Source organism: Falco cherrug, chromosome 15, assembly GCF_023634085.1.
Source record: "Falco cherrug isolate bFalChe1 chromosome 15, bFalChe1.pri, whole genome shotgun sequence".
Classification (NCBI taxonomy): Eukaryota; Metazoa; Chordata; class Aves; order Falconiformes; family Falconidae; genus Falco; species Falco cherrug.
Genome location: NC_073711.1, coordinates 23,951,087 through 24,080,474, shown reverse-complemented (window position 1 = coordinate 24,080,474; position 129,388 = coordinate 23,951,087). Strand labels below are relative to the sequence as shown.

At 47.1% G+C, this 129,388-nt stretch overlaps 4 protein-coding genes across 13 annotated transcripts; 1 reads left to right on the top strand and 3 right to left on the bottom strand.

Moving 5' to 3' along the window:
- Positions 1-38,921: 38,921 nt before the first annotated feature.
- LOC102046094 (V-set and immunoglobulin domain-containing protein 4) lies at positions 38,922-47,315 on the bottom strand. Of its 2 annotated transcripts, XM_055727545.1 has the most exons (7): positions 47,077-47,315; positions 44,135-44,491; positions 43,198-43,479; positions 42,793-42,888; positions 41,465-41,578; positions 40,952-40,973; positions 38,922-40,047 (listed from the first exon to the last, which is right to left on the bottom strand). In XM_055727545.1, the coding sequence occupies exons 1-7, from the start codon at positions 47,129-47,131 to the stop codon at positions 39,837-39,839; spliced, it is 1,137 nt and encodes a 378-aa protein (XP_055583520.1). In that variant the 5' UTR covers positions 47,132-47,315; the 3' UTR covers positions 38,922-39,836. The 2 variants fall into 2 exon arrangements, with proteins under 2 accessions (XP_055583520.1, XP_005441054.1); XM_005440997.3 differs by lacking the exon at positions 41,465-41,578 and having other exon boundaries at positions 47,077-47,313.
- A 5,311-nt stretch (positions 47,316-52,626) lies between these two features.
- On the bottom strand, positions 52,627-62,585 carry LOC102046271 (V-set and immunoglobulin domain-containing protein 4-like). 2 transcript variants are annotated; one of them, XM_055727824.1, is made up of 9 exons: positions 62,430-62,585; positions 61,093-61,449; positions 60,182-60,463; positions 59,235-59,303; positions 58,469-58,546; positions 58,112-58,180; positions 57,248-57,361; positions 55,961-55,982; positions 52,627-54,821 (listed from the first exon to the last, which is right to left on the bottom strand). In XM_055727824.1, the coding sequence occupies exons 1-9, from the start codon at positions 62,482-62,484 to the stop codon at positions 54,623-54,625; spliced, it is 1,245 nt and encodes a 414-aa protein (XP_055583799.1). In that variant the 5' UTR covers positions 62,485-62,585; the 3' UTR covers positions 52,627-54,622. The 2 variants fall into 2 exon arrangements, with proteins under 2 accessions (XP_055583799.1, XP_055583800.1); XM_055727825.1 differs by lacking the exon at positions 58,469-58,546.
- A 4,843-nt stretch (positions 62,586-67,428) lies between these two features.
- On the bottom strand, positions 67,429-84,708 carry LOC102056962 (heat shock factor protein 3). Of its 3 annotated transcripts, XM_055727821.1 has the most exons (13): positions 84,529-84,707; positions 83,235-83,343; positions 81,455-81,582; positions 77,910-78,034; positions 76,956-77,031; positions 76,162-76,223; positions 75,617-75,698; positions 75,201-75,334; positions 74,136-74,381; positions 72,862-72,967; positions 71,669-71,734; positions 70,442-70,508; positions 67,429-69,860 (listed from the first exon to the last, which is right to left on the bottom strand). In XM_055727821.1, exons 1-13 carry the CDS (start codon positions 84,637-84,639, stop codon positions 69,529-69,531), a joined length of 1,644 nt encoding a protein of 547 aa, XP_055583796.1. In that variant the 5' UTR covers positions 84,640-84,707; the 3' UTR covers positions 67,429-69,528. The 3 variants fall into 3 exon arrangements, with proteins under 3 accessions (XP_055583796.1, XP_055583798.1, XP_055583797.1); XM_055727823.1 differs by lacking the exon at positions 74,136-74,381 and having other exon boundaries at positions 84,529-84,708; XM_055727822.1 differs by lacking the exons at positions 76,956-77,031; positions 77,910-78,034 and having other exon boundaries at positions 84,529-84,708.
- Positions 84,709-84,796: 88 nt separating this feature from the next.
- On the top strand, positions 84,797-111,469 carry HEPH (hephaestin). Of its 6 annotated transcripts, none has more exons than XM_027807829.2 (21): positions 84,800-84,933; positions 87,727-87,923; positions 90,190-90,431; positions 91,141-91,353; positions 91,914-92,093; positions 92,474-92,728; positions 93,329-93,497; positions 94,707-94,846; positions 97,796-97,927; positions 98,475-98,686; positions 100,342-100,492; positions 100,820-101,032; positions 101,833-102,043; positions 102,309-102,448; positions 103,346-103,477; positions 104,444-104,550; positions 105,301-105,526; positions 106,971-107,110; positions 107,468-107,630; positions 108,775-108,807; positions 110,348-111,469. In XM_027807829.2, exons 2-21 carry the CDS (start codon positions 87,763-87,765, stop codon positions 110,590-110,592), a joined length of 3,465 nt encoding a protein of 1,154 aa, XP_027663630.1. In that variant the 5' UTR covers positions 84,800-84,933; positions 87,727-87,762; the 3' UTR covers positions 110,593-111,469. The 6 variants fall into 6 exon arrangements, with proteins under 6 accessions (XP_055583794.1, XP_027663630.1, XP_005441056.1 ...); XM_005440999.4 differs by having other exon boundaries at positions 90,187-90,431; XM_027807828.2 differs by having other exon boundaries at positions 84,838-85,124; positions 90,187-90,431.
- Positions 111,470-129,388: the final 17,919 nt, after the last annotated feature.

Here is a 129,388-nt window from a genome sequence, read left to right as displayed (position 1 = left end):
ACATATCTGTCTTCAGCTGATTTTATTTTGGTGGGGTGGTGGAGATCAGAATAGAAAACTGGATAGATCTTATTTTAGGGGAGATGGAAATCCAGCTCTCATCTAACAAGCTCGAGAAGGCATCTCCTGACCTGTAGTTCTTGTTTTTGGGTCCTACATATGGAAATTGTTACTCTGAGTTATTACAAATAATTACTTAGTAACACTGGAATTCCTCGGCAGGGTATCACACCCATGTTAACGCTGCCTCTGCCATGCTGCAGGGAGCCAGTTGTGTTGAGGACATCACCCGGGCATGGCCAGTCTCCTGTGGGAAGTTTTTGCCTGCTGTCTGCAGCCTGTGATTGCTGTTTGAGGAAATGGGCTGTATGCAGGAGAGTTAGTCACAGTGGTTTGAACTGGGTGGAGGAGCTTTGCAGAGATGTCTAAACCTTTGAGGCATCACTGGGGCCCGGATTGCCCAAAGCAGGATCAAAGTGTTTCCCTCAAGAGGCTCCTGCTTTGGATGGTCGCTTACTGGGGTGGTAAAAACCCCTTGAAGGACCATGATAGATGTTTAGAAACAGTCCCGATCTCATTCCAACAACTTGCTAACTTGCCTGTGACCTCGCTCGCCCTGTAAAACAGCCTGGAAGAGTTCCACAATTTTAATCTCATCCTCTAACACCGTTGTCCTGCATGCTTCCAAAGGTGGACCAGCCTTGAGAGCTCTCCAGGAAGCTAGAAATCCCCAGAAGATTTCTACAAAGATGCAGAAATGCCCACATATAAATGATTGCCATCGTCCCTCCTTGAACAGTGAGGCCCATTGCACTATCAGGAAATATGAGTCCATCCCTCTGCAAGTCTTGGGACACATGGGGCACGGAGTATGCTTATCAGGCAGGCTGGAGCATTGGGGCTAGTGAGCAATGTGACCGAGTTTGGGGCAGGGTGGTCATGTTGCCACCCTTCCTCACCACTTTGGTGTTTGCATAGAACGAGCAGCTCTTCTGCTGTCCATATTCCCAGGGATTTTATGGAGTCATTGTGGGACACCATACAGTTAACAGATATTAGTTAGGAATAAAACAATCTTTGCAATGGATTTTTGTAGCTCCCATGACAAATTACCAAAATCAATAACACTTGTTTCTGTTTTCTTACTTTTTTGCAGCAAGGCCAAATCACTTCAGAAGTGAAATGAAACCAAGCCAAACAAAATTTCTTTTTCTTCTGGTTTGTTTACCATTAAAAACAAACAAAAACCCCACTGTATGCTTTTGTTTTTTCAAATTAACCTTAGGTAGCTTGAAATCAAACTATTAAAGAATAAAAAATTACCATATTTTGTCTTCTCTCAGTTTTTCAGTTTTTCTGGATAAATACATTGGATACAGATGGCTTTTGTTGCTGGAAATACTGGGGACATTTGGTCTGAACAAGCATTCCTAGTTCGCTCAGGATTGTTGATTCCTTCTGCCTGTCTTCACTGGCAAACAGGTTCGCTGATAAAGGAGGAAAACAGAGGAGAAAAGAGGAATAAACTCTAAGGACTTTGGCTTCCATTTGGCCTTTAAGACTTTGGCTGGAGGTGCTCAGCACCTTGGCAAACACAGCTCACACCTAATGCTTGGAAGGAAATGGTGAGGAGAGGGGTAGCAGAGCCCAGGAGCTCAGCACTGAGCTGGGCTGCACTGGTGGCTCTAGCAGGACAGAAACTTGTTCATGGGACAAGACAAGACAAGAATCTCTCTGAAACCCTCCCACTCTCCATCCCTGAGTCGATGGGCGGGAGAGGACATCTTACTGCAGTGTGTGCATGGGTGTGGGGGCTCTGGAAAGGGGGAAGCTTCTGAAGAGAAGCAAATATTTATTCTGTTCTGTTGTTTAAATCCCAACCCTTGGTTCACGCTGGATGGCTGAGACTGCATATGAGGCCGGGAAAGGAGATGGTATTGCCCAAGGAGTTGCAGGGGAACAATGGAAGGAAACAGGGACTTGGAGAACGACATGGAGCAGGGGCTGCAGCAAGAGGATGTGAGCCGGATGGTGCTAGGGGAGCAGAAGTGGGAAACAGCAAACTGCTGCTGGACCCAGCTTTTGTCTCCTGGTTTTGCTCTCTCAACAACTCCAGAAAGATTGTGAAGGCCATATCCAGGCTCTCTCCCAGCAGAGGGTGCCCAGAGTGGCTTATTCACCGTAGGATCCCATTCTTGCTGAACCACCCTGCAGTTACGCTGTCAGCACTGATATGCTTCTGAGGACAAGGTACCCACTCTCTGATCCGGTTTCTTATGTGCTCCAAAATATGCATGAGAAACGTGTTTTACTGGAGCCAGTTCTGCAAATCCCTCCTGAAGAAATTGTCCATTTCCAGGCTGCCTGGGGCTGCTGACAATGTGTTGATGTTAACAATGGCACGCAGCGTGAGAGGGCAAGGCTTCAGGCAGCAAAGGCATGAGGTGCACATTGCACTGCCTTATCTTCACCGGTTACCTGACAGAGAGAGGGGCCCTGGGTTCTTCTCTAGCTCCTGCCAGTGGTTGGCACCTGACCTTGGAGAATTTACTACTCTGCCCATTTCCTCACCTGCCACTTGGAGGAAATAGCACCTGTCTTCTCAAAGGATGATTCATATCACTATCAGTCTCAAAAAATGAGCTAGGAGGTTATTCACTGCTTCATCTGGAAGAAGGAACTATGGCCACCAGTCTGTGGGCAGCTGGCACATCTATTCTCAACCGTTTGCCCTGCATACCTTGCTGCTGGGAAGTGCCCAGTGCTGATCTTTCTGGTGAATGCCCCAGCAAGGTTTCCTGAGCTTGGAGCATGGTGGGAGCATTTCTAGGAGTGATAGGAAATTATGCAGTCTGCAGAGGCTACAGTTACTTCTCTGGTTGAATTAATCATTTTTCACTATGATTTCATTCATCAAAACCATAAATAAACAGAAAAGTATAATAAAAACCCCTCAGAAATGAGAGAATGCAATAGCAGCTATGATTTTGGACTGTTTTCCTGATGGAAAGACTTATGTTAACAGATCAAGGTAGAAGTTGAGCATGTGATTTTCTAGCTTAGGGTTGATCCAGTTTTAATATCTCTGTCACAGAAAAACACTTTGTTCTAGAGCAAAATCCAAAATTCAAAGCAATCTGGTCAGATTAGGAATTGCTACTATATTTCTAGGAAATGCAAAGGAAAATTAATAAATCTTTAGCACTTGAAAGTACATATAAGTGTTTTTCACTTTATGAATATAAAACCAACCTTAATTGTATAAGAACTGTCAAAATGTTTATAAACTTCTAGTGAAGTGACATGAGCCCTACTGGAGAAGACTCAGACTCTCCTGTACACATAATAAAGCTAAACAAATCAGGAAAGAAGGCACGGAAAATGTTAAGCAGACTCAATATATACATTCTTGGCTGCAGTCAGTCTTGGGCTTGTCACTTCTCACGCACCTGAATATTTGGGTGTTAGGGCTGCACTGAACTGCAGTCCCATGAGTCCTGCTTTATTCCTGTTTGTTCCTTCTTTCAAACTGTCCATGGAAAGGGGATGCCAGTCATGAAGAATTTGGGAGAGCACAAAGTTTATTCTCAGAAGATGTAGAAACTGCCCCCATCAGGCAAATTCATCTAAATTCACTGTACAGTATTTTAGCACTCATCGTCAGACAGCAGCACCAGACTGGAGTGGAACAGAATAATCACTTTCACTGTTCCACTCATGTTTGGTGAGGGAACAAAAGGCAACAGACTTCCTTTAGTGGTGTTTTTAATATTAAAATTATTTTCTCAAAAATTGCATTTTTGCATTCTATTTAAATACATGCAAATAGGATTTGATTTACCAAATTAAATAGCACCTTTCATTTGCAGATCATAGCACCTAGCAAAGAATGGAGTACATCTCAGGCTTCATTGTACAAGTGAGAAGCTGGACCAGTGCTCTGTCTCCAAAAAATAGATGAATCAGAATGTCTTTGAGGTCTCAGAAAGTCTTCCACTGAAAGGTAAAAATTTCCAAGTGCTCTCCACCAAAGCCATTCTTAACCCATTCCTGTTCTGACTGCAGTCCTAACTGCTCACACAGCTGTGTTTACACGGTGCCACGCTATCTTGCCTGTAAGCCCCACTGATGAACTTGGTCCTGGTCAATGGTATTGTAATCTCAGGTCCTGGCTCACCTGCTCTCTTCAACTGTGGCACTTAACTATGGCTCCATTTCTAGCCCCAGACCTAGCACCTCTGCCAACACACCTCGTTCCAGAGCTATGGTGCTAACTTTTTTCCACCATGCCAAATTAAAGAAAGGCCAAGTGCTGTGAGCAAGCTTTCCACAAACAGCAAGATGAGACCTACATTATGCATTGAACTTGAACAAAACAAGTACTGAAGAGGAGCTTGTGCTCTGGTTGCTAAAGCCTTGGCATACTTTCCAATACTAAAAACTGCACTTGTGGTCAAAGATAAAATAAATGCCAAAATTATTGACAGCTCAGAAACATATAGGGTATTACATCCCATGAAAAACTCCTACAGCACACCCACCCTAAGGAAGGCAAATGCTGAACAGCATATGCTGTGTCCTGTGCTCGTAAGACTTTCATCCATCCGTGTTACCATTTTGCTGAAAAAGCAGTGATCTAACCAGGGAGGATCTAGAAAAGAAAAAATTACTGATTAGGTTTTTTTAAAGGAAAAACTTATGTGAAGGTATAAAAAAGGATTGAACTGGGAGATCATGATATGTATAGCTCAGTCGTCTGCCTAGTTCATGCAGCACACCAGGAAAATTTGAAAGTATAGGCACTCAGGTGGAAAGGAAATTATAACAGTCTAGTAGGACATATCTAAGAGCTGTATGTTGCAAAAATGAAAAAATGTAGGAAGAATCTCAGAAAAAATTTCTTGACACTGAGGTGTGTTAGGCTGTTGTTTCTTGAAAAGAACTGGTAGAAGCATCATCACCTAGGAAATTTTAAACTTTTCTCAAGCAAACAATGCAAGCTGTCCCCTTAGGAACCAATTCTGTACTATCCAAGCAAAATGGATTAGACCTATCAGCAGGTCTTTTCTATATTTAATTTTTGTGATACATTTATGGAATGCTGCCCGTGTGCCAAACCACAGGGAAGTCTTTACACATTCCTATTTTAAAGAGTCCTTGCTGCAAAGCCCCAAAGCCTCCAGCTGTCCAATTTAGTTTCCAGCAGCAGCAGCAGCTTTGCTCAGTGTTGAAAACTGTTGGCTCCATGATTATTTTCCGTTCATCTGCATCATTGCTTGAGTAAAAAAATCCCATGTAGAGGTACAGTTTCAAGAGAAAACGGGTGTCGGCCTTGTTGGATGGACTTTCATGGGGGCAGATAAAAGCTGGTTAAAGGCTGAAAGAACCAAATTGACAGGTACCTCATGCACACATAGAAAATAAGTAGCTCAGTTTCCCTTCTGGGACTGCCTTCCTTTATTGCTCTAGGACTGCAGTTATTCATGAAAGTGCCTGTGAATGAGCCAGAACCTGAAAATTACACAGGACTAAGGCATTCCAAGAAAATCAAAGTCTCATCATGGACAATTAACTCATCACTAAAGTAGGCTGAAAGAAGGTGATGATTAGAGTGGTCTGATTTCGTCAAGCTCCCTGAGCATATTAAAGTTGATAAGCTGCTTCAACAATTTGCATACAAGCTCAAGAGAAGGTGGCATGGAGCCGTGTGGCCACCCCAAACCAATCTAAAGCACTATTTTTGTCTTTTTATGTGTTTTTCCTTCATGCTGTGCACTTGTGTGGATAAGCGCAAGCACACATCACTTCTCTGAGGCCACTGTTTTCAACCCTGAAAAAAACTGTACACAACACTTAGATTTTCAGCCTTTTGCCTCCACTGGTGTTTTAATTAGTTTTAGTACAAGTACAGTATCCTCTAAAAATATGCTCCAGGGACTTCTCTAGTATAGGATAGAAGGGCCTGAGAGATGGATTTAAAATTGATTAGGGGTTGCAACAGTGTAAAAAATGCACAAGCAAAATACAAAGGCTTTTGCCATTTCTCTTGGGAGCTTATATCTCACTATAAGGATGTTTTACTTGTCAGGTTACTAATTAGCTTAATGTCCCCTTGGCACAGCTTTCATGTTCCTCTCAGCTGTAGACTTCCAACCAAAATATGTAATTTCTCCCTGGTATTCATGTCTCCAAGTGTGTGCCTTTGCTGCCTCTGTGCCTCTTTGGTTATTCTTTCCCTAGTGTGCAAGGGCTGCATGGCATGTGTATCACAGTGTAGAAGTCAGCCACATCATTTTATTTCCTGAATTAGGATCTATAAAAAGTCACATTCCTGGAATCAGAAACCTCCCAAGCCCGTCCTGTGCCCAGTGCAACACAGATGCCTCGCTGCAAGGAAACCCCTCCACCCTCCTTTTGTAAGATCAGTAACAACAGCATGTGAGTCCAAGAGCCCATGTTAAAAATAAATGACAGGTCCTAAATGGAACAATTTCCCTGTCTCAGAGCAGGGGAATTCGCTGCTGTGAATATTTCCTGTTTCCACTGCTCATCTCCGTCCCCTCACAGGACCCTGGCAGGGAGCCTGTGCGCAGCCCAGCAGCAGGGCAGCCTGAGCCTCGTGGGGCTGCCGGGGCCGTGCACTGTCCCAGCCTCTCCCTCCTCTTCCCTTTCCCCTCTCCATCCAGGCAGAGATGTCTGCTCAGGGGCCCCCTGACAGACAAACCTCTCCCTGGGGTTTGCTGCAAGGGCAGCAGGGAGCCTGGGACTCTGGCTGCCCAGCACCCCGGCAGGAGGAAGGGGTGGCCTCTGTCTCTGTCACTCTCTCCGTTGGTTCGAATTGCCACGCTCACCTTGGGAACAGCAGCAAAACCTTAACACTTCTGGCCATTTGTGTGAGGGGCTACAGTTTTACTGTCTCAACGAAGATGTGCTGTTTGCATTGGTGCCTGCCTGTCACAGCCTGCTGGGGAGGCTCCTTGGGGACCAGCAGGGAGAGGGGACCTCGCTGGGTCACTGGCATCGCACTGCAGGTGTAGACATCTCTTTTCCTTCTTTTCTCACGCTTTTATTTAGACCATTAAGCCTTTTCAAAAGAGTAAAGATGCCCCTCTCATATCTTGCCTGTTTTTTGCAGTGGGCGCATTACATGGAGCTGGATGGTGGCTCACACATCCAAAGACATAGTGTTAGGTTAAGCTAAAATGTAGTGTGAGCTCTGCTGGGTTTTGGCTCTCTTGCCCCAGACTTGCTAGCATTAGCTTCTGTGGCAGCTCCACAGTGGCTCTGTAGATCCACACAGTGGAAACCGCTTCAGGCTCTTGGGTGGCTGACGCATGTACACCACTTGCTGGCATAGGTTTCTTCTCCTTAAAAGGCATTGTTTTGAAACACCATTGAAAATTATCTTGATTCTTGCAGAAGCTGGAGGACCCCCATCCTGTGCCACTGGTTGTTTGGGGAGGTAGGAAGAAAAACAACAGCTCAAAGTATTCACTTTCTCTTGAGAAGCCCTACATATCCCAGTGCCCTTTGCAGACCTTGGGGCCTTGGTACGTGTCAGAGCTGGAGGGGGGGGGACAGGGGGGACAGGGCATGAGATCTGGAGGAGGTCCTCAGGGCCTAGAAACACAGCCTGACAAACTAAACCCCAACGCCTTCATTTTCATGCCCTGCTCCATCCCTGGTCAAGACTCAGCCTCATGTCTCATGTAGAGAAGCCAGTCATACACAAAAAAGTAAACCATCTTTCACAGAAGGCAGAGCTGTAACACAGCTTTTCATGAATTATCATTTATTCTAAACAGCAAAGGAGTTTCCACTTTTTGGTGTGATGAGCAATTGCTTACCTAACCTGCTCCTGAATTTACTCAATATCAAAGGCTCAGAGGACCTGCTTATCTTCCAAGCTTTCAGTAGTCCTTGGTGAAGGTGACTCTGTATCCTAAACCACTCTCTCTTGCTTTACTACCCATCCCAGTAAATGGTAGCAGCAAGTTTTGAAGTACAGCTACATCCTGACGTTGTGGTTTCATGTTGATGGGGACGACTGAATAAGTCACAGTCCAGCTCCAGTGGGTGTGGTTTCTGCACCAAACTGCAGGTAATGGTTTCTGCTTAGCTGTGGTATAGGTACATGATTATACCTGTGCAGCAGAGCAGGACCTGACAAACACTCATCTATTTCATAAAAAATTCATATAATCAGCCAAGCAGATACTGGCTGGTTATGCTGATTTTGGCTTTACTTGAGCAGGTGATGGGCTGCAGCAAAGCTGTAGCTACAGTCAAAAGTCTTGCAGAGAAAGTAAGATATCACTTACTTTCATATCACTTATATGCTCATCCCAGCACGGGACTGCAGGGGCTACACCTTTGCTATCAACACACCACCTTTGTTCCTTAACTGCTTTATAAGCACAGCTTCAGGAGTTATTGCACATCTCTTGCGAGCAGCTCCCTTTATCTCAGCAGTGATATGGCCAGTCTTTCCTCCAGGAGGGTGCACTTGGTTAGAGGCAGGGAGAAGCAGCGGAGGATAGGGCACATGGGCAGTCAAAGAGCTGTCAGGGTGTAAGGTGGTTTTGTGAAGGGATGTGTGAAGGCAGTTTCAAAAGACAAAACATACTGAGCTTTGTCCTCTGTTTTTGTGGGATAGTTTAATCCATCAGGGACTCACTGAAGGGCAAAACTAAGATCCTCTCAAGGAATTAAGAAAGCAGAATTCCTCCTGAGTTTTACCCAATACTTCACCGACCTCCTGCTTGAACACATCCCTTGTTAAGATCGCTGTCTGAAGTCAAAGGCCTTGACACTGGCAACAAGCTCTGCATGGGCAGAGGTGTCCCTACTCATTGCAGCTCAACTTTGCAGATTTTCTAAGATGACATTTCTGTGAACCGTTGGACTGCTGACGCTCCCTGTTCTGTGAAACGGGAGTTGGGAGGCATTGTGTAACATCTGCACTTTGATTTGCATTAAAAATTCATTGCAGGCAGACTCCAATCCAGACCCAGAGGTATAGGCGCATCCCTCCAGGCGCAAATGGACCTACAGTGTTTGATGAAGAATTCATGTCCCAATGCTTTTAAAATGTCTTTTTTTTGTGGGTTTTCCCCCTCCCATCTTTGCACTAGTGCCACGCACTTCCAAGGATAGGAATTAGTAGGAGAAAAAAATGATGATGGAGACAGATGAGCAGAAACATCTGTCAGCCAAATGGTCTCTCAAGACTGAAGTTCCAATTTTCAGTCTACGAACGGCACTTTTTGTCTCCTGCCAGAGGGTGAATCTGGATGGGTGCCCAGGAGTAAAACAAGAGCTGAGCAGAGAGAGCATCAGCACAGCCAGTAATACAGGAAAAGGCAGAATTTTTGTGGAATCTTCACTCTTTCCTGCTGGGTTCCTGCTTACTACATGTGAGCAACAGAGACAGCTTTTGTGTTGGAAACTGAAGCACAGCAGCTATTCTGGGATGACCAGACTGAGAAAAATAGCCCGTGGATAACCCACTGCCACTAACCTGACTTCGACCTTCATTGTGATGCATGTTTCAACTAACAACTGCTTTGATATCCCGGAGCTTGGTCCAAGTTCTCATTCTCTTTATTTCTCTTGTTCCTTTGGTAAAAGCCCGTCAGACACCCAGCAGCAGGGAGGGTAGGCATGCTGGAGGTCAGCTCCGTTACCAGACCCACCCATCTCACACACAAAGCCATGCAAGCAGAGCAGATCTGCCTGTGTGGGTTTTCCCTCTCATGGTCATAAGAGTTTCTGTTTATTGATAAATGCTCATCTATGTTGACCATTAATGAAGGAAAATCTTTATCTGGAGATCTCACAAACTTCTTTTGGTGCAAGGACAAATAAAAACCTTTCACTTGGGTTTCCAGCTGTTGAAGAACAAAAATTAAGATGGGTGTTCACCAAGATGCTTCTTTCATTGTGTTTTAGCCTTGGTATGGCAGTGAAGTGGTGTCATTTACAGCAAACACCACATCCAGCACCAGGCTGATGTAAGCTACTAAGTGTGTGTTTTTACAAAGAGATTACATTTATCTCAAAGCCAGAAGGTTGGTGGGGGAACTTTCCTATGGTCCTGACAGTATTTTGCATGGAAGGGAGGGGAAACCACTACAAAACACTACCTCAAATAAACCTGAATCGGACTAAATAAGTCTGCTTCTTTCGAAAGAAAAGCTTGCTTTCTTTTGAAAGAAAATAGTCCCTGCCCCACCCCAAGAAACTGGCCTATGAGCTGGAAGGCTTGAGAGATAATTCACTAACCACCACTCTGTTATCATTATGGCTCAAATGTGATTAATTCCTGTGGAATTTGTTGTAATAATATTAGTTCTGGTGACCTCATTCATTATACATGTTGCTGCCATTAGGACTCCAATGTGTTACCTAAAAGTATAAAAGTTTAAAACTCTCTTTTGTTCGCCAAATATATGTGGAATGATCAAAGCTACTGTCAGAGGTTGCTGGACTCAGATCTTCTACACAGCGTTGAGAACAGTAATCCGTTTTCAAATAAGTGACCAATACAATGCCCTCCATACTGTTTAAAGCTCATACAATTAAACAAGGTTTGTCAGATTAACGCACTTTTCTTGAGTTTGAGCCCCACTCCTAAGAGTTACCCACTTGCTGTGTGTATCCAGCAAGGCAGCAGATCCAGAAGCTTCCTGTGTGGGTGCCTGGCACTGGAGATGACCTTCTGAGTATACGGTTGCAGGACTCAGGGCTGCTTGGTGTGTCACAGTATCTAGACACACACCCTGTAATCTCGTACCTTGAGCTGCCTTGATCCCTGCGCTCACTTTGCAGATCTGCACTGGAAGGTGAATACACATCAACTTCACAGCAGTTGTAAAACTTCTTTGGTGTCTACACAGTGAGATGTGTTATTAATGATCAATTTTTTTGTCCTCCCAAGGACATTTTGTCCTGTTCTCTCAATGTGCTCTGCAAACATGACTTAATGCATTTCCCTTGGCTTTATTTCATGTCATTCCTTTTAATTTTAGCTTGTATTTGAAACCAATGGGATGAAACTGTGTAAAGGACATTTACAATTGCAACCCAGTTAAAAAATGTCCTAGTAGCAAGATCTGTAGAACCCTGGCAGCATTTCCCAAGGTGGGGGGATGGAAGCCCTGCCACTTAAATCACGTTAATCTGGGCTTGGTATGCAGTTTGGGAATGTGCTGCAGAGAACCAACTTATGCTGGGCCAAAATGCCTTTTCCCTAGTATGAATCTTCCCACCTGAGACGTAAGGTTTGAAACAGATGCCAGGGAGGGCAGGCAGCTCTTTGTACTCTCCCTTTTTGAAAATGAAGCAGTTTGACTTTCTTCTGCCCTCACTTTCCACTACTGACTGGTAGAAATATATTAGAAAATGTGAACTAATGTCAAGGCTGGCTGAGAACAAATAATAAATTAGGAAACAGCAGCAGAAAGGGCAGTCCCTTGGTAATGGCCATCTCACTGGGAACAGACTCACCCCCTATGAGCACCCCCTATGAGCCAGGTGTAGCCACCAGGAAGGTCAAGTGCTGACCAGTGCATCTCAGCTGGGACCTGCCTGCGAAATGACTGCACATGGTGGGCGTGCTCTAACCTGGAACAATCCAATAGTTTTAAATATCGAGTCAAACAGAAAAAAAAGGGGGGGGGGGGTCGTGGGGAGCAGAACAGGGATCTTGCAGAGGTTGAACTGTATTGCATAAATTACTGACTGTGAGTAATTCCTGCTGCACTCAGGAGATGAAAATTAGCTGTTTAAAAGATTCTAATAACACATTAAAAGTCTTTGTTCTTAAATGCTTTTTCTTTTAGCTTAACAACCATGAAATGTTTTTAACTACTTTTGCACCAGGTATGGACCACCCTCGATTTTAGGAACAATCAGCAATGATTTCTTCCCAATCCCAATGCTTTACCCATGGTATTTGTGTTCCCTACTAATAGTGGGAGCAAAGTATCTTGCTGTGCATTTGAAGAATAACCAAGGCAGCCCTTCAAAACCATATAATCATTGCATGCAGCCCTGATCCCTGTTGCTTTAGTATCCACAGTACCTCAGCATGGCACCACTGATGCCACCTGTGATGCTCAAATGCTGTCACTCTCCTTGGAGAAAAGCCTCCTCCTGCTCTCCAGGTGGCAATCCTCTGCTTGCTGCACAGACCTAGTGTGTCCACCGCATCCCACTGCTGCATCACACAGTGTGCAATACTTCATCACTCATGTTCTTGCTCTTTTGTTTCAAAACAACAGTCGCAGTAGAACTGATTTTGTGATGATTTAGACAAGGATATAAATATTACAGTGCTTCAGTCATGGTATAGCAGCTGATGGTCACTGAAAAAGAAGAAACAAAGAACAGTGTAGGAAGGCCCCAGGTTGTCCCAGCTGGCAGAGCAGTGTATAAACTACATACTTCCCAGATCATGTCCCTCCAGCTTCAGTTGATTCCCAGGCTAAGCCTGTGCTGCTGAACAAAACATTGCCAGCTTGACAGCTTAAGTACTGGACAGTGATTGACTGTACTGCTTAATTATTAGCTCACACCCTGGCACTATTTTAGCTTTTGCTAATAATACTCTCCAAAACGATGCCTGAACATTGTTTGGATGATATCATAAATCAGGAACCACCGCCAATAGGCAGCATGGTCAAGCGTACAGTGTCATGCTATGAAAACACTGCTCTGATGGATTGCAGCACAGGATGGGTGCTCTTTTGTGTGCTCTGAACTAGAAAAAACCTGCATGAAAAATTAAGGCTTATGCCTTAGGATCATAAGACCTCCACATGTTGGAGACCAAGGACCAAGAGCTTCACAACGTGGGCACAAGCAAAGCCATGCTGCCTGACCCTGGTGCTCAGGGAATGGCCTGTTCTCTTCAGTGCCGAGGTGCTCCTCACAGGAACCAAGTCTGGTCCCGGTGGGAAGGATGCGATGGGGAAGGGCTGTGCCCTGCTCTGTGCCAGCAGCCCTGTGCTGCAGGCATGCGTGGTTGCTGCATGGGGAGGTGCTGCCTTCCCCCACTCTGAGCTGCCGGGGTACGGCTGGCACATGGCCAGTGCTGGCCCACATCCCACGGCGGGCACCCGGTCTGTCTGCTCGGGTCTGGGCAGCCGGGGCACCCCGGGGCAGCACTGCACTGCAGGCCGTGGGTTAGGAGGGAGGGGGCTTTTCTTCTGGCAGAAAACCTCTCCTTTAAAGCCTGACGAGGGCCAGCCAGGAATGAAAGAAAATGGGAAGTGGTCCCATTGTGCCACTGCAGCCTTGGCCGCACCTTGGGAGACTTTATTGCTAATACATTGAAAACAGGCCCAGTTGAAATGCAGAAGGTTTTAGGGGCACTTGTCTTTCATGTTCACCCTGATAGAAAGAGTTTGCACCGCTGTGTTCCCTGGGACCTCTTTTCTAACTGGATGGGCGGGAGAACAGTTTGCCGGCAGTGGCAGCAGGCTGGGCTCTGGGCAGTGGTGGTGAGGCTGTCCCAGCAGCATCCTCCGTGGCTGCCACAGCTCCCAGCCTCTCTGGCCTCCTGGGCCCTGGTGGACTAAAGCCCTCTTGGGACATGGCATCTGCCTCAGCCCCTGTGTGTGTCTCTGCTGCGCGTTAGCACCGAGCCTGATAGCCAGTTCTGCCTGGCAGGAGCACACTGAAAGTAGCAGGTACGATCCAACCTGTCAAACCTTTTCAGCGTGTGGCAAGCTGAAGAGACACTAAAGCCAGGATTTTGTCAGAAGTAAAATGCTTCTGATCTTTCTTTATGTGAGCTGAAAAATTAGGAGAAGACAAGCTTGCTTTTAAGCTATGGCCACACTCTGTGTGTGTGTGTGTGAGTCTGTGTATCTGTATAAAGGTTTAAAAGGTTTAAAAGACAAAGAACCCCAGACTCTCAGGTCATATGCAGTAAGTCCTTGTTTTTTATTTTTCTCATGGGAACCTGATGCAACAGGCTAAGAACCAACAGCTGAAAGAAAAAAAGATTCTGAAATATGCATTTATTTTATTCTTCCCATGTTTTTGCCAGTCAGAAATGTTACATATGGAAAGAAACGGAGGAACCCTTTCACTTTATCTGATAAATGAAAGGAAATACGAGGAGGACCATGCCCCACTCAGTATGCATAGATATTTTTATTAATCTCCAAAAGATTGATTAAAGTGAAAGAAGGTGGCCCTAAACAGAGAAACAAAATGTTTCAGTCCCTGAGAAAATGATATTGTGAAACACATTTTCACAGACAAATTGCACCAGTGACAGTGTGATGTGGGAGCTACTAAAAGGGGATAAATGACCTCTGTGTAGCTGTGAGCAGGAAACCTCATGGGACCCCAGGAATGGGAGCCAGAGCCCTGCACAGATCGGCAGGGGAGTTCTAGCTCTGCTGCAGGAGTGAGGCACATCGGCACAGCCAGCAGCTTACAGAACAAGCACTGCCATTTTGTCCGCATTACCCTGTGCTCTCCCTCCCCACACGCTCATGGGAACTCTGATCTCTGCTGTGAAGTGCAGACACTCCTGATGATTCAGCGCAGATGCCCTTGCAGATTAATAATGTCTCCTTTTTTTTGCCCCTGCTCCACTGTGATTTGCGGTTGCCATCACTCTCTGCAGTCCAGCCAAACCCAACCTGCTTGCACTTCTAGAGCCAAATGCTGGCACTGCTCTCCCTGGGGCTGGCTCCGCTTCCTCAGGATGTGAGCGGCCTGTGGGTCAGCTCGGTTCCCCACCTCGCTTTGCATACTCTCAGCCCCAGCACAGCCACCAGCCCCTTTCCTGCGGGACATTCCAGCGGCGAGTACTCACTCACACCACAGCTGAAGCCGCATCCACACGCCCAAGTGCTGGCTGTGTGGCACGGTCTTTCACCCACCTATCCCTTTTGTTCCTCAAGTTTTCCCTATCTTGAGGCATTAGTAGCATGAAACTTCTTACAGTGCTCATGCCAGCTGGAAACACCTGCAAAACTTGTGGGACTGTAACTGCCAGATAGGGAGAAAGAACCTTGCGAGGGTCAGGCTGAAGGACGCAAAGCTATGCCAGTGGAGGAAAGGTGGTAGAGCTGATGTCTGTGCCTTGACAGTCAAAGCTGCTCTGCCTCTGTGTGCTGGAGGGCTACTTTGCCACTGCAGAATGGCTTCTGAACCTGGTCTCATGCAGGCTGTCTATTTGCTGTCTTGCTTCTGACCCCTAATATAAGTTGGGAAGGCCAAGAGTGCATCTCCAGGTCTTGGGGTGTAAAAATCATACGGGGATTCCTGCACATGTCTTCCATTAAGGCAATGACAGATGGGGGGTATAGACCACCTTTGGAGTCATGCAAAGCGTATTTCTAGAGATGTTTTGCACAAGCTCTCAAAGGGGCCCAAGAAAGAGCCACCCAAACATGATCTGGACAGTTCAGAATCTTTTAAAGAGGAATCAGAAGGAGACTAGTTATGCTGCTTAATGCAGGCATCTCTAATGGAGCTGAAGTTGGAAGGCTTGGTGGTCTCTGGCCCATGCAGGGGGGGAGCTCTTTCCAGAGGCCAGCTCAGAGTAAACAGCAGTTATAGTGTATCTTCTGGAGGCACTTCTAGGCAAAATGGGATCTACATTTCTACATCAGTGATGTGCCTAGCAAGGGAGCTAGGCTTTTAGCTTGGGAAGTGAAATTAGGTGCCTGGCATCAGACGGGGGCAACAGTAGGAGTAATACCTGTTAATTAGGAACTAAGCAATTTCAAATCATCACTATATTTAAGATGCACTTTACCGTGGAAGCCTGAAGCTGTCATCAACAGTTCAGGGGTTCAGCCCGAGGACCACTCATGTGATCCTGCAGCTGGTAATTCAATCATGTTGATTGCCACCTTCTCAGTTCTGTCTGTGCTTCGTAGTCTGCAGGTCCTCCGAGGCAGACATTGCCTTCCCCCCTCCCTGTTTATAGGCCCTGATCTCTCATACAAATACATATATAAATACATTGTATCGCATTACAGTTCAGCAGAGTGATTGTAACAAGTACCACCCCTGCCTTGAAGAGTGTGAAACACAGGGTGGATGAATTGCTAAGAGAAAGGGGAAGGCATTCCTTTCAAGGTATAAAGTCTAATGTGACAATGAATCTATATTGTGGGTCTGTCCCGTGATAGTATTAAAGTCAATTAAAAATGCCTGCCTCCACCCAGGTAGTATAAAAGATGGAGGTTTGGAGGAGGGATGTACAGGAGAGGGTGCTGCAGTCCTGTTCAGGGCAAGTATTCTAATATCTGGGGTATGACAGGCAGCAGTAGGCTTCAGAGAAAAATTTTGACTTACAATTAAAAAGACATGGCTGAAAACAGGGCTGGAGAATGACTCACAGAAAGCCCCGACCTCTCACTGTCCTTATTCTGCCTCGCACGCTCCCTGCTGGCCCCCTGCGAGAATCTCCCACTGGCCTCATGCCGCAAGGGACAGCGAAGGTGGCAGCACGGAGGCTAAGCACGAAGCTGGTAACGCAAGACCACCTCCGGTGACCTTCCCTGGATGCAGTGCTTGCATTTACCTGTCTGCTAGAAGAAGCAGAAATGTTTCTGTTTCCTCCCCTACTGTCCTCTCAATTTCTCCGTCTCCAGACTATAAGGCATGCGATCCATTGCTCCTGCCAGCGTGAGCCAGAGGCAGTGCTTGCTAAAACGAGCAGGCAGCTCACCCCACTCTTCTGCTGGGGAAGCCCCCAGCTGCCGGCCTCCGCGCAAGGCGCCCACCCATGCGGGCCCATGGTGTGCCGGGCCCCCGGCCCCAGCCGCACTGCTGTCGGCAGCCTCTGGAAGCACCCTGGCTCTAGGGAGAAGGGGTGGCATGAGGCTGGGGGAGGTAGGTGGCAGCTGTGATGGTTTGGAGATTGACAAGAACCAGGTTGTTGCCATTACTGTGATTAGCAGACCCTTCCTTGTTTTCTTTCCTTAATCGGGTCCAGCGGGACAGCGTAGGTGACATAATGACATCAGGGGTGGCATTCAGACTGGCAGGAAGGCGATTCTCAGGGCAGAGGATTCTGTGGTGCTGCTTTTGCTTCAGCTGCAGCTATTCAGGGGACTGCGGGCAGATGCCTGGGAAAATGTCCCTGCTGCGGCTCCACCACCCAGGCTCCTGGGCTTGCAAGCAGGCACAAACCTTTATTTGCGTTACATGTACATGGGCTTTAAAAATAAAATCCAGCCCTTGGACTGAAAAGTTGTCCTTGTATGTTTCGGACCAGCGGCTCTTTCCCTGGAGAGACTGTAAGCCCAGGATTGCAAAGAATGTTCCCAGGCAGCTTCCACAGCACCACTCGTCATGGAAACGGGGTCCTTGCCAGCGGGGCGTGGGCGGCCCGGGACCCCCGGCATGCCTGGGCGGGGGCGGCTCCCCCGCCTGGGCCTCGGCCTACGGCCTCGGCGCTGGCGGGGCTGAGACCGCCGGGGCGGAGGCGACACCCGGCGGCGGTGGGAGGGAGAACGGGGCCCCGGGGGCTCGGAGGGAGGCCGGAGCCGGGGGTCCCGCCGGGCTGGCAGAGCCGCCGCGGCCGTCGGTGCCCGCCGGGCCCGGCGGCGCCGGGCCGCGGTTTGGCAGCGGGGGGCGAGCCCGGCCCGGCCCCGGGACCGGGGGAAGCTGTGGCCCCCGCTACGCGGCGGCGGTGCCCGGCGAGGCCGAGGTTGCGGGCCCGGGCAGGGGCTGCTCCCCGCGGGCCCGTCCTCCAGCCCGCCGGGACCGCGCTCTCCCTGGGCACCCCTCCGCGGCTCTTGGGGGGCTCGGGGCAGGGCTGGCCGCCTCCCCGGGCTGGGCCCGTGTGTGGGCTCTGGCCGCGGGGTCCCGCTGGCTCCTCCAGGGACAGGTGGCAGCCGAAGCGAGGCTGTTGAGGGCCCCATGTGTGGTGCAGCGGTGACAGCCATGGTGCCGCAGCAGGCTGCCCCCCTGCACCCCCAGACCAAGGCTAATCCTGTCCTTGCAGGGGCCAGGCCCGAGCAGCTGGAGCAGTGCCTGGGGGCACAGCATGTGCCTGACCACGATTCTTTCCCCTTCCTCACATCAGTCACTCTAAATTTGGCTTTGTGTCTACCAGAAAGTTGCAAATCCTTCAGCAAAACCTTAATATAGCGCACAGAAGCACTGCACAGCAGAACGGTGCTTAAATACTCGGGGCCCTGCTGAACTCGGTGTTGAGGTTCCCCCAAACAGCGCAGCCTGGGCAGCTCTGCCCTTGCCTGAGAACACCACATCGTGCAAATCTACCCAGCAGGCCAGGAATTTACCTGCTTAGAAGAATTACACTGCCTAAAATTTACCCTGTCTGCTCCAGTTTTAAGATTCAATATTTATATTTATGCAGCCTGTACAGGAAGCCATGGGAGCATCAAGGCCAGGTGCAGCGGCGCGGGCAGCCTGGAGCTGGCTGGCACTGCTGCCCACCGGCATGGCACCGCGCTCGGCTGGGGCATCGGTGCCCGGGACTGACACCCTGCTCAGGCAGCACGCTCTGATGGGCAATTTCTTGTCTCTCTTGGTGCCGGGTGTAAGTTCGCTGTCTGGATAAGGCTGGGGTGCTGCTTAAAATACAATTTTTATGTGCCTTGTTGGATTTGTGCATGTTCCATAAACTGCTTTGAAAAGAGACAGTTGTTTATATATTTGAACTCTTCAGACTGAGGGTTTTCAAAGCCTATTAGCACTCACATCCTGGGATAAGATTAAGCCACCAGGTTCATTAAAAATTCTTCCCTTATTTTTCCATGCTCTTGCCTGAAGGAGTCTCTGATTCATACCTGAATAAGGGATGTCAAGCAACTCAGCTGCTCTGGGCAAGGAGGAGAAATCCCCAATTACTACATGCTGCATTCCAGCCCGCCTCACCGCCTCAGGCAGTATGGCACTGTAGTGGGAAGAGGTGTGCTGATGGAATTTCACTGGGCTGGAAGGTACCCTGGAATGTCTCAAAAGCTCCATCACAAGAGGGAGGACGTGCTGGAAAGAGATACTGGGTGTTGGAGATACTCTGGTCTGTTTGGTGGGTCCATCCCAGTTCAGCTATAGTGTGGAGGCATATGGTTTAATGACTACTCTCTTAACAGCCTCAGAAGAAGAGAAAGAGCTGCCCAGGCTATGAGGACTGTGATCTTCTTTCAAAGTGTAGTTTTCCTTCAGGGAAGGGTGAGAATCATTGTGCAGTCAAGGCAATGCTTACGAAAAACAGGGCTCCCACTTTTACAAAACTTGTTGGCAATTGTACCAACCCACACAACTGTGTTTGGCCTTTTCTTGTTCCCACTGGGAAGGGGTCTGATGAAACAGGTGATCCTGCTGTGAGAGTGCGGTTTGGGGACAATGGCCACAAAGATCATCTGTGTGCAAACAGGAGAGGTTTGGTGCAATGGTGACAGGGAGGCTCAGCAGTGTAATACCTCCATGGGCTGAGAGAGACAGATGTGTGTTGTCCAGAAAACCCCCCTTTTGTTCTGTTATGATGGTTTCTGCAGCTGAAGGGCAGCTCTGGTCGTGGGGAAGCACTTCATTGCCACAGAGGGTGATGGCTGATGTAAACCCAACTGTCACTGTTGAGCAACACAGCATGCTTAGCTCTGAGCTGGAGCCCGGTGGTCACATACTTCCCTATGAGAATGACTCTGCAAGCAAGGCAGTGGTGTTGAAATTCCCTCTGTGTCCTAAAAGTGGGGTGAGTGATAAGCTGCCCTTCTGCCTTCTCCCAGAAGCCCAAGCAAAGGGTCAGAGAATGGCAAATGCTAACATCTCGGTGATGCTGTGGTGGCTGCCCGCAGAAGCATGGGTCTGATAAACACACCATTTTGGTACTATAGGTGTGCCTGGTGCTGGGGGTCCCACGTTGTTTCTGCAGTTGTTTCTGAGGCTTAACTGAAGAGCAGAATATCTGCCTAGGGTCAGACAAGGGGCCAGCCAACCCAACACCCTATCGCTTGGGGTTCACCAGCGGCAGATGCCCAGGGAAGGATGGAAGAACAGGGCAACTGGTATCTCTCTAGTGCAGTCCCAGTTTCCAGTTATCTGTGACTTGGGAGCCTTTCAGAAGCAGTATCTCTGAGCTTAAAAGGCCTGATGTGTTTTTCCTCCCTGACTTTGCCAATTGAATGTGCCAGCCCCTTGAGCAGTGCGAAGGGAGCAGGCTGAGACCACCACCTCAGAAGACCACCCTACAAAGCAGTTTTCCTGATGCATCCCCATGCAGGAGAGAGCCTGCTGTAGCTCAGAGACGGTAGTTGCAGAGCAGGAGTGTGTGAGTTTAGCACAGGCCTTTGCTTGCTCTGCCAGGTAGCAATTGGCAGTGCTTTGTACCCAGGATGTTAATTTAATAAAATCTCCAGAAACGGGCAACAGAGAAACTTGGCTAATGTGAGGTTTCCAGAAGTGATATGCAGAGAGAAGTAATTTAGCATGTTCAGTAAAAGACAACAATTAAGAAGCACCCTCGCTCTCTGCCTTCCTTGTCTGTAAAAAAGAATCAACACAATCCTGTCTGACAACTTAAAGGCCTGTTAAAAATGTTTGATGTTAAAAAAAAAGAAGTAAATCTGTGACTGTCTTTCTAATATTCCAGGGCTGGATTCTGTTCTCAGGGATAATGGGTATGGAGTAACTGTATTGACATCAGCAGTGAATAAGTGCAGCTCCATAGCTCCTAATTTCTTTAAGTGATAAAGTTTATCGATCTTTGACACCCAGAGTAAGACTTTACTTTTTGCCTGGCCACATAACAAGATTACTGCAAAAGAAGAGATAGTCCTTTGAGGGAGTAAATATGGGAAAATGTGGCTTTATTTTTCAATGATGTGCTGGAATTAAGGAGATAGATGGCTGTAATATGAGTTTATATTGAGGCAAAACATCTAGGCAAGGTTGTGATTCTTGCTCGGCACCTGTGAACGGAGAACTGGTCTTGGCAGAATGGGGATGGCAGACTTGGGGAAAACAAAAGGAAGTCTGATTTTCTTCCACTCGTATAAACATCTGAATGTGCTAATTAAGATGAAAGAAGAATGAATCCAAGCTAGCTGGTGCTATTTTACTGCTTTAGAATTACAGTATTAGCACTACTATTATTCATTGTATACTATTATTATTAATAGTGTGTGCTGTACAGGATGTCTTTTGGGTCATTCAGTGGCTGTGGCAGTTAGTAGGATTTTCTTATCTTTCACTGTCCATCTGGAAAACAGCTTTGAGCTTTCTGGTTTGTGTCTTTCTTTTTCTCTCACTCTCTTTTTTTTTCTTAACCAGAGGTCTAAAATAAAAGTGACAAATGCATAATCAACCGCAAACAGAAACATCCTCCGTTTGCTGGAGTCCAGCCTCTGACTCTCACCGCTGTGTGCCCGCCTGAAAAGGGGCAGGAAGGGAGGGAGAGATCACTAACAGCAGAACTGGGACGACCAAGTGGTATGTTGATTTGTTTTTTTCTCCTCTGAATGAGGTAGGGAACGGAAATCGAAACAAGGTGTTCACGCCACTGAAAGCCCGGGTTAGCCAGTGAGGCGGGGTTCAGCTGAGTGTGCATTTTGCTGAAGGAACTGGCAAGCAGGCAGCCCAGTGATGGAGTCTTGTGCCCGCAGGCAGACTGGAGGTGAGGATGCAATGTCCCAGACCTAGCTTGCTGGCTGAGGAGGTTCCTCCCCAGTGCCCAGCTGCAGGTGTTAAAGGCCAGGGTTGCGGGAGGATCTCCCCAGTGAGTTCCTCCATGCACAGCTCAGCCTTCAAGGAATAGTTGTAATTTTTTCCTGCATCATTGTAGGTTTTTTTAGTGCCTATTGATAAGCTGTGGCTTCATTAACCATTTTCTGGAGGGGAGGAACCGTGGCAACACTTGCCCCATCTTGGTCCCTGGAAAACCCAGCACCATGAGTACTTCCAGATATAAGGCTCAGGACTGCTCCTTGTCTCCTGTTTCCTCCTCCCCTCACTCCATGATGGTCACTCATGTGAAAGACCCTCTCTGTACTGTGTTTCCCTTGTGTGCATTCATGCTAGGCTCACACTGGACCCCTCAGCTTTGCCCAAGCAGCACCTGTAATGCTGAGAAGTGTCAGAGTTCAGCGACATCTGGACAAATTGCCAGGGGTGGTGTTTAGAGCTGACTGCTGAAGGATTCACTGATGGCTTTTTGAGCCTGGGGCACTGACATCGTGCTGCAGGGTAACTCAGCAACTGCTGTTCAGAGACAGCTCAGATGAAAGCCTGGCAGCAACTGGCCATTTGAGATTTAGTCTGTAAGCTCTCCAGGACCCAGGGATGGAGGAAAATAATTTGAAAATGATACTTAGAACAGTTAACAGCACAGGAGTAAATGACATTCTTCACCTGAGAGGAGAAGCTGAGAGGGTTTTGTTATTTTTAAATTTGATGTATGAATAATTTGTATTTGCGTCTCTTCATAAAGTGGCTTCAAAACTGATGGCAGAACTGGGTTGACTGAGCACACTGAAATGAAAGACAGTCACTGACGACTGGAACCAGGCCTCACTGGGTAACATGTAGCTTTAATTACTTCATCAAGAGGAGTATGTTGGCTTTGAAGATATTTGTGCAACAAACTGTCCCAAGGCAAAATCTCCTGGCATCCTGTGACGGTATGCTGACCATTGGACCGAACCCTGTGTTCACATGGCCTTGGCTAAACCTGTAGGGGTTAATCAGTGCAGAGCAGCACCAATGCAGAACCAGCCCCAGTCTGCCTGTGTCCAGTACAAACCTGCTAATCCTTCATGCCTTACTCCATGGCAGGTAAAGAGTACCAGAACTTGAAGCTACAGTGTGGGAGAACTTGCTGCATGCTAATCAAATGGACCGTGTGACTCATTTTAGCCACTTTTTTTCAAGTTGTTTTCCAAGAAAATTTTGCGGTTTAGGGAACAGTATGCAGAAGCCTCTGAGACGGTATTTATTGGCAGCCTGTAATCGCCCCAGCTGCTCTGCCTCCTTTCTTCCTCTTCCTAGAGCAAGCCACAGAGCTACATGCTGCAAATGTACCGAAAAACTAGCTGGATTAGGAAATGTTGAGTGCAATTGCAAGGCTGTTACACAGACTGGGGTAGTGTGTTGACATCTGCAAAAGAGGAAATCGGCCTTGCTGTGAACCATCCTCCTGGGACATCAATGCTGGCTTGCAGGACTGTGCAGCTGTTCTGCACAGTGCCAGGCAGGGTGTCCTGCCTGGAGGGAGACACTTGATCTGTTGCTGTCCTGGCTAATGAGTCTCAGGTTTGTGGTGGCATGTTGGCAAGAAAGTCTTCATTGATTGAAGCTCATGCTGGCATACATAAATGAGCTTTAAGCCAGCTGATTTGGGTAGTGCCATGGGATGCAGGCAGGGGATCTGGTATAGGTCAACAGGAATGAAACTCAGCTTCTAATGGGAGGTTTGGTTTGCAGACATCCTCAGGCCTTTTTGTTGGGTATGCAAGGGTCTTGCTATTTTTCACACTACTTCAGTTTCATTACTATTTTGTTTGGGTTTTTTTATTAGTCTGTTTCTTGCCCTGGACATGTAAAGTCAGTAATAATTTGTGCGTCCACCCAAAGGGAGCATGAAATATCCAAAGAGCATTTCTCCAGGCAAGTCAGATCCCAGGTTCGCAAGGCTTGCTACCAAGTGTGGCCAGATGGCACAAAAATGAGCAGGATAAAATCACCAAACTTGTAAGAGTCTCCTAACCTCCCGAGATCCGAAGGACCTGATCTGCAGGAGTCTGAAGTTTGGAGTCCAGGGATCCACATCCTTTGCCAGAGGGCTGTTTTTACCTACCAGCCTATCTACAGATTTAATACCCTGCATTTGGACATCCAAGTTTGATGCTTTTCACAGTTCATTTTTGAGATGCAGTGGCCAAAAAAGATCATTTTGTTTATCTGCTCTGACCTCCTGGGTAACAAATGCAGTGCATTTTGCCAGTTAACTTTAGAGCAGTATGGGGATGTTTGCTGTGAAGATGAAGCCTGTCTTTCTCTGAGCATTGCAGTTTGTTCAGGGCTATTTAATTTGTGGAGGAATATGTCAACACAGCTCTTGTTCTCCTGATGAAACCATTTGAATAGTCTATACGTTTTGCATGCATATACCTAGTCCTGAGTTTGTCTCTTTGCCTGGAGCCCTGAGTCAGTTCTGATCCACACTGTTGCACGTCAGCACGAGTCCCAGTAAAGTGCAAGGGAGGGTGTCCCATATATGTAAATGACATGTGAGTAAGGTCAGAAATAAACTGTGGTATCGTGCTGCAAAGTTGGTATAGAAACTAGCAAAAAGGAGTGATTAGTTAACTTTCTGCTATGTGAGCAGAAGATTTGAAGGGAGATGCATAGTTAACTGCTTCTGTTTGAGAAGACAGCTGGGAAGATCTCTGCTAGAGATGGATATGGACCGAGGATTTTGGATCTGAATTTAGGTCTGAGCTTTTAGAGATCACAAAATGTAGTGCTGTTTGCTTTGGATGGTCTCAGTCACTCACTTTTTTTAAAATTCAGACTGACTTATGTTCCAATCAGAGCGATCAAGCATTTTTTCTCAGCACTCTCTTTGTGCTGCATCCCCACAAAGAATGGCAATAAAGTATCTGCCCTTTTTGCTTTCTGTAGGCCTTGGCCTGGAAGGTCACCCATTTCAAAGCTGTTTGGGTACAAGTAGGAAAAAGAGAGAGTGAAAAAGAAAGCCTAGAAAAAATCTGCGCAGACTACATGAACAAACCTACTTCTTTCCCCTATCTAAAACCAAAGCAAAAACAAAACCAAACCACCCAGACCTTTCCCTTCCTCTTTTATTGTATATTTTAAAACACAGGCGGATGAAAGAGGAACTGGACAGTAACCGTATTCCTCATTATCTAGCTATCCCTTGGGCAGAAGGGCCAGGTTTTACTTTGAGCAGAAAGGCTGGCCTCACTAGTGCCTGCATGCAGGCATCGGAGTAGCTTGTGAGCACTCCCAGGGAGCTCAGTGTGCATAGTTACTTGGAGGCATAAGTAAGTGTTTTCCAGATCAGGTGTTTGGCCAGAGCTGCAGGAAAATAATAAAATACGTGGCTGCAGCCCAAGCATGCTGATAACATAACTGAAAGCTGCTGGATTAATGCAGGCCCCGGCAGCAAGCACGGGAGGATCTCCATGCAGTTTGGCTGCAGAGCTGGACAGTGGTGGGGAGGCTAGGAAAGGAAAACCTGAGAGGCAAAAACTGGAAAGAAAGGGCAGCAGCCAAGTGCTGGGAGCGAGAAAACTGATCCTATGAGAAGGATCCCAAAGTCTTTGTCGCACTGGCATGGCTAGCTGATGGCAAATGTGCTTGTGATAATGCAGGCGCAGAGTCACATATTTTTGAGCCCTGGCCTTACGAAATATGCTATAAACTATACTGGTGTGGAGAGACGAGGAAAGACTCTCTAAAATTCATGGTTTCCCTTGAATCGGTTTGGCTTTCACACTGCTAGCTGTGCTGCTGGCTTGAGCGCAGAGAGCCTGCTGGCCCCTGCCCCTGCGCTGGTGGCCAGCCCTGGGCCAGCCAGGTGAGATGGAAGCCACCCTGTGACGATGGCTCCATGCCTTAGAGTGCCTTGTGTGGTGGGCAGTCCAGGGGGGCAGGAGGTGAGAAACGGTGGAACTTGCTTTGGTTATAACTAACCCAAAACCCTGGTATCTACTTTTCTGCACAGGCGCTGTGGTTGGCGAGCTGCCCTGGGACGGGGCCTGGGCTGGTGCTGGCAGGCGTGTGGAGGGGCTGGCGGCAGCGGGCCAGAGCTGGTGCCTCCGCTGGGTACCGCGACCGGGAAAGTGAGGCCTGCCCGCCCACGTGAGTGCCAGGGAGCAGAGGAGCTGAAGCATTGCAGCCTGCACCCCAGCCTGTGTTCAAAAGGGAGATGAGCGCCGTGGGGAAGCTTTGGGAGCAAATCCGCCTGCAGTGGCTGGAGTCGGCTCCCCACTGTGAGCAGAGCCCTGCTTCCCTCCTTGATGCAGATGGAGGGGTAAGAGATCCCTCTGGGCACAGCCATGAGCCTGTCTCAAGCTGAAGCCTTTCCAGCAGTCTCTGCCTCCGCAGCCCTCTGCTGCAACCCTCCCCATGGCTCCTCCGCAGCCGTGAGCACAAGGGCCCGCCTGCTGCAGGCTGTGTGGCCATGGGGTGGCCAGCCTTGGGATGGCTTCCCTGGCAGCCTGCCCCGCACCACCTCCAGCTTGGGGTGCCAGAAGCATGGCCACCAGTTCCCCATGGCCCAAGCGGTGGCATGGCTGTGTGGGGCGAAGGTGCAAGGTGCTTGCCCTCCCCCCGCCACCTCTCGTCCCACTCATGAGCTTTGTGCCTGGTGGCAGGATGGGGAGAGCTGCTTTCACAACCTGGCCCTGTTGTCACTTGCATCCAGACATTTCCTGTTATCTAACCTCAGCCTTATCTTCCCCATTTGCAGCTTCCTCTCGAAGGAGGAGCAGCCCCTTCAAAAACGAGCTGTGTGCCTGGGCTGCACCCCCACCGCACTGCTCCTGCATGACCCCACTGTCAGCCCTGCACCGTGCCAGCCCTGCGCCAGCCCCGCACCATGGGCCAGTCTGGCTCAGCATGGTAGGTGCCAGCTCCCAGTGGAAGGGGTGGCTGGGATGGGGGAGGATCGCTCCTTTGGGGGCCACCTCAAAAGGCTTGTCCCCCTGGAAGCCCCAAAAGACCACGGGGGTTGGGACACCAAAACCCACGGGGTGTCCGTGTTCCTGGCAATGCAGAAAGCTGTGCTCCCACTCCATGAACACATTGAGCCTTGGGGGGTCTGATGCCTGCTTGGGTTTGGACTGTCTCCCCTTGGCACTGGGAGTGCATCTGCCTGAGCCAAAGTGCTTTTTGGTGTCTCCCTTCAGGGTAAGAGTGGTGGTGCTGGGCCGGGTGTGCTTTGGTGAGGGAAGGCTAAGGGATGCAGCACCATGGGCCCCAGCCAGGGAGTGCCACCCTCTGAACCATGATTCATTGATGAGGATGAATAACAATTGATAGTGGTGTGTATGTAGCCCTGCTCGGTACTGGGATGCACATGCTTGTTTCCCTCCTCCAGCTTGCATGCACGCACGTGCTGCAGATGAGCTGCTGGCAGTGGGGAGATTTTGATCTAAATTACTCATCAATGAGACAGCGCACAAAGAGCAGGGGAAGTTGTGGGACGGAGGAGGCTTTTGCTAGGGAGAGACGGTGTCCCAGCTGGGTGCAAGTGTGCTCTGCAGCTCCTTTTCGTGTTGTCTCTCTGGCTTCAGGACAGTGGACGAGGGTTCACCGAGCACCTTCAGGCATGGGGGGTGTGAGCAGCCATGGGAGCAGAGTCTGGTGCACTAGGGTGGGGGCTGCAGGGCGCAGGTGAGTACGGGAGCTGTGGGACGGCATGTGGCCAGTGACCTCCAGGTAATGGGGGGTCTATTAGGCCCTTTCTGGGTGCTTTTGGGCGAACCATGAGGTGCCAGCTGCAGTGTTTCTGGTTCCTGGCCTCGTGAGCTGTTCCCACAGCTGCTGCCGAAATCCATGACTTCCTCCCTGAAGTGTTTGCCGGCTGCCGGAACAGCACCTTGCATGTGCAATGGGCTCTGCACCCCCCGCTGTGGTGCAGCCGGGGCCATGGCTCGTGCTTTGCCCCTCTGTCCCGCACAGTCGGCCCAGGCCTGGAGGCTGGATCTGTCTTTTGAATGTCCCCGGCCTCAGCGGTGCATCTGCTGCCAGCATGGCTGTGCTTGCTCCCAGCAGCTCACCCAGCGGCACTGCCCCATCCTCCGGGTGCTCCCACGGGGCAGGGTTTTGCTGCAAGTGGCTGCATGCTGGGAGGGAATGCTTTGCTCCTGGGCACTCTGGGGAAATCTCCTTGGGATTTGGGGCCCAAGCCCTGTGTCAGGAGCGGGGCAGCTCCATGTGCTGCTGGAGACCATATGAAACAAGGGCAGCAGCATGGCATTGGCACTGGCATGTCCTTGTGGCGCAGGGCGGAGGGGAGGGCAGCCCACCCCGGTGCCGAGATGCCAGTGGCAGGAGGGCATGGAGGGGGATGTTCAGGTACAAGGTATGAAACCGTGTGGTTTCTTGTTCGAAGCAATGCATATTTCTCTGTGAAGGAAAGCGCTGAATTATGTTTTTCACTTTTTGGAGCAGATTTGAAGAGGAAGTTGGGACTTGTAGGACAAGGTAGAGTAGAAGTTTATTCTGCAGCAAGGGCTAGGCAGAAGGGATGTCCAGCTTGGGCTGAGCAAGGAGGGGTTGCTTTCAGCCTTGTGACAAAAGCAAGGAAAAAAATATCATTGTATGCAGGGCTGCAGGGTTGTCGGGTTGACAGGGTAGTTTGGATGGTGGCAGTGGGGACACATGGCTGGTTTTATGCTTCCTGCAGCTGCCTGGGGACAGACCTTGCTGGAGCATTTCAGGGTTTCTCTCACCTAGATCCCCTCCAAAGCTGGGACGACTGCTGTACTTGCCAAATCCCATTTCCCAGGAGCTTTCCTTAGGTTGGGGCAGTAGCTCAGCACATTGCCCAGTAAACTGCAGCCCAAAGACAGCTGGATGCCTGGGGTGAGGTGGCAAGGGACCTCCCAGTCACTCTAGAGCCAGAGGGAGAGGGCATCACCTCCTGCCTGACACCTCCTGGTTTTAATGAGGGCAGGGACAAGGGTGTCACAAAATCTGTTGCCCTGCACTGCTGTTGCACAGCTCCTGCTAGGGAGCAAGTGGTTTGTGTGCCATGAGAAGGCTTTGTCTTCGCCTGCATGATCCCTCTTGGGAAACAGAGCGTGGCCTCGTTGGCAGCGATAGCATCCTCAGCTTGGAGTTGCTCCCTGCAGCAAAGCCACGGAGCTGCTTTGACACCTGCCAGCTAGAGAGCAGGAGTTACTAATTAGCTGGCTGCACCATTTGGCCTCTTGCTCTGTTTTTGTACTGTTAACTGTCTCATCCAAGTCAGCAGATGTGCTACAGAGAACTATGCTTGGGTATACGGCCCGGCTTGCCTGTGATGAAGCAAGCCCTTTGGGCTGCAGCTCCAGGCTTTGCTGGAGCCTGCCTGATAGACAAGATTGACCTTACTGAGCCAACTATTCCAACATTTATCAGGCAAAGCTCCCAGCAGTGGGAGCAGCTGCAGAGCTGGGAGCACAGGAAGATCCCATGCAGGACGGCATGCAGTGGGAGTCTGCCATGAGCAAAGCTCATCTGAGTTTGGCTTTGTTATAATGAAGGCTTCAGGCTCCCAGGAGAAGCACGCCACAAGGTTACTGATGGGCAGGGGTTCAGCAGACCCTGCTGCCCCCAGATCTGTGGGGATTCTTGCTTTCAATCCAGGCTGCGATTTGGGTTTCACAAAATGGAAAACAGAGATGACCTTGATTCCAGTTCAAATACCGCATAATAAGTGCATGTCTTGAAATGGGTGCAGCCTGCATCTTGGGGCATTGTTACTGAGCATGCATAAGAGCCACACTCTTATGCATGCTGTTACTAAGTTTAGAGTCAAGTCTATCCAATAATTTTACTTTACATTTATTTTCATTGCAAGATGCAGAGCAGTCTGACAGCCCTGTCAGGTATCTGGAAGATGACATGCAGCTCGGAGAGGGATTTTTTGTGACACTTGTGATAAGGGACTGACTGAAGAATGCAGGAAGAAATTCTGTTTTCCTCTCAGAGTACACAGTTGATTGCTCAGTCTGTTTTATAACACTGAGCTCTTACTTGGAAATACCCACTTCGGCCTGAAACCAGAAGCTCTGACAATGACAAATCCATTTGGATCAGATACTATCATTGTGAGGTTGGGGTAGCAAGCTCCATTCCCATCTGCTGTTAGAATTATCTCCACTGTGTACCTTCCTCTTATCTATTGCTCACAGCAACATTTCAAGTGGCTGTTTTTCCCCTCAGAAAGCCACACCAGGCGATTATTTTGAGCTGCAATTGCAGAAGCAGCGCTGTCTTCTCCCCGCCCATCCCCCCATCCCCCCTCCCCTGCCCCGAGACCACATCTTCCACTGTTAGAAAGCAGCAGTGAAGCTGAGAGAAGGCTGGTCATTGATACCAGCTGAAAAGCTCACTTAGCCTTTCTTTGTCTGGCCTCCTCATCACACTTTGATATGGCTGAGGGCCCTTTTGGGGATGACAGGTTCATTTTAATTTCCCCCCTGTGCTCTCAGTAGTGTGTGGTGTCTCTCACTGAAAATTGTTTTCAGGCAGAGAAAGCGCATCCCTGCTTTATTAACATCAGCAACAACTATGCAAACCATTCAGAGCTTGTTAAAAAAAAAACTTTTACTTTTCATGGTACAACAGAATTCAATGTGGAAGGAGAGTAATTTTGATGAACTGCACTGATAAACTTGAGGCAAGGACCCAAGTGTCTTTATGATGGGTCTGCTGCTAAAACCAGATCAGCGTATTTTGGATTAAGAAATGTTAACCCAGAGCCTTGGCTATATTAAAACATTTGCACACAGGTGACAAAATGCTGGGAAGGCCCAGGTCCCTGAAGACAGCTTGGCATCCCTTTGCCCACACTGCTTCATGCTGCAGAGTGTTACTACAGTGGTGCAAGAGCTTGAGGGATAACAGAAATCAGTTTTAACTGCGCTCAAACCAGTATGTCTTTTGCTAGGCTGACCTTAAATCAGTTTATTAGCGCTGTTTTCTAATGCTCATGAAATACACATGCTACTTTTATCCATTGCAGCATACTTCCTTTATCTACAACCACTGTTGAAATTCATTCTGAATTAGGGAGCCAGAACAAAGAACTGTTCATTATCTACATCTCACCAAAGGCTGTAGTGTGGAGGGCAGGGGGAATGTAAGAATTGCAAAGCCTTTGTAGTAACCCAGTCTAGAAACTGATTTTATATTTAAAGCTGTAGCTGTTCCCTTGCTGTTAAATCTTATTTCACTTTCTGCTGGTTTCAGAGCACATATAAAGAATTCATGTTTTAGGCTACCATTTTTCATTTTGTGCTTTCACGTGAAAAATCTTGCCCTTTCCAGGTGTATTCATATGTGTGTAATATTAGATCGGATCCTGTGATCATCCCAGAAGTTACAGACGGAAAAGGGTTAATAAATTGCCCACTGTATGATGCTGTTAATATACTTCAGCTGAATTCTACTTTTGTGTCTTTAATGGTCCACCTTCCAAAATATAATTGACATACTCATTTTAGTTTTCCATTTTGATACTAATATTAGCACAGCTGCTTTCTCACAAACTGTTGCTGCTGGTCACATGAAATTAAAATCAGGGAACTGGGAAGGAAGCTAAAAGCACCATGCTTAAAACTCAGCTTTGTCTGGGCCTGGCTGCAGAGAATATGAATTACATTAAAATAGTGTTATATAGAACAGGTGCAGCTTAGGAGCAGTGATGAATTTTTCCGAGAGAGTTGCACAGCATCAGAATTTCAAATCTGTTTTTAGACTGAAATTCTGAATGGTCAGAACACAGAACACAGTAATACTTAAAAATATCTTCTGTTGTGTATATTTTGTTATTTAATTTTTTTAAAGTGCATTTAATGCACACCCTGGTTAAAAGAATAGGGAACCAACAGCATCTTCTGGTCTTTGTGCAAAAGATGTGTGTGTGTGTGTTCATCCCTAAAGGCTCAATTAAGTCAGCGTATGGGGGTGGAAAGCTCCATTTATTGCAGGAGAGGTTTCTTCTGTCTGCTGGAAATGAGGCAGAAGGGGGTTAGTTTGACAACAGAAGAGAAAGTTTCATGTTATTCTTGAAGAATTGTTTCCCTATGTGGAGTTTGTTTTTTATTTGGCACCACGACCCTTGCAGCAATCCTGCCTAGCAGCAGAGCTGCCTGTGGGCAGGCAGAGATGGGGACTGAAGTTTGTGGGGACCAGAGGCTGCTATGGTTGCTTTTTTGTTTGTTGGTTTGCAACAGCGAACACATATGGCACTGGACTTTGGGCCAGAGGTGGCCGCTGACCTTGCCTCCAGCAGAGCTAATGTGTATGCCCGGGGCCAGAGTTGTACATCTCTTTCAGACAGGCTTGAAGAAGTGCCTTTTCAGATCTCAGGTCTAGATAAAAAAAAAACAAACCCAAAAAACCCTACTGATTTTAGCTATTGGTGGTACAGTAAGAGATAAAACCCTGAGCCTATTCCTGCCAATAGAAGTTTTGTCTTTGGCATGCACGGGGCTACCAACCTGCGTTAAATACAGAGGCCCCATCCCATGTGCTTTGGGATCTGTGTCTGGTTACAACTGAAATATCTACATATCTAGAATTAGGCATTTAGCTGAAGTACCTTATGATACAAGGACACTTGGGCATATATGACCACTTAAATGCAAAATGGCCATAGGGACCCAAACAGAAGGAATTAAATGTGAGAAACCTGAACAACTTGTTTAAATTTAGGAGGTTAAAAATGAAAGCTGTGAAAAGTCTGTGAAATTATCATACCCTTATCTCCGCCCAATGCAAAAATCGCTCCCCTGCAGTACGTTCTCTGGGGCTTTGTCTAGACTTTGTGCATCTAGAGAGACATTGGTCTTCATGACGTTGTACCCAAACAGCATGGCTGAGTGTTTGCAGGGATGTTTTGTCAATATTTCAAGCTACCAATGTAGGCCTTATAGCTGAGGCAGAAGATTAGTCTGCAGCTCTCAGCTTCATTTTCAGCTATGCAGAGCCTCAGTCTTTGTATTAATATAGTGGACATTTTCCTCAGCAGAAGGCAGTGTCTGCCTGCGTGGGTGTCTGTCTCTTGCCCAAAGAAAAGTGTTGGAAAGGGAAATAGGGGAGGGATAATGATGTTTTTTGCTAACTGGCAAAAGCCTCTGATGTTAACAACAGCTTCAGCCCTTCTTTTCCCTCTTCATTTGCCCAGGACAGCAGCCCAGTGAAGACCTCTGTGATGGGCACCGGGAGCTGCAGTGCAGCACTGCGTGTATTTGACAAGCTGAGTTCGACACTCAGTGTGCAGTGTCAGTTTGTCAAATACCCCAAGTGAGGCATTTGCTGAGCGACATGGCGGCACACCAAGGGGACCATCTCCTTCCTCCCACTCAGGTGGGAGCCTTCCTATCTGCATTCTACTCCTCTCCATAAACCCAGCAAGGTATTGAACAACCCATCCCATTGTTACTGGATGCTTGGCTCTGATCCTGTGCTGCCAGGTTTCCCTTCCAGCCCAATTTCGGAAGCGCCTCTTGGGGCACTCCTCCCTGCAAATCTGTACGGAGGTGTTGCTGGTACAGCTGCGAAGGCAGAGAATTGGGCCCTGGCTCCCTATTCTTTGCAGCCAAGGACGATGCTGTTCTCTTCCACAGCATTAACTACCCTGCTGTTAATTAATAATCCTACTCAGTTGACAAGGATTCTGGCAACTATAATCACAACATCATGGGTAAGGACAGCATTATCCATAATCCAGAATCTTTTCTCTGGACATGTAGGAATCTTTTTTTAATTTATTTGAAGTTGTAGTACAAACTAATGGGGCTGCTGATTAACTTCCCTCTACCCCATCAGCCAGCTAAAAATACGTGTTTGCTCAATCTGTTTTTAAATTAGGCCATGGAGTCCATCACTTCTCAGAGCCTTGTTGTTTGGAGAAGACTCTTTGTTTTTTGATGGTTATTCTAGTCAGCACTTACAGTAGTAAGGTTGCCTATTGCTTTTCTTGCATTTCTGCTATTTAGTTAAAGCAATTCCCTCTAAATTACCCCACTTGAAGATCTAATGATGGGTAAGCATTTTTAATAACTGACTTGCAGCATATCAGATCTGCAGCTTGAGATATCTCAGGGTGGGGAAAAGGACAGAGTCAGGGTGCCCAGCTCAGTTTGACAAATCCAGCTCCAAAAGGATTTAACACTGGAAACTCAGAAACTAAGAAAAAAATCCCAAGACCTCACTGACTTAGTTTAGGACGGAATCACCAGCAAATTTTGCAAGACTTGAGACTATTGATAAACTTTAATACTAAGCTTGCAGGTTTTATGTTGCAACTATTTCTTGCCAAATATTTTGAAGAAGTTGGGAGTTTGTACAAAGCTGGGACCAATAAATATGTATCATTGCCTAAGCAAATTGTGTTCTGCTTTTTTAATAGGTCCTATCAGTAGGGCTTATTGTGCACTTCTGGACAAACATAGTCCTGCTGCTTATGACTCACACTCCCGTGGTCTCTCTCAAGCACCTACTCATGACTCACAGACATCACCCTGATCTTTATCACTGAGGTCAGCTTCAAAAGAGAACAACATCTTTTATTTCAGGGTTTGTTTTGTCCCCAGTGGATCCTTAATGTAGCAGGCAGCTGTGTCAACTCCAGCCCTTGCTGTCATCACAGACCTCAAGGTTTCAACAGACCTAAACCTTTCTGCATCACAGCTAGCCAAGCGTTCTCTTCTGCTCTCCGTCATTGTTTTCTCATGCATTTCCAGTTTTTGCTTTCAGTAGAGTTTGTCTCTCTGCTTTTTAGGTACCTCCCCAGCCCGCAGTTCCTTCAAGATGGCTGGGGAGAAGGGGAAGAAAGTTAATCCCTTCCTCTCTTACAAGAATGCCAAATTACAGTGGGTCAGATTTCTCTGAGACTTCCTCTCCCTTCTCCCTGCTGAGAGCGGCAAGTGCAAAAGAGCTCCGATGGCCAGGGCAAACTCGGCAAGTGTAAAAGGCAACAGGTCCCCTTTGCTGCGCTGCGTGCACTTCAGTTGCTCTGAGGCAAGGAGATCTGCAAGTCCCATGACATTGTGCTGGCCACTAGAAATAGTGCAGGTTTTTTGGAGGCAGTGTAGTTTCAGAGCAGAAGCTGAGGTTTCCCTTCTGTGCTGGAGCAGAGTTGGCATTCAGCAGATGAGTCATGTCCCTGGGTAAGTGACCAGCACAAGGAAAGGAGAAGTTTTCTTGTCTGGTGGTGATGCAACACTGCAAACCCCTCAATGACTTTCAGAAGAAAAATATTCTGTTTACAACAGGTTTTACTACAAAATGTGCCAAAAATAGAAATAAAAAATAATCACACACCTGTTATACAGGGAGAAACAACAACCTCAGCAAACCTTCTTCAGAAAAGAAGTTTTTTGTGTTTCCATTTTTCTGCTGCTTATGACCAAAGACATTTTGTTGCCCAAATGAAAGGCAGTGACAACATGAAGCACATAGGGTCTGCTCCAGCTGGAGCATCTGCTGCTCCTTTCTTAACTCCTGTTGCCTTCTTCCTCTGCAGCTTCTCCCAGGCACCAGGCCTTCTGAGGAAGCTGCCCAGACCTCCTCAGAGCAGGTCAGTGCTGGGAGGAATCAAAAATTGGAAAAATCATGGTGTTACACAGTCAATGAGGGAAGTTGGAGCTGGGACCTTACAATGGCAGGAAATACTGCATAAAGCACTAGGATGATTAAAATGAATGAGGACGGCGCTTGGGGGGGACAAAAAAAGAGCACCATGCCCTGTGTTTTGGGGCTGGATCTGCTGAGGTGAGGATGGGGAATGACAGAATCACAAAATGTTTGGAGTTGGAAGGGACCTTTGGAGACCATCTAGTCCAACCCCCTGCTAAAGCAGGTTCTCCTGGAGCAGGCTGCACAGGATCATGTCCAGACAGGTTGTGAGTATCTAAAGGTGAGAATTTTTCAGCTCCCTTCCCACACAGCATCAGCTTCCCACTGCACACTTCTGCCCTGCATGAGCACAGCCGCAGCTCCCCATTCCCCTAATTTCTTATGTTCTGCACCACCACTGAGACCGCTGGTGCAGCAGCTCCAGCCTGGCGTCTCCAAGGCCAGCTTCTTGGAGTGCCAACACGCTGCAGCATGGGGTGAACTACCTCACCCCAGGTGTAAAGCACAAAAGACCCTCACACACATTTCACAGGGTCCCGGCGCCTCTCGCCCTTGGTCAGGGGGCAGTTCTGCTCTCCATGAGGCAGCCGGCCCAGGCTGGGAGCACAGCACCAATACACAAGGTGGGAGACCAGTGCTTGGAGCTGGGGGCCTGGCACTGCCATGGACCTTGTAAGGACAGGCAGGCCCACTCAGCTGCTGCCTGCCTCCCCTGGGAAGCCTGCCACTGCAGCACAACCGCCCCTGCACGTCCACTGCTGTGTTTATGAAAACTTCAAAACACAGCCAGGAGACTTTTCTCTCTGATCTTGCCTGATAATCACCTAGTGTCCTGAAGAAGAGTCATTGTAACTCAGAGCACTGAACACAAAAGCTAGGCTCTTCTTCCCAGCACTCAGGCCACAAAGAACAACATGAACCTGGTATTAGGCTGCTGGCCTGGGAAGGGAAGATCCGTGGCGGCAGAGATGAAAGCCGTGTGGGTCCAAGTCAGTGCCAAGAAGGAGGGCTTGCAGGACCCAGAGCTCATCTGCTTCCCCATGCTCCCCCAGCTGGACTGATTGATTTAATAAAAGGCAGTAATTCTTCCTATAAATTTACTTTGCTAAAGCCAAGTGGCATCCCTGTCCCTGCCCTTGCCCTGCCTGCCAAGCTGCCTGGAGGTCTGGCAGACACGGAAGGCAGGGCACAGCAGCAGCATCCCAGCACATGCAAGATGCCAATGGTTAACAATGAGGAAGCAAACCAGGCTGCTGAGTAACAGAGAATATTGCAGGAAATGCACTGCAGCTGAAGGCACGCAGCCTTGCTGCTTTTATAAAAAGGAACTTTTATTCTGTTTTATTTTTGCCAGAGAGCCAGGAATGCCCTACAGTGGGTTTAAGCAGTGGTGACAGACTGCACACCCCACAGCAAAGCCTGCACCCCACTAGCACTGGCCTCACAGCCTCGGGACTCCTCGGCAAGGCAGGGTTAATGAAAGTGATGGGGTTTGCATTACAGACAGTACAGTTCAGCCCTCTTCCTTGAGATTAAGACCTTGGAAATGCAAAGCATGGCCTTGTAGCTCAGGAACCACCTGGCAAAAAAGAGGAAGCCAAAATGCACATCCCAAGAATAACCTTAAACCTAATGCAGGGCATGTAGACTTCTTGTTTTTAAGCTGGTCTCATTATTCTAGAGCAGTCAGGAACAGCAGTATGGCTGATCTAGAAGACACACTGGCCAAATAGCTCCAAAGCCTGCAAGCAGTGGAAGAGGAGGATGATAATGCTCCCCCTGCCCCCACCCCCATGTCTTGAGCACACATCTGCAGCACTTCCTCACTTCTACCTTACAGCGGGCTCCCTCAGCTTCAGGCACCCTTTTTGAGAGTTGGTGTCTCACTCTGAGCCCTGACGTGCTTCAGCTGAGCAGAAGTATTTCTTCCCTGCAGTTGCTCCAGTCCACTAATGGAGCTGGACCCAGTCTCTTGCCTCTCTGTCCGCAAAGCACCTCTCATTGCTCCTGGAGGATTAGCCGCCTCCTCTCTCCCTTCTGTAAGGCTGCTGGGGTCCCAGCCACCTCCTCCTGCGGCAGCATGTACCCCCTCCTCCTGCTCTCCTGGGCTAAGGCAGGAGCTGTGGTCCTTCAGACGTGCTCCAGCAGAAGCAGAACAGTGAATGCATGCCCAGAGCAGCATCACAACAGCTCTGCACTACCCACCTGGCTGCCCACCCCTTTGGCCCTCCAGAACTGCCTGGGCTTGCATGTGGACTCCATACAGCAGTGGTGTGGGACCTGCTCTGCCCTCCTCCCAGCAGTGCTTGCGCATTCACTGCCATGGTGTTTCCAAAGCCACAGTCACTGTGCTTTGCAGCAACTTCTGGCCTGGCCTTGGCATGGAAGATGTGTGTAGGAAATGTCTGTCAGGAGCAAGGAAACTCCTGTGTCTCAGTTAAGTCTTCTGCCTTGCTCTGTGTCTTATCCTCCTAGCTTCCCTGTGCTCAAAAAGTGGATAGGAAATGGTTTTCCAGCATGCAGACCTACCTTTCCTCACCGTGGCTCCCAGGGATCAGATTCAGTCAGGGTGCTAACTTGCTGGGGTAGCAGTGCACTCATAAGGCTTTGTGTGCTCCCACCAGCCCTGTGGAGCCAGCACAGCCATTGCCTTCCCACGAGGCTGTGACCGCAGTGTGCTCAGCTGTTGCCCAGGCTGGCCACAGAGCTAGTTTTTACTTGAAAGAGAATATTTGATTTGAGTCTCGGAGAGCCAGTATATAGGGAGATGCAGAGCATTTTTTTAAGTAACTGCTTGTTAGAGCAAACCAATGTGTTGAGCAATGGCATGAAATTAAAGTGAAAGATTTTACCGCCTGAGCTAAATCACAGGCAAGTTTGTAATATCGTTTAGATGACCTCTCTTCCCAAGCTTTTGAGCATAATTTAGCCTTCCGCTGGAAGTGAAGTACTAAGCACCCCCAGAGTCCTCCCAACCTCTGACAGCAATTTAGTAGCCTAACACTTTACATCCTCCTGTGATAAATGCCTAAACAACTAGAACTAGCTGAAGCATCTGGAAGAAAGGTGCTAATGGCAAACCGTCATGCCTTAAAAGTGCCCAGCTCAAGCACTGATGCTTCTAACACACTGAAACGAGTTTTTTCCATTGACTCCAGGCCTCAGCCTGACGTTGGCACAGTTTGGAGCACTGTGACTTACTGGTCTCTCACTGCAGTAGTAGGCAGCTGCAGGTTTGTGGCTTTGCATGTGGAGGCAGCACCATGACCCCAGCAACTGGCTTTGGGGGATGCGGTGAGGTATAGTCACGCGAGGAGTCCAGTGTGGGCTGACTTGACACCCCCCTCCTGTCCTCTCCTCTTTAAAAGGGAAACCCAAGTCAAACTTCCAAGTCAAACCATGGCCATGACTGTACTCTTGCCTGTTCTGCAGAATTAAATCAGAAGACTGAGAAAAAGGACAAATTTGCAAGCAACAGAAAAATGATGGCACTGCATGGTGAAATACCAAGGAAGTCAGAATTCATATGCAACAAAATCCTTTGAAGCCTTTTGTATTTGCCCTGGAAAAGAAAACACATTGCACTAATTGAGCACTTTTCAAGTGTATTTCAAGGTACAAACATGAGCACTCACAGCATTCCCATAACATAGGTCAGAGTTAATATCTCTGTTGTAATCAAGACAGATTGATTCAAGTCCCACAGAGTGAATCAACATCAGTCTGTTGTGTCCAGGGAGGTCCCTCGCTCCATCATTATTCCACGTGCCTCAGATTTCTCTCTTTTATTATGCGTTTGGTCCCCACACGGTAAAAGGAAAATTCTAGCATTTCCTTCAACACCAATTCTGCTTTTCCGGGAGAAAACCAGAGGGTGGCAGTTAGGAGGCTCATCACCCACAGGGCCATTTCCTCTTCCTCTAAGCAATGAGCTCCAGTCTGATAGCAAAAATTACATTCCTGGGACATCACTCCCCCCCTCTGCAGTCCCTTTATTATGCTCTAATAAAAAAGACTCAAGGACAAGCAGGATGTACAACCAGTAATTGTTGAACGTGAAAAGCCAGACGGCATCCATTTCCAGCACAATCCCCGGCTCCTCAGCTCCTTGCAGTCTGGGATGTCCTAACAGGGGAACATGCACTGGAAAGTACACCTTACCAGTGTTACTGGCTAGCAGCACTGCACCCAGCTACACCTCAATTTGCAGGCCAAAGTGTTTCCACTCCTTCAGATCCTCTCTTCCTCACCTTGGCCCTTCAGGCTCAGAAATTATTTGCTCTGTAAAAGTAGGTTGATAATCACCTGGCTGAGGGTTTCCGCACCAATGAGCTTCATTTGCCAAAGCCCGAGATTATGTAGTTCCCCTAGGTTAAGGAAAGCAGTGAGACTGGTACATTTATCACAGCAGGAGGCAGACAGGAAGAAGATTTTCCTTTGGTAAAGTTTACCATTGAGTATCTGCAGCCCTGCACGGCTGCTCATGAGGAAAAGCTGGTACTCTACTAAATTCTTTCTGTTTCATATTCTGATTCCATTGCACTCACAAGGTTCTCATACTCAGGATTCTTCCTGATGTATACGCTGTTGTGGCTGTCATCTTTCACAGTGAAAGTATCATTGAATGTTTCAGTCTTACAATTTGTCTTCTTGTGTAGGCACTTAACAGGGACTTCCACATCAGTCTCCAATCTCATGACATCTGCAGTGCTGCAGCTGAAACAACAGAGAGACACTATTGAGAAGGATGACTACATCAGAAGTCATTTGATTTACACCTTAGCCAAAGACAAGATCTACCACATAATCCGTGGAACAGCAAAATTTATATTAATCTAGTGAGGGCCTGGGAGGCTCTGAAAGACAATAGAAAGTAACATTAAAAGAATTACACACACAAGAAGAGGCAACAAACAGTTAACACTGCTATGTACTATGTACACATGTACATGTATGTAAACACTGTTTATGTACCATAAACTCACATAGCATTACTGTATTATACTCAAGAGTTACCAGCAGATGGCCTAGCCTTTAGAAAGTAACTACCAGTAGTAACTGGGAAAATGGCAATGTGTGAGACTACAGATGGCACAGGTATTTCTCTGAATAGAAAAGTAGCATGAAGGGATTAAAGGCTGAGATTGTGACAAGGCAGAAGATATGTTTGTATCATTGTAAACAAACAGGAATTGCACAAAATACAAAAACACTTGGATAAGCACTGGGACATGTTTCTTAAAGGGAAAGGCATGTATAGAAGGAACTGAGCTTGAGGGAAAAGCTGACAATTTTTTTGTGAATTTTTTTTTTCTTTGTGAAATAACAGTGGGAATTTACTACAGAGAACGGTTTTCCCATGGCATCTATGAGGCAGATCGAAGGACCCTGAATACCTTTCCCTCATTCTAACATATCAAAGAGTGGACTCTTGCTATCTCATGCATTAAAATATTAATGCCCTCATGCTGCTAACTAAATGGACTGCCAAGGTATTCAGATCCTCCTCCTGCAAGTCAAAGAAATATTTGGTTTTTCACTGAGCAAAGAGGCTTTTTGGAGACATCAGTATGATGCCCTCAAAGTCTTCTTAACGATCCACATGAAAATCTGTACTCACAAAGCAACTTCATAGAGAGGTTCTGGGAAAACAAAAGAAGAATCAAAGATGTGCATCAATATGTTTTATGTGTCACAGAAAAAAACCAGCTGCTTCCAGGTATTCCCACCTTCAGGAATAACCCTCCCACCCTGCCTCTCTGGGGAAGGGACCAACTGGGGCCGATGGGAATAGGATGTGGCTGCCGGGGTTGGGGATGGAGCCGAGGCGAGCACCGCGCCGTCCCGCCCCGAACCCTCGGACGAGGGCCACCCCCACCCCCGCCCCCGTCCCGCCTCGGGCCGGGCTTCCCGCCGCTCCCGCCACCGCCCTCCGGCCCCAGCCCAGCCCGGCCCGGGCCCCCACCGCCCTCCGGCCCCAGCCCAGCCCGGCCCGGGCCCCCACCGCCCTCCGGCCCCAGCCCAGCCCGGCCCGGGCCCCCACCGCCCTCCGGCCCCAGCCCAGCCCGGCCCGGGCCCCCACCGCCGCCCGGCCCCGTCCCGTCCCGTCCCGCCTCGTCCCCCGGCCGCTCACCCTTCTTGCCAGGCCTGCGGCGCAGCAGCGCGGCCACCAGCGCCCCCAGCGCGGCCCCGCCCAGCGCGGCCGGCAGCGCGTACAGGGGCGCGGCGGGCGCGGTCGGGGGGGTCCCTGCGGGCGGGGGAAGCGCTGTGAGCGGCGGGCGTGGGGGAGCCACCCCCACCCCCACCCCTCGAACTTCGGGCTGGGACCTGCGCAGCGCCTCGGGCCGCGCTTGCCCGCGGCTGTAAGCCGAGGCCGGGGCCGGTGTTCTCAGCCCCTTTCGGTCTGAAAGGGGAGGCAAAATGCCGGGCCACGACCGCGCTCGGGCAGGCCCGTGGGCGCGCAACCAGCAGGGCAGCCCTGGCCCGGGGAAAACCCGAGGCCGGGCGGGGCGGGGGTGGCTTCCCCGCGGCAGCGGCTGCCGGCAAGGCCGGGCCTGCAGACGCGTCGGCCAACCCGGCCGTGTCCAGCGCACTCCACTCTCCTGCGGCAGTGGGAGGCCCCTCCGGCACGGCCTCCCTCCCGGAGCCCGGCGTGGCGGCAGGAAGGCCTGCCAGAGCTAAGGCTCAGCGCAGCGGGACCCTCCCGGGCTGGGGTAGGCAGCCCCCTCCGCTGGCTGGCGGGCCCGGCCCGCTGCCCGGCCCAGCCTGGACGTGACGGCTGTCCTGAGCTGCCTGTCCTCTTCTGAGGAGCGCGCCACACGTTGATTCTTGCAAGCTGCCGCGCCTGAGGTGCGCGTTGAGAACACCTGCCGGACCTGCTCTTGGAGCCACCAGCCGGATTTTCATCCCTGATGTGTGTCCCGCCGGCAGTCATGCGGGCAGCACGTGGCACTGGCCTCCCCACCTCCCCGGCCATCAGCCCGTGGGTCCCTGGCAGCCCTGGTGCATAAGAGCTCTAGGCACCACCACTTGTGGCTGGCTATGGCATGGCTTCGGCTTTGTCCTGCTTGGACACATCCAGGCATCCACAGGACTATATGTCTCCTACGGTGACTTCTTGGTCTGGGGGGCTTTACTGTCAGCGGCTGCACCTTAAGGCTGCCTGACACATGAAGCCCCACACCAGGCTTCTTGCCCCAGGTGGGCTGAAGCTGTTCATCCCCCAGTTTCCCAGGCTGTGGTCCCTCTAGCACTGGCTCTGCTGCCATCCTGGGGAGCTCCAACCCAGCTACCCACAGGCAAGCACCTGCATCTGGGGCACAGGGTGGCCTGTCTCTCCCACAAGCAGAAAGGATCTACAGCCCAAAAGGAACATCAAGTGGATTTGCCTCATTCGCCTTCTTTGTCACTCACAGAGTGCCAGGGTGAAAGCAGCCCTTCCTTGCAGCCCAGGTCACTCACCTGTGGGCACTTGCTGGGTCCCACTGCCTCGAGGGGTGAGCGGGGGTCTGGCGTGCCTGTCAGTCCCAGCACTGGGCTGCTGTGTGACTGGGGACCCTGCAGGAGAGTCAGGTCATCAGGCTGTTTCCCCCACTCCCTGTCTACAGTACAAGCCAAATGAGAGCAAGACATGCCCAGTGCAGGAGTCAGGCTCCCATACTGCACAGCTTTGGCCCTGGAGGGACACAGGGGACATTTTCCTGACCCCTGCCATGACCAGGCACCCTCTGAAGCAGGGAGGATGCCAGCCCCTGTGGTTTCCTCTTGGGGCAATTGAGACACCATTCATATTTAGCATGTCTGATCCTGCTGTAAAAGAGGAAACTCCCTGCAGTGGAGATGAGGAGCTCTGCTCTGGGGACTCACCTCTCACTGTCAGCTCAACGGTGTCGCTCTGCTGCACTGCCCTGGCTCCAGCCCTGTTCTCTGCCTCACAGTAGTACTTCCCGGCGTCGGAGGGCTGCAGGCTGTCCCACGCCAGCTCAGCCTGGCTGCTCAGGAGCAGGGCTTTCCCTCCCGGGGTGCTCCTGAACCAGCGGTAGCTGATGGGGGGGGACCCGTCGGCCACACAGGTCAGGCTGGTCCTGGCTCCTGCCGGCACTGCCAGCCCCAGCTCACCCGCCCTGATGACGGGCTTGGTCACAGCAACTGGAAGACAAAGCAGACAGGGCCCAGGTCACGCTGGCCCTGGCTGGCTGGGCAAGGTCCCCCTGCCACGGCAGCTCTGGCTCTAGCTCTCAGCGCTTTCCCAGGAGGAAGAGGGGCACGGCTCTTGTGTTGCCTCTCTGCGCACATTAAGCTCAGTTTACTCTTGCCTAAAGCCAGGTTTACACCAGCTATACTGCCATTGCTACTGTTGTATCACACAAGTCCTGTTCTGTCATGTGGCTGCCCCCTTGCAGAAAATTATTTCTAGCACCTGCTGAAGATGCTCGGGATGGGGAGAAGGCAGATTTGGTTAGTACAACACCCACTTGCTGTCCCTCTTGCTACAAGAACCACAGGGATGCTGGCTCCTGCACAGAACCAAAACCAGAGCTGGATGTTCTCTCAAGCACCACAGGTTCAAGTGGCCCATTGGTAGATCCAGACTGTGGTGTATACTGACCGATCCCCCCTCCTCAGCCTGCCCCTATGCCTCTGTGAGTGGAGAAGAGGGGCTGGAGGGAGGAGGATGCCTCACATCCAGCCTGGATGTAGGTAGACATTATGGTGTGAAAGTCTGTTCCCACCAGCAGCTGCTTCAATGTGCTCTGTGGATTAGACTGGCTACACAAGAGCAGGGCTTTGTGGCAGGATTTACCTTTGACTACTTTAACCACAGTGGTCACCTCCTTTGTTACCAAGCTGTTGTTTTCAGACCTCCAGATGACTTTACAGGTGTAGTGTCCACTGTCAGGCATTTCGAGGTTCTCAATTAGGAGTGAGGCGTTCCCTGGGCTGTGCTTTGGGACGCTGACCCGGTCTCGGAACTGAGCCAACAGGATGTGGTCACCAGAATCGTCCCTCCGAAAGATGGTAGAGGTCCTATGGTCTCGCTCTATGCTCCAGCTGAGCATTTGCTGTGTGAAACCTTCTGAGGGCATGTATGCACACGGTAAAGTGGTGGTTGCCATCCACGTGCCCTTGACCTGGGGGACACCAGACAGATCCAGGAGGGCTGCAGGGAACAACAGTTAAAAGGAAGAAATAAGAATGCAGGAGGAGAATGTCCTTAGAATAGATAGGATGAGCGGGCAGTGGAAGCCACAGCACACAGCCATGTCTTAGATGTCCTGTAGACCGCAACCAGCTAAACCAGGGCCTGTCCCCACTCACTGAGCACAGGGAAGTGAACAGTTGCTTCAACCTCATGGCTATTTTTATTGTTTCTTTCTGAACACTTGCCAGTTCTTAATTCCTTCTTGGTACAGAGAAGCACAAATCCTACTCCTGGTGGCAACATCACAGCTATAGTCTTATATTCTGTCTCTTATTCCTGCTCTCTAGCCCCAGCCTTTACACCCTACCTCTGCTTCTTGGCTTTCTGCTCCCGCTTGCACATGGTGAGTCAAACAGCAACTGACACGGGATGCTCTAACACCACTTGCAATGTTGGCTTCTACCTTCTATATGGGAGGAAGGATGAACAAAGCAAGTTTACTGCTTCACTGCAATTAACAGTGAATGCAACATGTTTGCATTCATTAATGTCACTATTTTTTAGTGCAACTTCCCTGGTGCTCACAGGACCCAGCAGCACTTCTCTGTGCAACAGCCTGTCCTAGAGCTGACTGGAAGTGCCAAGGAGAAAGGCAGGCGAGCATCTATGGACCTGGGTCTGCAGGGGCGGCTAAGGGGACAGCTGGGGCTGAGTATGGTGGAAGATTATTTCTGACATGGAGCCTTGGTTTTCCTTTACTGGCTGACATAGAGCAGGCACAGCTCCATTTTTCAAATCTCACATGCCAGTCAAATGCAACTCCTTGATATATCAATTTTTAAAGGTTTTCCATTGCTCCTCCTCTTCTTTTCACAAGCTCCCATCAAGAAAAACTAAGAAGGGTGGAAGCTACTTAGGAAGCTGCTCAGAAATAACCTCAAGGCATTTGGTGCACTCAAGTTCAAGTATGTTTGCTGTTCAGTGTATTCATCTGGACATAATTTTGTTTAAACATTTCTCCAATATTATTTTGCCTTGCTATGTGCCTTGAAATAGCTGCCAGTGTGCACTGATTCCCTGTGGAGCAGCTGCACTCTGTATATGACCAGTTTCAACGTTAGTGGGGATGATTCCAAGGGAGAGCTGATTGGAAGGAGTGGGAGAAACTCAACAAAATAAAAATCTCTGAGACAGCATTTTTAAAAGTATTTCCTCCCAGTGACACTTCTTAAACTAGGATGTAGCCTTCCAGACAAACAATATGAATTCTCCCAACAGAGGGAAATAGAGCTGGACCAGACAAAAACCTGAAGGGCTACATTAGAGACTGATCAGAGGGATTTATTTAAATTATGTATAATGCATGATAACGGAAAAGAAAAAAATTGAACTGTCATATTCTGGCCCATTTTCTAAAATGAATGAGCCTCTTCCTTCCTAGTTTGCCAGCACCAGCTGTCCTGGTGGCCTGGAAGTACCATGCAGGCAGGAGCCTTTAGGAATGTACTTTGAAGTACTGGACCTGGAACAGGAACGGTGGACCAAACCCAAACTTTTTTCTTTAGCCTTAGAAAACTTCAGATCTGACCTATTTGGATCCTACCTGCTTCAACCAGATAAGAACCCTGCCAGGCACTCAAGTGGGTGCAGGAGAAGAGGGGATGGATTTTGTGGTACCTGGCTCATTCTTGCAATGCCTCCAGCTGCCGGCCCACTGAGACCACAGCTCCTCTGGGAAGCGCCTCATGTAAATAGCAGGTTACCTGAATTTAGCTGGACTTGGCTCACCTCTACCCATACCCCCTTATCCCGCTCCCCCTTTCCCATCCTCCCCAGAAAGGCTGATTATGTTCAGCTGCATTAACTCACAATAAGTCACTTGAGAGGCAGATCCCAGAAATCTGCAAAGCTGCCTTTTTTATGATAAGTGGGGAAAGTACTTCAACCCATTTTCTAAATGTCAGGAGCAATTCTGTGCTTCTGTATACAGCTTGTTAAAGCACCTTTCTCCTGTTTCCCAAAACCTTCCTCTTCCAGTGTCAGTGTCATATGTGCCCTAGGAGTGGCACATATGCCTCATGGGCATATGAATTGAAGCAAAGATTCCAGCATCACCTCTCCTGGTGTGCCTAGAGAGTCATAAGATCAGGAGAGACCAAGGGGGATCATGTGTGTGCCTGCACCTTGTTGCACAATTACAGCTCTTCTTCCCAGGACCACGGTAGCAGAACAATGGTGATGCGTTATGAAATTCCAGAAGAATGTATATTCCAGCTTCACAAAGACTGTTTCGGAAGCTAACACACTGAGCAAGTGCTTTCCAAGGGTCCTCAGCAATCATGTTTTGCTCTTGCTTTGGGGTGTGGAAGCTGAGCTTTTGCCCAATACTTTTTTGCCCATTTGCCCCCACTCTTAAAAGCACCTTGTCATATCTGATACCAAGGGAGACTCCTGCAAATCCTTAGGCTCTATTTTTTCATACAAGAAACTAAAACTTCCTACACTTGACAATTTTTAAAAATTAAGACACTGTAATTCGAAAGATTTTCCCTATCCTCTTAGTACTCTGATTTTTGTTCCTATGCATTGAAGCATTTACTCACCATTGCAGCTGATGAAAGCCATCACAAACACCACTATCCGCACAACTTCTCCCATTCTCCCAGAGCTGCAGGCCTGTCCTCCTTTCCCTGCAATTTGTGAGAGACCCCCACACTCCTGGGACCAGAATGCAAGTGAAGAACACTTCCCTTTCTTCTGTCCTTTGTCATGTCAGATCCTCTTTCTGAAATATCACGAGTCCATTTCACTGCTGAGTTAGGTGAAGAGTGAAGGATGGACAAAGACTATAAGGATCTTTCCAGTTCCATTGCATGTTCCCCTGTCCCCACCCACTTCTCTTACCATCCTCTTGACTTTTCTGACTAGTGCTCTTTTTTATTATTATTCATAAAATCACAGAATGGTTTGGATTGGAAGGAACCATACAGATCATTGTGTTCCACCTCCCTGCCATGGGCAGGGACACCTCCCACCAGCCCAGGTTGCCCCCAGCCCCATCCAGCCTGGCCCTGAGCACCCCCAGGGATGGGGCACCCACAGCTGCTCTGGGCAGCCTCTGCCAGCGCCGCCCTCACGGGGAAGAATTTCTTCCCAGTATCTGCCCTAAGTCTGCCCTCGGTCAGCTTAGAGCCATTCCCCCCCCGCCCTGTCACTGCACCCCCCCGTACAAAGCCCCTCCCCAGCTTTCTTGTCGGCCCCTTCAGGTACTGGAAGGTGCCACAAGGTCTCCCCCAGAGCCTGCTCTGCTCCAGGCTGAACAGCCCCACCTTTCCCAGCCAGTCTCCATAGGAGAGGTGCTCCAGCCCTCTGATCATCTTTGTGGCCTCTTCTGGACCTGCTCTGACAGGTCCATGACCTACTTGTGCTGGTGGGCTCCAGAGCTGCACACACTACTGCAGGTGGGGTCTCATGAGAGTGGAGTAGAGGGGAAGAATCACCTCCCTCAACCTGTTGGCCATGCTGCTGGGGATGCAGCCCAGGGTACGGTTGGCTCTGGGCTGCACGCACACATCGCTGGGTCATGTTGAGCTTCTCATCAGCCAATACCCTCCAGTCCTTCTCGTCAGGGCTGCTTTCAATCCATTCTCTGCCTAACTTGTATCTGTGCTTAGGATTGCCCCGATCCACATGCAGGACCTTGCACTTGGCCTTGCTGAACTGCATGAGGTTCCCATGGGCCCACCTCTCAAGCCTGTGAAGGTCCCTCCGGATGGCATCCCTTCCCCCCAGCGTGTCAGCTGCGCCACACAGCTGGGTGTCGCTGGCAAACTTGCCAAGGGTGCACTCAATCCCTGTGTCCATGTTGCTGACGAAGATGTTGAACAGATGCTCATGATTGTGTGTTTCTTTTTTAATTTCTTTTCTTCCACATTTACATTCACTTCACAGTGAAAGAGCTTTATGATGACTACACAGTCAAGCGCTTGGTAGCAAGGAGAAGCAAACCTGAGTACGCTTGTAAAGCATGAATTCAGTTTCATCTGACGTGTGTGTGATGGTATTGCTCAGCAGAGTGCTCAGGGGCTCAGCAACCATCTCCATTGTACCATAAGAGCTCAAAACTGGGCATCCAGAGATGGAAAAGCACAGGTCCGAGTGCACTGACTCACCTAGCACCGTGCAGGATTATGAGGCAGGGACCAACCTGTTGATGCTCAATTCCATTTCCTTCATGTCTTCAGCTCCTTCAGCTTTTCCACCACACGCATGTACCAGCTTCAGCAGCAGCAGACTCCCTGAGTGCAGCCTGGTTCACCTTCTGAGCAGGTCACTCTGTGACCTGAGCAAGGAAGACAACCAGCACTAGTTTCTTTGCCAAACAGTCTGAGCCTTTTAGACCACAAAACTTCGGATGCCACTTCTACTGCTTTTTTCTGTTTTAACAGAAAATGTCCAGAGAAGAGGTATTAAAAACCCCAACATCCTGCTCTTTACTGTGATAGGAATTTCCCTGCAAAAGCTCCATTTTCTACCACCTGCCCAGAAACGGTGCCCTATTGCAGTGCAGCTACAGATGCAGTTAGACCTGCCGGGGCTATGGAGAAGGCGCAGTTCAAGCAATGTCACTGAAAGAGTAAATACGAGTCCATTTTCAGAGATATGATTTAAACCCAACCTTTTGCACACCCTGGCCCATGATTCAAGATAATTTGCTGGGACAAGCTTCTATCACATGTGAAAGATTTTTAAAAGGAGCTGGATTTTGGGGAACGTGCCCTGGAACGAGCTGAAAACCAAAGCTAAAACTGCTGATCGGGCTGCTTTCCGAACCAGAAATGCAACACTTCCTGAAGCTGTAATTATACAGGATGAAAAAATAACTATTTAGCTAAAACGTGAAGAACTGTAGTTCCTCAAACATGATATGCATGACATCTTTCTCCCCCTGGGACAGAGAGGCTGCTAGTTTTCTCCTCCCTGAGTCACAGTCAGCCCATTTCTTTCTTACCAGAGGGACTCCTCATAGTTTTGCATCTGAACACATGAAGAAAAAAACTTTAATATCCCAGGCGTTGTGGCTAGTTACCTGTTTTATTATAATTAATTCTATTTATTTCAGTGTCTCTGCTTTGGATTGAGTCCGTCACTTTCCCCCTTGCAGTGCCAGGTTGACAAAGCACCCTGCAGCCTTCCCCCCCAGCAGGTACCCACCTTCCTTCCACATACTGGACATGACACGCTTTCAAGCATAATTTCTTCAAGTATCACAACTCAGGCAAAGCAGCCAGTATAGCTCTCTGTTCCGCAGTCTCTGCTACTGCATCACAGGCTAGAGGTGGCACAGTAAAGTCCCTGTTTCCCTGAAAAGGAGTGCAGGTGGGACCTCAGACCCTAGTCATAGGGACCAACTCTGCAGAGCTTGCATCTTACACTCATGTTTTGACATAGTCTGCCAGAGGCTAGAGAAGTTTGCTACAGTTTTCCTGGCAATGGAATAAGATTTTTAGTCTGCAAGGGTGTGAAATTCAGTACTAAGCTTTCAGCAAACGACCAAAAAGTAGGTATCTGAAGAAGAAATGTCTCAAAAGTGCTCTTTTTGAACCATCTGCACTCAAAAAAAAGGCAGTTTTTACTGCAAGACTTAAGATATTCTGATTTGGTCCAGCCATAGCCAGCTCAGAGATCTGACTAAACAGACTGTGGTTTACTAAGCCCTTTTTGGATGTCCCACAAAAGCTAATTGTATGAGCTGCTGCAGTCATGTACACCACAATTCTCTTCACATATACCAGATAATTGTACAGACAGTATTGGAAACGTGACCTTTGGTCCACCTAAAGAAACAGAAGCTTAGTGTAAATGAACATCTCCTGCAAGACCTGTGCGATAGAAATGTGATACACAAGTTCTGTTTCTGTAAATTAACGTCTCTTCCCAGGAATTCCCAGGTCAACGACATCTTTTCTCAGTTACCCATTATTCTGGCCAGCTCCTTGTAAATACTTCCTAGCACTAAGAAAGGGACCCACATACAGGATCTCACCTGAGCACTCATTTCCTACTTGGTGCCACAGATAGGCTTCACAAATTCAGCTGTTAAAGCAATACAGGTTTTACCTTTACCTGCAGTCATCATGCACGCTAGCTATTGCCGTGTTTGGTAGCCTCACTGCTGTCACAATGCTTGCTCCTTGCAAGCTTCCCATTTCCCCCTTCAGTGGCCCACGAAGGATGGTTGAGCTCTGGATTTCGTAAACACAAGTGCTGGTCTAGGAAGATCTGCCTTAACCTCGGCTCGCCTTCCTGGCATGCTACAGGATGCCATTGGTGTGCTGCATAAGGTGCGCAGCGACTGCCCTTTTCCCCCAGCGGTGCCCCGCACTGCGGTGGTTAGGCTCCAGGCCCTCTCCTGCATTGCCCAGCTGGCCAACAGCGCATGCAGACACAAAACACACAAGGAACCTATTTCGTGGATTTCTTTTCAGTTTTATGAGCTTGTCTTTTACTGTGTGCCTTAAAACAGTTTTATTTAACATCACCAGCTCCTGGTTGTGGTTGTCCAGCCAGTATAAACCTGCTGTTTATCCATGTTTGTATGGCTACATTGCCTGCGGCTTTGCAATGCAACTGGAATTGATTTTTTTTTTTATTTTGTGGCACAGCTGTGGGATACCTGACAGCCGTCATCCATAGGGTGCCAACAGTGAGCATACCTGATGTGCTCAGCCCGCGCTGTGGCCAGCCTGCCCTTTCCTGGAAGGCCCTTTGGCTCCATACCTCTATCTTGCCTCAGTGCTCTCTTCTTCTTGGTCTGGCGCTCTGGCCACATCACGCCACTGCAGACACAGCACTGCGAGCTGTCTCAGGCAGCCCAAGCCAAGCCCCGTTTGGGTAGCTGTGGCAGTCATGTTGGGGTATTCTGAGCATATCGAGCGTCACTGCACTCCCACCTGAGCAAACACACCCAGCGTGCACGCTGGGTCTCTCTGTCCAGCACTTTGACTTCCCCAGAGCCTTTAGTGGTGCTTTGGCATCTTGTGCCAAATCCACAACACCTCTCTGAAAACAAGGATGAAAGGAGAAGGAAAAGCAAGCTAATTCCCAAAAGAGTTGATAGCAGGGGTGATGCCGCTTAAAATAACTGCCTCAGCCTAGTACAGCACAGATGGTCTTTCCTGGCTAGGTCAAGGCCACCAGTGGTGGAAATACAGGCAGGGAGGGAAGAGCTCATGCATTGGCGTCCTTCTGTCCATGCAGAGCTCAGCTCTCCTCCGAGGAGCCAAGCCTACCAGTCTGGATGGCTGTACCCATAACACCGCTTACAGAAAGGACAAGCTCTTTTCTCTGCAGTTGCCAAGCAGCACATGGCATGCCCTCCTCTTTGCTCAGATGTTCAGCCTGTTGCTTGACTTTGGTGTATCTCCGCTTTCCAGTTGCTCCATATAGCAATGAAGTTCTGTATTTCCACTGAAATATGTTTGTTTCTGGAATGGAGCTTAGGCAGGTGGGCTGATTTCCAGTAACAGTGACATTCCCTTCCCATTTCCTCCCTACCAAGCACATGCACACACGCACTTTTGAAACCTCATTCTAAAGAATATTATTGCAGGGCTGCAAAAACTGCAACCTCATGTAGAATTGAAAGATTAAGAAAATATGACAGTTTCCCATAAAATTGCAACACTGACAATTTGTCATCACATTAACACACCATCCAGTCATGATTTTCCTGTTGTTCTCTGGAAAACCCTTTTTGTGATAACTGTGTGACTTGCAATACTATTGCAACAGTTCTCCTTCCCTACTCACCTTCCTGCTTAGAAAGGAAGACCAACAGACTTCACTGGCTTTTTACACTCTTCATAGTAGAAGTAATTTTCTTTCACATCCTGAACGTCTTATTTCATTAGCTCTGAACCTCACAATGGACTAGTAGCAGCTCTTGCATTTCTGACTACAGCCTACACACATCATCTGACACAGCGTTCACGATGTATCCCAGACTCCATCAGATTCACAATAATTCCTCTGCTTTCAAGTAGAGGGACCTAATATGCTCCTAAAAGCATAATTCCTGGGCACATGCAGACATTCACATGCACACACACACACCTTGTATAGGCAAAATAGAGAAGTATGAGAAAATCTACTAACTTTGCAGTCCTGAAGTTTAATGATTTTCATTTGCCTCTCCATGTTTGCAATAAGCTGCATGTGCATATTGACAATTTTTACCAAGACATCATCACCAACAAAAGCTGCTCATTGTTCCCTTTCCTTTTGGAAATCAAAGTTCTCCCAGCCCGTGATTTTTAAATATATTCTTAATAAAGAGAAATAAAACTTGTCATACAGGAAATTCAGAGAGAAAGTACAAGGGCACTGATAAGTACCTGTGAAGCGTGCCAGGCAGTCTGTGAATTGCGATGAACTGTTGTACTTTTCAGTCCTCTAATTTCTTCTAGGACCTCTGTGTACTTTGGGTTTTCAGAGCATGCTTATTTCTGTATTGCATAAAAGAAGTACTTTTCCACCCCCTTTAAAAGTGCTACCAGTTAACTTTAGCTAATGTCTGCTTCCTTTTCTCTTTGGAGAAACTGTAAACAAATAGACCCTATTCATCTTCTCCATGCTGGCCATGATGACTATGCTTTGCTTATTTAGCCTCATTCTTCTCCCCGCCTTCCCCCCAAGCTGAGAGATTATAATGCATTTGCACTGAAGTGGTTTCAGGTCACTAATCATCCTTTATTGTCATTCTCATTAACTTCTCTAGCTTTGTCAAACCCTTTCAAGATGAGAGTCCTACAAGCATACATCAGGTAGAAGCATTCCACAGGTTTTTACAGTGCTGCAATCCTGCTTTCTATTGCATTGCCTTTCCCAATAGCACCCAGCACTCCTTCTGAACACTGGTGAATTTTGAGCTGATGCTTGCAAAGAACTGCAGATGCACATCTTTCCTGAGGGTGAAGGGCAAGTCTGGGGCCCCACTGATCCTGTAGCTGTGTCACCAATTTCCCTCTCACCCCTTGTTTTGTTTTACATCTGTCCACATGGCTTTTAATTGGACATGGCCTTGCCCTGTCATTCATTATAAAAAGGTTCTTCCATAACTCTGAAGTATCCATGTTTTAGATTTACTCAGTGTAGTACAAATTATGAATAACAAAGCTTTTCAGCTCCCCATTTACTTTTCAGGCCTTTGAAGCCAGGAGGAAAGTACCTTCATGAGTATCTACTAAGGAGCTGTAATTGTGAGTGCTTGCTGGCATTTTAAAGATGAGCCAATGGTACAAAAATACTTATATATCAAAATTATTTAGGCATGTGTAAACAATCCTATCCACAAACTTATGGGAAAGTATCTGATTTCTTTCAAATATTAAACATGCATTAAAAAGAGAATAGAGAAGGTGAACTCAAGGAGTGTGCCATGTTGCAGTCAGTCACCCAAGCCATGCAGCACCAGAACCGCAGTGTGCCCACCAGTGTGCCCACCATGAGCTGCAGCCAGGCATGGACAGTGCAGCACAGTGGGTGCACGGGACAGTCTTTTTTGTGCTGCTGCTGCTGGTGTGGTCAGGTTCTTGGTTTGATCCTGGCTTTAATCTGTCTTTCAGTGTTTCTCTAAGGGCTGTTTCACATTTGAAAGGACATTCTACCACTTACACAGCACTTGAGGCAGATGGGAGGAAAAACGCCAGCTCCCAGGCCAGCCTTGTGCTGTGCTTCTTACCCAATGATGATGGAGACACTCAGCAGCTCTTGGTGCTGGTGCCAGTTCTGCTCCCACCACATGAAGGCTGTGAACATGGACCCTTCTGGTCATATAAAGCCACAGCTTTAGTACAGTGCTTTTGACCTGGGACCTGCATACCCTAGCTTTCAAAGGGTGTTCTTCTACAGAGGTGGTGAAGGGGAACAAAGAAAAGCAAAATCAGAAGTTTGATACAGTGGTCTGTAACTGAACTTCCTAAAGAGGTTTGCATTTTCACTGCAAAGATTGTTAAGGCTCCACAAATCATGGAGGAGCAAAACCTGCTTGTCCAACCTATTTTTCAGAGGCAAAGGTGAATAGGAAGGTAAATTTTGCCTGGATGAAGGTAAACTCCAGGACTGCTACTTGTAGAGCACTGTTGGTTCTCATACAGCATCCCCTACTTCATATTCAGATTCCTGGGTATTTTCAACACAGACATATTCATTCTCTTTTGTATTTATTTCTTCAGATCCTTGGTTTTTCACAGGCTCCATCACATAGTTGTTTTCAGTGCAGGAGATGGGTTCCTCATAATGACCTGTACTTTCACACCCTGAAGAAGCTGCTGCTCTCGAGTTATGGCTGAAATTAAAATACAAAATGAAAGACAAGTTGCAACCAGAGCAGACAAAGCATCTCCCAACCATCAAGATTTAGAGCAAGATTTTGGTCTGATTCTAACCCACATAAACCTGGGCCACTGGATAGTGAGAGTATTCTGAAGGAGAGAACCTTGTCCTTTGCTTCCAGGTGGCAGGAGAACCTTGAGCATTATAGCAGCACCGCCTCCAACCCGGGGAGAGTTTCAGAGGCAGAAGGTGTGTAAGCAACACAAGGATTGCCACCATTTCTTGAAATGGCACAACGAGACAGCTACTCTTTGCAAGGTAAATACCCATCTCTATATATCTATACTTAAAGTGGTGGAGGCATGGCAAATGGTGAGCTGAATGCAGCCCACATCCACCATGTGGCTTATGATGTCTAGTATCTTTAAAATGAAGGTAAATCCTCTGAGGACAAATGCTACCATGCCATTCCTTTGGTTGCTCAGGGTTCAACTGTTAACTTAAAATGTTGCTTTGTAAACTGGAAAGCACAGCCCCTGGGCAAATGCTGCTAGCATGTTCTGCCATGGCATTCAAGTCATCAGCACTTTAATTTTTATCTAGGTACGTTTCGACTGGATTCTTTTCTGGAAGCTTTTCAGTGTAGCTTCCATAGGTTACAAGTAGATCCGTATGCTGAAACCTGAGTTTAGAAATAGCTATAACTTCCTGCCACAGCTATGATTAAAAGAGACAAGTTCAAATAAGGATATTTCAGGGATAAGTCAGAGTATAATCTGTGCATCAGGAGCCTTAGCTCTCCAGAAGGGAAATTCCTGTTCTTTGAATTTGAAAAAACACTGGGAATTTAACCTTGGCAATGATCTTCAATAGGTCTCATTGGGCTGAGAAGTTACTGAACAGCTCTTGCTCATTTTTATGATACTAATATTGCAAAGGAAAAGATCTTTCTTCCTCACATTATGTGTTGATGTGGAAAGCCACCAGACCATCAGTACGATGCACTACTGAGCTAACTTTGAACCTCTTCTTCCATACTGCTTAAGAGGCTTTTCATCTTGACTGCTGAGTAGCACCGTTCGGTTCCCCCTGCCCCGCTGTGATACAGTCCCCAAAGACTCATCAGCATGTTAGATAAAGGGTTATACTCACAATTTTACTTCATAGACCCGAGCTGGAAAAGAATAATCAGAAATGTGTATCAATAATTTGCGTTTATATTCTCAAAAAGGAATTTCTCCTATATCTCCTCTTGATATAAAAAAGTGACCTCTGAAGACAGAATGAAAATAGGAACCTTGGGTATCACGTTAGGTGGATGGTGACTCCTATTCCCAGGATTCAGCCCAAGAAAATTAAAACAATCCATATCCCAGCTGTAGCACAACTGGATCAAAATAACTGGCCTAAGGTCAAAGGTAAAGCTGAGTTTAGAAACTGGAAGTTGCCAGTTCCAACAATTTTCCTATTTGCTAGAAGCTCAATAAAGAACAATTTTGAGGTTATTCCCAATTCCTTTAGAAAAAAGGCAAGAGGCATATTTGCCAATAATTATTAATGATTTAAAGGAACAAAGGGCCAAGGAGAAAATGACAGCCATCAGTATTAAAAATGCCAAACCCCAGCCCCTCCCCATGTTCTCTGTACCCAGCCAAGTGCTGCTGGTGGGACAGGGGCTCTAAGAGAGCATTTGTCAAGAGTCACCTGCTGTTAGTGCAGAGGAGACAGAAGTATTCAGTAAATATGTCCTACGTCTGAAGACTAGAAAGGAAATCAATTCATATTGAGTAGGGAGAATTAATGATGGCCTCTTTTCCACCAGGTACTAACTAAGCAGAAATACTAAACAGCAGCTGGTGCAAACAGGTGTTTTAAAGCAGCAGGACAAGATTAACTCATACCAGGTACCTTAAACAATATGATCAACAAACTCAGTGGAGCAAGCAAGTTTGAGAGCCACAGGATGCCCATGAGGACCATTGGGAAGTAACTGTCCCCAAGGAACCATGGCAGAGCAAGGGTGGCACGGCTGCAGCTGAGTGCCATTGGATGGCCCGGGGGGGGGGGGGGGGGGGGGGGGGGGGGGGTCAGGGACATCCCCCGAGGCAGCAGCACTGCAGAGTCTGCCTTGCTACCCCAGCCCATCCCACCTGCGGCATCCTCACCAGCTAGCACCTGGCAGAGCTCCCCAGCTGCTGCCACTGGCTTTCCCTGAGGAAAAGGGGCTTCTCTGCCTTTTCAGACCTTCCCCCACCTGCTCTGATCCAGGCATGTTTTGCTCAACTGCCTGTGTGGCATGGGAGCCAGAGCTGCTCCCAGCAGCTGGGAGCACAGTGCCAGCCCCTGCCCCCAGACCCCTCAAAGTTTACAGTTGAGCCAATAGTCAGACCAAGCTGGGCAGGCACAACATACTTAAGTTTTCCAGAACATTTTACTCACCATCTTTGGGCTTTCTAATGCAAATGATAAGAAAGATGACAAGGAAAACAACAGCACTGCAGACCACAGCAATCAGGATGACCAGGTACAGGGGCAGGTGAGTCCTCTGGACATCTAGAACAACACAGAGCAGAAGACTTTTGAACAGAGAAGCCCTCCCAGGTCAGGGTGGCAGCAGCTGCGTGATGCTGACCACTTCCAAGGACAACAGCAGCCAGCCCTGTTGCAGGCATGCAGGGTGGGAGCACGTGTGCCTGTTCCTGCTCATCCCCATCTGAACAGCACCTTGCTCACAGGGCTCTGCACAGGCACAGCTGCGTGACCCGACCAGATGTACCGCACGTGCATCTCGCCCAGGGGCTGCGGCCAGGAGGACAGCCCACCGAGCCTCTTAACACTGAGGTTAGTTGCAGCTGCGAGCTGGGCGCAGTAGTTGCACTACACATGAAATAGAGGGTCTCAGCTTTTCAATAAAGGACACTGTTCAGCTGTATTTGGAACATGTTTAAACCTACCACAGCACTGCAAAGTGAGAGGAGGCAGAGATCATCTGTTTGAGTTGCACACAGAGGCTTTTCTGCTGTTCCAGCTTGGACACTCAAAGAAAAGATCGAAGGTGACTACCGTTCGGGAACACAGCAACAACTCCGTATGCTCCAACTATGAAAGCTTTGGTTTTTTCCCACCCACATAAAAACATCCAGGGTCTTTTAAAGAGCCACCATGAATCACCTAGGTCCCTTGGGAACAGCCATCAATACAATTTGCAGCCAAAAGGCAGAAAACTAATTTTGAGGCTGAAAGTGCTGAGCAGCCATTTGGGTCCCTAATCTTGTTCTTCACTTTCTTTTGCTCTCCACTTACTCTGAGTTGTAGAATTCTTTTCTGAATTTCCCACACCTTTCCAAGAAGTTGCTACTGTTACGGGCAGATCTGCAAAACAAACAGGAGTGAAAGGCTCACTGTGCATTTTAGCACCAGGAGATCTGGGATTACAGCTGTAGGATCAACAAAGAACGGTAATTACAAGGCAGCAAAAATATGCAAACTCTAGAAATTAATACAATATATATACTATAATATATAGAGTATATATAGTATTGTATATACACAATAGATAGTATGTAGTGTCTATATACCATATACAGTATCTATGTACACACAAACTATATATACACATATACGTATGCATCCAATGCGTGTATGTCTATACACACACACCTGTGACAACAGTGGAGCCCAGTGATGTCCAAGGGATTCCTGAGGTACCTCCAAACACCAGCTCTGTTTGGTTTTTTTCTGTAACAATAGTCAACAATTGTCAACATCTTCTCTCAGCTTCTGCTAGTTGACGCTGATTCCCACAGCCTGCTGTCTGATTGGTGAGGCACTACAAATTAACATTAAACATAACCCAAAAATACAGTTTCCACAAGCAGCCCTACTCTAGCACAGGTCTGAATTCCCACATAGCACAAAACCAAACTGGAAATCACAAGCCCTCCCTCAAAACAACCGTCCCTGGTAAGGCAGACTATTTCCAGTCAGGTCTGAGGCAGCTTTTACATCACTTGGATGTGCTGCTAGCAATACTAGCTCTGCCTCCCACTTCAGCAGCTTTCATTCAAGGCCAGAAAACAAGCAGAGAAGCCCTAAAAAAACCCAACCAGAAAAACCAAAACCAGAACCAGGAACATCCTATATGGTCTACAGGTTAGGAAATGGTGTTTCTAGGAGCCCTAAGACACGTACAGAGCCTTGTACAGAGACACGACCTCTGTAAGGGCAAGCCAAAAGCCCTCTGTGGACTGGAGATTGAGCAAAGGAGGATGTTCTACGTTCAGAAACTTCTGGATTAAGAGCTGTGATGTATGGACTAAACCACAATATTGTCAAGACTGTATTCCCCAGCCACAAAATCCGTCAGTGTCAAATCCTCCCCTGAACCCTTGTCCTTGCTGTCAGCCATGGCTGCCGTTGCCCTGACCTGTGCTGGAGTGATGTCTTCCCGAGGTTCCCACATCGCTCTGAGAGGCCACTGTTGTGGTGGGCAGATCTGCAAGGAGAACAAGAGAGGCTCACATTGGAGTACGACCCTGTTTACGGTGCTGCTACAATACAGAACTTCCCCACCGGTGGGATAAGACCATAAGGGAGCAGCCACTACCCAGAGGACAGGCAGGGTCTGCATGCTAGCAGCATTAACAAGGACGGCCATCGTTAAACCTTGTTCCCTGCTGTACGCTCCTATGTGCAACTGCTGTGAAAAACAATGTGTTGTTCAGCCCTTGCCTTAGTGCCCCTGGGAGCTCAGCAGGCTTTGCCTTTTTCAAAGGTCACCTGAGGGATCTGTGCTTGGCTCTGCGGCCACAGGCTTCATGGCACTGATGACCAAGTTACCAGCCAATGAAAGGAGCAAGTCTCCCACAAGGCATCCATCATGTACCACCTTGCAGATGGATACATCAGAACATAGAGTGTGTCTGAAGTGCAGTGTGTTTTCCTGAAATACGTAGCCAGTTATAAAAAACAAAGGCTGGTTTTATTTTTTTCAACTGCTGAATTACCACCCATGTGTTTCTCGTACTCCAAATGAAGTGCCGATTCCTCGTCTAAACTTGCTAAACTGCAAGAGGCAGCATTACACAGCCAGCAAGAACTTCAAAAAAGCCAAAGAGGAATGAATACGCAGTTTGTATTTAAAACCTCTTTTGCATGAGAAAAGAGCAGTTCCTCTAAAGAGGAGGAGGGAAACAATACAGGATATAATAAAGGATAGAAAAATCGGAGCCAGTGGTGAGAAGTGCTTTAGAGTACCGAAAGCAAAAGGTTTTTGTGTTTTCTTCTTTCAGGGAAAGGAAGCAGGAACGTTGTTCCATTCCAGTATGGAAGGACTCCAGATGTTCTCATCGAGCTGTGGCTCTGGGGACTCACCTCTCACTGTCAGCTCAACGGTGTCGCTCTGCTGCACTGCCCTGGCTCCAGCCCTGTTCTCTGCCTCACAGTAGTACTTCCCGGCGTCGGAGGGCTGCAGGCTGTCCCACGCCAGCTCAGCCTGGCTGCTCAGGAGCAGGGCTTTCCCTCCCGGGGTGCTCCTGAACCAGCGGTAGCTGATGGGGGGGGACCCGTCGGCCACACAGGTCAGGCTGGTCCTGGCTCCTGCCGGCACTGCCAGCCCCAGCTCACCCGCCCTGATGACGGGCTTGGTCACAGCAACTGGAAGACAAAGCAGACAGGGCCCAGGTCACGCTGGCCCTGGCTGGCTGGGCAAGGTCCCCCTGCCACGGCAGCTCTGGCTCTAGCTCTCAGCGCTTTCCCAGGAGGAAGAGGGGCACGGCTCTTGTGTTGCCTCTCTGCGCACATTAAGCTCAGTTCACCCGTGCCTGTACCAGCTATGCCACCCATTGCACCTCCTGCATGGAGGCTTGCTCTGCTGTGTTGATGCCCTCTCCATTCCTTTATAAATCACCACTGCCCAGGGAGAGGGAGACCGGGCTTGTGCTGATGAAGTGTAGTCAAAGAAAAGCAATGCAATATCCCAGGGACTTCCCCTCTGGCTTGTCCCCCTTGGAAACGCTGAGCCATCAAGTACCAGTAGAGCCAGGGAGAAACTGGTGAGCAAGAGGCCACAAATCCTCACCCAGCTCCTGAACCTCAGGGTGCAGCACCCTGGGCAGAATTTCTCCCTCTGACCTATTTGCTGCTTCTTGATGGAGCCTGGTGCCACTCAGCAAAATGCTTCTGCATTTAAGGCGGGTGGTCACTGCCTACCTGATCTGTGCAATCCCTAAAAGCCTTCCTGAGCCAAGCCTTCCACCCCTGCGCAGCTTCCCTCTCGGGTTTACCTTTAACAACCTCCACTTCAGTGGTGATCTCTTTTGCTATCAGGCTGTTGTTGCTGGCTCTCCAGGTGACCCGGCAAGCGTAGGTTCCCCTGTCAGAGATCTGCAGGTTCTGGATGTGGAGAGACACGTTCCCTGGGGTGTCCCTCGGAACGCTGACCCTGCCCCTGTACTTGGACAGGAGAATGTTGTCATCAGAGCCATCCCTCCAAAAGACTGTGCTGGAGCTGTGGTCATGTACCACAGTCCACTTGAGGGTTTGCTGCACAAAGCCCTTCACAGGCACATAGGTACACGGCAAGGTGGCAGACCCCTTCCATACACCTTTGACCTCACTGGGGCCAGTCAGGTCCAGAAAAGCTGCAGGAAGAACGAAGAAAGAAAATTTACAGAAAACAAAGCAATCATGGTGAAGGCAGCTCCTGGGTGATGAAGTGTTGGTGAGAGCATCAGCAAGTGGAATCCACCAAAGCCAGAGCATGGGCAGCCAGCGTAGGTGTGAGGGGTGGCGTGACCAGGGATAAGCTAACAAGAAGGCAATGTGGCACGAGGAAAACAGGTGGGAGGCAGCAGACTGCCAGGGCCACTGACATGTGCCATGTGTGCAGCGTGGCACCTGCTCAGCCTGGCACCTGCTCTGCCTGGCGTGTACCTGCTAGCAAGCAGATGTGGGCAGAGCAGGGGCCACGGTTAGCAGATGACTGGGACCTGCAGGAGGAGTTTGCCTGGATCCCGAGCTGCACAGTGCCTGCCGCCACCTCACACCACGCCTGGGGCTTTCCTCGCAAGCGCTGCATGTCAACAGCAAATCACCGTATGAACAGTTTTCTCTCCTCTCCCGCCCGTTTGTTCTTCTGAAAGAAACTGCTGTTTCAGACTAAACTGAATTTAAGGAACTTAGGCAATGGATCAAAGTAGCTAAATTTTCCTGTAAAAATTAGGTCCATCACCTTTGTCCCAGTACATTTTTGTCACTCTTGGGGCTAAACCTACACCTCCACAGACACTTCTTTACCCTTTTCTCCTGGTTTGCAAACCTCCCTGCTCCTGGGAACACAAGAACTACCCAGACCCTTTGTGCTGGGCCGCTTGCAGTGCTCTGTGAAACAGCCCTCACTTGAAGTAGGTGGGCAGCATCTCCACAGCCTTCACACACCATTGCACACCGCAGCCACTGGATTTGCGACAACCTAGCATGGAGCCATCAGCATGCAAAGATGTTGGCCTTCCTCCTACAGCCCCATTCCCAACACAGAGCCCCCCACACACAACCGCCCACAGGCAGGCAGACCCGTGCCTGGGAGGAGCTGCCGGGGCAGGATGCCTTCCCCAAGACTCACCGTTGCAGACAAGAAGAGGACTCAGAAGCAGAGCTGCTCTTACCAGCACTCGCATCCTCCCCAGTGCTGCGCCTTGTCCTGCTCAAGCAGGACAGCCCTGTTCTCTCAAAGTCAGGGGTAAATCAGGAACACCTCCCTTTCTTTGCTCACTTTGTCATCGAGAAGCCAGGACAGCTGTTGATGGTCTTTCCTTCCTCTTTTTCAGAAAAAAAAAAAAAAAAAAAAAAAAAAGTGTCTTGGCAATGACTGTCAGAGGTGTGGGCAGAAGTCCTAAGGGAGGGTAAAAAAGAGGAAAGTTTAAGAATTACTTCAACTCTATTTCATATTTCCTCCTGAGTATGCTTCCCCCCCTTCATTTTTTTAATTCCACTTTAAAAAAAAACATTTCCTTTGTTTCTTTTTACTCTAAATAATAAGTTTTAACATGCCTGTTACATACAAGAAGGTCTGAAAGAGTACACTTTAAGGAACTAAACAACCAAGGTCCTTACTATTCATTTTCTTACCAGCTTTTCTGTGAAGCTCACCACTGTATTTTAAATTAAGATTAATGAAACACCCTAAATAGCTGCATTAACAGCATGAGACAAAAATATCCTATATTATTACATCCCATTTAAGAGGTGGGAAATTTATGTATACAAATCTGGAAGGAAAAAAAAAATAAAATTTCCAAGAGCTGCAGGCACCAGATTTGACCATCCCACTGTATGTCACAGATCGGCCCTCCTTTCCCATGTGGCAATTTAGCTGCTTGGTTGAATTGGTTAATTGCATTCAATTAAGAGCATGGATTAGGGCCATATGCACCTGCATCTCCCTGTAGACTGCTTTGGAGGCAAGTAAAGAATTGTATGCCTAGAGAGAAAAAAAGGAAGTTACTAAAACAGAAAGCCTTTGAGACGATGAAATTGTGACTTCTTAACTGTAATGAGATGTTATATTATTAAGGGTAATATTAGTTATAATTAATCTGTATTATTAAGTAATTGAGCACTAGACCTGTCTGGAAGTATCTGCTCTCTACCGAAACATTATCTTCAAGGGATTTTACATGCCTTTTTCTGTCTTCTGCAGCTCCTAATTTTCTTTCTGCTCTAACGACAGAAATGTCTTCTCCTTCATTGTATTCAGCTCAATTGATATGAGCCCTGTGCTCTTGTTACATCCAAATTCAATATCCAGTCTTCAAATGCAAGTAACCAGAACAATTAAATGCAGTCAACAAAATTCTAGGCCATGTTCTAAATTACAACCCTCCTTCAGTAACAGACAATGTTTGCACCTGTAGAAGCATGTACAGGATACCAGAGCAATCAAAGCTGTGTACCTGATTCGGAAGTAGTGGCAATGTAGGGAAAAAAGTATTTCTTATAGTCCTATATATGGCTTACACATTGTTATTTGTAGGAAGCTTCACTAGGTTGTTATGTAATTTAACATTAAAACCAGGAGATTTGTGTATACAGCTCTGGGAGCTCTGATATTATCTTGTTCCTTTTCTTTTGAGGTCTTTGCTGTCGTTGTGATTGCTTGCTTTTACATGTATCCTTACCTTGGAGTAATTGATAGTTCATTCTGCAAAACAATGGTGCTTAAAAGCGTATATGCATATAGGTCTGATTTTTTTTTTGACTACTTGTTATTAGGATTGATGTAATTATGACAGTGTTATTGGTATGAATTTGAATTTGGTTCTTTTCAGGTTATAACATTCTGATCTCTATTTTCCTGAAGCTGGTGATTTTACTACACACAATTTTCATGCCTTTATTTGGTTAGAAAATCTTTGTATCCTTGCAGTTGTTTATCAGTCACGACCTAGGGAATCATCTGTTGAATTAGTTTCTTACCATCTACTACATTTGCAGTTGTACCTGTAATTAAAGAGGACATCTAATGTGCATAAGGTCTAAATGCTTCAGAAAATACCCTACTTGATAAAGCTGAGAAAAAGGTTCAACAGGGATTCAGAGATTTTGGGACCTGGTTTCACATGCCTCCCCTTTGTAGCCCTGTATTCCTTCATCAGAAATTTTCCGTGAGATGCAGCTCTGACCTACGGTGGCTGGTACGGGGAGAAGCAGGAAAAGCTTGTGCAGGCTGCAGTGTTCACATACTACTTGGTTCAAAAAAGGAAGGTAAAAGAAGATGTTAAGTTCAAGTTAATGAAACCCCTTCCTGGGGAACGTGGCTGGCTGGACAGGTGGCCAGAAGCCTAAATTGTCTCGGACTAAGTCATAAGGGAACCTGCCGCTAGCAGGGTGCGGACCAACCAGGAAGCTAGAGCTCAAACTGCTTGAGAAAAAAAAAAGAGATATGTATAGTTATGTACTTATATTTACATTTACCTTTACGTTTTTGGATGGGGGGGACAGTGGCAGGAGAAATCTGTTGTCCTTTATAAGATGCAAGCACAGACACCTGTACGCTAAGATGCCCTTGGCAGCAATCTCCTGTATCTGCCTTGGGAAACCATGGTAACACAGATGCTGCTTTTCAAAACTGCAATCTTGTTTTAGGAGAGAGCAAACCATTTTGGGCGTGGGCTGGAGGAGGTGGCATCATACAGTTCAGGAGAGAATGTAAGTTTTTCTTGTACTCTGGAAAGCTCTGTGTTAGGAAGCACACAGCAATATGAGATAAAAAAATTGATGGCTAGGCTGACATGGTCTGTGTGGGGAGGGCTAGTCTGGGGCAGTATGAAAAACAATTATGAAAGGAGCATGTGAGGGGCAGTTTTCACTTTCTCACGCTGTGCTTGTCATGTCTGGGTGTGTTCTGTAAATTCTCAGCATGTGGCAGTCAAGGGAAAGGAACCTTTCCTTCTCCAGACACGGGACACTAAAACCAAGAAGTAAAAGTGGCAGCTATGTGCGTTGGTGCTGAGGAGGAAGGAAACTTGCATTACAGTGAAGCAATTATGGTCACGGGTAGCACAGACTTGTTACGCATCAAGTTGCAGTGGCATAGTAGTCCTAACCAGCAGGTTGCTGTACATCAGGGGGTTACGAGCCCCTGGCTCTGCCCACCACTGGGGCTGTGCTGCGCCGCAGGTGTGCAACGGAGGAGCCTGTCCATAGCTGCTGGCTGCTGCCCTGGCCACATCCGTACAGAGCCATAGAATCATTTAGGTTGGAAAAGACCTTTAAGATCAAGTTATCTTGACATATAGTATATATATATTTTATAATATATATATATGTAGAAAATATAGCATATGAAATATATATAATCATCCTTCTTCTTGAATAGAGTGGTTTAGCTCTAGGAAAACCCTACAAAAAGCTCCACCCTACAGCCCACAGAGCCTGTTAGCCTCCGAGCAGAGATCTGTGTGACGCTAAGATTATCTGTGCTGTTCCCGGTTTCCCTCTCATGTTGCCTCCAGTGAATGTTGTTCTCATCAATACCTTATGGAGCTGAGGGCCTTTCTTGCTGCCATCTAGGAAGAACACTGGCAGGGCTGCACTACATCTGGCACAGCTGGCAGAGCCCCGGTGAGAAATGGCTTTTTGGGACAGGGCAGCGCTGTGTGGGCAGGTGGGTGCCCCTCTGGCAGGTGTGGGGGCCCTTGTGCCGCCTTTGGGCTCAGTCACCATCCTGCCAGCCGGAGCGCTGGGAAAGAGCAACCTGGGTGCCCCACCCCAGCTGCAATACCAGCTTGTTTATATTTCATAAGCATGAAGGATTTTCCAAGGAAAAGGAAAGCGTGATATAAACCACAGCAGAATTTACAAGGTAGTTGGTTGTTATTACATGCTTTGCAAAGCACGCTGGGCAGCTCAGACCGGGCAGGGCGGCACAAGGCCGAGACTGGGAGAGCTGGGACAGGTGCCCCAGCAGCGAGAAGAAGCAGCAGGTGCAAGGCCAAGGCTGGGATCCACGTGGTTGCAATGTGGGACCACAGGTTATGAACGAGCTGTGGGGACCCTGGACAACCTTTCACACCATCTCTGTGTGAGGTCACACCCTTGGAGAACTGCAGATCATGGTTGAAACTAACTGGCAAAATCCCAGAGAAACTAGGGCAATGGGTCTAGAACAGTCATTGGTTTTAATTTTTTCTTTTTTTAAACAAACGCGTAAGTAACAGAATAAATCTAGAAATCAGCATAGAGGTAATGCTAAGGGAAGAAGGCATAGATAAGTATTAGAAGGCACTCAGACCTGTCTGATAACCAACCTTAACAGCTGTAACCTAGCAAATGTAAGTTAACGCTGTATGATACGTGATCTTAAGGTGCTAACACCTTCCTTTTAAAGGAGAGGAAAGAGAAGATGGCAAGTGTCCATGCATAAATACACCAACTACTCGTTTAAGCTCCAAGGTGAAGTTTATCTGTCTTATTATAGAGAAGCGAGGGGGAGATGGAGAAATGGAGATGTGGGGGGGAAGAAGACGAGTATACTGGGTGCTTTTATGAAGGAAAATACTCCAGCTCTGGGAACAAAAGTAACTACTAATGAAAAGCTTTTTTTCAACAGGTAACAGAGGAACTGAGTATCCCCCAAACTTCTGGACTCTTACCAACTTAATGCCATTTCATCCTCCAGGACTAGCCTTGCTGCCTGCGCCAGGTTGTTAAAGGGCACCAATGGTTCCTGCACCTTGGCAATGCATGTCTGGGCATCCAGTTTCCATTCACTTGGTCCTCATCGTTTCCATCCTGTCTTTCCTCTTACTCTTCCTTTTGCTTCAGTTTATTTGTGTTTACGTATACTGCTTATATTACTCAGAGGATAGCTCTACTCCTCTGAGTAGATCCCCAGAGAGCATTAAAGCTCTCCTTTCTAGCAAATCCAGTAAACAGGTTTGGGAAGTATTGGCACACACAGGAAGTCACACAAAAAGAACATACAAGAAACACAGTAAGGGTTTTGCAATTCTTGAGTTTAATTACTTCAGCATGTGGGGTTTTCTTACTCTTCAGCTTTCCCCTTTCCACTGCAATCTTTCTTAGGAAACCTGCATAAATAAACACTTCATGGACCAGACTCAGATGCACAAGTTTTTATTTGCAGCTTTCTTAAGCCTTGGTTACTTAACCTCTTAAGAGAGAAAGTGTATTAAAAAACTATTATGCAATCCGATCAAATATCTGATGGTGAGATGCACTGAGATCAGAGGACTCGATGATGCAAGAACACGACAGTAATCCTTAACAGGAACTACACTTCAGTCTAACCTGTGCAGGAAGTCAAGAGTTAGAGAAGATCAGTCTTTCAAAGAACTTGTCTGCACTGTGCTGTCAAAACAGCACAGAAGAGTCTGTTTTAGTTACTGTTGCACTGCTGGCAAAATTGAAGCCTTTGGCAAGATATTAAAAAATAAATCAAAACAAAACCAGAACCCAAGACAGAGATGCAATTCACTAATTTCCCTCTCTCTAACTCACAAAAACTTGAGACTATTCAGCCCTTTTGTCTCAAGAAATAAGCAAAAGAAAGACTGGAAAAAGCTAGAATAAGACATACTTGACAAAAGGTAATTCAAAAGATACAAACATGAAGGGTAACAAGGTAAAGAATAGTTATACAAGCATGGGAATAAAGTGACAGTGGGGAGGCATTACACATACACACACCGTAGCAAGATCCTCCTCTGCAAGCAGAAGATTTGACAATGAAGCACAAATCTAACTAAGGCCAGCATAGATAACATGCGTTACCTAACAGGCTTCAGAATATCAAATTACCTTGGATTCTTGAATACAAAAGAACTCCAAACTTATTAGTTCAGACACTTTGGAGAGAACAAAGCCCATAGGTAGCCTGCATTCCTAAAACTGAAAAAAATTTCAAGTAATTGCACTGGTAGAAATATCATGTGATATTATATAATGGGTTTTCTACCTGCCTCCAGGCCTCTTCTAGCCCCAGCAGCTTTGTATCCCTACAGCAAATTTCAGGTTTGTGTGGGCTACGAACTGGGGATCAGTGAAGGAGAACTTGCTATTCCACTGACACCAGGGCCTGATGTCTACATTACAGTTGCGCAAAGAAGTTAGGAAAACAGTGTAGAAAGGGATTTTAGGGAAAGATTTTTTTGATTAAACAAGCACTAGTTTTTGTAATTCACTGTCAAAGGACTCAAATGCATCTGGTTAATGTAGCTTTAACATTCCACAAGCAGAAAATGCAGCAAGAAGTCCGGTGTTCATATATAGTCAGATAGACAAGCAGCTACTGCAAGCAGAAGAGAAATCTTAAATGTCGATGCAAGTTACCCCATGACTCCTTTTCTTTTTACCCCCCTCTCATTTTAAGGGCAGCTGCTAGACTTCGCTAGACACGAATCAGTTCTACTCAAAATTTCTGAGGACACGTGACCTGTGAGTTAGGTGCAAGTTATCCTAGAAGAACTGCCATGCAATGTGCATGAAAAATCAGCATTATGCAGGGTGGCAAACACTTCCTACCACAACACCTACAATCCATGGCAATGGATGTGTGTTAGCATGTTAAAAAGTAATATTCCACAGTTAAACTGTAATTTTCCATAGGAAAAATGTTCCCTGTACCTAGGAGCAAATCTAGGATTACGAAAGTGATCTAAGCAGATGCAAACAATTGCAGCCATAAACTATCAAAAAAGAAATCTCAAATTAAAACCAACATTTTTAAAAAAATATCTTAATTCCAAACAGTAGACAAGCCACCTACTGAAACAGGCTCTCAGAAAGAGTAAACCCCATGTTTAAAATATTACACACCACATTACTATCCAGCTAATTAAAAAAAAAATCCCAAACCAAAAATTCAACAAAAAAACCCAGCCAAACTTTACCAACAGGATACAAACAGATTTCCTCTTGCAATAAGGATATCGGATAAAAAGTTACAGAACACATAGCGGTACATTTACAGGGAGGTTGTTCTTCCTCCCGCCCAGTGCCTTCATTCTCACCAGCTCTTGCTTTGAGCTTGTTCTCAGTTTTTCCAGATGTGCTCTTTGCTTGTAGAAAGAGAACTTTCTTTTGCCTATACAGAATATGGCACCCAGGAAGCAGGTAAGGAGGGAAGTCAAACTTCTCGTGGATCCATTTCTTTGTTGTCTGTGTCACCTCACTAAGCCAGTTACAGATGTTACGTAAGTTCAAGAAGTTTCTATCTCAGAAGCGTCTTCTATGAAGTTAGCAACAGGACTGAGGAGCAAGAGTGGAAACAGTTTATATTCTCCATTCCCATCTTCTGAGAGGAGAGGTGGATCACCCATTCCCAGAGTGTCCAGAGGCTCAGCCTGGCTTACTGGAGCTGCTAGTGGCAAGACAGTTCCACTACCTGATGGAGAATGAACAGCAGTTTTCTCCTCCAGGGAGGGCAGCAGCAGGTCTTTCAGATCCTCTGTCTTCCCCGCAGCTTCACTTGAAGGTACTTCTTCAAATAATGAAAGCAGAGGATTGGCCCTGTACTGTATCAGCTGCATATCTAAGGGAAAACAAACAGTTTAAACTCCAGGCTCCTGTGTCACATAAGTGAAGGCTTCTATTCAAGACATGGAAAACTGGAGAGGCTGCTTCAAAACTTGGTTTGCTAAAGTAAACCATACAGCTGAGCTCTGACAGACTACCTCCACAGCTACAAGAGTGGAGTGAAGGCTCCTGCGTTGGTTAAGATCAGTACCTGAAGCACACTCCAAGCCCCTAATACACATGGCGTGCAATGGCAACACTGAAGTAGTAATGAGTAGCACTGCATGTGTGGGGGCTGCAGCCCGTATAGGAGAGATACTTCCACACGGATGTTTGCAATTCTGCTCCCTATTGTGGCACTCTGTCACGTATAACAGAAATGAAGTGGTTAACACCAACGTGGGGCATAGGATGGGGCCTCTTAAGACTGAGGCACAGCTTCACCAAGATCAGAGAAACATCCCAGCCTTCACAAAAATTTTAAGTCCAGACCAAAGAAGGAGATAAACCATACACAGGCTACAAAAATTCCATTTCAAAACACAGTTTTGGAAGAGTTTGGAGCCGTCACAGCTCTCAGTGTTCCTTCTTGCTCACCTTTGCTTCCTGCTGTTTCTCTCTCACTTGCTCCCAGATCTTCGGTGCTCTCTGCCAAGTTTGCAATCTGAAGCAAAACGGACAGAGAATAAGACAGAATGCTTAACAACAATAACAACAAAATCCAAGTCTTCACTGATTGGTTAACAAAATTAAAGGTAAAAGGAGGAGGGAAGAGAAACGCAACAGCTGACCAATGAGCCCACTGTTGCACATGAGGGCCAGCAAGCAGCAGCTCTCAGAAGATGGCACAGTGAAATACAAACTTAACTTACTAAAGCCAAACAAGCTTCTGACTAGGAAATATCAATTTTACCTCCCAAACCAGAAGCTTTTATTAAAGTCTGTCTTGTTGGAATAATTATATTGATGAAATCATGTGTTAAATTTTGCAAGCACTGCTTGAACACAGCTGCATTTAACCCCAGTTGTAGTCTAAGCTCTTATGACTGGGAAGTCCTAGTTGAAGTATTATTTCAGGACTACAAAATAAATGACACTTGCAAGGCTTTTTTAAAACATGAGTCAATTTTAGGAACCAGACCAGGAGAAATAAATTTGCACTGAACTTTTGTATGTCCTCTGAGGAAATTTCAAACAGCTGTGTTCGGAATAAATACAGTATATTGCATTACATTTTTCATTTAGAACTTTTCCTTCGGTCTTCAGACAGACTAAAGACACACAATCTCATCTGAACTGTAACCCCAGACCTAGTTATTACTTGGCTGAAAGACATCATGGGAATCCCTGAGGCTAGGAGAAACAAGCCAAGAAGCTGTTCTCACACGCTTACACCAAAAGACGACAAGATTTTCTAGCCTCCTCATTCTAAACAGAAAGTACAGAAGTAACAGGAGTAAAAGAAATCCTCAACATAGACAGTTGGTCAAACAGACACTAGTTTGTTTCCCTCTTCCTTATGTTCTCGGTTTTATCCAGAAAGCAAAGAACACATTATTCAAAGTGAAGTGGCAGTTTAAATCAGCCCACTGAGTGTGTATTACTGCAGCTAGGAACGTAAGACTTGAGGTTACCTTGAGAACTCTCTTAAAGTCATATATGCCAGCTGTGATAACAGAAAACATTAAGTCAGCATGACTAGATAAAATGGCAGTTTCACCCCGTGCCATCAATCCAGTCCCTCCCCTCAAACTGCATCAGTCACAACTCAGCTCTCAATATCGTATTAACACTCCCTATCATAGAAGCAAATCTTACTCTTACATTTTCCATACCAGAGGAAGTTTCCATCAAGTTCATATCCAGGGCTGGCAGCTCAGGATTAAGTGTCTGAAAATAAAAACAGACCATATGTCATATAATAAGGCCCTTAAAACAAAACTTCTGAGAGCTCCTGAAAGGACAGCAGGATCCAGCACACCACTCCATCCACTCAAGCCCAGGGAAGGCTCCTCCACAGGCCTACAGCAAGATCCTTTCATCCAGTGGCAGTAAACTGAGGTCACAGGAGAAAAGGACACCGTATTTCCCAGTGATGCCAGGTATATGGCTCAGTTTCATTCTGTATTGGGTATGGCTGAGCCCCAAAGCACCCTCACAGTGCTGTGCTTGTATTGGTAGCTAGAAAGGAGAACACACCAGGGCTTTGGCTACATGGCTGAGCAGTGCTGCACAGCACTGTGGGCTGTCTCTCCGATCTTCCCCCCCACCAGTAGGCTGGCGGGGGGAAGATCTGGGAGTGGGCATAGCCAGGACAGCTGACCAAAAGTGACCAAAGGGACATTCCATACCACATGATATCTGCTTAGAAATAAAAGCTAAGAGAATGGAGGAGCAAGGGAGCGGCGGGTATTTGTTATTTACGACGTTCGTCTTCTGGAGCAACCGCTACAGGTACTGAAGCTCTGCTGCTTGGAAAGTGGCTGAAAATTGCCTGCTGAGGGGAAGTAGAGAGTAACATCTTTTGTTCCACGTGTGCAACTTTTTGCTATTGCTTCATTAAACTGCCTTTATCTTGACCCACAGGGTTTTTTTCCCCATCTTATTTTCTCCTCCTCATTCTGCTGAGGGGAGTGATAGAACTGCTTGGTGGTCACCTGGCATCCAGCCAAGGTCAACCCACCACACATTCCATGTCATAATGCATAATCAAACACATAATCAGGATGTGATGATATGTGACAAGGCTTGAGAAGAAGTGGATCAAATTTTTTCCTCCCCCCACCCTTGAGTTATGTAGAACAGAAATACTTTATGAACTGAAAAGGGCTCTCAATGTTACCTTGTACATTGTTAGATATCTAGAATGACTACGTACCATTCCATCCATAACGATTTGCTTTTCGGGATTTCCCCGCATTTTGCCCATTGACAACATGGAATAAACCAGTAAAATGTCACGATGCAACCTCATCAGTATTTTTCAGAAATCAGAAAAAAATTGCGGAAACACTCACATCACTGAAAGCTTCAGAACCAAAGTTATACTGCTTCCCAGATAACATTGCTTGAAGCTCTTCAAGGCTGGCATCAATGCAATTAAGAAAATCCTGAATTTCTTCTCTAAAAAGACAAAATCATATAGTACTGTAAGAAACAGTTGGCAGTCATGACCTTCTTTTGCCCCACAAAGCAGGTTGCTAACAACACAGAATAGCTTAATGTAAATGAATGAAACTGCATTCCTGTAGCACAGTCCAAATCTTTGAAGGACAGGTACAAGGAAGACTATCTGAACAACAAGTGTAATAATAGCTATCATATCGAAAAGCAGTTCCTCCTTCCATGCCTGCTTCCTCCTTCTTTTTAATATCTTTTGAATGTTTTCAGATCCCAGACTATATAACAGTATCTGTTTAAACTAAGGTCTGATGGCTTTCACCTGGGGGCAATAAATGATAAGCAAAGGGCTGGAAATATTTCAAATCTGAATGAACACTACCGATTTTGAAACATCAGATTGTTGCCAAATTGTACACCATTTTCAAGGACGGTGGGCAGGATGCAAGGGACAGTGAATTAAATTGTAAGGAAGCTTCATGCGTGGCACCAGTACTGAGCTTCTCGCTGTGCTGCAAGCCACCTCTGATACTGGAACACCCTGCTATGAGCAACAGACAGTTCCAAGGCATCGCCCACATGCTGCGATGCCAGCGAGGTAAGGTACCACAGGGCCTGCAGATTACGCCAAGTGCTGTGACACATCATCTCCATACTTCCCACCTGAAGTTAACCACAGCAGAAGAGCTATCAGGAGGAAGAACTTAATTTTGTTCCTTGATCCAGCTCATGCTGCAGCCACAGAAATGACGGCACTGATAAAGCTCAGGGGCCACTACCACTGATACAAATCCATATTCAGCTCTCAGAAACAAAGCAGTGCACAGGGTCCTCCTGAAGTCACTCCCCTGGATCTGTGGCTTGGCAGCACGTGGCAGTGCCAGCAGTTAGCATTACAAGGGCTGCTGTGACAGACTGACCCCACCAGTCCTCAGACTGATGTATCCCAAGTCTGGCATGCTCACTCAGAGATGTGACAGATGAGCTTGCCCCACTTTTGATGCTAACACTTGTCTTTTTCAAGATTTACTAATGAAGGGGCAGAAAATTCAGTTCATCAATGCCATTAAAAAAGCTAATTCCCTATATTTTGCTGAACGCATCCTCTAAAACCTTGACAGGGTCCCACGAGATGATGACAGCATAACAGTTTCCAGAAACAAGTTACTACCTGTCCAGCACAGGATCGTTTTGGTTTCCAGAATTGTTCTCATTCAAGATGGAGTCAATCACTGACACAGGGTCTTCTGGAGCATTAGGTTGTGGAGTATGGAGTTCCACAGCAACATTTCCTATCTCACTGGATTTGCTGACATCATTTATGTGAACTGGTGGAATAGGTTCTGCACAATTTAACTCATTTGACTGCAACACTTGACAAATAGGTAAGCCAGGATCCAGAGCTGCCTGTGTCTCTCTGAAAGACGACCCAAAGAGAAACAACACACAGGAGAATTCATCAACGTATTACTACTCATTTCAAGTTTAGTATCTCAAATCTTAATACCTAATAAGGTCAAGCCAGTCAAGAGTTTAAACAACCAACTCATCTCTAGAAAAAGAAGTGCCTTCCTAAAGGCAGATGAAGCATCTCTTGTTACAGGTTATACAGATAGCATGTAACAGAGCAAAAGACCCCATTTTGCCAGACCAAAAGCAGTGAAATTGCATATGGAAATCAGGTTGGAGGAAACTCCTAACCTTGTGTCTCTGGAAATAAAAGATCCTGAACTGGTCCATATTTCACTCTAAATGTTAACAACTAAATGGGTTTTCACAAGAATATGATGCCACACAAAAGAATGCCTCCCCTTCAGATATGCTTAGCATAGTATTAGAGACAGTAGTACTGAAACTGGAGACAAAACATCTTGATTTGTTTATTAGCAACCCATATACATTTTAGATTGTTTATTAGTAACCCATATATGCTTCCAGGTCCCTGTTTGGTGAAAAAATATGTGCTTACTTGTTGAATAGACAGAAAAGCCTCAGCAAATTGAACTTCAAGCACCAATCAGCCTGACAGGCCTTCAGGCACTCCTGAAGAGACACAAGCTCTTAAAAAGCTCTGCTGACCATGACCAATGCTATATGCTGTAAAAAAAGACAGCCTACAAACAGACCTGTCATGTGCAAATAGGCTGTTTCCCAGAATTCACACAGATCACTTACACTAATATAACCACCTGGTTAACAACTCGGGCATAAATACTTCCACGTCCTTTGAACGTACCTGGCTCTGTCACTTGTGTGTGCCACAGCAAGGAGACCATCGGTGGCATTTTCCAGGGTATCAGTGATATCTCGAATGATGAGACCAGTACCATTTCCATCCTCATCATCTGCATTATGTTCAGAAAAACCCATCTGCAGGATACAGCAAACAGTAAGTAAACCAAAAGGTCTGACTTTTTTTGATGTTGAAGCTCCATTCTTCTCGCAGATTCTCTTTCCTGTTCAATTTCATCTTTGATGAGCTGCAGTGATTTGCATGATTTCACAGACAGAGCAATGCTTAATAAAGCTGCCCATTTCAAAATGGAGTGCACTGGATTATAAGATTAGGGTATTAATAGTTACAAGGGAGACTTTGAGACCACTGTACATCACCCTGTCCAACCCACTGTCTCTTTCCCCGGGAAGACTTACTGCTTGGCCACTCTCCACGGGTATGCGAACATACTGACGGCTGTATTTGGAAGGTGAAGCACCTGCGGCATCTGTTAGAGACCTAAGATAAAACACGGCTTTAGTATATGGTTGCACAGTCAAAAGCTGTAGCTATGTCAAATACATGCAGCAAGGGTAAGAGCCATCATTCTCCTACTTCTAAGAAAACTGGCGTTTGGAAATGTTTTTCAGTAAAGTTTACTGCAGGCAGGCTGCATTCTAAACACGCTTTTTCTTTTGAGTAAGTCACATTTGAACATTTTGAAAGAGTTACCATTTCTGACAATTGTGCCCTTCAAAATTTAAAGTGTGTATATATTCTCTTTCCCCCCATTTTTTTAGTGACAAAAAAGAGGAAATCTTTATTCTATGCTTTATTCCACTTCCATCAGCTTTCTCAAGTGTGAATATACAAGTGATAAAAATGTTCTTCATCCACTTTAAGAAAATTATCTTGCTTCCAGAAGCTGATTTATACCTCTAATTCACATCTGATGCTGTTTTGTGACCTATCCAGTAATTACCTCTTTCTTTTGACCCCAACAATATAATTTCCTCGCATCAAACTTAGTATAAATTGAAGAATCTAAAAAGGAAAAACAAAAAAATAGTAAGTGGTCAGCACAGTAATCCTAACATTAAATTATTAATTCATATTTTACTACAAAATTATGCAGTTATGTGACTGAAGTTAATAGGTAAATTAAAAATCCGTTTGTATTCATGTCTTAAACCCCAAAATGATAGTTACAAATATCATTGAAAGATAAACCCACTTGGACAGTTTTGGTTTTTAAAAAAATGTAATACAACACCTCAAGTCACTAGAGGATTCCAGACCAGAAACAGCTGAGGGTTAAACCAGAGAAAATTTGTTCCAGTACAGAAATTCCTATAGTTTCTGGGTTCCAAGTTGACTTCTTGAGCGGTCTAAGTCTGTCTTGATCCAAGATCTTTCACAGACTCCATTCCATGTCCCTGCCATCTTTTGTTTTAGGCTCCGGTTGCTATGCTCTGCCCTCCAGCCCCACATTTACTCGAGGTCAGCTTGATTTACCGATTTCTCTCCAGATAAGATTCACTGAGAATTCAAACCCACTGAAATCCTTTTTACTATGACTTTTCCTTAGTACTCTGCTCATGGTTCTTTGCCGTGCTACTTCTAGGACACTCAGGAACTGTGAACATTTTATGTATGCTGTATTAATATAGCCTGTTCAGCTCTGTGTCATTTGTCATTCTACATAAGCAAAGAATGCCATCAGGTATCACAGAGGCAGGAATAAGGATGGTAGCACTGAAGATGCTGCAATGGTACCTTAGACAGCAGCTTCTGTTGTTGACTGTGCTTCTGCCTTAGAACTGCCACTTCTTTCCACAGGGCCTTATTTTCTCTGCAATGCAGAATAAATCAGAAGACAGAGGATGAACAGAGTTTACTTCATATGCTTTAGTTTTACACCTTTCAAACTTTCACAGCACCTTGCAGGACCAATGGCAACATTCCTTCCATGGATAACTAACAATCAGTTAATCTGATCCACTACTATAAACTCTGTGTTAAATTAACTCCATTTTCCATCAGGCAGGACCAAACAGTCACTAATAAGGACATTCTCATCCTCCACTGCTCCACCAACAATCTTCATCTGAGGTACTCCTTCAAAGCCTCAAAGCCTTAGAATAAAGACCTGGTGTTTGGAAACAGGCTGCATGTAACAGACCACCTCAGAACAGTTTCACACTTTGTGTTTGAAGGGTTTGGGTATTTTTTTTGTTGGTTGGTTGTTTTTTTTTTTAAAGGAACAGAGGGTATGGCGTGATAGTATCTCCTGAACTTTGGTTGATACTTGCTTGCATACCAATGATCTGAATGAATTACCAGTGCCAGTTCAAAAAGGATCTGAGGGAACAGAGATGACGATGTGCAAAATACACTTCCAAATAGAAAGAAAACCAAAGACTTAATTCTCCCTCACTGCATCTACATCACCCTGTTTTGTGTTTAGAAAAGGAAATGCTTTGATAGCCCTAAAAATCTACCACAGGTGACAGCAACCAAAATGAAATCTCAAGATAGTCAACAAACTCCCAGTCTTAATCTCTGGTCTGTAACTGCATTATAAACACAAACAAGATTCAGAATGTTTTGTGGGGTGGAATAGTGATTCTTAGGAAAAAAAAAAAAGTCCAGTTCAAATGAAACCCACATTTACAGTCAAGTTCCATTAGATATAAGCAACATTAAACGTGTAAGTGCCTCAGAGTCTACCTCTTCATGTTAGCCAATCTGACATCCATGTTGTTCTGCTGCTCTCTCATTTCCTGGACTTCAGAGAGTACTTTGTGCAAATCCTCCGTACAGACCTTGAGGTCCTCAGTTCTTACTGCAGATACCTAAAATGGGACCAGGTTATAGATGTTTTACTACAAACGTTGCCTTGCATACTCCTTTCTGCAGGACCAGTGTTCTTAGTCTGTAGAAGAACAGGTACAAGCTCTACTAAAAGACTAGGTAACGCTATTGCTTTTATGGATCACAAGACACTGCAATTGCTATAGACGGCAGTCCTTAGGACAGTCCTACAACGTGTGAAAAAACAAAATGTCAATGAAAACGTGAGATTAGCACTTTGTACATGTAGACAGCAGATTCACTGTTTTAATTCATGATAAAAACCTACTGCTGACTGAAAACAGCCTTCCTTAGGGGGTTCTCTGACAGGTCTGGTGACAGCTTGCCCTCTGTGTCCAACACTAAGACACCAGCTAAAAACAATGGCATTTAGCCTTGATAGTGGAGCAAGACCAAGATGGTCATATTCCTTTTACGTGTGGGTAAATCTGCCATCACAAGAGTAATAAATTTCCATTAAGTTACTGGGGGAGCGAGGAGGAGGTGTCTAATTAGATGCATCCTACTCGATTTGAAAATTTGTCCCACACCACCTGAATTGCAGATTCACATATTAGTGTTTCCTTTATTACCTCTCTGCTCAGTGACATTCCAAAATTATGTAGACTTGTCTCCAGAAAGTCATGAGTCCAAACTGCTTCTCTGCCCAAGAAGAATCCATGAACGCCACCTCCTCAGACGATGGTGAAAGAGTCATCAGAAAGCACAAAGCTCACCCTCTCCTCTCCACACTTCCATATTAAAAATCTTCCAATTCCTTCAGCAACTCTCTCTGAAGTGGTGGCACTGATGGCTAACGCACAACTCAGGATTTTGAAAAAGACAGGTCTGGTGCATCATACGTCTGAATGACATGCCCAGGTTTGTGGGCAAAATTTTAAAAAACATTTAGCCAAATACTGGCCGTAACTGACCACACAGAGCTGCACCAGAAACCCACCAGACATCCCAGCCAACCTACTGCTTGCTGTGGTTTTTCTTATTATTCTATTAAATTCCAAAGGGGAGGTGAAAGCATCCAGGATCAGCCTGCTGAAGTGCTGGATAAATTCCCTGCAGGTAGGCTCACAGACCCTTTTTTTAAAGGAGAACGTGATGGCCAGAAATGGACTTATGGTCTTATAAAATAATATCACATCACCTCATGATGAAACAGAACATACCTGTTATGTAATCACTCCACAGAAATAACTACCTGCCTTCTTCACATAATCCAGTATTACAAAGGATGGACTGAACGGCCTGACAGTTCTCCTCTCTGTCTACATTTTTAGACGTTTCATTGCAGATAATACCTTATGCTAAGGTACACAAGCTGTATCCCAAACAAAATTCATGGTCATCTGATTTCTCTTCAGCATGCCACCTCTCCATGGGGAAGACACGTAAAAGATGCAGACCGCAGGTGGAAATTTCAAATGCAGTTAGCCTGCCTCTAAAGAAAAGGGCTAAACTAAAACATTCTGCCCAAGTGCAAGGAGTTGCTGTCTTCAGAGTCTCTAACTAGATAATAAGGGTGTCAAGACTGAAGCACACGAGCAGAGCTAACAGTAAAAGGCAGTACATAAAGGAAGTCCTGCATCCAAACCGGCAGTCCTGTTAGAGGCTTGAAATCCAGTTTACAGCAAGTGCTGAACTATGACTCTGTTCCAGTCCAGACAGTATGTCGTGGTTTAACCCCAGCTGGTAACTAAGTGCCATGCAGCTGCTTGCTTGCTCACTTCCACCCTCCTGCCCCGGTCCCACTGAGGGATGGGGAGGAGAACCAGGAAGGAATGTAAAACTTGAGGGTTGAGATAAGACCAATTTAAAAATTAAAATAAAATAAAGAAATCCCCAATAATAACGACAATTATAATGAAAAGGAGGGAGAAGGGGAGAGGAATAAAATCCAAAGGGAAGGGATAAAAAACCCCAAGTGATGCACAATTGCTCACCACTCACTGAGCAATGCCCAGCCACTCCCCCTGCACCAATCCCACCCGCCCAGCCAACTCCCCTCAGTCTATATACCGAGTATGACATTCTAAGGTATGGAATTATTCCTTTGGCCAGCTGGGATCAACCGTCCTGGCTGTGTCCCCTCCCAGCTTCTTGTGCCCCTCCAGCCTTCTCCCTGGCAATGCCTAAGAAACTGAAAAGTCCTTGACTTTGTATAAACATTAATTACCCAGCAACAACCAAAACCATCAGTGTGCTATCAATGCTGTTCTCAAGCCAATCCAAACCACAGCACTGCACCAGCTACTGAGAAGAAAATTAACTCCATGCCAGCTGAAATCAGGACACAATAAAAGAGCAAGAAAAACTAATGCACATTTTCCAAAAAAATCACTAACATTTCCTGCACAACAAAGAATACGTTTCACCACTCTATTTAAAAGTTTCATATGAATGTGCTTGGCACTAACTAGAGTTAGTCCTTTTGTCTTTCCATCGAGAATACTCCACCCAGTGCAACACTCCTGGGATACATGGAGCCATGCACAACATCATCAGCTGGCAGCCCCATACCAGCAAGCAAGGTGTGCAAGCCAAGACAAGTCAGCGATTACAGCATCTGGGAAGAGCACAGGCCTGAGTCAGAGAAGCAACTGTACAACTATATTTAATCAATTGTGATTCTGAGCAGAGACAGCTCAGTGAAGAATCAATCAAAACACAATTGTGACTCTCAAGCCTACCCTTGTGCTTTTATTAACTTGGGTAATGTAGCTACCACATTATGACATTCTAAAGAAAAGATTTTGCAGTTCAAATGTCAACATGATGTATCACAATATGCTCTTTCCCTGGTAGCCAGGATATTATGGGCTGTAATGTGCCAACAGAGGGTAAATACCGGTGCAGAAACAGGTTAGGCAAGTCCTGAATGTACAAAAGAAAACTGAAAAGCGCTAATAAAAATGTAGCTTAGTGGCAACATAGCTTTGGAGGAACAATGTAATTTATGCAAACTCACCCAAATGAACTGATTACCTATGCCCTTGCTAATTTTCAATGAGCACGAAAAGGGAATGTATTTTCTTTTACTTCTTTTACTTTGTGACTCTTTCCAACTCTGCTGTGATGGCAGAATGGAAGACCATGCTAAACTATAATTGGGTACATAAACTCTCTGCGGAAAAAGGGCTCTAATCTGACAGCTATGAAGAATGTGTTCCTACTCTAGTTGCTAAATAACTGCAGGGTGTGTTTTGTCTAAGAGCTGGCAGGAGGAGGCCAAACCAAGGATTAGCCTGGCACTCAGGAAGGAGTTACAAAGGGTTGCATCATGATGCACAACCTTGGTTCCCATGGAATTTATTGGCTGTGAAGTGTCTGAAACCCATGGAGATGCTCTTGATAAGCTACTTTTCATAACAAAGTGAAGTATTCACGTATTCATGCTTAGACTGTACCTTGCGCTTGATGTTTTCCAGTAAATGTGCCTTCCCTTGCTTGAAGAAAGGGTGCTGGAACTCAATGACTGAGCTCTTCTCTGCTGTGATCATACCATTCTCCAGAGCAATCACCTTCCTGAAACCATCTGTGGAGAGGTATTAAATAAGTCATTTCTTTCAGTGCAAAGCTGAGTGTTAAAACACATAGCTAAAGAAAACCTCAAGGCTACTGAAATACCTACAGCACTAGTTACTGGGAGCAGAAACTATGAAAAATAGCCAAAGTAGCTTTTCTTCGTGGTGCTGAATGATTTGACTGCTCTGATCTTCAACAGCTAGAGAACACATGCACAATGCCATCAAATGACCTTGCAGGCTGTACGAACAGCATGCATGGCAGAAGTCAGCTATGTCTGCAAGCAAGACAGTGAAGTCCAAATAAACACAGTTAGTTAGAAGTGAGATGTATTAAGACATCCTGAATACAATTTTGTCCCAGTGGAAGCAGAGGAATGGCGCACCTTCCCTTTCGTGCCTATAATCCCAGACAACCACATATCAAAACAAATGCTGTCATGTACCACCAGGGTCTACAGAATAAAGTAAGGAAGAGAAGTTAGTTCTCAGCCTATGCAAACGCACACACGCGGAGTACTTTCTCCACACCAGACTGCCTCCATGAAGTAAGACATTGCTGGCTTTGTTTCTGTCACTGCTTCAAGTACTACAGAGTAGACGCAAAATACAGCTGACAGACCGCTCCATCCCTCTCCTCCTTCAAGTTTGTAACATAGTTAATGTATTTCAGTTTCACTGCACTATGATTAGAAAACTTTACTTGAAGCTAGTATAGGTCCAGCAGGAAAAGGAGGCTGCCATCGCATTGCATCTCTCATAGCAATATTTGCATTTTAGTGTTTATCCTTGCTACAAGGCAATTGACAATTGTTTGTTTGCATTATCCTTTGACACTCAAGTGATGGAGTCTCAACACTTGACACAAACAACAGCATCCACCCTGTGTCAAGAGGCTAAATGTATGCTTTCTCTATCATGTCTGACAGTATCTAAATAGGCACCAGCTAGAGAGACTAGGCAAACCTAGTGGGCAAGGACAGAGACTCCTCCTCCTTACTCTGAATTGCAATACTAAATGAGGTGGCCATCTTCTATGAAGTTTGTACCTTCACTCAGCCCACAAGCTGTCTGCTGCAAAACAGCTGTTTCTGCTGTGTGCTGTGGCCCCACACATTGCACTGTATCTTTGAATTACTACCTCACTCCAGTTTCTTTGCCTGTACAAGTTGTACACATTACATACAGAATGCTACATGATGCTCACAAGTTGACCACAGAAAACACAATGAGAAATTTAGTCCAGCTCGATCCATCGGCATGACTAATCTTGTTTCAACACAGCAATGCAGGCAACAGCATGATCTAGGCAATTTTTTTCATATACTAGATGCATGGGCATAGATACAGCCTTTGCTCCTCTAGGTGAACATTCGTTCGTTGTTACCATTAATGCTACCCCTGGAGTGCACTGAACTCTATGCAAGCTTTAGGTACCAGCACATGAAACAATATTTTTACAGTTGTTGCTCAAAAGTACTCAGAGCTGAAACACAGAAAAAAAAAGGCTAAGCCAAGCTCTGCTGTCATTCTTCTCTTTTGCAAAGCAAGCTCAAGACCAGAATTCCACTTTTCAGGGATGAAAGACCCACTAAGTCAATTGGTTCATTTAAAGTAGCAATGAACTTGGCAGAAAGAATACGTAAGGACAGCTGATGCTTACACATGTTAAGTTGTCGTATGAAGCTGGAAATATTGTTGTGTTTGAAGTACTTGGGGAGTAGCTCCTTGGCAAACTTCTGCTCATCCAGAATGCAGAAGTTCTCACCATTCTAGGAAATAAGCAAAAGTAACAGTCAGAGAATAAGCACAGTTTTTCTAAGGTGTTGCTCATAAGATCAAAATCAACAGGGACAGTTTTTACAACAGGGAAAGGCAAAACACTCTGCAGAGGGAATTGTCTGCGTGAGCACTTCTGAGTACTTGGGACTGTACTAAAAAGTTTGCATCCAAAAAGATGGTTGGATGGAACACGTCTACTGAATGGGGTATTTTTTTAAAGCCTGGAGGTTTTGATCTCAATCCAAAGAAATATTGTTCTAAAACCCTGTGTATCTGCTGCTTTCTTCGTCTACAGGAAACCTAAATGTTGCTCAAGCACAATGGAATTCATGCCACCGGAGGGCTTTTATCTGCTTTGATCAGTCTGCCCAGCTCCTGACGAGATTCTTCCATTGTACGTACTATGTCACCACTAAAAATAACAGAGCAACACTGCAGTTACTAAAAGTTCAGACCGCACTACCCAGCGGTGACCGAGGGTAACTGTGACACAAGCCATCTCAGATTGACTGTAGTATCAAGTTCAAACTTCCTGAAACCAGGCGGGTCTCTGTATCATTTTTGTGCTGTTCACATAGAGAACAAAAATCCTACGTCTCTTTCCATCTTTAGCCCTGTGAAGGCCAAGCCTCTGGAAAAAGTGAAGAAAATCCTACAGGTTAAAGAGTAAGAGGGGACAAAAATAAACTTGGGGTTTGTGCTGGACACCTCACTAGCCTGTCATGCGTGTAGCGTCCTGCGCCTGAGAGCTCACGGGGCCAGCCAGGCCGCTCTTCCCAATCTCAGGAGACAAAAATTAAAAGTTAATTACCTCTGACACTGTCTTTCCTACGGAGCACCACCACCCGGAGCTAAACGGGTGCCACCTGACATCTCCACGCCCGGGCGCGCTGCGCCGTTGCAACGCCCGATCAGGCGTGGGGGCCGCGCCGCCACCCGACGCGCTCCCGGCCTCTGCGGGGGGGACGGGCGGACACAGAGGGCCCTCCCCTGCCGCCAGCCTAGGTCCCGCTCCCCGCAGCGGGGCCGCCCCCCCCGCGCTACCCGCCCGGCCCCGCCGCTGCGGCCCGGCGCGTCCGGCACACCCCGGCCGGCCCCGCCGCCCCCCGCGGCCGCCTTCGCGCCCCGCCGGCAAGCAGCGCCCGGCCGGGCCACGGCCCCGCGGGCCACCTCACCCGGCTCCAGCAGATGACATCGTCGCTCTGTGGGTCCTCCACCAGCGCCCAGAGCTTGGCCAGGAAGCCGGGCACCGGAGGCGCACCGGCCAGCGCCGGCCCTTCCCTCATCCTCGGGCCGGGCCGCGCTCCCGTGCAACGGGCCAGGGCGGGCGGGGCAGGCAGCGGCGATCGTGACGCTACGCAGGGCGGGGCCTCCGGCGCGGGGAGCCCGCTGATTGGTGCACGACCCCTGGCCCCGCCCCCTCGCCGCCCGGCCCGGCGACTGCGAGCGTGACTGTTGTTGTGCTCCCCGGGGAGCGCGGCCCCGTGACACCGCCGGGCGCCCTTAAAGGGGCCGCCGCGCGACGCCGCGCCTGCTGTGTCCCTGGGGAGAGCCCGCGTCCCGCCCTAGCCGCCCCGTCGGTAGGTGCCGGCACCCACGTGCCGCAGCTCCGGCACTGCCCCGCGCTGCCAGGGCTCACCGTACCGGGGGGCTGAGTCCCCGCCCGGGCAGGCCACGGGGCGCTGAGCTCGGGGCTAGGCCGGGCAGGCGCGCGCCGTGGGAGGCCCTGGTGGGTGTCTCGCGGCCCGGGCTTCGTGTGCGCGGCCTGCAGGTGTGTGGCGGGGCGGCCCAGTCCCCGCGGGCGGTGGGGGTGGGCGCCGGGCCCTGGAGCGGGGGCGCCTGGGGCTGGGGTGTCGCCGGGCCCTGGAGCGGGGGCGCCTGGGGCTGGGGTGTCGCCGGGCCCTGGAGCGGGGGCGCCCGGGGCGGGGTCGCTGGACCCTGGACCGGGGGCGCCCGGGGCGGGCGGGGGGGGTGGGCGGTGCTGGGCCCTGGAGTGGGGGCGACCGGGGCGGGGGCAGCGGGCGGGGCCGCGCCGGCCCTTTCTGCAGCCCAGACTTTGTCCCCCGGGCACCTGTGCGTCCCGGCCCTGCAGCTCCCGCGCCGGGGATGCCCGCCGGCTGCGGCCCCGCTCGGCAAGTGAGGGGAAAGACGGGCAGGGGGCCGGGTGGGGGGGGGGGGGCAGGTGCGGGGGAGGACGGGCAGGGGGCCGGGTGAGGTGGGGCAGGTGGGGGGCCGTGCTTTCCCCCCCCCCCCCCCAGCACTTTGCTCCTCTTTCTTGGGCAGTGGTTCGCCAGGAGTCAGGGGTCGGGCAAGAACCCGCCCCTCAGCCTGTCTGCCTTGGTAACATGGAAGCTGGTTAGTCAAAGGAACTATTAAGCCGTGTAAAAAAAAAAATATATATGTATTAAAAAAGCCCAACAGGGAGGAACTAAGTTCTGAGAGGGTGGCACTGAGGGGTTTTGTGGGCCTGGAGGGGTGGTCAGAGGTGGGGTCTCCTGTTGGTCCCTTGTGTCTCACTCATTTGCATCTTCCCCGTCCTGCAGCGCTGCTTTCGCAATTCCTGTGCTGTCAGTGAATCGGCAAAGGCGAGTCTTGGGAGTGAGGATTCTGCTATAGAGTACTAAGGTTCAGGGACGAATGTAGTACAGAGTTTGGGGTTTGGGTTTTTTCCTCTTTTTCCTTAATCAAGCCATATATTTCTTGATGATGTCCCTTCCAACCCTGACCATTCTGTGATATTTCAAAGAAAAACTGACTTTTTGGAAAATAATTTAAACTTGATTTCCTTCATCTTGCACTAGTAGAGTAACTAAATGGCGTTAGTCTGTGAAGAGAATGTGTGAGTGGGATTAGTCTAGCCTGTTGAGCCTTCCTTGAGTGATGTTTTGCCGTTCCCTAAAATTGCTGCAGAGGTACATGTAATGTTGTGATCCACCTCTAGCCTGAGGTCCGGACAGGAACTTTTGTAAAGCCTCCATAAGGCTGTCCCAAAGACTTCTTTTCAACACCAGAGCATGTTCACAAGGCATTTAGATTGCCATGACTTCTGGTTTTGTCTGATTTATCTAATTTGTCTCAGTAGGCAGTTTTCACAACCAACTTTAAGATTCACTCTTCGCCCTTGGTATAAAGTCTAAGCTTTGTCCTTTTCTAGGATTTGGTGTTGCTTACAAAACCTGTCAATGTAAGAGAACATAAAGATTAGCCTGCACTAACCCCCAGGGCTCAGCGGCAACCAGTCCCTGAGGCTGGCTGTGCTGGGTGTGCTTTCCCTGGAAAACTGCTCCTATGTACTTTGACCTACGTTGACAAGAAGGCTGCTGCTTCAGCTGAGTTGGAAGCATCCCTGTGGCCCTTCCCAGCAGGGTGTGTGCTGGCAGGATGGGAGGTTTCAGGCTGAGGGCTGGTGCCACTGGCTCTGTCTTTCATCATTGCTCTCACCGCTGCCGTTTGCTAGTATGGTGTGTGTGTGCGAAAGATCATGAGCACAGCTCTCCCACTCGTTCTGTGCCAATAAAGAGGTCGCAAAGCATGGAGTTTGGTCTGTGCAGGTATTTCACCTCTCTGAACAGCACTGGTTCCTGGAGCAGCGGTAGCGGGGAATGAGGTTGGTGAGGTTAGCAGACAGTGTGTAGCAGCAGGATAGAGCAAGCACTGCCATCATCACTGCTCTGTAGTGCGCTGCATGGGAGGGGGCTGTTCTGTGCCTGAGCCGCTTCAGGTGTGCGACAGGTCCTTCTGAAGGGCTTGCTGCTGGAGCAGGGCTATACTGTGCTGATGGATCAAAACCATCGTGGATTTAGAGAGATCCCTACAGCCCCTTTTTGAGAAAGGAGGGAAAAAAGGTTTTTCCAAGTTGAGAGTTGCTGTCTCTCAACTTCTCAATTTAATGACTGGAATAAGTAATACTTTATTACTATAGCTTCTGAGGATAGTACAGCATGTTTGGAAGGTACTTAGTCCAAGTGCCTTTTGGTCTTAGTACAGGTGCCTTTTCTGCTAACATAGTGCTTGCTGTGAATCTGCTGACCTTGTCTCCTACGGTGTGAAAGCTTACTGAATGAGCAGTATCTTCTTAGTGCTATGAAGCAAAGCATTTGGAAGACAACTACAGACAAAACCAAAGGTTAATTAAACTGTTACGAGATAAGGATGTTTTGTATTGGGGGCTGATTAGCAAGGCATTATCTTCACCCACCTTGTGCATTAATTTTGTTATGGGAGTGATTTCTTTCTTGGATATTTGAATAATGATCCCAATAGGACTTCTACCTAATTTCTTCAGACCCTCTCAGAATGTCCAGTACCTTCAAACCATTTGGTCATATTCTACTTGTGTTTCATTACCTTTGTTGTTCTGTTCTCCCAAATAGGTGTAACCTCCAAAAGTGCCTTCACTTCAGGTTACGATGGGATTGTTTTGGTTGTTGCTGCTTTACATCCATGTGCTGCGACCCTTGTTTGCTGGAGGTGTCACCCGAGTCTATTACCTGGGGATCCATGAGGTGGACTGGAACTATGCTCCAACAGGAAAGAACGTACTCTCTAACCAGAGCATTGCACATAACCTGTATGTTTAGTTCTGTCGGAGTTGAATCTGGTACTGGCTTAAAATAGGAATTTTGTGAGTAATTTCATGCAAGTATTCTGAGGCATCTAAGCAAGTGAGAGACGTGATCTGATAGATGCCTGATCTTTGAGCTTAATATTTAATTTGTTTTATGATAGGAACATAGGAACTGTATCAGTGGGAAAATAAATGGTCAGTTTAGTGGAGCATCCAGTGCCTGTACTCGAGAGAGAAGTACCAATGCTCTGTAATAGAACAGATTGTGCAATACACTGCCCTGGGGTTTCATTTTTCTTAGTTCCAGCTGGTGATTAGCTGGTGTATCCTGGGGCATGATGACTTTTTGCCTTGATGTAAATGACTTTACAGAGCTGGCTTGTTTTTGTTTAAATGGAATTTTCTGCTGGAAATTTTAGGGGTTGTTTGAAAAATGTTTTGTGGGGGTTTTTTTTGCAAAAGTAAATCTGGAAACTGCAATAATTACTTTGAGTCACTACAAAAACAGGTTTTGGTTTTAGGTTTCAAAATGCCAAACCTTTTTCTTTGGTGGCTGTTGTTTGGTTGTTTTTATATAGCTTTCCAAAGCCTTTTAAAGGCATTTGTGCTTCTCCCTGCCACCCCTACTTGCTGCCCCCCAAATTTTCTCTCTGGCAAATAACCTGTATTTCTTGACCTGTTCTTAGTCATTTACCTCTTTGTAATAAATAACACTTGGATTTATACATACCTTTCAGAAACAGCGCAGCAGGAGTAGGAAGGGTTCACAGAAAAACATCAAGGTCTGTCAATTTAGTGTGGAAAAGTTAGTTCTCTGAAGCTGCTGAATAGACTTAAATTAGTTCACAGAAAAGGAAACCCCCCAGAATTCAAGATTAATGAAGATGTTATCACTGACTCCTGCAGTGATAACAAATGCCGTTGGGTTTTGTTTGCTGTATCTCATAATACATGAAGAGAAGGAAATGAAATTCAAGGCTATTAAACTTAAAAGCAATTTAAAAGCTGTTCTGTCACAGCAAACAATTAGCTAATGAGATTTATTTGTACAATGATTGTAGAAACCAAATTGCTAGCAATAAGAAAAAGTTGTGATGGTGATATGAATGACAGAGATAGTAAAAATGCTTGAAGTTTTTTTTGGGGGAAGAAATGGACTATGTGGGATGGAAAAAGAGGCACATCTATAAAATGAAGTATGAATTATCTGTGCATTCTTGCCTAATAGTGGCTGCAGGGATTGTATAGCTAGAGCCCAGCCCTTCGCGATTTTGAATGGCAAGGGCAATGCTTAATATTTTGGTCTTCACTTTTCATCTTCTGGCAGTACGCGCTTAGTTTGCCTGTTTCAGGGCTACTTGTATTACTGTGCAGTGATTGACAGTAATGGGCAAGTAGGAGGAGTAACCTCAGCTCTCATTTAGCTGGTCCCACTCATGCCTGGACCATGATTCATCTCTTTATCTGTTAAGAATTAGTCATAAAGAGCAAATACGCTCATGAGTTGAACTTTAGTACCTGTATGAGGTTTTAACTCTGGAAGCTGGTTATGTGCTGGGTACGTGCCTGCCTGACTTGTCTGCTATTTTACAAGTAACTCAGAATCTGTTAAGTGAAAAATGATCTTTTAGACTGTGAATTCTGGCCAGAGAGCTCAGGAGATCTGCCCCCCCCCCCCCCCCCCCCCGTGCCTCTTGTGATTTAGTTGTGAATGCCATGAAGGTGTTGAAGTAAGTTTCTAAAAGCCTAATGAAGGCTGAAGCTGGCACGAGAAGGGCTTCGGTCTTCCCTGTGACAACCACATGTGAATGTCAGGGAGGCACCATCCTTCCCATTCCTTGTTTGCAAGGAATGGCACAGTTCAGGGGTGCACTTTGTTTATTTGTGGAGAACTGGGGATGGGGCTGTGCGTGGCAGCAGGTGTCTGGCCATACTTGTGGCTGTGGTCCCAGGCGTTACCCAAGGTGGTAACATGCTGATGTCTCCCTGTTGTTTCACATGCTTGGAAGGCAGACAAGCCTAATGGCTGGTACTGCCTGTTTCTCAAGAGGGCTGTGCTACCTGTGTCACAGCAGCCAGAGGAGTGGGAGGAGAAAGTTCATGACTTAAAGCATGCTAGGGTAGAGCACAGATGGTCCTCTGTACTGCCAAAGCCTTTGGGCTTACCTGGAAAAGCTGTGTGTTGTTGTCACTCTACTGTGTTATTGACCAGCTGTTTTATATAATGTATGACTCATGGTGTCTCTCCCTTTTCTGAATTTAACAGCAGGGCCTCAACATTCCTCCATCCTGGGAAAGACAGGGTGGGAAGCACATACAAGAAATCTGTCTATAAGCAACACACAGACTCCACGTACACCACTGAGATTCCCAAACCTGGCTGGCTGGGGTTCCTTGGGCCCATCATCCGAGCAGAAGTGGGGGATACCATTAAAGTACACTTAAAAAATTTTGCTAGTCGACCGTATACAATCCATCCTCATGGTGTTTTCTATGAAAAGGACTCTGAAGGTAAATGAGCCGCTGCCATAAAGGAGACAATTTTTTCTTGATGGGAGCTTAGGAGTATATGCACTGTAAAGCCACAGACTTGGTTAGCCGAAAGCTTTCCAGCAACTGCATTTAGGTGTTTAGTGAAGTCAGCTGATGTTGGGTTGGCAGGTTCACAGCTCTGGGAGTAGTCTTCTGACCTGGGCAATATGGTACACAGCCCAGATTTCTTGATTTTTAGAAGAACCTCCAAAGCTTGCTAGTGGGAGAGAGGTGCAGGAGGAAGAGAGCGATATTCATTTTTTGAAGTGCTGTAGTAGAAGTCATGAATGTGATGAGCTTCAGGGAGTTCACAAGAATGGTGAAGTATGAGATCAAAGAACTGCTGTTTGAAGCAACCCAAGAGAGCTGACAGTTGTAGAGAGCTGACTGTGGCACACTGCAGAGCTGAAGGCAAAGTAGCAATAGGCAGAATGGGAATCATCTTTCTGACTTTGTGCTGAACTATTTACTGGGCAGGTTGCCTTATAATGGCTCTGTGCCTCAGTTTCTCTTTGAGGGAATGATGATTAAATACTATTTCAGCCTTGGGATGGTGAATCTCACTTTGAAATTTGCTACCCAAGTGTATATGTGCAGTGCTCTGAGTGAGAGCAGCTCAGTATAAGATTACGTGTGTGGGCATCTCTGCTTTTGTTGAATGGATGTTGTGATTGCTCAATTGTTCTAGGATCCCTGTATCCTGATATGTCCCCCCAGGATCAGAAGAAGGATGATGCTGTTTTCCCAGGAGGGAGTTACACTTATACTTGGACTGTCCCTAAAGATCACAGCCCAACTGCTGATGACCCAAACTGCTTGACTTGGATTTACCACTCTCACGTTGATGCACCAAAGGACATTGCATCTGGATTAATTGGGCCATTACTTACATGTAAAAAAGGTAAAAACTCCAAATAGAAAGCAGCTGAGGGCTGCAGTTTCATACTGTGAAGATTTTGTGGTGACTTGGAACAAGGATAGGATAAGATACTCTGGTGGGCAGTTCCCAGCTTCAGGGGAAAATGCAGCCCTCAGTACCTGTGTTCTGGTTGTTATGTTGTCTTTATCCCTTAGTGGCTGGGCAGGTGGGCTTGTAGGCATCTTGATTTGAGAGCTGTCTGAATCCATATTAAAAGCAGGAATCTTGTCCAAGACCTAGTTTGTGTATTTAAAAAAAAAAAAATGGGGGACTGTTTGATTTCAGCAGGAGTAAGAACACTGAAGGTGTTGCAGTTCATCCATGCAGCAGCAGAAATGCTTGGGAGTGAGAAATGTATTAGCAGGGATATATTAGAGAGGTGAGTTTGCTAGAACTCTGCAGTGAGCTGTGCTAAGGATGGTGGGGAAAGCATCTGTCTCTAACTTGTGTGGTAAGAGTGACTCTTCTATTGGTGTGTTGAGCCCTTGACTGATGTCTGATTTTCTGCATAGGTGAGTATTCATTTGTCTTTTTCACCCTAGGAATACTGACTGGCAGTTCTCAGAGGCGCCAGGATGTGGACATTGATTTCTTTCTGATGTTCAGTGTGGTGGATGAGAACCTAAGCTGGTACCTGGATGAGAACATAGCATCATTCTGCACAGATCCGGGCTCTGTAGACAAAGAAGATGAGGAATTCCAAGACAGCAACAAAATGCATGGTCAGTGTCACCTTTGTGAAGCTGCTGACTCTGCCCAGACACTCCAGGGGTGTCTGTGGTCTGGTATCTTGAAATGTGCATTCTGCTGTTGTGTGGGTAAACGGGAGATAGCAAGCTCTGAGATCACATGCTAAACTGTGTCACAGGGACAGTGCAACAACTCCAGAAAGAAGTGTAAACCACAATAAATCTTTGGCTTGAGTGAGACTTGGTTAAGTTGCTTGGAGATTTTGAATACACTTAATTTTGGGAGTGAATTGTGGAGCTGGGCTCTCCAGAACAAGAGAAGGAGGATTTCTGGTTAGGTCTATCCTCCAAATGTATCTGTACTCTGAAAGGCTCTTTTCTAATCTCTGATTTTGACTTGCTTGATTTTGCAGCTATTAATGGTTACGTGTTTGGGAACCTCCCTGAGGTGACGATGTGTGCTGGGGATTATGTTTCATGGCATCTCTTTGGGATGGGCAATGAAATTGATGTCCATACAGCCTACTTCCATGGAGAAACACTCAATATTCGAGGCCATAGGACAGATGTGGCCAGCCTCTTCCCAGCCACTTTTGTTACAGCAGACATGATCCCCAGTAATCCCGGGAGATGGCTACTGAGCTGTCAGATCAATGATCACATCCAAGGTAAGGCAGAGGCTGGAGTATGTCCTGCACCCTGCAGCTTCCCCCCCCCCCCCGCCCCCCCAGTGTGGTCCTGTGATGTACAGTGTGTTAGGGGACAGTGCCTTGGGCAGCATTCCCACTAAAAACATCCTTAGGTGAATGGAGGGATATGTCTTTATAAATTGCGGTGGACTGATTATTAATGTGCAGGCCAGGCTTACTGGGGATGACTTGCACCATTGTGTGATGTTCCACGTTGATAGGTGGTGAAGACAGTAAGTTTGGTACAGCTGAAAGCTAGGATGAGGCAGTGCCTGAAGAGCTCTAGTCCCTCTGAGAGGCACTTGTATGGTACATCTGAGAGTAGCAGAAGGCTCTGTTTGCTTTCTGTCCATACTTCCGTAGCATCCAATATGCAAGGTAAGTGGCTCTGCTCACTAATGCAAAAAAACTCCTTGCTGGGGAAACCACCCAATTCCCTTCTCCCAGCTGTGTGCCTTTTGAGACAACAGAGGAGAAACAGCCAGTCTGTGATAGAAAAGGAAGGTGGGACTGTGTTCATTGCCTAGCCAGACTGGCTGCGAGGTGTTAAGCATGTGTCTTTTGCCATGTCTTGGATAGCTGGGATGGGGGCACTCTATGAAGTCCGGCCCTGTTCTCGACAAGCTCCAGCATCCACCCTGGAAGGGAGAGTTCGGAAATACTACATAGCTGCAAAGGAAGTGCAGTGGGACTATGGACCTTCAGGGCTCGACCAAAGCAGTGGGAAACTGCTGAGTGAGGCAGGCAGGTAAGCCAGCAGTTGATGGGCTAGGGCAGTATTTGGGGGGCTGCTATGGAAAATATGGAATTTCTTTCTTGCCAAAATACATGCCTGCAGTTCACATGGAGTACATTCCATGGGAAGGTGGATCACTCCTGGAAGCATGGGCTGTTGTAGGTAGGCTGTACCAAGAGCAGTACTAGGTACCTCAAGGGACTTCATGTGGAAGCATGCTGTGTTTTGTAGTCTCAGCCACAGATGCCAGGAGTCCCAGCTTATGTAGAACATGAGCTGCCACACTTGTCACCACGTTTCATTTCTGCTTGCTGTGCCTGAGCTAGGAACAGATCCATATGATTGATGAACCATTAAGAAAGCACATCTTGCAGAAGACACAGGGTGGCAGAGCTAGCCTGCAGATACTCTTCAGTGTAGCTTTGCTGCAGCAAGCAATTTCTAGGAAATCAGATGTAGTGACCTGGATGACAACCTTCCATCCCACATGTCAGATGGTTGTGATAGTACTTGGTGAGTGGTTTCCCCATTCAGATTTTGAGTAACTGAAACAAAGGTGTTCCTCTCCCTCCATTCCTTTCCCTGGGAAGCTGTTGGGAGAGGATATGCCTCTTTCAGATGGGGAAGTAGAAATGCAGAGAGGTTAATTTACTGAAAGTCATGCAGCAACTCTCTTGCAGACCTTAGAACTGAAAGCTCCTTAGACCAGTGAGCTGGCCTTGTAACTAAACTTCCTTTCCTGCAAGGCATATTACATTTGTCTGTATGTTTGGAGAGGGTGGTAGCAGAGGAAATAAATCTCTCTTTCCAGCTGTTGTGTGGGGTTTTCTTTCAGTTATGATTGCAGTTGTCCCCTGGCCTCTGAACTGTGTTTAAGCACTGCCTTTTGCTTTACTGCACTGTTGTTCAGTGCCCTCTTTTGCACATCTTCTATAGAAATGCTGTTCAGACCAGTGCCATCAAACCTGGCTGTTTCAGCTGGGAGAGGGCTGCATGTCAGAAGTGCTCCCTGAACACACGGGTCGATGAGCCTGTGGGATGAAAAAGCTTCAGAGACAAGCTGTGCTTTTTCCAAACCAGAGATGCTGTCCTTGTCTGAAAAGCTGCTTGATTTGGAGATGTTGCTGGCACTGCTGAAGGGGAGGGGTGTGGGGAAGGGAGCAGGAGAATAACAGGACTGATTTTCATAGAAATGACCTGATATTTGCTTTTTGCATTTAGACCTGCTGAGCAGTTTTTCAAGCGTAGCACTTACCGAATTGGGGGAGTCTATTGGAAGGCAAAGTACGTGGAGTATACTGATGAGAGCTTCCGTGAGGAAAAGCAGCAATCAGAAGAGGAGAAGCACCTTGGGATACTTGGTAGGAATCATCCAGTAACACAAATCCTCTTTCAGTGTCAGTGAGAACAGTGCTAATGTCAGGAGTGCCAGACAGCTGTAACTGTCCTCTCGTTTTGTGGTGCAGTGAGTGGCACAGGAGGTGTTTTGCAGCAGTTACACCCAAAGGTGAGGGGGCAGACTGAGGATGTGGAAAGGTAGCATAGAACCACTATTCTGCCAGGGCAGTTTTCAGAGGTTGGTAGTAAGGGCTGAGGGACATAGTGTCTTATTTGTAAATAGAGCTAAATGGCCAGTAGTAGCCCCTGGTTATGTCTTTTTGACTGAACATCTTCAAGGCATGCAACAAACCCCACTTTCTCACAGAAAGCTTCATCCTCTAAGCAGCTGCTTGCTTTATTATAGCTAACAGGGAAGGTGGTGAAGGAGAATGAAAGAAGAAAACGGGGAGTCTGCAGAGGCAAACAAATTGTGTGTGAAGGCTGTGATGTGCATGTTAGAGGCATATAGGTGTGGTCCAATTTCCTGCATCAGCAGTGACTAATAACTTAATAACACCAGAAATTAGCAACAACTATTCCAGCAGAGGCCACAGAAGGGAGAGAGCATGTGGAGTAAAATACAGACTGGGAGATGGGGGAGAGAGTAGCAGAGAAAAGTGAAAAAGAAGTATAAGAAGCTAAATAAAAGTTAAATGGTGGAGTTTGCATAGGAGAGATGCAGCACAATAAGGAGCTGACAGCATCCTGCTGGACCTTGGGAGTCGGGGGGCGGGGTGGATAAAAGGGTTAGTGTTGCCAGGAATAGCCACATTCTTACAGAAAAACAGGTGACTGAGGGAAAACTTAGATATGACTTTGCAGAAAGAAATTATAGGTATTTTCTACTGACAAACAAACCACTGAAGGATTAATTGATTAAAACCCCTGGTCAGATAAACAAGTTACATCTGTTGGAGTTACATGAATTCATTTGAACTGGCTGATTAAAGCAGACTTGGTGAAGTGGTCGGGGTGTCTAGAAGAGATATGAGGCTCTGGAACAGGGAGCTGCTGAATGTGATGTGGCATGGTGTGGACAGCCCATGCTGCATGGGCATGCACTGGTGGCTTATGCTGCCCATTCTTGCCCTAAACTACACAAAGCTATACTGTGGGGAAGGCTGGGTAGTCGGCTGTTAGCATTGTTGTTTTTCTTCATGAGGCTGTTAGACACACCAGCTGTGGGCACCTTACTGTCCATCACCCTGCAGCTCGCCCCTGCAGCCTGCCCTGTGCTCTCCCTCGCAGTGGCTGGCTGCAGTGCTGCCCAAAGTCCTGTGTGCTTACCAGCCACTGTGGGTAGCCCATCCAGGCCACCAACCACCCAGCAGGTTGCTTGCCTTTTGTTCTCAGTCTGTTGGTTTTACAGCCTACATCAGTTGCCCAAGGTGTTTAATGAACAGTGGGGATGGAGTTTGGGCCATCCAGGATGGGAGAGATGGGGAAGAAGAAGAGGGAGCCTCATCGGTGCAACAGTTGCAGTGGGATTGCCCTGTGGTAGACCAGTGGGCTAATGGGGTCCCTCTGAACTGTGAGGAGCAGTCCAGCCCTAAGTCTTAATTGCTGGAGCTGAGAGGGACATGGCTCCAGGCCAGAGAGGTGATCCCTCTCCTGCAGTGGAAGGAGAGTGGTACATTAACAAAGGGCTCAGCTTGGGGTTCCCCTGAGGAATTGGGGTGCCAGGCAAAAGAGATGTTAAGCCCCGAGGTAGCAGTTGCTGGGGTGCAGGGCTGGGGGACACCATGGTTACCTGTGGCTTTCAGGTGCTCTCCACTGGGGAACCTGAGCATGTGGAGGCACATCAAGAGTGTGGCCAAGAAGGCCAACGGCATCCTGGCTTGTATCCAAAATAGGTGACCAGCAGGATGAGGGCAGTGACCATACCCCTGTGCCTGGCACTGGGGGGGCCACCCCGTGAATGTGGGGTTCAGTTCTGGGCCCCCCCACTACAGGACAGAAACCGAGGGGCTGGAGTGTGTCCAGCCATGGGCATGGAGCTGGGGAAGGGGCTGGGCACAGTCTGGTGGAGAGCCCCTGGAGGTGCTCAGCCTGGAGAAACAGGGCTCGGGGGGGACCCCATTGCTCTGCAGCTGCCTGAGGGGGCTGGAGCTGGGCTGGGGGTTGGTCTCTTCTCCCAGGGAACAAGTGACAGGACAAGAGGAAACTGCCTTATGTTGCGCCAGGGAAGGTTTAGATTGGGTATCAGGAGAAATTTCTTCACTGAAAGGGTTGTCAAGCACTGGAACAGGCTGCCCACGGAGAGGGTGGAATCACCATCCCTGGAAGTGCTTAAACACATAGATGAGGCACCTAGGGACATGGTTTAGTGATGGATTTGGCCATGCTGGTTTAATGGTTGGACCTGATGATCTCAAAAGTCTTTTCCAACCTAAATGATGTGCATATCCAGGCATGGGTCTGCTGGTTTAGCTAAGCAGCAGCATGGCTTTCCTCATCCCCTCTCATGGCTGTTGGGAGTGGGCTGTGGGCCCGGGGGTCTGCAGGCTGGTGGGAACTGACTGGCTTATTAAAGACTCATGGCTCCTTTCTGGCTGGCTGCGGCCGTGGCCTACAGACAGTGGTGGGCTTTAGGGCATCCTGCACCCCTCTTTATGTGCCTGCCTGAGGCACACGCCTTCAACCTGAGGCCCCCTCAGCCTTTGTGAGAGACACAGCCCTTTCCTGAGGGCATTTCAGCACATCTGGCCATTTTGTTACTCCTGTGAAGGTCTGAAGCCTCTGCTGCCACAAATCCAAAGCTTTCAGTTGATTCTGCTCAGCGCCCTGCTCCCACTGTCAGCCCTGAGTGGCTGTCGGCAGTGCTGGCACTTCCCCCTCTCCTGTGTCTTAGGCTCCCCCCGGCTTTGGTGGTTTGCCTGGTCGTCTGGGGAGTTGCTCTGTGGCTGACGTGCTCTCTCCTATTTGTGCAGGTCCAGTGATCAAAGCTGAAGTTGGAGACACCATCCTGGTGACGTTTGTTAACAAAGCCTCCTGGCCTTTCAGCATCCAGCCTCATGGAGTGTACTATGGGAAGGCGTGGGAAGGGATGCGGTACCATGATGGTTTGTGGCTCCTTTTTATTGAGTGATTCAATGCTCATGCTGGTGGAGGAGCTCCATGGCCCCTGCTGCAGCCAGGAAAGACTGGATGTGCTCAGGAGCTGGGTGGAAGCCAGACTGCTCCTATGAGCTGCCTGAGGCCCCACTGATGGAGACCTTCCACTGAATCAGTGCCCAGGGAGCGTGCTGGAGGGTGCTGTTTTTCAGATGAAAATTGTAAAACAAAGCTCAGACCATTTCTAGCTTTTGTAGACCCCATGAACAGAGGAATGTGCCCTGTGCACTCCATGTGCTTCCAACATTCATCTCGCCAGGTGCAGCTGGATCTGCTGTGCTATTTCCCATTGCCATGCCCATCTCTGCCATGGCACTGGGGGATTTTACTGAGGGCAGTGTGTGCCTTATAAACACACCCACATCACACTTCAAAGATGCCAGTAGTCTAGTGACATGAATGAAGTAAAGCCCAGTATGAATGCAGCTTGTGAGAAGATGTAACCAAGTTTGCACAGAGACCTTGAGAATAACCATGCCAACCTCTGTTTTAAAGGTCTGTCCCAGAATGGAGTTTCTGTTGCGCCACTACACAATTTCACATACCGCTGGACTGTGCCGAAGCATGTTGGGCCCACGTCCAGTGACCCTCCCTGCTTGACCTGGATGTACAGCTCAGCTGCAAATCCCATCAAAGACCCCAGTTCGGGCTTAGTAGGGCCTCTGGTCATCTGCAAGCCCGGCACTTTGGACAGCAACGGCAAACAGGTAAAAGTTTTCCCGCCACACTTTTATCAGGTTCTTTGCTTTCTTGTAGAGAAAGGAAGCATCAGGAAAACGTTAGGGAACCTGATGAGAAAAACGTACGATAGCATGAGTATGGCAGAGTCGAATCAAAGCCACGAGGCAGGTTAACATCAGGACAGCTGGTGCGCGGGTCTCATGGGGAAGGCTGGTGGTCTGGGCTCCCAGGGGCTGCCCTTTAAAATGGTTTCTGGGCTCAGCTTTAAAACTCTAACTTGACTGAACAGCCGTATCTAGGGTGTGACTTTTATAGGTTGCTTTTGTCCTGAGACTTGGATAGCAGGCTGCTTTCAGATGCATGTGGAATATTAAATGCAGTCTTGAAAACATTGGAAAGACATTTTCACTTACGGGTGGTTTGCTTGAGTGGTACAGTGCTTTGAGGCTTGGGAGAACCTCATTTCTCCTGCAAGATCAGTTCATTTTCAAGCAGAGTTGGCTACAAAAAAAGCATGTGAAAATGCATGTCAGTCTTTATGCTTTTGATGAAAGAGAGGTGAAATCTGAAGGGCAGCCAGAGCTTCCTCCTGGACTTTCACTCAGGGATAGTCTACTCATGGCGGTAAGTCTAGGGAAGACAGTAAATTAATATGCTGGGGAAGTGGAAGACAGATTAGTAGAGCCTTATTGTGAAAGACAGTGGGCGGCAGAAAAACAGCCTGCTGCCATCCTGGCTAGCCTGTGGTATGGATCAGGGAGTGGCTGACAGCTGAAAACAGCTGCCAGGAGAACCTCCCTGGAGTTTACTTACAGTGGTGGCACAATGTGGCTAAATTAAGAGTGCAGAAGAGATCAGCATGTTACACAGGGCAGAAATGTGAGCAGAGAGGATCCTGAATATACACAGGCCACTCTGTGAAGGAGCTGTGATAATTAAACACTTGCAGATATTGAAAGGATGTAAACAAAACAGGAAGACTTGTTGGTAAAGGTAGGATGGGGGAAAAAATTACCTGGGGCAGCAATTCTGACTGCAGTTTGAGGCAACCCTTTTAATGAATGCTTAATTGGGAGAGGTGCACAGCCACTCCTTGTGCACCCAAGTGCTGTGGGCTGGGAGTGGCTTAGCCCTCACTGCAGGCTGTCATCCTGGGCACAGCTGAGGAAGCTGATGCCAGAGCAAGAGTCTGGACAGCACCAGTGATCTTCTAGTGGGAAACACACCAGGCTTTGGAATGTGTTTCTTAAGAGAATTAACATTCTCAAGGATTTAGGCTAACAAAAAAATTCCCAATCCAGGCCTGTGATAGGAGAAAGAAGGGTGGAACACAGTCATCAGCCTGTCTCGTGGGCTGGGCTCTGATCTCAGCTCTGGCTTGGACAGGCGGTGAAACCTGCACCTTAGCGTAGGGGTGGTGAGGGAAGGAGGCAATGATTTCATATCCTTGACTGGATTTTGATCACTTTACTCATGAAATATCATGGAACAAAAACCACAAGTGGTGCCTCTCATGGAACAAAAGAGGAACATTCAACATGAGTAAAAGAATGGAGCCCTGGCCTTCAGTGAGTCAAGTTTTAAGATAAAGGGGAACATGAGAACTGGGCAAAATAGATTTAACTGTAAGGATAGTTAACTGGTGCATTTTAAAAATTAACAGCCATCATTGTAATTATAGAAAGGGATCGACAAAGAATTTTACCTTCTCTTCAGCGTGTTTGATGAGAACCTCAGCTGGTATTTAAATGCAAACATAAGGTACTATTTGAGGATGGAAGAGACTTCTGTGAAAAAGGATGATGGCTTCGAGGAATCAAACAGGATGCATGGTATGGCCTGATGCTGTTCTGCATATAGCAGGAATGCACCTGCAGGACATGGGGCAGTTTTTCACCTAAAGATTGAGCTGGGAAGCTGGAATGGCTGTGTTGTATTGGCCTGAAATCTGGTGAGGCTGGGGGCAGTGGCTGGGGTGTGGGATGGATGTGGGACAAGAAGCGCAGCTGTCTCAGGAAGCATGTTCTGAGTATATTCGGGGGTGAATTACAAGCAAGCTGCATCTCCACTGACAGGCCTGCCCTGTCAAAATGTATGCGCAAAATGAATCTCTTGGCTGGTGCCTACCTGCAGAGAGTTAATTGTTCTCTCCTTTGCAGCTATCAATGGACTCATGTTTGGTAACTTGCCTGGGCTGAATGTGTGTGAAGGAGACAATGTGTCCTGGCACCTTCTGGGCTTGGGCAGTGAAGCAGATGTTCATGGAGCTGTGTTTCAGGGAAATACCCTGCAGATGAATGGGATGCGGACAGATTCAGTAAACCTGTTCCCTCACACATTTGCTACTGCATTCATGCAACCTGATAACAATGGTAAGTGCCTGCACATCTAACGTAGCAGCAGGAAAAGTCTCTCTTTGTAGTATTTGCTCCTGTGGCTGATTCTTAAGCACAGTGTAAACTCTCACTGGGTGAGCTGTGCTTTAACATCCTGTTTGGTCCCATTTACAAGGTCACAGCTCCTATATTTGCATCTGATTCTGGAGAAGAACAGGAGATAAAAGGATACTGTCCCAGACTGATTCTCTCGGCTGACACTTTCTATTAAATATTTGTAGTAACAGCCCCGATGGACATTGCTGCTTGTGACCTATAGAAACATGCAAATATGTATTTTAGAATGAAGTAGCAGACAGTTGCCAGAGCTTAATTCCCCTGTCCATGGCTTGAAGAGATTCATGTTTGACAGGCCCCAGTCTTCCCAGTTTGCAGGACAGGCACACAATACTGTGTCGTCATCACACAATGTGATGGACTGACTCAGCTGCTAGTTGTCTCCTCCCCTTCAGCATTTGCAGGCTAGATCTTTTACTTAATCAGCATCTCAGCAGTGGTAGCACAGTTATATCATTTTATTGGTTTCAAGCTGGTTATTGCAGAAGAAAGACTACAGAGATGGTTTTTGTGTAGGACTTTTTTGTGCTATTCCTGCTTCATTTCTCTTAACAACCCCTTTTAATCTTGGCCTGTGGCAACCAAGCTCCCTAAACAAACGCATAGATACACAAACACACATACTGAAGCCTGCCAAGTCACAAGTGCTGTATGGCAAGCAGCTGTTTCCTAGAACCTTTAACAGTAACCGATTTCCTTGTTTGTGCTGCCTCCCTCAGGGATTTTTGAGATCTACTGCCAGACAAGCAATCACTACCAGGCTGGGATGAGGGAACACTATTCCGTTTCCAAGTGTGGAAAAAGGGATCCTGCACCTGCCCCTCAGTACAAGAGGGTGCGGACATACTACATTGTGGCAGAGGAGGTGGTGTGGGACTACATGCCTGACCGAAGCTGGGAGAGGGAACGGCACAACCATTCTGCAAAGAGGTAGTGCCCATCTTCTGGGGAAGCCGTTGGCAGAGTTTCTCAGTAGACCTTGGTGAAGCCTATTGGGTATCTTGGCCATCTTGTGACCTGGTGCACATGATCCTGCTGGAGGTGCTGCTGATGGAGCTGCAGCACCACTGTGCCCACCTGTGCAGTCAGGGCAGGTCTCTGGGAAACCCGTTCAACTAGTGAACCCCTGCCACAAGTTAGATGTTTATTCCTCATGAGCTTTTGGGTATCTCAGCACCTATTCTGCATTTCTCAGCTACGCCGATGTATTTTTGAGCAATGAGAACGGACTGCTTGGCTCAAGGTACAAGAAAGCAGTTTACAGGGAGTACACCGACGGTACTTTCCAGACCCCCAAGGACAGGATAAATGGTGATGAACACCTAGGGATACTAGGTAAGGATACGTGCAGAGGGTACATCTTCCACTCACACAGCCGTGGGACTTGGACTGTAGAGCTTCAGTGGCTAAGGGCTGTAATCTGAAGGCCTCCTAGATATTAGGCATCTGGTGTGTTTGCAAGCGAGGAGAAACTTGGACTGTCTTCTATCCACATCTGCCAGCTTTGGAGACAGCAGTGAAGAGAGCCCTGAACACAGCTTGTAGTAAAGGCTGGCTGCTCATGCCTGCCTTTGCACTAGTTTTCTTTTGTCTCAGACAAAGCATTTTTCACGTCTGCATTTCTCTGACTGTAGAACTGCTGATTTCTAGAGGGCAGTCTGAGAGATGTAGGTGAAAATCTGTGAGAGAAATGCTTTTGGGGCAAAAGGAGGCAGGCCTTGGGAAGTGGGGGAGCCCATTATGATGACTGATGGAAGTCTGTGGAGGCACAGCTCTGTTATGAACCCAGGACTATGGTGCAAAGCAGCAAGGCTGAGGCAGTATATGCTCTTCAAAATAGGCTGCAGCTCCGATTTGTGATGCTGTCAGACCAGATTGAATATTACTGTGTTTTGTGAAACCAGCAGCAAGGAATGATCAAGATACGGAGTTTAGCATAGTGGTATTCAGAAATCAAGCCTTAGATGTACTGGGCACAGTTAAAAATGCATAACAACCTTCATTTACCTCATTGTGAAACTCAGTCTGGTTTTCTAACACTTGCTTGAGTTGGGACTGTCCTCCAGTTCTTTTTGTGGGGTAGAGATAAGGTCCAGAAGAGGGAGGGGAACATCATAAATATTATAAGGGAATATATTGTGGTGAGAGGATGTTGAGAGAGAGGTGGGAATATCCTCAGGAGATAAGTTGATGGATTTTGCTTGTCTCAGAGTACATTCTTCCTATCTCAAGGTCCTTTTCTGTGGGCAGAAGTAGGAGATATTCTCAACATTGTGTTTAAGAACAATGCCACTCGGCCCTACTCTGTTCATGCACATGGGGTGCTGGAGAGAGAGGCAGGACAGCTGCAAGTAGCAAACCCTGGTAAGTCACTGGTCTCCAGCTGTATGCCTGTATGGGCTTATGAAGCTAATTTTACCCTGTAGCTAGACTGTTTCCTTAAGTAGGCTTAAAGTACTTGTTTTCTTATGGTAGAGAACTGGAACTTAACAATAACTGGTCTTTCAGGTTCACCATGGTTTTAATGGTATCATTTGTGTGGGAATTGGCAGCCCTGGAAGTTCATACTCGGCTCTGACTTCTAGGATAAGTGTAGCACAAACTTTTCTGTGTGCAGCTTTTTTCTCCTTGACTGAGTGTGGCCTGTCTGCAGGAAGAAGAGAGGTGGTGGCAGTTCACATCTCAGTCAGTCCTTGGTAGCTCTGGGCTGACTGCCCATGGTGGAGGAAGCCTGCCCCTCTTCTTTGGGACCTATGCTTTTTTTTGTGATGTGCACAATGGCATGAAAATAGTACAGAATAGGAGGAATGCCAGGATTCTGACTGAAATCATAGCTCTGTTTTACAGAAATTGGCATCTGGACTGTGATTTTTGGTCCCCTTCAACTTGCACAGGCTGTCTAAGCAACAAACAGGTTTTCAGTTGGGCCCTGTCTTTGACACGTATTGCTAATGTGCAAAATATTAATTTTGAAAACAAATTGAATGAGCATCATAGATATACCTCAAAGAGGAAAGATCATCAAGCTCCATCTGTACTGAAGAGGTGGAACTTCCTTGGTCAGGTCCACCTTCAGAGATGGCAGATAAAACAGTTGTGCTGATACCAGATAGTATGTGCATCCTGTGACCCCTCTGCTTTGCTTGTGAAAGGGGAGCTTCCATCCTGCTCTTTGAGTGTTTGGGGAAAGAAGATGCAATGTCTGATGCAAGCAGAATTGAATTTGCACTTTGGAGACAAGGTCTTGTTTTGTCTTGCTTTGCATGCTGCTCAGCAGACCGGCAAGTGTGTGTATCACACTGGTGTTAGTGGTGCTTCTCTGTCGCACAGGCAACATTGTGACCTACCGATGGGAAGTTCCTGAGAGAGCTGGTCCAGGGCCAAATGATTCAGCCTGTGTTCCTTGGATCTACTACTCCACGGTGGACCCAGTAAAGGTAAAATAGAAGTTAGAACCAGAAAAGCCCAATTAGGCCATTTTTAATGCCCTCCAGAAAACAATGTGAGCTGAATATAATTCAGGGATTGGTCCAGCTGAAAGGTAGCAGTCCGACACTCTAATGGGAGAGGAAATCCTCCAGATTTGTGTGGATGTTTGTCCTTATTTTTTCCTAACACAAGCCTTCATAAAACAATTCCACTGTTGCATTGACAATAGCCTTCCTTCAGTTACTTGCAGGATATTGAGAACATCTCCCAGTCAGTCATGGTTTCTACTGGTGAGAGCCATAGGGCTAAACTAGAAAGGCAGAAATTATCCAAAATTCCCAAAATTAGGCCCCACGGATAAAGCAGGAAGATTTGAGCATTGCTAGAATCAGTTGTCATAGCATTGATTTCACAGGGAAACAACCTTGGAGGATCCTGCAATAAACAATCACATTCAACCCAGAGATCCTTCCCTTTTTATCTCAAGTTGCAGATGTTTGCAGATGTTTTTGCAGTCACAGATCCATTCATATTTATGACTTTTGGATTTGCATTCATACAAGCATGTATAGTCTCTGTTCTTGTGCTTTGGTTGCTGATGTTCAAGTGAGAATACTTGCACAGTAGCACCATTTGTTTTAAGAGGGCTGATACAGGGAACAGAAAATACAGTTGCTGAAAGGCAAAGAGCTGCATACAAAAGAGAGGATTAGAAGATCTTTGCCTCAGAGATTATTTTTTTCCTTCATTCTGATTAGGATATGTACAGCGGTCTGATTGGACCCCTGAAGGTCTGCCGGAGAGGGGCACTGCAGTCCAATGGGATCAGAAAGGATGTAAAGAGGGAGTTTGCTCTGCTCTTCCTGGTTTTTGATGAAAATAAGTCTTGGTACTTGGAGGAGAATGTGGAACATTACAGTAAGGGAAATCACAAGGACATCAACCTGCTGGATGACAAATTTGTGGAAAGCAACAAAATGCATGGTAATGCCTTTTAGGTACCTGAGGACCCATTACTCTCTATGCAAAGTTGATGTTGACTCTGTGATGTCTGTAAGTAGTCATTCACCCAAAAGCCAGGAGCCTGACTTCTAGTGAATGCCCTCATCCTTTCCTGTTGTCAGTGGCACAAACAGAATTAAGCTGTCTTCTGTTCTCCGTATTGCAGCATGTATACAGCACAAATCTTTGATCTACAATGAAGGCTAATAGTTATGGCTGTCCCTGTTGGGAGGAATAGCAAGATACAGATTAGAGAGGTTATTCTCGGATGTGTCTGAGTAACTCAGGGCAAGAAATAAAATGTGAAATTAACTTGTCAGATTAATTTCATTCTGTTTGTGTTGGGACCGTTAGAATATGTTAGATCTCAAATTAATTGGCTGAACTATGTGGCTGCAATACATGGCTCAATTGTTTTAGCTGATTACCAAAAAGCTATTTCTACCATAGGAGGGTGAGCACACTTTTCTAAATTAATATGTTATTTATGATTATTTTTCTCCATACTATTATCTGGATCTATTTAAATATTCTCAGCAGAACAAGTCCCTTGGCAGTTGTGGAGACAAGAATGCATTGTGTACTGTTATTACTACTGGTTTTGTACAGGTGATATAAAGAATCTCCAGCTGTACTTGTCCATGAAGTTATAATTGTTAACCAATATTATAGCTAGCAAAACCAATGTGCTGAAGTTGAATGCTTGTTTTTGGCTACATGAAGTGCCTATGGCAGATATGGGAGTAAAACACGGGTGTTGCTGCCCTCAGATCATGTCTCTTTCAGCTTTATTCCCTCTGTTGTCACCAGAGTGTGAAAGCTTCCATGTATGTGCCATTGCAATCAGCTCACTCACTGTTTAGTCCCTTTTCTGCATTTCCTTCTGGCTGTGCTAATTGTGAAATAAAGTCCTGCCATGTAGTGATTTTATCAGTGATCAGAGTGTAATGAGTGCAGCCAGCATGAGACATAGAATGACAGGGTTGCCCTTTGGCAGGATTTACCCATTTTGATTGTTCAGCAAGGAAATTGTTCAAAGGTTTATGTGTATATAGATATGTATTTCCCTATTGTAGGGCTAAGAAGGCTGGTTTTATGCATCTTGACTTGTAGAAGCAACCACCTGTGCTGACTGACTGCAGGTTTTCATCAAAGGGTAGTTTTTGAGATTTATTTGAGCTGAGCTACAGCATGGCTTGGATGCAAGTCTTTTGCTATCTGTTAACAGAGCGGATAAGCAGTTGAGCTGGAGAGAGACTGGCAAACTTTTGGGGGACTGTCATATGGGGACTGCTGATGCACTGGTGTTGTGTGAGCTTTGTAGCGTCTAATTTGCCCTGCATGTTCTTCCTCTGAGATGGTTCAGCATGTTTACCATTTCAGTAACAGCCTTTTCTACTCTCCCTGTATGTTACTTTCTGCACAGCGATCAATGGGAGGCTTTATGCGAACTTGCCTGGGCTGACCATGTTCCAGGGAGAGTGGGTAAACTGGTACCTGCTGGGATTGGGTCAGGAGGTTGATGTCCACACAGTCCATTTTCATGCTGAGACCTTCATATACAAGGTAAGAATATCCTGCTGCTGATAAAGCAGAGGCTGACCACTGACTCCGATGGACTTGAATTCTTGAATGTCTTTACAGTGCCTTCACCCAGTTAGGAAAGGGATGTGATTTTACACATCCGAATCTGACCCACTGAGCCTCTGTACTGTGCTGTCTAGATTAACCCTTTTTAGGATTAGAGATTACAAGAGTGTGTTTGCTTTCCCAGCTACAGCCCTGGAGCTGCTCTTTGAAATCTTTTTTTTTTTTTTGAGCTTTAAAAACTGCAGTAGTGGCCTCCAGTGACACTGACAGGATTTTCTTTCTGAAAAGATGCACAGAGCACTGCAGGCTGACAGGCTCCCTTCCCTTTGACAGAACGGGAAAAGCTACAGAGCAGATGTTGTGGATCTGTTCCCTGGGACCTTTGAGATGGTGGAGATGTTGGTTGGGAACCCTGGTACGTGGCTGCTTCACTGTCATGTCTCTGATCATATTCATGCTGGTATGGAGATACTCTTCACAGTCTTGCCTAGACCAGGTAAGGAGCCGTCACTGATTGCTACCATAAAACATCTAACAGCACTTTCTACTACTGCTGCTAAATTCTGAGTGTTTGCATCATACTTACACCTCTTTTACATACTGTAAGTAGCCATTTAATTGAGCAGATAACTACTACTAATTGAAGTTGTTCCCTTTGAATATGGTAATACCTGCAGCTGGAATTAATAACAAATTGGTTTCTGGGGTTTACTTTGCCTACATTATTATTATGAGTTTCATTTTAGCTTGTATCTGAGAAACAATGTTCAGTCATCAGCTAGTAACTTTTCTTACAAAGAATATTACCTGCAATCTAAATGCACATCCTAAGGCTTCTCATTTCACCAGGAAACTTGCTCAGAGGTGAGTGACATTCCATGCTGGGTTTGGCTGCCATGGAGTTAATTTTCTTCTTAGAAGCCCGTATGGTGCTGTATTTTAGATTTGTTACCAAAACAGAATTGATAATAGCAGTGTTTAGCTGTTGGTGAACAGTGCTTGCACAACATCAAGGTCTATGTTTCTCACTTGTGGGTTGGGGTGGGCAAGAGGCAGGGGAGGGACACAGCTGACCTGAACTGACCAAGGGATATTCCATGTCATATAACATCATACTCAGCAATAAAAATAGGGGGGGACTTTTTCCAAAGTAGCTGTCACTCAGGGACTCCCTGGGCGTTGGTCTGCTGGTGGCTACTGATTGCTTTTGCGTCACTTGGGTTTTTTGGGGGTTTTGTTTTGGGTTTGTTCCCCCTTCCCTTCACTTATTAAATTGTTTTTAGCTCAACGCACACGTTTTTTTCCTTGCTTTTGCCCTTCTGATTGCCTCCCCCATCCCACTGAGGGGTGAGCGAGCAACCCTGCCAGCCACGTCAGCCCACCACGTGCTCAGAGACTTTGTGCTTTTCTTTGAAAGCCATAAAGGGTTGTGCAGCAGAAGTGGGCCTGCTTTTGAAGCAGGTAATACAAAACCACTCTTGATGTAATGTGGAGAGTGAAAGCATTGACAGGAGAAAAGAAAACCTGCAAACCCTGGAAAACAGTGCTGCCTCTGGATCTGATCCTTGCCAAATGTGCCATGTTCTGGACTTTACCTGTTCAGCCCAACACTTTCTCACCCCCTTTTTCTTTCCTTTCAGAGCCAGAGCCTGAAGTCATACACTACAGTGCAGGTACAGTGTGTGTTGCCCTGCTAAATACTGTCTGTGTGTGTGAGGCGGAGGAGGGAGGGAGATCCCTGCTCAGCAGGGTGATTCAGATCTGTAGGAGAAGGGAGGAGCATCAATGCTGCTTACAGCCTCTCCCCTCCCAGGCTGGCCAGCGGGTCAGTCTGAGGCCTGGCTGCCGATGGATAACAGGGAGGGTTCCAGTTTAGTTTCTGTCCTCCAAATGTCTGTGCTCTGATGATAAGAATAAGGAAGCTGCACTTGTTGGGCTTGTTTGACCATGTTAGATGAAAAAGTTTAGTGGTCTTGCATCCTGTTAGATGTGCTATGGATGGATGGAAGGATTCATCTTCAGAGGAGAGTGCAAGCTTAGAAACTGGCAGAGATTCAGAGGGTTTTAAAGGATGGCATTGCAAAGGAGGAGACTTTTCTTCTCCCTTTCAAAACCCAAGGGGCGTCTTAGATTAGTTGTCCTCCCTTCCTGGACTGTCAGTGACTGTGGTTTAAGGAATTTCAACATTCACCATTACTAGTTAAAGGAGCTCAGTTAGCATGCAAACAAGCACATTTGCCTTCTGGTCTGTTCTTGCCCCAAGAAAAGAGCCTAAGCACGTGCCCTGGGTCTTTCAGATATTTTAAAGAACAGATGTGAGAAGATACTTGGTTGAGCAGCATCAAGGAGAAGGGGAGTAATAGATAAGAACCCTTTAAAGTTTTCTGGGGTAAAAGTCAGAATAGTTTATGGTGGTGATCTATTTTCTGATTTTTCATCTTTTTCCACAACTCCTTCAGCTGCTGTGAATAAATCCAGCTGAGCTGATTTCAGAGCCAGCTTGGGCCAGATGAAAAGACAGCCTTACAAGTCTTCAGTCTTTCTCTACTGATACTTTAGTCATTCCCTTCCCTGTGATGTTTTTGTCACTCAAAATGAGTGTAAAGAAGAGTAGGAAATGTCTTGGAGCAGTAGTGACAATATTAAATAATTTGGTTTTATACCACACTCGGGCATCAACCTGTATATGCTTACCAGGCAAAAGCCTTGATGAACAGTTGTTACCTGTGCAAATAGCCACTTCTCTCAAGAGCTTGCTGCTGCCTCTGTGTGGAAATACAAGAGAGCTCAGGATCTTAAGTGACTCGCCACTGGCATGACTGAGCAAGTGCACTCTAAAAAGTGATGATTAGGACAACAGCCATGTGTGGGGAGCTCAGAGCAGCTCTGGTCCAGATGCACATTTTCATCTCCATTCTGTTCCAAGCCCAGCCACTGATTCCTCATACAGCCTCAATTTGCCTTCCTGATTGGGCTGAATACCTGTGAGACATGGTGAGGTCCTGGGATGGAATGGCTCAGGGAAAGAACCATTCATTCTCAAATTTCTGTGTGACCTCAGGGATGAGGATCTGTTACTGCATGGTGGCTGGGTCTCCTTTGACTTGCTTTCATTGCATTAGGTCTTTCTATGACTCCCTTTTTATTTCTTGGAACATTTCAGTTGTGGTATTTCTGGCTTTCATTGGAACTGTCTTTTTGTTTGTTTCTCAGAGTTGCTACCTGAGGATAAGGATGAGTCCCAGAAAATCATGCTTTTTGGAGCTAAGTTGGCTCCAGGGCAGATTGAGGCCACAGTCATCACTCTAGCTGTTGCAGGAATAGTGCTGTTGCTGGTCGCCTGCTTCCTCCTGGGAGTAGTTGTCTATCTCGAGAGACAAAAGAAGTTAAGACGCAATCGGAGGTCCATCCTGGATGACGGATTCAAACTCATGTCTAAAAAGAATTCAGAGCTATAAAAGCCATGTACAAACTTTGGGCTGTGTGCTTGGAGCAGAGGCTGGATTACTGTCTACAGCAAAGATTTGGCGGCGTCATTTCAGTCATACACTGTAATTCTAGAAGTTGACGAGGGAAGGCTGGAGCACTGACCTCTTCATATGTCCTCCTCAGCACCCTGTAAAGGAAAAATCCATCCAGGAAAGATCCAAGGAGCCTTTGAACTGTCTGAAGACAAGTAACAAGAGTAAAAAGGTCCTTCTAAAAATACTCCTGTTCCCTGAGATAGAGGAGATACTTACTCTATTTTCTTCTCTCCAGGAAAAACTCCACTTGGTCTTTCTCAGCAGACTAGCTTAGGCCAGATTCCAGTCTTGCTCCATTGCTAGAGCAGAGTTGGGAATTGTCTCCCAAGAAACTGTGAGCCTTTAAAATCATTAATCTTAAAGGGGAAAGATAATCTTCTCATTTTTGTGAATCAGTTGTGAATACAGAAAAGAAAATGTTATTTTAGATTTGAATTGCTGTTTTTGATGAGTAATAGGACAGACACAAATTCAGGGCTGTACATGTCATGGTGTGAGAGCTCAATCAAGGACCATGACAACGGCTGTTGTTGCCTCACCATCAGCCTTGCTGTGACACATCCTTCTGCTCTCTGCACCCCAGGCAATGTGCTTTGATATTGGACATCTTGTGTCTTGTGCTAGGAGGTTTTCCAAGTGCTGCAGAGTGTCCTCGTAACTTCCCTGCACTGCAGTTCAGTCTGTGTGTGTGAAGGGCTGTACCTCACTCAGCACCTGTGCAGCTCCTTCTGCAACAGGGTCAAGGATGCTGTGGTGATCTGTGGTGTGGTTTGCTCTTTCTTTCAAATAAATTTTATTGAAGTTATCACTAGAGCTGAGCTGTTGCTGTGTTATTGCTGTGAGCCAAGCCAAGGATGCAGTCCTGTGTGAGCTGGAGTTTACCATTGGGACAGAAAAAGGCAGGGACTGCTTCCCCCATCGTGGTGCAATGGCAGTTTTGTCTGGGCAAATGTGGCAACAGTGAAGGAGAAAGCTGAAGTTCAGGTGGAATTCAGCAGTATGGAGCAAATTAGCTGCAGTCTGTGGAGTGTGAGGTAGTGTGGCTTGAGAATGTGGCTTGCTGTAATGAGGGATTGTACTAAGGGGACCCTTGCCTTTTAGATAGCACAGAGTCATGGGTGTTAGAGATGGAGAAGCCTGTGCTGATAAATAAATGTCTACTGAGCCAGCTGTCTGTGGCTAATGACAGTCCACAGGGGGAGAGGAGCTGGGTGCTGGAGGGAGCCAGCTTGCAGCCAGGAGAGGGTGGGACACAGTGCCTCCCCTCTGGCCCGGGGGTGCCTTTGGGTTGGGGTCTGGCTTCTGGTGCCTGCGGCCTTGAGTCACATTCGGGGGGGTGGGTGGTGCATCCTCTGCCGAACTGCAGAGCTCTATAGCCCACCCTGCAGGCTGTGCTAGCCATCCTCCAGTGGCAGCTGTGCCCATGTGCTCACATCACCCCGCATTCCAAGTACCAAGCGGTTCCCTATAAAGTATCTGCCTTACTGGCTCACCCACAGAACCCCCATTATCTAAATGGATGCAGGTTAGTGCTTACATATTTCTGTTCCTGGTTTTAAATTGAAGGGGTGTAAGAGAAATCCTTTCTGAGTGGCTTTCAGAGGCAATTAAAGCAGAGCCAGTTAAGTAGCTGTAATGACAAGGGACTCTGCTGTAGGGTATTTGGGTATAACAGCACCATTTTATTCAGAACAATAGTTATAATGTACTTAATCATGCTCAGTTCATATTGGGTCCCTGCATATTTACAGCTGTCCTTTCCTTTGGCAATAGGGACAAAGCTCATTAATTTCCTTTCATTACACTTCATTAAGCCTGGTGAGGAACTGGAGGGCTGTTGAATGCTCTGAATGTGGGTACTCTTTGCTCGTTGTCAGCCCTGGTTCAGCTGCTGTTGCAAACCAGAGACTTATAAGCTCACCTGTCCTGGGTGGATTATAGAAGTTATGTCATCAGAAGAAAGAACCTAGCAGGAAACCTTTAGGGGGGTGCGTGTCCCTTGGCTTGTGAAAACATAGATTAAAGAATGTACTCGGCCCACGCTGAGACAACAGAGTTATTGTAAATGTATTTATTTTCTCCCAAGAAAGCAGAAAGAAGGAAGTCACCCTTTGTCCAGTTCTCCAGCCAGTAGCTAGGGCACTAAGCTGGGCGATGGTGGTCTTGGGTTCAGCGCTGGCTCTGAGGCAGGGCAGCACAGGGACTGGAGCTGGGTCTCCAAATTTGCATGTATTCCATAAACAGCAGGCTGCCAAAGTTCCTCCAGTGTAATTTGTTTTGGGCCAAGTGTAGCATCAGTGGCTGGGTCTCTGCAATGTTGGTAGCTAGGGCGCTCCAGGGGCCTCAGCTGAGTGGCTGTTGTGTTGAGGGCTGTGTCCTCTGCTAAGCGGCTCCATCCTGGACTGAGAAAACTGAAGGGGAAGGCTTTGGATAAATCAGATTTTGCTAAAACTTCCTGTGGCAACAAACTGTGACAGAGAACAGTTTATCAGCAACTTCACAACTGCTTCTAATCAGAATCTGGCTCTCCCAGCCAGTGGGGGTATGAGGAGGAGGAGAGATGCTTCACAGTTCTGGTGACTCTGAGCTGGAGCCTGTGAACAAATGTTTGGTTTGGCAGCGAAGCCTTCTGTGAGCATCCCACGGTGTCTTGTTTGTGCTTATCACTGATGCACGTATGGCTGCCAGGGAATCACCTGCTCAGAAGGCAGCAAGGTGACAGGGGGGTCTTGGCACTGCTGCTCCCCAGGGAGGTGCTGGGACGGCAAAGCTCCCATGCTGAGCAGAGGCAGCAGATCATGCGAGTGTTCCCACTTCTTTTGCTAGTGCAACATAAACTAGCTGAGGTAAAACTCCATCCTCTGGTGGTTCAGGATAAATTGTTTGCAATAATACACACTGAAAAAGATTAGTATTGCTTGGGTAATCTATTAGGGTGGCTCAGCTTATGTAGGGACAGAAGGAGAAAAATACATCTATTATGTGCTTTTAGGTAACTTGCTATAGGAAACAAGAAAACCTCCCCCAAAAGCCCACCCCACTGTGATACACACTGCTGGATGTTTATCTTCATAGAAAAACTAGTCTCCCAGGTTTTGTATGGGATAAAGGTAAGAAGCAGCAAGTATTTCCTGTTGCATTCACTTCAGGTAGGGCTGTCTGTCTGCAGTTCTAGTATCATCCCTCCTAGGCCCCAATTAGATGTGATAAACTTTTCAGAAGTTTACCTAGATGATCACTCACCTACTTAAAGTTACCCCTGCTCTTCCAAGCTGTCTTGGGTGACTGCAAAGCCAAGTTACTCCTTTATGTGGCAGCAGCTGGATGTTTGCAGCGGGGCTGAGATGAAAATCCCTTTATTAGTGCTGTCATCTTGCTCAGTAATGGGCACAATCAGCTCTGCATTACTTCAGCAGGCAGACAATTGCGCCCTTACTCCACGTCAGTGCAGGGCGAGTGTTCAGCTGACATTCCTTTATGCTCACACTCATGCTGTGGGTGTCAGAGAGGTGCAAGTCAAAAGCAGGGTACCTTTTGGATGTGCCCATGGAACTATAAAATGCTGTCTTGATTTTCTTCTCAAAACACAAAAGTTAATGTCAAATTAACCTAAGGCACACCATAACCCCCCCCCCTCCCCCCCCCCCCCCCAATACTGGTAATTGTCAGTAAAAGGATTTGAATGTTTTTCAAGTGTAATACAGTCTTTGGTCCTGAATTAAATGCGTGGCTTAACGTGCAGCTTGCTTTGTAATATATAATTACCATATGGACTGTTTACAGTGCTTTATAATTTTTTTGGCACAGTGACTTACAGGAGTGATTATAAGCCTGGAGCTATGTGCATATATACGGCCGTGGGAAAGGAATTTAAGCACAATAGCTGCCGAAATCTGCCAGATCACAGTTAGGGGATGGGTCTGAGTAGAAGTAAAAGCTGGCTTCCAGCTTATGGAATATAGGAATAAGGCAATACGTATACACAAAGTACCAAACTTGCCAAAGCATTAGCCTCAGAAACAATCGGTGAATTTAGTCACAGACTATTCTGGCAATGTGAGGACAGCAGGACTGGGCATGTGACTGATGAAACAGCTATTACTGGAAATTAGTGTTTATGGTGTTAAAATTCAAAGACAGGCTGTCTTTGAAATCAGTTCATCATTTTGCTTCTGTTTTCGGGAAAGTAAATCTAATACTCAGCAGGTGTTCTTTGTAAACCTCATAGCCTTTGGTGTTCTTGAGAGACAGGTTTCATTTTGCGTTCTTTAACCCCGGAAAGGACTGGAGAGGTGGAACAGTCACCTACCCCAGATGAGTCCTAGAGGAAGACTAAGGGGGTAATTCAGTCCATCATGAGACGGTTCGGGCAAAAATCCTGTTGCATAAGGGACAGTTAAATAGGTGTGGTGCTGCTGGCAGCATGTCTGACAGGCACAGGAGAGAAAAGTTCTCTTATTCAATGTCATCATGAATAACAAAGAAATGATGTCTTTGTGTGCTGAAGGATGTTGATGTAGTGGGAAGTATTGGGATCTCACTGTAAGGAGCTTACAGAAAACCCTGCCTGAAGACCTTCCTGTCAGATCCTTATTTTTCATATTTAGAGGTTATTTTCTTCAAATAAAAGCTTTCGCTTTAGAGGTAAGCAAAGAACAGTCATCTGCTTTCGGTCAGGCTGACTTGCTTTGTGAGAAACAGAGGCCGAAGCTCAGGATGCCAAGAGAGCACAGTGTGTCCCTGCACCACCACCCCCACCCCCACCCTCTGGGGTGCCGGAGTCCGTGTCCGGAACACTTGCTGCAGGAGGGAGGTTCAGGCTGTCAGTGAGGAGGTTCCTTCTCTGCTTGTCAGTGCAAAATACTGCAAGGTCCTAAGTCACAAGTAACAGCCAGGAGAGGCCACTAGTGTGGCCCCCTCCTAGCTTCAGCCACTCCAGCCTTGGTGTTTGCCCATCGGTCACTGTACAGAACTTGGCCATCGCCGTGGCTGGGACGCAGTGGGCTGAGCAACTTATAGTGAGGTGTGGGTGGGCTGTGCAAAACCTAACCTAGTCCTATGTAAAAACTCTCAATTTGTTAAACATCAAAGAAAAAAACAACTCAACCCTGAAGTGTAACAGCAGGGTAGATTTTAAAACACTGGCTTGTTAGCTGGGTTGCATGTAACTGCAAGTGCTGCCGTGCTCTGGCTGGTCTAGAGGAACTCGTTAGTGGTGCATCAGGCTGAAATACTCTTCAACCTTCTCTCACCAATACTCTGTGAGCATACAGGTCAGTAGGTCACAAACAGCATGGGGCCCCAGAAAGCATCCTTTCTGCTTCCTTTTTTTTCAGTGCAAAAGAAATCATCCTTCCTGGGTAGAGAGCTGCTGTTCCATTTAATCTGGGCCTTGGCCTAGACGTTCCACATCATGTCTGTGAACCTGTGCACAGATGCTGATGGGCAAACACTCATTTTTGCACTGGCCCTGAGTGGAGGGTCCTCACTGTCCCCCGCCCTCCCCCTGGCTGCTGGGCACTCTGCTGTCCTGCATGAAGTTCTTGCCGTGCTCTCATGTGTGCAGCTCCCTGTAAAGCTGAGCAAGTGTGACCTTTTCCCATTTCTCAAGGCATGGCATGCTTTTAAGTTGTAATCTCTTTGTTTCACAGAAGTAGCCAACTGACAATGCAGTCAGTTCCTGACTGAAAGGGTTTGCTTCAGTAAAATGGAAACAGACATTCCAGCTCTGATTTCTAAAATCCCGAGGGAGATCTATGTCAAAACTATGACCTCTCTTTCAAAAGGTGTTTGTGATGGAAAATGGGAATTACCCTTCAGTTTTACAAAGATGTTTTGATGCTACTGGAATGTTTCCTGTGATTTTTGCAAGGTATAACTGAAACTATTCAAAAAAACAGATCTATAAAGTCTTGACACAAGTTCTCCCCCCCATCTCTTACCTTTTTGCCTTTCTGGAGATTTACCCAATCCCTCCTGTCATCTGAAACTTAGAGAGTAAGCGTGTATCTTATTTAAAAATGCTGGCTATCTAAACAAACCGTAAGGCAGGAGGAACACACGTGCCTGTTTTAATACCAGAAAATTACTTGAGGAACAAATCCCTGACTTGCTGATGGTCAAAGAGGCAGTCAGCTGGTCAGGCTAGGGCTAGAGCCTACATCAGCTTGGCCTTGAGTTTGTCCCTTTCTGCAGCCATTGGCACAAAAGCAAGACAGCCTTTGGGGCAGTGCCAGGGAACATTTTAAGGCAAAGCTGTTGTCTGGGCACAAGGGCTGCCCCTTCCTCATCAGCCTGCGCCCCTCCTGCCACCTCCTTGCCCACCTGTGCTCTGCTGAAAGATTTGGCAGTGAGCCTTGTGTTGGGATAGCTTGTAGCTCTTGGGTTTTCTCTCTGCAGCCTTTAGAGCTCGTCAGCTTGGAGGTGTTTCATGATGAATCAGGCTGGAAGAACTAGCTGGGGTCCCTTGATGTTGCTAATTGCCAGCCTGAGAAGCCGAGTGTGTGATGAACCACCTGTGGGTATCATAGCCATGGCTTCTATGCCTTTGTTAACACTCCAGGGCACAGCTCAGGAATGGCTTGCTCATGGGTGCTGTTCTGTCCCTGGAATGAGCGGGACCTGCAGGCTGGCAGGTTTGCTGTGAAATTCCGAATTGTAGGTGTAATAAATACCAGGTTTTACTGTTGCTTTATAAGGAACCTTCTGGGGAATCTGCTGCTGGTGCCATAGCCGAGTTACATGATTTCCCTTGGGTGAAGCTGTACAAAGGTTTGATAAAACGGATTACAGCGTTTCATTAGTCAGCAAATTCCCAAAAGGCTGGTAATCCATCATAGCATCCAACCGCTGTCACCACTGATTCAGTATGTGAGACAAGGCCACAGCTTTTACCTCTTTGAGGAACTCTGATAAATCACTGTCAAGGTAAGTTGGCGTGTTGAAAGCCTGAAGACTCAAGGCTCACAAGGTGCTACAAGGCTCACAACAGAAGTGGAAGTGTTGTGGGGAAGGGAGTCTTGAAATGTGCAGCTCAGCCGTGGTAATGCAATGGGTGGAAATGCCATGGGGCACCAGTCTAGTTAAAGTGATGGTTAAGCCTACATGCTGTAACCTAGGGGACTATAAGGAGTGAGCTGGCATCTTGAAAGCTTACGCAAGGCTTCAGGACTATATTGCTGTGAGCTGCTTTATTTTCTAAGAATTTAAACAGGTAATGTTGGCATTTCATGCTGTGTTACAGACAGCAATTTCATTTTTACTCAGGGGAACATCAGTATTGCTGATACAAAAACCACACCGTGATTTGGCAGATTTTGAATAGTCCAGTGAAATGGAACCAGGATTTAAAATTCTTCTCATTCCAGTTTGCCCAAATCAAACCTGATCAAACCAAACACCTTTTCAGATTTTGCCTATATTCAGTCAGTCTTGCGAGCAATAATTCAGTAACCATCAGATACCTGTCTCCTGAGCCACGCAACCGCTGCAGTTGGTCTATGATCTCTGTCAGCTCTTCAGTGAGGTGAGCACGGTCCAGTATGGCTTCCCTGGTAATGCTTTTCTCTTGGGCTGCTTTCTGCTGCTTTATTTAACTGACTCTCCACAACCTCACTGCTTCGGTGCTGCTTTGTGGTTTCCACCCCTGCGTACCCACCAGGTCCTGCCTCGCTGACCACCTCTCCCAGGGGCTGCTGATGGTCTACAGGCACCTTGAACTGGCTCTTTGGGTCATCTGTAATGTCAAGCTTTCCTGCCTTTTCTCTCTAAATTGTAAGTCTTGGGAAAATAGCATATTTGTTTTAAAAGCGTGTTGCCATGACAATGCCACATCTATGATTTTGTAAATATTTGGGAAGTGTATGTTGTTAATCAGGGAAAATGAGACTCCCCTCAATTATGCATTAGGTGCCTGTTTGTAGCTGGACGCCTTCCTGTAACCCTGAGAGCCTGCGGTCAGTGGAGGGGATGATGGTGCTGATGGCACAGGGCATGCACGTGTGCTCACACACTGTCCAGGAAGTTATCAAAGCATGTGTTAGAGAGACCAGGGCTGGTGATGTATGCCATGAGTATTGCCCAGCTCTTGAGGAGTCAAGCGAATTCTGTAAAACAGAACCACTTTCTGCCTGCCAGACTAATTCCTCTAACAGCTCTGAAACAATTGCTGATGCAGATTCTCTCTCCCACAGTTGAAATGGAGACAATTTGTTGCCTCTTGATGGCTAAGCTCTCAGACCTTATCTAGCTGTCACTTAAATGGAAAGTTTTAAATCTAGACTGGATTAATGAAGCCCCAGGTTCATTCACTCGACCATTTTCTTTCTATTCCACAGTACAATGTGGATAATCAGGCATTTTTCTCACATGTTACTCACTGCTTTGCAAACACAGTAAGACCATCAGCTCACCTGGAAGCCATACATATTTATTCTGGTGCTTGCTTTTAGATTACTTTCACTTAATGCAGAAACCAGTGTCGTTTATAAATGTTCAGCGCAGCCTGGGAACCTGCCGTTTGTTCTCAGCCATTTCAACCCACGGGTGACTCTGCAGAAGAGCATGTCAAGAATAATTCCTTTTCTTAAGAGCTCTGCAATGAGCTATGAGCTTCCCTTGCTGGTGAGAAGTCTTTTAAAAGTTCAAGCAGCAATGGCTGTTGAGGCGCTCGCCTGCCTGCTCAGCCAGTGCCATTTCCAGACGCCGCGGCAGCATTGCTGTGTAATTGGGCTGTGATTGCAAAGCGTGTGTTCTAACAAGCACTACAGACTTCCAGGGCCTGGCAGCAGCTGAGATTTCACGCTGCTTGACAGTAAGACTGTAAGTGTACGAAATGCTTGCTGCTACAAAGGTAACCATGGAGGTGGATTTTTCTATTCCATTACACGAAGATCAAGCCTAATGCTAAAGCCTACCCAGACACATCTTGCACACACCAGCCTGTGCGCTCCTCCTAGGAAACCAGCTATAGACCTGAATGCTCTACCCAAAATAATGATCGAAAGCTTGCTCCAGACGTTATGCCTGGAGATACAGCTGGTTGAGCCATTCAGGGGAGATGGAAATAGGCAATTTTAAAGTTGGATGAACCCCACCTGAGGATTGACGTATGTTCATCTGCATCTTTCTGGGGTCTGTCCTTAGACTGCAAGATGAAGGTGGTTGCCCAGCTTTCTGTAGGCTAAAGATATGTAAATTACCAAACTGAATGAAGGAGAGTCAGCAGATTCCTGTATGCTTTGTTCTAAGGTAATGGAAAATAAATGTCACCCTGTGGAATGGAAAGACAGCAAATGTCAGCTGGGTTCATTGCACTGGGCTGCCCAGCACAACGAACTCCCCGCTGCAGGGCACGATCCTGCGAGTGTCAGAGCCCAGCTGGGCTTCTGAGAGATTCATATTTGCTTTATGTGATAGAAAAGAATCTCTTCAGGAGGTCATCTACCTGTTGCATTTGGCATTTGGATGCTAAAACATTATGGACATACAGAAACAATTTGGTTTATTACTGCTGAGTAAGCTCCTCCCTGGCATTCCCTAGTTATGTGTTACAGTAGCAGTCAGTTGTCCGTGGCAAAACAGGATTAGTGAAAACTAATTAGGCAAAACTGCAGAGCACAGTTGAGAGAGGCAGAAAGTAGAGAATTAATTGAGGGAAAGCCTGCAGGAGTTTTAGAAGGGAAGGAGGCTGCTGGTGGAGCCTTAGAAATATGAATTGCAGTATGTTTGCGTGGCTTCCAAGTAGACCTCTCCTAAGGAGTGATTTTAATTTAGCTCATGCATCCGTGAGACACCTGTGAGGTGGCCCACTCCATCGTCTGCTGGCAAAGTGTCATCAGCTACCAGATGCAAGTACCCAAAACAAAGCCATGTGCGGAGGAAGCCAAGGATTCCCCTCCAAAACAGAAAGACTCCTAGAAAGAGATCAGACACCAGCAAATGGCTTGGGGAAGCCGGGTTCCGCACCTACCATCATGGCTTGGTGTTTGACCAGCTCCTGAGGAGCCTTCTAGATCTGGTAGAGGAGGGAATGACTGATTCCTTACACTTGTTAGGAGAAGTTGCTGCTACTTAAGGAAGATCATGTTTTAAAGAAGAACTTACTGAGTTTTGCAGCTAGTCAAAACATGCCATCAGTTTACAAATACATGTTTTGTTTCTAGTTTTCAAGGAACAGAATAAAATTTAGCAACATATTAATGTGAGGAATGTGCTCTAGAAAAACTGTTTTATCCCTTTTCTGGGCTCTAGGCAGCTGTGTCAGAACAGAGATAAGGGAAAGTGCTGAACTCCCAGACTTCTGTTTCTTGTCGCGGTGAGTGAAACCCAAGTGCAGATTCCCCCTGTCGTGATGGGTGGCAGCATCTTGGCAAAGATCACTTAAGAAGCAAAACCATAGCTTAGATAAGGTGTAAACCTTACGATGTATCTCACAGTCCTACAGATTGCTGCTTTATCTCCTTCCTATATATATTTTCTTCCTTCTCTAATATTTAAGTAAAAATCAAGTCAGGCAGGGATAAGATGCCTCATATGGGCAAGTACAAGATACCTGCTGGCAAGCATGTGTTATTAGGCACGATTGTACACTAGCAAGGAGGTGGCTCAGTGGCAGGAAGGCAGGGTTTTCATTGCTGTCAAAGAGTTTAAGACAGACATCAGTACACCTTCCAAGCCCTGTGTTTCAGCTCTGAGAAGTTGGCTGCATAGAAAACAGGAAAAAAAATCATTATTTTCCAAGATGCTAATTAGTAACAGACTGACCAAGGTGGAAACTAGAAGTTCAGGGCTGGTTTTGTCTTCACTTGGCCTGTTTTTTCTATAGCAAAAAGGCACTAAACCAAATAAAAATCCTAAACAAATGTTTATGCTGAAGTACTTTCTTTGATTTCTGTTTCATACACATAGGGAACTTTCCAACATTCTTGAAAATTTGGCCATGATTATTACTGCTTTATGTTCCAGCAATTCTAGCTACTCCTCATTTGCTCCAGAAGTGTACTGCCCAACACATGTCAAGGCACAGCCATGGATCATGGGATAAAAAGGCATCCTTTGTTTGCAGGGCTTGTTTTTTTGCTTCAGGTTGACTCACAGCAAATGTTCCAATGTGACTCAGAAAGAGCCGATATTTAATTATGGAGACATTCTGTACTAGCATCTGAGGTTCAGCAACTTATGGTGCTGTTACTGGTAATAATAACTTTGTACTAATAGCCATTCCCATTCAAGACTCTCAAGGCTGCTTGAGCATTATCCTGTTAAGTTGGCTGAAGGGCTTTACAAGTCTGCCAGGCACAGAACCCTCTGCCCAGTTTGGGAGAAGTTTGGATGTAACCCAGAGCTACTTTGCTTCAGATTGTCTATAATTAAAAATTCATAATACCTTCTGGAGGTAAGATTTATGTGCAAATTGGATACACCCCAGCCAGTGGTCAGCCACATAAAATCTTTTTTGGCCAGTGTTAGAGGTGTTGTTGTTTCAAGTATACAAAATAAGACATCCTGTTCCCAGCCAGATTATTATTTTTTGTCTTCCGTGGGGCTGAATTCTGGGAAATTTTAGGAAAGCACAGACAGTAAGAATGCTATTCATTTCAAAGGGAGCAGGATTAGAGGTAAAGAAAGGAATAACACCTTTCACCTCTAAGCTACTTCTGTGAAGTTAGGTGCAGTTCTCTGGATTTTGGCTTCATCCTTGGTCAGCATCGTTTGAGCTGCTGGGACATCATTGCAACTAGTCTTATGCTTGCAAACAGTTTCCAGCTCAACTGCGCTAAAGGAAACCTGTACAGGACAGCAAGTACATAAGTCACCTTTGTCCAGGTGATCTTCCTTCTTCCAGTCACCATCTCCTCAGTGCCAGCAGCAGCAGCACGTTAAGGCAGCACACCTTGCCAGCCCTAATGCCCAGCTCCGCAGTGGTATCCTGATGGTGCCTGGTGTAGCAGAGCCACAGCCAGCGAGATGAGCAGCTCCAAGGCTGAGGGCAGAGTACTGCACCTTTCCAAACCCCCCTTTTTGTTGCTAACACTGCCACTTACAATACCACTAATGTAGTCACAGCTGTTCTTAGTTTAAGACATTGAAGAGAGTCCCAGGCGCTCATTTTATGGAGATGAATAATTAACTGGCAATTTTGTAGAGGAAGCCTTGCTAGAGAGCAAGCAGTTCTTCAAGTGCCCAGGCTGCAGGAGAGTTCTTTCAGAGAAGAATCACATGGTTCCTGTTTTATTGAATGCAAATTCTTTTCTCTTCCGTGAACTTGAAGAGACCCAGGACTTCTCCAGAATGTGAGTGGCTCGTGACTTTGGCCAGCTCTGCTCATTCCTCCCTTATTCCTCTCATGTACCAACTCCAAAGTCACCACAGACCTGCAAAGTAAAGTTGTAATGAGTCAAAAATCAAATAATTAAGAAGTGAATGGGGAGCAACATTTCTAACAGATTAATTGACTCTCCAGAATTGCCCTCACCCCCAGCCCATGCTGATTTCAGGACAGCTGCAACTGCTGTATGAGCTGTGATGACCAAAGGGAATATAAACCCTCAGAGAAGCTGCGTTTGTTTAATGCTGGAGTCTGTCCAACCTGAAGAGATGCTCCTTAATTTAAGTAACTAGCAGCAGAAAAGAAAAACTGTAGGAAGTTGTAGTCTGTGTTGGAAACTCCCAGATAGGAACTCTCCCATTTCTTTTCAGTTTCTGACTGTTAGGAAAGAGGTAACACAATCTCAAATGCTATTTCTTCCTCTTCTGCAGTTCCCTCCTTTCAAAGCGATTCTTCTAAGCTGAGAGCCTCAGAAATTCCTCAACACAACTGTAGTCCTTGTAGGAAATTAGTTATGATGATGACTGCAGCCCCAGTGGCATCAGTCCTGTTTGAAATTCACCAGTATGAAAGAAATGAATGACGCTCTCTTAAAAAATGTTTTCTGGAGGCATATGAGGTCTTGCCAGACTGAATCATAGAGCAAAACCTTTAGGAGAGTTTCACTCGGTAACTTTTTCTTTCCCTAAGATGTGCTTTCCTGCAGCAATGAACTCCTATTTTCAGTGACTCAGTCCTTAGTCTTCTAGAATAGCTCAGTAAAGGAGAAGAATGGCTTTATCTCTCTTTCAGAACATTTTTGCCTATATTGTTACAGTAGTTACTTCCAGGACAGTGAATAATTCAGAGCTTGCTAATGGGTCTTGCTGAGCTGTGTTCATTCTGCTTCACAGGGAACACAACATGAAAATGCTCTTCTCGTCCCCTATTTTAGCTGCACAAGTTACAAGGGAGCCTCTGATATTTATTTTTTTTTTGTATTTTTTTTTTCACTCGTTCTCATAGATCACATTACAGAGAAAGATAAGCAGGCTTACCTGTTTGTTTTTTTTCAGTCCCTTCCATGTAACTCTTCTTGAATACTTGTATGCTGGGGAGAAAAACAAGACCAAATAATTCCTGCTCTGCTGATCACTGGTAATTTACAGTATTGCCAAGAACTTTGACACACCAATTACTCAGAACTAAAAAATAATTTGAAGAAAGCTTTTAAAGGGGGAAGTGTTTTACTGGGGAAGAGTCGGAGGTGACTGGAGATGATGGTGGTGGGACTGCAGAAGCACCTGGTGCTGTCACCAATCAAGGGTTGGAAGCCAGAGGCAGAGCAGTGCCGGAGGTGGGGGCGATGCTTTCTTGGCCAAGCTTCACCTGTGCTACAGGCTGAGTGGTCAGGTAAGCCCCATTCCTCGAGAGCACTTTGATGCCTACAGCCCGCTGAGTGCCCTGGGTGGGGGCTGCAGCCTGCGGTGCGTCCCCGGGTGCCCGGGGCAGGCGGTGGGCACAGGGCTCGGCACATCGCGGCAGGCACAGCTGAGGTCCCCGGGCTGGCTAGCTCCAGAGCACTTGCTCCTGCTCCCACACGCTCCTCGGGCTCCTCCCTGCGCCCCTGCGGGCTTCTGGCCACAAACGGAGACCCTCGGTGTGCTGTGAAGCGAACGCTGCTTCTGCTTTCTGCGGGCAGGTGGTGCAGGGCTGCGTGCCACGGCGGAGAGGGCTCACCCGCGTGCTGCCGCCCCCCGAGCTCAGCGGGCTGCCTGGCTTCAGGCTGCCGCAACAGCCCAGCCGGGCTGCCTCCGCAGCGCGGGCGTCCTGGGGGTCCAGCGCATCCCAGCCTCGAGTCCGACGGCTTGGGGATCCCCGCCGTTAACCCAGCGCATTGCGTCGGGAAAAATGGACTCACCTGTCAGCAAAGAGGAGCACAAGAGGTAGGATTTGGTTTCCTGAAGCTGTTACCTGGTTTAAAGCTGTTGGCAACGTGCCAGCCTGTTATCTAGAAAACACCAGCATAGCTCGTTGGAAAAGGGACGGTTTCCCAAGTGCACGGTGGGCTGGCAGAAATACCCTACGGGGTGAAACTGGGGAGGCTTTCACAAACGTGCAACTGGCACAACAGAGAGTTGGATCAGGCCCAGCTGTGCTCACTCTTGATAATATTTTTATGCAGTAATTTTTATAAATACACCATGCTTGTGCACTGTAATCATGCCTGTAGCAAATCACCACATCAAATTACTGGTGGTACTTCAGAAACAGAGCGGTTCCTCCATTTTAGCGAGCAGGGAGACGCATGCCTGTGGTGTCAGTGCTCCAGCCTTGCTCCTGCGGCAGCCAAGCAGCCACTGGTGGGCTCGGCCATCTGCCCCCGGCCTGCAGGGCAGGTGTGCTGGTGGGAGCAGAGCTGCCGGCTGCTCCTCAGGGCCAGGCTGCCCCAGGCAGTATCTCCAGCTCCGTGCATTGCTACTTCTGCGCTCACCCAGGGGCAGGAAGAACAGATAGCTGGGAATGTCAGGCTGCCTCTGAAGTTTCTCCTACAACATGAGTCACTGCTGAGGTAGCCCTTCTGCTTGATCTCCCCTGTTCGGGGCAGCACCAAAGTATCTCCTGCCTTTGGCGCTGTCCTGATTTTGGCTGGGATGAAGTTAATTTTCTTCTCAGTAGCTGGTGCAGTGCTGTGGTTTGGATTTGGTGTGAGAGCAATGTTGGTAGCACACTGATGGTTTTGTTTGTTGCTGGGTAATGTTTATATGAAGTCAAGGACTTTTCAGTTTCTTGGGCCCTGCCAGCAAGAGGGCTGGAAGGGTGTGGGAAATTGAGAGGGGACACAGCCAGGACAGGTGACCTGAACTAGCCAAAGGGGTGTTTCATACTGTGGGATGTCATGCTGAGTATATAAGCTGAGGGAAGAAGAGAGGGGGGGGACATTTGGCATTATGGCATTTGTCCTCCCAAGTCCCTGTTACCTGTGATGGAGCCCGGCTGTCCTGGGGATGGCTGAGCACCTGCCTGCCCATGGGGAGTGGTGAATTAATTCTTTGGTTTGCTTTGCTTGTGTGTGTGGCTTTTGCTTTACCTATGAAATTGTTCTTATCTCAGCCCCTTTTACGTTCCTTTCCGATTCTCCCCCTCCAGCCTGGGTGAGAGGGGGGCGAGTGAATGGCTGCGTAGGGCGACAGGTGGGAAGGACGGGGACCGCTGTGACCTGAACTGCAGGGTCCACCTGAAAATAATCAGTGATAAACAAAGACAGACTAATTTATCCCAATGTACTTAGTAAGTTATCACTTAGTATTCAATCAAGATTATTGAAAATAGCAATGAAATCACCACAGCTGAGTTAATTGGAATTGACACCTGTGAGTCCCCTGCCTCCTGCAGCTCCCCAGGTGACAGAGCTGCTGGTGGGGGCTCTTGGACCCTGGCCCCCCGCTTGGCATCAGCTGCCCCCACCTCTGGGGGGGAAGATGCCAGCAGCATGGGGTTTGGTTTGTCCCAGCCACTGAGCCGGCTCTGGGGAGCCGGGTGCAGGAGGCTGCTGGAACAATTTGCCTGTTGCAGAGCAGGGGCAGCAGCTGAGAAAATGTCTGAAGAGAAGCTCCCGGGGTCGCCTGTGTGAAACCAGCTGGGTCAGCAGAACCAAAGCTCAGGTGTGGTTGGCACAGCTGAGGGATGAGATGTTGATCAGAGGAACCTGGACAAGCTGAAGTGAGCCCATGTGAACTCATGAGGTTCAACAAGGCCATCTGCAAGATCCTGCACCTGGGTCCAGGCAACCCCCAGTATCAGTATGAGCTGGGGTATGAAGCGGTTGAGAACAGCCCTGTGGAGAAGGACTTGGGGGTACTGGGGATGTGCACTCACAGCCCAGAAAGCCAATCCTACCCTGGGCTGCATCCAAAACAGTGTGGCCAGCAGGGCAGGGGAGGTGAGACACACGCTCTGCGTCTTTTTTGTCCTGTTTTCTTTCAAATCCAAGTTTTGTATGGAGTTCCAAAAGACAAATGCTTGCTGCCACCTGCACTTTGCTGTGCAGCTCAGGGAGCCTGCAGTTCCAGGGAAGTTCATGCGGCTCGGGGTGGGATCAGCCCAGTGGGAGCCGTGGGGCGAGCCTGGTGCTGTGTGGGCGGTGTGGTGGGGGGTTGCCGGTTCCTGTCCCCCAAGAGGCATGGGAATAGCTCCTCCACACTCTCACCCAGGGAGAAATGCTCTGAAAACATCTCCAGGAGCCAAAACCAAGTTAATGAGTTTTAGGCTCTGCGTTTTAGCTTTTCCTAATTTTTCTTGCAGTTTCTCTGAGCTAACTGCTAGTGTGACCCACCTGCCTTCTCCCCCAGAATGAGAAAAAAGAGGCAGCAGGCTCCCAGAGGCAAAGCAGAGGAAAACTAGGATGTTATAGAGAGAAGGTAGCAGCTGTGTAATTTTACTTAACAAAGCAATTTGGGGATGTTTCAGCTCATTCTTGTACCATAGTAACATCTTTCTTTGTGTGGCTGATGCAGCTACGGATGGGCTGTGCTCTGAAATGGCTTGGTGTGAGAAATGGGTTGTTAAAACCATAAACCTTTGATCAGGTGCAGAAGTGAAGCTGTGGGGTCTTACTTTGATTCCTGCAGTTGGCTTACATCTCCATAGAGATGCCTAGGCACAGGGTAGCAGGTGGTAAAGTTTGGCTGGGAGATGGTCACCAACCCCCTAAAGCCACCTGCCCCCTCCTCCAAGAGCTGCAGTGTGGAGCTGCATCCCGCTGCATCCATATGCTCCCTGCTGCTGGGCTGGGCAGGAGGATGCTTACAGAGACATCCCGACAATTTTTTTCTCCAGCTAACAGGCCCTTTCTTGGTGCCCAGTTTTTGAGCACCAAAGTAAAAAACACTGACGGGAAGCTTGCAGCTTGCCCGTGAGCCATTGGGAGCGCAGAGCATTGGAGATGTCTCTCTCTCTCAGGAAAGGGAGATCCTACTGATGGTGCCCTCATCTCTGTCAGTGTGCAAAAGAGTGAGGTTTGCCTTCTGGAGTGTGTGCTCTCTCCATCCCTGAATTTTTGGATGTTGAAAGGAGATGTGGAAGTTCATAGGTTACTTAGGAATGTGAAAGCAGCATCTAGCATTTAAGGGAATAGTAGATATATTTTTTTTTCCTTGAAAGCCAGGAATTTTAGTGAGTGGGGCTGGGGATGTGGCAATAATGTTAAGAAGAGAAAATGAAGCATTGGCTAATTCTGCTTTTCTTGGAGCAGAGTTGACTGAAGTGCAGTTGAAAAGAGAAGGGACGGAATGCAAGGAATGTTTTTTTGTAATATAAATGCAAAATAATCCAAGCTGGAACATTCATTGGTGTTTCAAAAACTTAGCCTCTGAAACACTGAGATATTTGAAGAAATGAAAAAAAGCCCACCAAACCCCCAAACCGAAACCCAAACCCCAAAGTATCCCAGAATGAATAAGAGCCACTGAAAGAGACTGTGATTATAAGGACAAAAGAATCCCGGTGGGAGATGCCTGGGGCAGGAGGGATGTAGAAGGACGCTGTAGGGTAGGTGAGCGCAGCCCAGGTGAAGGGAAGCAATGCTATCCCAGGGCAGGCATCTTCCAGGGCTACATCCCACGTACCTGAGATGAGCCCATTTCCGGCTTCTCACTTATTTTACTGTGACTTTCCTCCTTGAAAGACGTGCTCCCTGCGCAGGGCTGTGTCCTCTGAAGCCATTTGCCTCTTTCAGCTCCATAGCAAGACCTTCATGAGCTGGCAGCAGCCAAACTCAGTAACCATGGGCTGGCTTAAGAGACTGAAATTGAAAATTATTGGTTTTGTAGAGAAATATTTGTTTCCTAAGGAAAACAAGATTTTCTTAAAATTATATTTTTAATTGACTGGGGTAGAATTTGTTGTCCATAGCTAAAATTTCAGATTGGCATGAATTACGTTTATGTCGCAGCTTTCATTCAGATTTTCAGTGAAAAATGCAGCACTTCCAGAACACAAATAGAACCTGCAGACCACCACCTACTCTCTGGTCACTTTCTGAAAAAGCCACCCTTCACAGATGGGTTTTGCAGCTGTGTGTTTCAGGGCTCGTGTCATGCCTGTCTCCAGGGAGTCTTCAGAAGCATTTCAAGGCTTCTTATTTCACTTTTCCCTTCAAATAATATTTTATCTTCTGCATCACTTATTAAAGGAATGAGGTTCTCAGTTCCCATTAGAACATTTGTAGCTGCTAGTAAAGTCAGATGAGGGTGGGGTTTTTTTGTTATTTTTCAGAAACTTCAGAGCAGTTTTTAGGCTAGTGCATCTTCCCACCCTCCAAGAGGAGTTTTCTTCAAACTAAAGAAAAAAAAAAAAAAAAAGGCATGACAGAAGCTTCCACAGCAATTTGCCTGCCTCTGCCAATGGGACTTGGCTCCAGAA

What these genes read in the sequence shown, in the direction of transcription:
- LOC102046271 (XM_055727824.1), bottom strand. Translation starts at nt 62,484, where the DNA reads ATGCGAGTGCTGGTAAGAGCAGCTCTGCTTCTGAGTCCTCTTCTTGTC. An exon ending in AAAGAATTCTACAACTCAGA is followed by an intron (nt 57,362 to 58,111) that starts GTAAGTGGAGAG and finishes GTGTTGTTCTAG; the next exon opens with ATGTCCAGAGGACTCACCTG. An exon ending in CATTAGAAAGCCCAAAGATG is followed by an intron (nt 55,983 to 57,247) that starts GTGAGTAAAATG and finishes ATTCTTTTCCAG; the next exon opens with CTCGGGTCTATGAAGTAAAA.
- LOC102056962 (XM_055727821.1), bottom strand. Translation starts at nt 84,639, where the DNA reads ATGAGGGAAGGGCCGGCGCTGGCCGGTGCGCCTCCGGTGCCCGGCTTC. An exon ending in AACAGAAGCTGCTGTCTAAG is followed by an intron (nt 76,224 to 76,955) that starts GTACCATTGCAG and finishes TTTCCTTTTTAG; the next exon opens with ATTCTTCAATTTATACTAAG. An exon ending in CACACAAGTGACAGAGCCAG is followed by an intron (nt 74,382 to 75,200) that starts GTACGTTCAAAG and finishes GTCGTCTTTCAG; the next exon opens with AGAGACACAGGCAGCTCTGG.
- LOC102046094 (XM_055727545.1), bottom strand. Translation starts at nt 47,131, where the DNA reads ATGGGAGAAGTTGTGCGGATAGTGGTGTTTGTGATGGCTTTCATCAGC. An exon ending in GGCTTTCATCAGCTGCAATG is followed by an intron (nt 44,492 to 47,076) that starts GTGAGTAAATGC and finishes TGTTCCCTGCAG; the next exon opens with CCCTCCTGGATCTGTCTGGT. An exon ending in GACCCAGCAAGTGCCCACAG is followed by an intron (nt 41,579 to 42,792) that starts GTGAGTGACCTG and finishes CCCCGCCCGCAG; the next exon opens with GGACCCCCCCGACCGCGCCC.
- HEPH (XM_005440999.4), top strand. Translation starts at nt 87,763, where the DNA reads ATGGGATTGTTTTGGTTGTTGCTGCTTTACATCCATGTGCTGCGACCC. An exon ending in CAGAGCATTGCACATAACCT is followed by an intron (nt 87,924 to 90,186) that starts GTATGTTTAGTT and finishes TGAATTTAACAG; the next exon opens with CAGGGCCTCAACATTCCTCC. An exon ending in GCTGCAAGTAGCAAACCCTG is followed by an intron (nt 103,478 to 104,443) that starts GTAAGTCACTGG and finishes TCTGTCGCACAG; the next exon opens with GCAACATTGTGACCTACCGA.